At 42.4% G+C, this 112754-nt stretch overlaps 2 protein-coding genes across 19 annotated transcripts; one reads left to right on the top strand and one right to left on the bottom strand.

Annotated features, from left to right (window-relative positions):
• Positions 1-10649: 10649 nt before the first annotated feature.
• Positions 10650-27736, top strand: ZNF3 (zinc finger protein 3). Of its 10 annotated transcripts, XR_010323519.1 has the most exons (7): positions 10650-10837; positions 12311-12425; positions 14885-15022; positions 16136-16227; positions 16503-16629; positions 17425-17538; positions 18578-18689. XR_010323519.1 is itself a non-coding variant. In XM_003422504.4 (6 exons), exons 3-6 carry the CDS (start codon positions 14968-14970, stop codon positions 19642-19644), a joined length of 1341 nt encoding a protein of 446 aa, XP_003422552.3. In that variant the 5' UTR covers positions 10659-10837; positions 12311-12425; positions 14885-14967; the 3' UTR covers positions 19645-27736. The 10 variants fall into 10 exon arrangements, 9 of the variants coding, with proteins under 9 accessions (XP_064150954.1, XP_003422552.3, XP_064150955.1 ...); XM_003422504.4 differs by lacking the exon at positions 17425-17538 and having other exon boundaries at positions 10659-10837; positions 18578-27736; XM_064294880.1 differs by lacking the exons at positions 10650-10837; positions 17425-17538 and adding an exon at positions 10848-11006 and having other exon boundaries at positions 18578-27736.
• A 402-nt stretch (positions 27737-28138) lies between these two features.
• Positions 28139-105339, bottom strand: ZKSCAN1 (zinc finger with KRAB and SCAN domains 1). Of its 9 annotated transcripts, none has more exons than XM_023541714.2 (8): positions 78717-78847; positions 78193-78322; positions 75355-75488; positions 70003-70506; positions 69621-69774; positions 65704-65795; positions 65275-65401; positions 53494-62734 (listed from the first exon to the last, which is right to left on the bottom strand). In XM_023541714.2, exons 4-8 carry the CDS (start codon positions 70426-70428, stop codon positions 61842-61844), a joined length of 1692 nt encoding a protein of 563 aa, XP_023397482.1. In that variant the 5' UTR covers positions 70429-70506; positions 75355-75488; positions 78193-78322; positions 78717-78847; the 3' UTR covers positions 53494-61841. The 9 variants fall into 9 exon arrangements, with proteins under 9 accessions (XP_010600119.1, XP_023397482.1, XP_010600121.1 ...); XM_010601819.3 differs by having other exon boundaries at positions 78253-78322; XM_023541715.2 differs by lacking the exons at positions 78193-78322; positions 78717-78847 and adding an exon at positions 105177-105339.
• Positions 105340-112754: the final 7415 nt, after the last annotated feature.

Here is a 112754-nt window from a genome sequence, read left to right as displayed (position 1 = left end):
GATTTTGAAGGTAGAGCCAATAGGATTTGCTGACCCAAGGACTCTTGGACAGCAGGAGAAGCATATGAATCCATATCAGTCAGTTCGCAACAAGGTTGTGCCGGTCCAGTATCTGTCCACATGTGAAGGGAGGGACCACATTCAGGGGTTTCCATTTACAGCACCAGACACAGAAGAATAGCCCAGCACTGGCTGCTCCGCATGATTTTTTTCTGTTTTCGAGCACATGGACAAGGATGACAAACCCAGTGTGACTCAGACAGACCATCTGATGGTTTTGCCCTGCTGCAGTGCTGGATCTAGAGGATAAAGAGAGCATCAATTGATCCTAATTTTTTCTCCAGTCATCCCTGATTTGTGTGTGTGAGACAAGGGCATTTTTACAAAATTTATAAAGACCCATTATATCCCCCACCTTGACATATGTAGACCACTTTGGGGGGACCTGGAGAGTAGTGTACTCAATCAAGTGGTCATTGTCTTCATGATCTAGGACCACATCAATCCAACAAGAGAATACCCATGGCAGAATCAGAATTAAGCCTGAATTCCCTAAGCCCGCTTTTGACTAGGCTGCACCCAGAGGGTGTACTAAGGTTGGCCTGGCATAGCCATTAGGGAAAAAAAGATGCATCATACTGAGGAACAGTCAGGGCGGAATTCTAAATTCTCAAAATAAGTATAATCTATCACCTCTTTCATCTTGATCATTACCCAAGAGGTGGCCAAGAGGAGATGAGGTGGCCCCTCTCTTGGGGGACAGTGGCATTCAGTGACTAGATCATCCTACTAGATCAGAGCAGAAGGAGATGAGGGAAGTAGAGCTGATTTTAGAGGAGGCCGTTCCAGCACTTGGCAACTAGATGCTGTAGATGGTAGGGAGTGTGGAATGTCTATCACATAACTTGACAATTGGCCATTATTGGGCGGCCTTTGCAAAAAAAAAAAAAAGGTGTACCATTATCAGATTGGAGAGGATCTGGAAAGCCTAAAGCATAAAAGAGTAGTTTCAAGGGCCATCATGATGTGGCCTGAGTCAGCTGATAGGACTGGAACAGGGACACCACAACCTAAAGAAGTGTGAACAGAGGTGAGGCACCAAGAGTAGCCCCTAGAGGGCGTCAAAGGTCCTATATAGTCAATTTACCAGAAGCAGGAGGGGGAGGGGGAAGGTCTTATGCAATGTGGCTTCTGGGCAGTGCAGGATTGATCAACAGCTTGGTACCAGTCAGTCTCAGCAGAGAACAGGCCCCTACCATGGGCATCTACATGACTGACCCAACTGTCAGATTAGCAGCGAAGATTTGTTTCCACAGTTCACAGCCCTCAAGCAGGTGTCTTCAATTTGCCTTTCTGTAGTCTTCCAAGTGGTCGACCAGCTAGACCACTGGCAACAGCCCAGTTCAGTAAAATGCAGCAAGGTTTGTCAGGGGGAGTATTGGCCAGGCTTATGAGAACAACCTTGAGTTCTGTCTACTGAGCAGAGCAACAATGTCGGCTTTCAGTTTTCCACAGCAGCAGCCCAATATGGACACCATCAATTTCAACTTAGCTAAACCATCAGTGAACTAGGCTCAGGCATTTAGAGGAACCTCTGCGAACTGAGGACCCCACTGATCCATGTCTTTGCAACACCAAGATTCTGCTAGGGCCAGACTGGCTGTGCTCTTGAATTCCCATTTGACTAGCAAAGACTTTTAGCTTTTTCCCACCTTGTCAGGTTCAACTTGACTGGCCCCAAATGGGGATATCAGCCTAGAGTGTTACAAAGCCTCAATGGGTCAGGCTTTCAGTTTCAGTAGCAAGTTAAGAGCTGCTTTATAAAAGGGTATACCTGGTGGCTGTGTCGGAAGGTGGCGCTGTTGTACAGGGAAATGGTTTCTCTGCGTATACTGGCAACAATCAAGCTTTTTAAGTACATCTGTGGTTCCCCTTTCTCTTCCTGGGAATCTGTATTGTTTCTACCCACAAGAAGCAAAGAGACACTGGGCTCCGGCATAGAATGTGCCACTGGTATGAACTGAACTGTGTCCCCCAAACAGATATGTTGAAGTCCTAACCCCTATACCTACGAACATGACCTTGTTTGGAAACAGGGTCTCTGATGATGCTAATCAGTTAACATGAGGTCACACTGGAATAGGGTAGGTCCTAATCCAATCTGAGTGGTGTCCTTTGAAAACAGAAGAAGAGACACAGAAGGACACTGATGCTGCAGCTGCAAGGTAGGAAACACCTGGGGCCACCAGAAACTAGGAGAGACAAGAAAGTCTCCTCCCCTAGAGACTTCAGAGAGAGCGCGGCCCTGTCGACACCCTAAGTTTGGACTTCTGGCCTCTATAACTGTGAGAAAATAAATTTGTTTTCATAAGCTACCCAGATTGTGGTACTTTGTTATGGCAGCCCTAGGAAACTAATAACAGCCGTTACATGGACTTCAACTATTTATCCAAAATTGAAAACTTCATCTACATAAAACCTATAGAATTTTTGCCACAGATGAAAATAACTATTTGCCAAGTAAGTTGACCTCACCTGCCAGCTTCTCCTCTCCCCAACACAGTGCCCATGTCCTAGCTTGCCAGGCAACGTGTTCTAGTTATATGGCCTTTCTGGCCACGATCTTGTAACTCCCACAGAATGATTGGGTGGGACTATGTAAATAAGATGCCTATAACCCACCAAGCGGATTGGTAGGTTTTGCCATCCACTAGGCTTAAAAAGAGCCATTCCGACAGGTTGAGGGCAGGGGAATCTCACTACTATCAAGAAGAAGAGCCAGAAGCAGGGTCCCTGTGCTGAGAAACTCCTAGACCCAGGAGACAGAAAGCTGTAACACTGCAGACAGTGTAAGCAGCGAGAGCCAGGAGACCAGCGTGAGATGGCTATAGTGGGCTCCCTGGCTCATGGCATGAGGTGGGCTCCCCAACCTGTGGAGTGAGAGAACTGAGCACCTTCGGGCAGGATGCTTCCTGGTGGAGTGGGGTGCCTCTGGGCACTTATTGGTGCAGCTAAAGAGCTGTAACACTTGCCTAAGCAGAGCAGAGGCCAGCCTGAGCAGGGCAGAACCAGGCCTGACCAAGGGCAGAGGCCGAGAGCAAGGCCTGCCTGCCTGCAGGCATGGTAGTGAAGGAGCTGACAGGTTGGAAGCTGTCCTGCCTGAACTGTATCCTGTCTCCTGAGTTGTTTCTGTTACTTCCAAGCTGATCCTGACCCTGAATTGTTACTTCCCAAATAAGCCCCAATCATGAGTATGGTCTGTGAATTCTGTGTGGCCATTTCAAGGAATTACTGAACCCACTAGAGAAGCAGAGAGTGCTGTGGGAGGGACAGCTGGTGTCAGAATTAGTGTAAAGAGTGGAGAGTAGAGGTGTGTCTGATCACCTCACAGGGATCAGCTTTGAGCTGATGCTGCTGGTTCTTCTCTCTCCTCCCCCTAAACTTAGAGGATCTCTGATGCTACCATTTTACATGGCTGAAGGCCTTCCTGCTCTGTGGCCCTCAATGGAGACCATTCCTGGATATAAGAGTATATTTCCTCCTTGCTTAGTCTCAAGGAGGCCTTTATTATGGAGACAAGAAGGTGTGGCTGAGCCCCTACTTGTGCTTCCAAATGTATATTAGGTCCTTTGCACATGTTGGTAAGTAAACAGAGGGAGCTTGTGTGCAAAGAGAAGAGAGTGGACTAGACCCACAGAGAAGAGCTGAATCAGGCTGCTTAGAGTGGCTGCTTCTCCTGCAGTTCCCATGAGCCCCAAATCTGATCTGCTTCCCGCCTCTGGACCAAATTTCACCCTCCTTTCCTCCACTTTTCACCTAAATTAATTTGGAAAGCCTAAATTATAAGAGCTGATGAAGCACTGGATTACAGTGTTAACAACTCCCTGGTGCCTAGAACTTCCATGTTCCTAGGTAGGAAGCAATTAAACTGAAACCCCCAGGGCTGCTGTTGCCATAGGAATATAAATTGTAAGATGGTAATACAAAGGAATAGCACAGCAATTCCGCTCAGAAGATAAGGATTAAGATCCCCTTATGCCACAGCTTGTAGAGAATGCTATAGCCTCACAGAAACTTTGGGCACTTGGTTTAGGGGTGAAAGAGAACTACAGTATCATGCAACAAATTCCAGTAACTACTAAAAACTAACTGAAGTGTCCCTCTATTTCAGTTTGGGATGCAAATAGCATTTCCCAGTTGGAGCCCAGATTGCAATGCTCACACCCACACACCTGTAATAGAAGGACGGCTAGATGTCCGATTCGTCTCTTGCCATGGCTTCAATCTGTTCCTCTTTGTGTGTCCAGTATCCCCAAGTACTTAGATGCGGGTCTTGAGCCCTCTTTGGTCCTATATTGGGATGTTAGACAGGAGGTGCCAGGAAATGAGACAAAACCGGCCTTGATTGTTGAGGGTTCCTGAGCATGAGGCTAGAGAGAAGCCCCTCGCTCCTGGGCTGACCTTGGTGCTAGCATAGGATCTCGCCCTCAGGGCAGCAGCTCTTCCAGGCCAGTGGCTCTTTATCCAGAATGTCACTTGGTGAAGGCAGCTCCCAATCAAACAGGTTAAAGCTCTTTTTTTTCTACACCGGCCACGTCCCTGGGGTGCCAGACTGCCCTGGAGTGGTAAAGATGGGGCAGGTTCCATGCTAGTTGTCCTGTAGGCCTCGGGCTACAACTTGGGCTCAGGTGGCTGAGGAATGCGGTTGAATCTCTCCCAAAGGAGTACAAACTGCATGCCTGACGCGTTATTCCCAAAGCCATGCTTGCAGTATGGCCACAGAAGCTGGTAATCAACTCCTGTAGCTTCCTCTCGTGCCAAGTGCCCTTTCCCAGCCCCAGTGGTTCTTTGTGGGAAAGGGAACTAAGCTTGGGAAGAAAGCTTTTCACCATAACCAGTGGTTCTCAAGGGGGTGAGGAGTGATTTTGCCTCCCAGGGGATACCTGACAATGCCTGGGGACATTTTTGGTTGTCAGACTTGGGGAGTAGTACCACTGGTATCTACTGGGTAGAGGGCAGGGCACTACTACCCTACTAAACATCTTACTATGCACATGACAGCCTTTCCCAACAAAAAAATTATCCAAACCCAAATGTAAATAGTGCGAGGCTGAGAAACCCTGCGAATGGACCTGAGTCCCAAGTGTTGCAGGTCCATGCGAGACCTTCTGCTTCATATGCACAGGGGCCTGGAGAGTGCCAGCTCCAAAGTCTGCCACCCCAGAAAAGCATTCCTTCTCTTCTTCCTTCCCCGAATGGCCCTGTCTCTCTTCAGAGGCCCTGTGCCCTTTCCTGCCTCTGATCCCTGGTTCACCTGGATGGATCTCCCTACTTGGAATCTCCAGAAGCAGACAGTGATAGGGGGTTAGGGCTTCCTATGCAAACAGGTCCACTTTTTCTCCTCTGCCCAGCTCTGAGCGATGAGGAAGCTTTTGCTAAGCCACAGGATAGAGGGAACATAGATTTATATAACTAAGGGAGACCAGTCCTGGGGGCTTTTGCCGAATAAAGGCCAGTAATTCTTGGGAATTTCTGTCCTCCAAGCACCACCTCTTTTGCTAGGAAAAAAAAAAAAAAGCTTAAAAAAATGACAGCAACAAAAATATTTTTAAAATCTCTTGAAGGGCCACTTAGGCATTATTTTTCCAAGGGCATATTAGAGGTAAATGAAGTAATTTCATAAACATTTACTCACTCACTTTTTCATTCACTGAACAGCTGCCATTGAACACCTGTGATGTGTTAGGCAGTATTCTAGATTCTGGGGTCTACAGTGGTAAGACAGCCAACGTCCCTCCTCTCAGGGGGAGGGAGGATATTGAAAATAAAAAAGTAGACAGGTACATAAAATAATTTCAGGTGTAATAAGTGCTATAAGGAAAATAATACTGGTTGCTTGATAGAACTTGACTAGGGGAGAGAACTACACGAAATGAGACGGTTAGAGAAGGCCTCTCTGAGGAGGTGACATTTGAGCTAACACCCAAATGACAGGAAGAAGCCAAATACACCATGATCTCAGGAAAGAAAATTCCAGACAGTAGGATTAGCTAGTGCAAAGGCCTTTAGGCAGAAGAGCTGTTCACATTTGAGGAACGAAAGGAAGAACAATGTGCCAGACAGGATAGACAAAGAGGATTGTAGTAGATGAGGTCAGAGGTGAGCAGGCCCAAATCTTATAAATCCATGTAAACCAGGAAAGGGGCTTGGATTTTATTTTAAGAGCAACGGGAAGTCCATTTTGTTGGTTTGTGGAGACAGATAGATGTAGGGAGATCAATTAAAAGACTGTGGTAGTTCAGGGGAGAGGTGATGGTGATGGTGGAGTTGAAGAGAAGTGAATAGATTTTGAATAGGTCTTGGCACAAGATAACAGGACTTGTTGATGGGTTCTATGTGAGGAGCAAGGGAAATGAAGGAATCAGTAATCATTCCTAAATTTCAGGCTTGGGCAATTGGGAAGAGGACAGTGCTCTTCACCGAGACGGGAAAGACTAAGGGAGAAGCAGGTATGGGGGTGGGGAGATTACCAAGAATTCTGTTTTGGAGACTAAAGTTTGACATGTGTTACCGACACAGCAGTGGTTACCTGTTCAAACCGGCAATCAGACTCATGAAATGGAATTGGCTTTAATTCTATGTTTACTATGCTTTGTAGAAGAACGTAGGACAGGATGTACAGCATGCATCGTGTCATCGGGAGGCTTTGTAGCCACTCAAGTACACAGCTTCTTCTGCCCTTTACCTACACTGAGGTCACCATGACACAGACAAGTTGCAGCCTCGCTTGCCCACCCATCTTTTATACTATTATAGTCACATCAGTCCCAGGGCCTGCATGCTAACTCACAGCTCTCTCAGTCCAAGCATAGTCCTGTGAATCAAGAGACGCACAGCACACAAAGCAGACACAGTTACCTTAACTCTGTAGTTTCCAGGGAAGCAGTACTGTGAGAAGATGTGGTCCAGGCCTGATGTTACTCATGAATAATTGCCCATTAGACATCCAGGTGGGTATGTCAAATAGCTATTGGGTATAAACCAAATTTTGAGGTTAGATCAAGGCTGAGATACATATATTTGGGAGTCACTGCCTACAGATAGCAAATAAATCATAGGATGGGGTGAGTACACTAGAGCAAGAGGTAGACAGAAAAGCGAAAGACTGCCAGGGCTGAGTCTTGGAGCAAGCCAACATTTAGAGGTTGGGCAAAGGAAGAGCAAAGAAATGAGATGGATAAGACATAGCCAATGAAATGAGAAGAAAACCAAAGGTGGAAGCCAAGAGAAGGTATTTCAAGGAGGATGTGTTTAAGTGTGTTTTGCTGCTGTGAGATCAAATAAAATGAAGACAAAAAATGACTAATTGAAAAAAAAGATGTATACCTAAAGATTGTATTCCGTGTAATTCTGTAAGATTAAAAAAAAAAAAAAGCCGTTGCCATTTGAGTCAATTCCGACTCATAGCGAGCCTATAGGACAGAGTAGAACTGCCCCAAGGGGTTTCCAAGGAGCACCTGGTGGATTCGAACTGACAACCTTTTGGTGAGCAGTTGTAGCTTTTAACCACTACACCACCAGGGTTTCCAAGATAAAATAAGAACTTGCTAATAAAGGCCCGAAGCAAGAAAGCTATTCCAGTGCATTTGCTGTGAGACAATAATCACTACTGTCCTAGTGAAGTCACTGGACTAACACTCTAATTTGATATTAAAAACAAATAAAATTTATTGAAGGAATGAACCCTGGGAGAGCATGCATTCAGCTTGGCTGTAACCGTATGCTCTGCCTTACAGGCAAAATAAAGAGATATTTAACAAGCAGAGTGAGTACAAGTAAGTTTCACATCAAAGCAATGACAGGGAAGGAGGTGAGCTTTACGAGGGTGACAATAACAAGGGTGACAATAACTGTACAACTTTCTTTACATCAGTTTCTAGTCTAACACAATCTCTCATTCTTGATACAATTTAACTGAGGCAGTATTTCTAATATGAAAAGTATGAACCATTTTGACATGAAAGTTTAGTGATATGGAAATTTAGTGATACATTTGCAGCTGGGCCAACTTAATTGGTATCTATGGATACGGAACTGACGATTAGTTAAAACCAAAAAAACCCAAACCTGTTGCCAATGAGTCGATTCTGACTCATAGCGATCCTACAGGACAGAGTAGAACTGCCTGATAGGGTTTCCGAAAGGCCTGGTAGATGTGCACTGCCAACCTTCTGGTTAGCAGCCCCCAGCTCTTAAACACTAAGCCACTGGGGTTTCTGACCATTAATTAGGGAAGTGTAAATAAACTCTGCTTTGAGAGAAAAAGAGATAATGCTTAGGGGCTTGCTGAGGAACTTCTTAATAACATGTTTATTTATAGGCTCTAATTTACATTAACAACTCATTGAAGCTTTTTCTAAGGCCAGCTGTGGGAACACTCTTAACATAACGAGCATGACTGAACTTTGTTTTTCAAACAGCAAAGGTTACCAGGAGTCAAACATTATCAGAAGAGTAGAACTAAAACCCTCAGTTTAATTTCAAAATGGAGTGCTTAATTTTAGTTCTGAAATCCCCTCACTTAGACCTGCAGGCACCTGAAAATTTAAAAGTTCCTCACACGCTACCAAGCCAAAAAGGAGGACCCAGACCAGAACAGCCCCTTCTCCTCAAGCTACCCTGGCCACTGGGTACCATTATACCATGGGGACCACAGACAGAAGAATGATCATTAATGGCAAGGCTTTTGAGTATTGGCTGGGAATGAATGAGTCAGGTTCTGGGACAAACACTGATGATAAACTGTAAATTGACTTAGCCCCAGAGTAATAGGGTTGATTGTATTGACGGTGCTGGGAGCACAAAAGCTGTTCCCTGAGGAATGTCATTGGAACTTTTACAAAACAAACATTTCCACTTGAGGAGCCTTACTCTACTTCCATCATTCCTCTCCTTCCCACTGCTTCACCATTTATCGCTGTCCTTCTTGTCCTAGAGGAATGAGTGGAAGAATAAGAAGTTGAGAAAAAAAAAATCAAGCTCTGAAGAACTATTGAGTTTATTGAGGGGCTTAGCTATTCAAGTACTTGTTCAAGTTCTCGCTTGGGGTCTAGAAGGACTAGAGATGGCCCACACCCCCACACCTCTCAGGTCACCCTCAAGTTTTATTAGTTACTAGTACATTGTTTTCTCTTGCCTTGAACACTCACCTTCCTTCTCGTGGCCCCACTGCTTCTGGAAAATCTTCTCCTATCCCATCACTGTCTCCTAGCACATCGTATTTTTTTTACTGACATTGGTTATTTAAATTATTGTCCTTAGACTGAAGTCACCGCAGAATGAGGTCTGTTGCATTCCCAGAGCTGAGGGTGTGCACTATAAATACTGGATGCAGTAAAAACTGGGATCAAGTGGGAGGCAGGACTGTAGTGGGAATCAGAAGGGCCTTTGCTACACAGGATATTACAAGATTTTGTTTTGTTTATAACCTGTAAAGATTTAATTTAGACATTTATAGGATTCTCCCTGTGACACCATAGAAGTGAGCAAACCACAAAACTTTGCCCCTCACTCATTTCCCTAAAGCACTTCACATACCTGTTACATTTAAGGACTTTTCCCTGTGTGGGTTCCCCCCCCACATCTGCCACTTCCTGAAATCTTTTCTGCTCTTCATCACTTGTACAGGTTTCATCCTCAAGTGAATTCTCTGATGGACTCAAATGTTTTCTTCAGATGTTAGTAATTTTGTTAAAAACAATAAGACTTTGACAATTAAAGAGATCAACTATTTAGTAAGAGAGAGACCTTTGCAAGCAGCAGTCCTGGAGAAAACTACTGTGACTACTGAAAGTGTTTTTTTTCTTTATATGCCATTTACAATTCTGTAATAAAAGAATGTACAGTTGCTTCTTTGAAGGTTATACAGTAGTGCAGAATAAGTCATATGGGATACATAAAACCCTAGAAATACAGGTCTTAGGAAAAAGAAGCTTTTAGATTAAACATCTGTCATGTTACTTCAATGTAAGCAAAGTCCTTGGGAAAACTAGAAGGGACATTCTTGAGGGATTAATGAGGTTGGTTTGCTGGGGTATATTTAACGATAACCAAAACCAAACCCACTGCCATCGAGTCGATTCCGACTCATAGCGACCCTACAGGACAGAGTAGAACTGCCCCACAGAGTTTCCAAGGAGCGTCTGGCGGATTTGAACTGCTGACCCTTTGGTTACCAGCCGTAGCACTTAACCACTACGTCACCAGGGTTCCCATATTTAATGATAAGACACCCAGAAATCTTGGAGCATCGTCCAGGCTTCTGGAGAAGTGTTTAACAATTTAAAGGAGCATCTGTACATGAAACTAAAAAACTTAGTTTGGATGGAAGCACATTTCAAATAAGGGTGTTTCTTATTTTGATGAGTCCGTCAAGAGTCTTCCTGTTCGCTGCGGGTCTACTTGGGTCGTCCGCGTAGCCCAGGCACCTGCGTTCTCCTTGGCCCTTGGCGGTCTTCCGGAAGAATTTCCGAGAAGAGCCAGCAGGACCCCTAACCCCACGTCCCCGCCGTCCCTAACGCGACTGGCCGACTGAGCATGCGCCCTGAGGCCGGAGGGCCGCAGCCGGCTCGGCCCGCACCTGCGCGGCGTCTCGCTCCGCCCACGCTATCAGGCGTCTGCTGCCCCTGGGCGGCGACCCGATAAGTCTTCTCCGCTGGCTCCGAGGACAGTGCGGCCGCAGGGCAGGGTGAAAAGCGGGCCCTCAGTCCTCGCCGCTAGTCACTCTGTCAGCAAACCATCGAGAGGCGAAGACCTCCTGCTTTCCTAGAGAAAACAAGTGGGTGTTGAGGGACGGGGGTGGACCGGGTGGTGAAAAGGACCGACCCGGAAGGGAAAAGAAGAGAGCTTCCGTTCTTTGTTCTGGCCCCGGTGTGTGTGTTTGTGACAGGGTCCGGCAGGGCCTGGTTCGTGTCCGGCCCCCCAGATCTCCCCTCCCTGGCCCCAGGGTGAGTCTGGCCGCCCCTGGGGCTCGCGGTGAGACGGAGGCTGGGGTCGCCGGGGAAGGGGGTAGTGTCCGTGCCGCTGCGGCCCGAGGGGCCCCCAGGCCCTCTCGGAGCAGCGTGCGGGGAAGCGTCCGTGCATCCTCCGCAGCCGGACTCCGAGTGTAAGAAGCGCCGCTTCCCCAGGAACCTCCCTCCTCCTCGGAGCCGAGCCCTGCGCGGGGAGGGCGGAAAGGGGGCTCCGGTTTTGGTTTTTTCCTTAAGTGTCCATCTCGAGCCTTTATAAGTTCCGGTAGAGACGTCCTCCGTTCTCTTTGAAACAGCTGATGACAGCGACCCTAACTTAATAGTTCTCCGAGGGGCTTTTATTTCACGTTAACAATTACCCGGGCAGGAGAGGAGATCCATGTTTACTTGGGTCCAAGGATCAGAGAATGAGTAGTTCTATGAAGTGGGCGCAGTTAGAATAGGTCTAGGAGGGGGTGCAAAGTCAATTTCCAGAAACAGTCCTGCAGGAGCCCAGTAAGTGGAGTCTTTTAGGGGGAGTGATTCCGCTGTCTCTGGCGGTCGCTCCCATTTTCCATTATGTTAGATCTCTAATTTGGTCTACTTCAGAAGTGTGATTGAACACAGGCTAGTGTTTACGCTTTGAGGGGCGTGTGTAAACTGCCACCGGAGGATGAGTAGAACGGTGAACCTGAAACCTGTGGAACAGTGAGGCAAGCTGGAGGTATTTATCTTCAAGAAGAAAAGTCTCCTGAGCGGGCTGTCTCATTAAAAAGGAGAGTAATTGGGAGTGTGTAGCAAGGTGTATATGCGTTTTTGTGTGAGAGACTGACTTGATTTGTAAACTTTCACTTAAAGCTCAATAAAGATGATATAAAAAAAAAGTCTCTGGAGGCTGAGCATCACTTGGTTTCAAGTTCTTGATGAACAGTCCTGTAAAAGGAGAAGATTCTATCATTGAAAGTTCAAGGGGCTAGATTCTCAGCTTAGGGACTGAAGACCTCCCTAATGGCTAACGGTAGAACAGACTCTCTGTGAAGCAGTTTGAGAGTATTTTGGGATCAAGTTAGCTGGCTGAACCTTAGCCACAGAGTGGGAGGTTGACCTGGAGAACCTTCAGTTACCTTCTAGCTCTCTCCACAGGTGCGTCACAGATACCAGTTGTGGTGGTCTTAATCAGTATATATATTTTTTAGCATATAATAATTAGTTCTTTCTGTTTTTCTTATCTCTAAATATCCAGGTTAGAAATGAAGTTTACATGAATATTATAAATTTCCTTTTTTTTTTTTTAAATTATATAGCTTTGGCATCAGCGAAGGTCAGAATTCCCAGAAACTTGAACAGAGGCTGCCAAATTCCTAATAATTGCTACTTTGGCTTAGAGGATTAACCCCAAAGAAGGAAAGACTCCAGCAGGTAAAGTTTTCCATGACTTGCTCCTGCTACCTGGTTGTCATTCTCTGTCCCCAGGAGCAGCTCCAGGGAGTGGTGTTGGCAGCAGAGCAGGGGAAGGGTCCTGCCCGTACCTGAAGCTGTGGGAGCACAGTGGAGAGTTTCTTTTCTGTGAGAAACATTGTTTACGATACAGACACTGGGGATTTGTTCTCAACAATGTGCCTTTGAGTTCCAGCTTTGGTTAATCCAGCTGTGAGGAGGGAGTGTTCCCCTTTTCTCTGGCGTCAGAACCTCAGACTTTCCATTCTAAGGAAAGTTTAGACTGAGAGCTGATTTGTTGGGGGTTCCTGTTCTAAGGAGTACTAGAAGTGATAGAGGTGGTTGATAGGGGAAAAGATGGCCAGGACAGAGTTGAAGGGATCTAGCAAGGAGATGATGGTGAAGAGAGGGTATGTCACTTGATTACCAGTGGGCCTGGCCCATGCCTGATTCAGTGCCTTCCACCTGTATAGTGTTACTGGTATTGAGCTTCTCGACCCTCTTGCTGCCCAAAGAATAGAGTTCTCTGAACTGTCAGTGACTCCTACGGATTAATTTGGACAGAGCCCTGCATGCCCTTTGTGAATACAACAGTCTGTAGTGATGAAGTAAATACTTTTTCCATTTTTCATTTTTTTGTCCCTTGCAACAGTGCCTGGCGGTGTAGTTGACCTTCAACTAACGTTTGTAATACAACCAAATGAATAAACAGATAACGAGGGGGATAGACAAAATCCAGGGATTTTTTTTCCCCCCATTCTCTTGCCCAAGTATAAGGACACTGGATTCTTGCTGTAGTATTCAGGTATGAAGTAGAAACTTCTGCCTGAGATCCAAACCTTAGCCTAGATGCTAATGTTACATTTTATCCATTAGAGCCACAGAGAACAGGCCCCTTTTAATTATGGTAGCAAGTTGGGGGTTGGGAGCAGTTAGTAGGGATAAAAATGGAATAACAAAGAATCTTGTTTTTAAAAACATTGGTCCCTGCTTCAGGGACTAACATCCCAATCCACGGAAATGTATCGTGAGAGAGGGGAGGTAAAAAGAAGCTGCTAGGACTAGTCTTTTGGATCCTGGTGGATATATGCACCTACCTTGTCTAATGAGACTGTCATAAGGATCACAGAAAGGTCCCAGGTTCCTCAATAACATTCCACCTTTGGCTGAGACAAAGCAGAAAATTATTGTAGAAAGAAAGGGGTGGCAGGAGGAATTTATTTTACAAGATGGCCCCTACTTCTATGAAACAGAGGTGTTGTTTCCCAGGGGTTGTTAAAACGAGAGATTTCTCTGATCTCTTTTCCTATAAGAATAGTACGTTGTTGTTGTCAGGTGCTGTCGAGTCGCCTCTGACTCAGTGGCCTTTATGTAGAACAGAGTGAAACATTGTGCTGTCCTCACAATGGTTAGTTTGAGCCCAGTGTTGCAGCCATTGTATCAATCAATCTCATTGAGGGTCTCCCTTTTTTTTGCTTACCCTCTGCTTACCAAGCATGATGCCTTTCTTCAGTGATTGGTCCCTCCTGATGACATGTCCAAAGTAAACAAAACAAAGTCTTGCCATCCTCGTGTCTAAGAAGCACCTGGCTGTACTTCTTCAAAGACAGATTTGTTTGTTCTTCTGACAGCCTGTGGTATAATCAGTATTCTTTCACAACACCACAATTCAAATTCATCAGTTCTTCAGTCTTTCTTTTTCATTGTCCAGCGTTCACATGCATATGAGACGATTGAAAATACCATGGCTTGGATCAGGCCCACCTTAGTACTCAAAGTGACATCTTTGCTTTTTTAACACTTCAAAGAGGTCTTTTGCAGCAGATTCCGTTTTATGTTCAGGTGTAAGGATAACACCTAAGTTTAATATAATATAAACCTAATGAAGTAAGTTTTTCTCTCCTACCAATCCTAATGAAAAAAAAAAAAGGAGGTTTTTTTTTTTCCTTCTCTAAAAATGGTTAGCTTTGTCCATTACCCCATATATTTTTAAAAAGTTGATACGATATATGCACACTTCTGTAATCTGTGGACACACACTTTTATAGTTTACCCTTTTCACTTTACATTATATGAATCTTTCAGTCCATCTGGTGTTTTTTACTTTCAGTTGTTGCTTAGTTTTTCATTCTGTTAATGTCATTTGGCTTGGATGGTCCTCCCGTGGTGGTATTTTGTTATTATAAATATCACTCAAAGTGTGTGGGATATTGCTGAGGAACTTGGGGCTTCCTTGTGGTCTTGGTGGTAGTCTCATTCCAGGGAGTAGGTGTATATATCCCCAGGATCTAAAAGACTAGTCTCGATTGCTGTTCCCGCTCACTGTTCTTGGGCACTGGCTGAAATGCTTGTCCCCCTCTTTCTGTGTTAGGAGTTGGTTTTGTTTTTTTCATTTGTTTTCATTATTACTATCTTTGAACTTTGGACTTTTGCTTCTGCAGTGCTTCCGCATTCTCGTTCCAAACCTGCTTCCTGCTGAGTCTACATATAGGAGACCAGAGTGCCTGAACTTCTAGCCCTACCCATGGAAACTCAGGCTGATCATGTATCTCAGGAACCTCAGGCCCTGCTTGACAGTGGTGAGGAATAGGCATCCATTCATTCTTCTATTCAGTCATTCAGCAATCATTTATTGAACTCTCTTATTCACCAGATACTGGATTAGGCGCTAGGATACAAAGATGAATAAGACATGGTACTTGCTATTCAGAAGCTTACAGCCTCGTGGGGGAGGCTGACAGAAACCAGTAATTAATGTACAGCTTGATGGGTTTTATAACCGAGGCTTTTTTTGAATGGCTGTGGATACTTCAGGCAGAATTAAGAAAACTGGCAGTTGCTGAATTCCATTTCTCAGGCATCCTCTAACTGCAAACCTTGTAGACGCAGCTGTGCTCTTAAGGAGCGTGATCTTAGAGGAGGCTCTTGGGAATCATTTTACAGCTCACAGGCAAAAGGATAAAACAGAAGCCTCTAAAACCTTGGCATTTTGCTTTCAGAGACTGTGCCACTGACTTTGGAGTCAGTTTCAGCCTTAGTGGGTATTGTTCCCATGGTTATCAGGAAAAAACAGTTTTGTCTGTGATTCTACAGAATCTAGTACCTCTGGGGTTTTAGGGTCTAAGACGCTGCTGGGGGACAAATACGTAAACTTAAGAATTACAGAAAAGATGTGTGATCTAGCACAGAAACGGGAAGCATTCACGCTTTATGTGATCTGGGGTTGGAGAAAGAGAAGAGCTGTGGATATTACATTCCCAGCCAGGGCTGCGGTGAAGCTACTAGTTTTCCTCTGGTCTAAATTTGAATTCAGACATGTGGAAGAGTGATGGGCGGGACATAGACAGGATAGCCTGTTTCTGCCTGTGTTGGGAGGATGGACAACAATGCACTAATCACTAAAGACAGCACTTGGCAAATTGCATTGAGAGTAGAGTGACTGGAGAGAAAGGAAGGGACCTGGTGCAGACTGGGAAACCAAGAATTAACAGGGCTTTGGAAGTCTCTCCTCAGGCAGGATGGGCCTCTGTTGTAATCACCTTTAATAGCCACAGAGGAAGCGAACTTGAAATATAAGAGGGAGTGGGTCCTAGGTTGTTCCAGGACTCCATGAGTTTTCTGTGGATCTGAAAGTCAGCAGGTCAGGAGGCCAGAAGGCAGACTCACTCATGGGCCCTTTTATTGTCCATCAGCTCTTTCTTCTTCAAAAATTCCTGCCTTTTCTGACAAGAACAGCTTAGGGAATGAGATGCTGGCAGCTGCACTCCTAAAGGCCAAGTCCCAGGTGAGTTGTGGCTCCCCTTATCCTTCTTTTCCTTCCCTTTTTGTTCTGTGACACCTTACTCAGTGCCATAAACCATGATTTCCCTATCAGGACCATAGTCCTTTCCTGCTGAATAATGGAGCTTTACAGTGTCTTGGACTCTGTCTTTCTGCAGCCTCACCTCCTTTCCCCTACTTTTCAAATATCCATCATTCATTTCCATCCCAAACTATTTTTTTGGTATTGCCAGTTCCATCCCTCAGCCTGAAATTGCACGCAAGAACTTGTTGTTTCAGGAGTTGGTGACATTTGAGGATGTAGCTGTGTACTTTATCCGGAAGGAGTGGAAGCGTTTGGAACCGGCTCAGAGGAACCTGTATAGGGATGTGATGCTGGAGAATTATGGGAATGTCTTCTCACTGGGTAAGGAGTTAAGCTTTCTCCACAAAACTCCCTCGGTGTTTCTTTGTTTGCTAGTAATAATCCAGTCACTGAAAATAATAAACTAAGGATTGACTTAGTGTAAGGATATCCCAGCAATAATAGTAGTAACTCACATTCATGATTTGCAGTTCATGAAGAGCTTTCATACATATTCTCACATTTACTCCTCACAGTAACAGCAATTGGAGTAGCTAGTATTATCCTCGTTTTATGAATGAGGAAAGTGAAGTCAGAGATCTTAAATGCTTTATGTGTGGTCATATAGCTAGTAAGTGGCAGAACTTGGGCTTTGGCCTTTGAACTCCAAATCTGATACCTTTTACATGTTATTCTCGGGATTTAAGATGTGATCCTGAGACTTTTCCAAAGGATTAGCATATTGGGATTCCTGAACATATGAGGTACTGCTGTGTGCTCAAGTGAACATTCTAGGACTCGTTACCTCCCTGTTTCTCTGTCGAATTACCTCTAGGGGCCTGTTGCTTTGTTCAGGACCTAGTGAAACTGCTGCTTTTGTAGAAATTTAAACTTGTTTTAGGAAGAAATCAGCTTCTTACCCTTTAGGACATGGACTATTAATTCTCTGTGTCTTGACTCCACTTCCAGTGAGAACGTTTTCTCAAGTGGCGCCTTGGGGTCCTCCTAACTCCCGTTTGAGACCTCCCTATATATTACCTTTCTGTTCCCTGCAGATCTTGGGCCTGGGATTGAGCTCTGGGACTGCTCAGTATAAGCAGTATAAACCTCCTGTCCCATGTCTTTCCCCATGAGCAGGATTCCCATTTCTGAATCCTGACATGATCTCTCAGCTGGAGTGAGTGGAAGAGCCGAGGGTCCTGGGTTTGAAGGGAACTGAGAACAGAGAGGTCCTGAGAGGTACCTGTTCAGGTGAGGGAGAAACAGCTATTTCTGTCCCTAACGCTTGTTGCCCTGTCTTTACTTTTAAAAAATACTGATAAACTAAAAATGCTAATATCTAGAACTTTTACACTTATTCTCTATGCCTGAAATTCCCTTTACAGAAACCCCAAGGTAGTAAAAATAGAGAAATCAAAGCTGAGATTGCTGTCCTCATTCATAAGAGCATAGTCTTCTAGGCATAGGACCCAGAGACAGAGTAAACTCTGTTTGCTGATTTCTGTGGACTTGGCGTTATGTGGCTGAGTACAAATGTGGTTTTTCTTTCCTCCTGGACTGTAGGGATCACTAGTATTCTCATCCTTATTGCGTCTGTCTGTTCTACTACTGTTTCTCATCACCCTTCCCTACTTTTCTCATCAGCCATCTGTGTTTAGTTTCTTGTACTTGCTCTCCCATATCATTTTTAAACTGTTCTTCACTTACCATCTCCCCAAAATTACATCTGCACTCTTGGACCTTCATCTGCACTTCCCTGAAGACTTTTCACTTCATGAAGCCATATGTCCTCCTTTGCCTCTCTTTCTGATCCATCCACCCCCCTTACAAACTTGGCTTTCTCTATAGCTTCTCTAGCTCTTTTCACCTTGATTTTGCTTTCTGTTTTTCTTTCTCTGTTTCCTCAGCTCAATTATCTTATTTTCCCTTAGCTACCCAAACGGGCAGGCCTCTTTGCAGGCATGTCAAGGCATGTGCAGGGAGCCTTGGTGCAGTGGCTAAGTGCGTGTCTGCTAACTGAAAGGTCAGTGGTTCGAACCCACCAGCCACTCTGCAGGAGAAAGATGTGGCAGTCTGCTTCCATAAGGATTTACAGCCTTGGAAGCAGTTCTACTCTGTCTTGTAGTGTCGCTATGAGCTGGAACCACTTTGATGGCAGTGAGTTTTATGTGTTTAAAGGCATGTGCTTTTAGCACTATAAATATTAGTCACTCGATTATCTTGTCCTCTGGTTTTGTATTCTTTCTTCCACAAGGAACAAGTGACATGTGCTTTTTGTTTATTGTGCCAGATGGTGAGAATAGACGTGAGAATGATCAAGAAATTTCTGAAGATACAGGATCACATGGGGTGCTGTTGGGAAGATTCCAAAAGGATATTTCTCAGGGTCTTAAGTTTGAAGAAGCCTATGAACAAGAAGTCAGTCTAAAGCGGCAGCTGGAGAACTCTGGTGAAAGATTGAATAGGAAGATACAAGATTTTGGTCAAAGGACAGCTGAGGAGAAGCTAACTCCCATGGGAGAGAGAAGTGAGAAATACAGTGATTTTGGGAATAGCTTTTCTGTGAGTTCCAACCTTATTTCACATCAGAGACTTCCTATGGGGGACAGACCTCATAAGTGTGATGAGTGTAGCAAGAGCTTTAATCGAACTTCAGACCTTATTCAACATCAGAGAATCCACACTGGGGAAAAACCCTATGAATGTAATGAGTGTGGGAAGGCCTTCAGCCAGAGCTCACATCTTATTCAGCATCAGCGAATTCACACTGGTGAGAAACCTTATGAATGTAATGATTGTGGGAAGACTTTTAGTTGTAGCTCTGCTCTTATCCTACATCGAAGGATCCATACTGGGGAGAAACCTTATGAATGTAATGAATGTGGAAAAACCTTTAGTTGGAGTTCCACCCTTACTCATCATCAGAGAATCCACACTGGAGAGAAACCCTATGCTTGTAATGAATGTGGAAAGGCCTTCAGTAGGAGCTCCACCCTTATTCATCATCAGAGAATCCACACTGGAGAGAAACCTTATGAATGTAATGAGTGTGGGAAGGCCTTTAGCCAGAGCTCACACCTCTATCAGCACCAGAGAATCCACACTGGAGAGAAGCCCTACGAATGTATGGAATGTGGAGGAAAGTTTACCTATAGTTCAGGCCTTATTCAGCATCAGAGAATCCACACAGGGGAGAATCCCTATGAATGTAGTGAATGTGGGAAAGCCTTCAGGTATAGCTCAGCTCTTGTTCGCCATCAGAGAATTCACACTGGAGAGAAGCCTTTGAATGTAATGGGTATGAGCAAAAGTTCTCTCAGAGTTACTGCTGAATTAAATATCAGAGAGTCTACATGAAAGACAGCCACACACCTGTTTTCCTCACTTCTCCTGAATCTAAAGAGCTTCTGCCTTACTGTATAAGTACAGACAGCTTAGGATATGTCCCTTCCACCTCAAACCTTTCACTTTAGCAACTGGCAAATTGGGAAAACTACCCAGCAGTGATTAGCAGCCTAGTGAATTTTCCTAGAATGATACCAGCCTTAAAAAGTTGGGAGGCAAGCAGCTGACTGAGTGCTGGGAATAGAGGGAGGCTCTGGAACCAGCCACCCATTTTGGAAGGGAGTTTGCACTAAACCATTTTTCTCAGGCCAGAGGAGCCTTTCTTTCCACGGTGGCCATGGAAGCACAGCAGGAAAAAAAATTCCAAGGATTCCTCTAGTTGGAGTTGACAGCACAGAAGGCAGTGGAGAGAATGTTCTGAGTCCTGGTATTTGCTAGGAAGGAAATGGAAGCTGTATTTCAAAGCCACTGGTCCCAATCCAGCTTTAAGCTTTGATAAGGAATGTACTATTTTGTATCATAATTCCACTAATTATGAAAGTTTGGCGCTGAGATACATATTTTATTGAGAGAGGGAAAAGATCCCCAAAAAGGTTTTCTATGATGTCTGTATCCTTTAGGGCTCTTGGAGCAGCTAGAGCGAGCTTCTAACAGCAACCTTAGCAATATTGTAAGAGGACCCTTTGCCTTTCCCTGTTGTAATGTGACTGGGAAATCCAATCAGTGAGTCTAGCCTGAGGGTACACTATCAGAAGCATTTAGCATTGGCATCTATTTCCTCCTGCCTTTTTCTGTCACCCTGTCTGTGATAAAAGTGATCTAATCCAAACCCTTAGTTTCTAAGGATGCTTTAAGGAGCTAAAGTAGCCTTGCCCTCTGTCACCTTTGACATCTGGCCTTGGACCTCTCCTGACTCCACCTCTGAGTCTTCAACAGCCAAGGATTAATACAAATAAAGAGTAAAGTCCCAGAGAAGAAAGGCTCTGGCCTGAGCCTGGCAGCAGGGCTCTTGGCTGGGTTAGAATGGAGCTCCCCAAGTTTTCCTGACTGAAGGGATGATCTTTCATTATGTTTTCCCAATCCTATTCATCGTGTAGTATAAATGAAGTGCACTATTAAACAGAATAGTTTTTCAGAAGGAGAGATTGAGTGTGTTTTGTACAGGGGCCAAGTTTACTTCAGTTAAAGCAGGAAACTATTAATGGCATCTTTTAAAATTCACCTTAAAATTTTTTTCTATTGGCAACATTTCGTCACAAACATGTGGCTTCCCTTTTCCTAAAGACTCCATCATATTCCTCTAGGTACTGCCGCAGACTGAGCTGTTTACACGGTCAGTGTACAAAATGACTTCTGACCTCAGCTACCCAGAGTTAGACCAAAATTCACAGTTTAAGAGTGCAGTCCTCCACAAGACTGCCCTTCAGACACCAGCCACAATTTCAGGGGTTCCCAGGACACCCTTGGCTTCTGACGCTGCCTCCAGATTCAGGGGTTCTCACTACCCCCTCAGGTTCGATAATTTGGTAGAATGACTCACACAACTCAGAAAAGCACTATACTCATTACAGTTTTATTATGGCAAAAGGATATAAAAAGCCAACCAAAGGGAGAGATGCATAGGGTGGGAGAGCTCCTAAATGCAAAGCTTCCTTGTCCTCTCCCCATGGAGTCAGGCCACATCAACCTTTTGGCACAGTGTACAAAGAATATTGTCAGTCTCAAGCTTTGGTGTCTAGAGTTTTTATTGGCATTTTATTACGAGGGTATGGTTGATTGAATCATTGGCCATGTGATTGAACTCAAATCTCCCCTTCCCCGGAGGTTGGGCTAATACGTGATGGTGGGTCTTTCTGGTGTGGCTAACCCTCACCGTTAGCCATCTCATCAGCATAAACTATTGGTGTGGTCCAGGACCATCCACGGATAATAAACATTGCAATCACTTGGGAAATCCCAACGGTCCGGAGGGTTTTCCCAAGAACCAGGGACAAAGGCCAAATTTGGGGGGAAGGTTAATTCTTCACTCCCTATACACTTGTCTTCACACCCACATTTAGGCTTTTGTGAGCTATATGTCATTCTGTGTAGTACAATAATTAAGGCCAGTACCCCAAACTGGGTGTGTGATTGCTGACAGAGTACTTGGTTGCTGGGTATCAATGGGCATATTTGGATTTCTTGATTTGGTTGGTAGGAGGATGTTATAGCCACGGCTAGGGTGAAAGTCTAATGGAGATGAGACGATGTCCGGAATTCTGGCCTCTGACGTTGTGATCGACGACCTAATGTTTTTAATTTCTTAAAGCTGTAATGAAGTTATTTGGCTCTTCATCGACATTCACTACATACTTGTGGATTTCTCAAAGTGTGGACCATGAACTATCCATATTAGAATCACTAGGCTGCTCATTGGAGTCCCTGAGTGGTGCAAATGATTAACTGAAAGGCTGGCAGTTTGAGTCCACCTAGAGCCACTTCGGAAAAAAGGTCTGGTGATCTGCTTCCCAAAAACCAGCCATTGAAAACCCTATGGAGCACAGTTCTGTGACACACATGGGATCACCATGAGTCAGGATCAACTTGATGTCAGCTTTTTTTTTTTTTTTTTTTAATTAGGCTGTTTATTAGTAATGCAGGTTTCTGAGCCCCAGACCACACCTAGAAAATAATTTCTGGGGTTAGAATGTAAGAATTTACATTGGGAAGGAAGAAATAGTAGGATAGTTGGAGAAAATTTCTAGGAGGAGGTAGCTGGGTCTTAGAAGATAAGGAGAGGGGGGTTTCTGGCAGGACAGTTTGAATGGGCCTGAGTATGGCCACTTAGGTGGTGGTTCACGTTGTGGAGCTGAGGAAAAGACTGCTGGACAGGCTAAACTGGTACCTGATGAATACTCAGTAAACGTAGAGGATCACCCACTTCTCTGCTCTAATGCTTAAGCCAGCACTGGACAGACTGAAGCCTCCACCAAAAAGATAAAACGGAGCCTGAGACTGATCAGGTGCATTGCGTGAAAAACGAGGTTTTTTTGCTTGCTTTTAAAATAACTTTGAAACTACTCCTGTAACGTTTTACTCCTGATTCTCCTAGCTGACCATTCCCATTTCCCATAATGATTCCTCTTTTCTCAGTCCCTGACTGCTTTCCTGTTCAGTCATGGTGTCAGTTTCTGTCCTCTTTCTACTACACCATTATCCATAGAACCCACTTACTTCCAAGGCTTCAGCTATCACCTCTATGTAGGTAAGTGTTAAATCTGCATTTGTGGTACAGACCTCTCCCAAGCTCCAATCAGACTGCAGACTGCATTTACACTTGGACTTTAAAATTTTAAATTACGTCTTTAAAATCAGATTCCTCTCTCCCATAAGCTGTTTGCCTCTGAAAATTGCTACAAACATTTAAGGCTCAAAACTTCTGAGTTTTCTTTGTTCTCATCCTCCTATGTTTAACCATCCATCAGGTTGTGGGCAGTTCAGTAAACATGGAGTGGAATGATAAGACGTTGTCGGGAAGTTTTCAGAGTTTGTGGTTATGGAGGAGGTGGAAAGTTTCAAGCAATGGTACTAATTAATAGTAGGTAACGTCTTTTTTTTTAACATGTCATATATACGTGTCATACGCTATGTGCCAGCTTTGCCAGGCTCTTCCAATTTACTCATAACCTACCTATGAAGTGTTGGTATTATCCCCATTTTAGAGATGAAACAATTGAACTTGCCCAAGGGATTCTGACAGTGAGATCAAAACAAGAACGGAAGTCCTCCCCGGGATGCTGCACTTGGTGGAAGGCTAAATGATACGGTCTAGATGACGGATGTGGAGATGGGGAGGCATGTGTGAAGAGTAAATTTCAACCAGGAGGTTGTCTTGTCCTGTCAGGATTCTGCAGTGTTCATAGCTATTCTTCCTCTTCATTTCCATTGCTGCTAACCCTATAATTCAGGTCTTCATTATGTCTCCCTTGGATTTTTTTTTTTTAATGGTTTAACGTTGTTTTCTCTCGTTAATCTCCCTAATGCACCTATTTATGCAAAGTTTCAGGGGTGCTTCTTACAGAATAAAGTTAAAACTCCTTAGCCTTATGGTCAAGGCTGTCCATGAGCTGGTCTCTACATACCTCTTATTGCTTCTCTCCAAACATCAAATAAATAGCAAAATAATAAGGCCCATATACTATATTCACGTCCATGAATTTGTTCACAATATTCCCATGTTCTGCTCCAGCTCCTCACATCTGATCACTAAAAATTCAGAGTTAAAGGGGACCTTAGAAACCATCTTATTAACCTCCCAGTCAGTGTAGAGACTTTGGACAGTTTCCCTGACAGATGACTACCCATTCTCTATCACGTCTTCGGGGACGAGAGTCTTGTTGCACTGGGCACCAAGACTTCACATCGCTGAGCATCCTAATTGCTGGAAATTACGCTGAGCTGAATTTATGTCTCCTTGTAAATTCCACCGTTAGCTTCTGTTTTGCCTTTTCAACCGAATGTAATCATCTGTAAAATGAGAGGAACGGACATAATTTCTAAAGATATTTTTAGTCATAATAAAAGCAATTTCATTCCTAACACCTCCCCTCTGTACCCCCCAACTCCAATGATTCTGAGAAAGGATATTATGTGGTGACCTAACTACAAGAGAAACCTTTTTTTACCTGAACTTTTCAGCTGACAGCAGTAATGGAGTGGCTGTGGTGAAGAGAACATATTGATGAATTGTTTCTTCTTAAGAAAAGATGGTTTTCAAAAGCTCCCCAAAGACAGATTCTTTTCTTCATAAATTGTTTTTAAGAGTTTAAATTTTTTCTACTTCAGAAAAATAAAGGAAAGCCTGTCAGGTGCATTACTTTAAATATGTCAGTAATGAAGAACTCATGGTTTTGAAATGAGTAAGAAATTACACGGATGATTTTCCACATACAGAGATACGGCCATCAGGATGGTTATCTTCCACCTTAAGCATGTTTTTCCATTTATATTCCCTACTTTGGCTGCTGACATCACCAACTTCCCAGTCAGCCAATCCAGAAACCTGAGAATGGTTCTGGATGCATTGCTTCTCTTCATCTCACTCCTATAGCTTTTCAATGTCTCTAACCTGTCCTTTCTTCCCCATTCCTTGTCCACCTAGCAAACTCCTATTCATCTTTGAAACCTCATCATCAGCTTCGCCTTCTCTGTGAAGCCTTTTCAGGCCATTGTGCATATCACCCTCCATCCCCACCAAGGTAATTTTCACCGAGCTGCCTCTGCATCTTGTACATAGTCTCATTATTGTGCTTATCCCCCATCTGTTACATATTATTTGTTTATACATCTGACTCCTTCACTATGGTGTTTTTTCCTTTTATACACTGTCACACTTTTCTACCACAAATATGTGTTGCTTCATCAGCAGAAAGAAAAAATTAAGAAAATAAAAATAAGAAGGAACATCCATTAAGCACTTTGTGTCAAGCATTGTTCTAAGTGCTTTATCAGTTCCATATTATTGCCCGTTTGTTCAGGAAAGAAGAAAGGAAGGGGGAATGGGGAGGGGAGTTCACAAGGTGCACAGTGAATGGTGGCAGTGAAGTTAGATGAGTTTGGAGTCCAAAGCCCTAGCTTTCTCTACTATACCACACCACCAGAGGGTATCCCAAACTCCAACACATCCTCTCCTCTCGCTGATTCTTCAGTCCCTTCAACATCAACTCAATAAGTAAATGCTTCCACTGTAGCAGATACAAAGATGAATGAACTACGGATCCTGCACTGAAGGAAGCGCCAGTCTAAAGAGAGACATAAAGCCTGTATTGATAATACAAGAGAGTGAGATGCCAGGAAAGGGACAACAATCATAATGATAGCTGATATTCATGGACTCCTTACCTATGTGCCAGGCAGCGTTCTAAGTATTTTATATGCATTAACTTGTTTTTACAACAATCACATACGGTAAGTGTTCATACTATTACTATCCCTATTTTACAGTTGAAAAAATGGAGTCACAGAAAGGCTAAGTAACGTGCCCAATATTACAGAGCTAGTAAGTAGTCGTATGGGTATTCCACATTTTGATTATCCATTCATCAGGTGGTGGACATTTGAGTTGTTTAGGGCACTGAATTTTTGAAACAGAAGCCCTAGAATTGAGTTCCACACCACTTCCTAGCTATGTGGCCTTGAACAGGTATGTCATGTCTTTGAGCCTCAACAATTTCACCTGTAGAGTGGAACTGTAAATTTTATTGTTTTGAAATCATAAATTTTAGAATCTCTAGTGCCCTTTAAGGAGCCCTGGTGGTGCAGAGGTTAAGCACTCGGTTGCTACCCGAAAGGTCGGTGGTTTGAACCCACCAGCTGCTCTGCGGGAAAAAGATGAGGCAGTCTGCTTCTGTAAAAGAATTACACCCTTGGAAACCTTCTGGGGCAGCTCTGCTGTGTCCTGTAGGGTCGCTATGAGCCGTAATTGACTTGATGGCAATGGGTAGTGCCCTTTATGGAGTCCCTGGGTGGTGCAAATGGTTAAATGCTTGGCTACTAACTGAAAGGTTGATGGTTCAAACCCATGCAGAAGCCCCTTGAAAGAAAGATCTGGCAATCTGCTTCTCAAAGATCACAGCCATTGAGAACCCTATGGAGCACAGTTCTACTCTGAAGCACATGGGGTCGCCATCAGCCAGAATTAACCTGATGGGCAACCGGTTTGGTTTTTTGGTTTTTAGTGCTTGTTCAGAGCCTAAGAAAAATGAACTATGGTCAACATAGCTCTATAAATTCAAAACTGCCTCTCCTCTCTTTTTGTACCCCCTTCCCATTCGCTATTGGCTTTAGGAGAAACATTCAATAAAAAGATTCATAGGCCAAACCACTGATGTCACTGTTGTGTTGTCATTTATACCATTCCACTGATTTTACGTGCATTTCTTCTCAAATGTTACTGTCTCCGAAATGGCCATGCGTCTGGCCATCGATGGTTGTGCATTAGTAAGTAGTAGAACAGGGATTCAGACCCAGGCAACCTAGCTCCAGAGTTTGAACTCTTCCTCACTCCACTGTACTGCCTTTCTACAAATAAAATGGGGAAATTATGAAGAAAGCAAACTTATGTTCTTCTTGGGAGGGGCAAGGCACATGGTGATCACAAAAGGCTTTATTGAGGAAATCACGTTAAAGCTAAATTGAGAACACGGATAGGTAGAATACAAAGTCATGAGTGGGAATCTTCCTTCTGGCCTGACAAAAGATAGGTGCAGAAATAGGTACTCAGTTTCACTCAGGTAAATATTTATTAAATACGTATTAGATGTCAGACATTGTGTCAGGGGAAAGCAGGCAATGGCTAAATACGGGTGAGGGAAAGAAGAGCAGATCTTGGAGGGCAGTGAATATCTGTGAGTCTTCTAGGAGCTGAGGTGAAAGCTTTCAAGGCATGAATGTAAAAAGGGAACCTGCATGTAAGACATGTTAGCAATAGAAAACCCAGCAAAGGCTCTACCGTAGGTAAGTTTTGAAGCCACAAGGGCCTAGACCAGGGTGAAGGCAGTGAGAATGGAGAAGAAAGGATGAATCCAGGAGACTTCAGGGAATTGAAATTGCATCTGAATCAAGAGAAGCATCAACTGATGAATGAGGAGGAGGACCTGGAGACAATTCCACTGTGAGTCTGGGTGACTGCTGTCTCACAGATTCTATCCAAACTGTGAGGTATAATAAGGATATGCAAAATGGCAAATAATCAGTACCCCAGTTTGGATGGGCTAGAGTAATTAGAATATAATTTAAGGTATTATCCATTAACCTTTATAAATGACGAGTATATTAGAATAGTTTGGTTGCTGTAACAGAGACCCAAAATAACATTGACTTAAACTTTAAGATAGAAGTGTATTTAGGTAAGTATATTTCTCAGTCTTGAGGAAAACAGTCCAGGGTTGGTATGGTGCCATGAGCATGGTGCCAGGGACCTTCTATCTTACTGACTGCCATTCCTATGATGTTGCCCATGTCCACGTGGTCCAAGATGATTTATTACCATATCCACAGTCCAAGCAGCAGGATGGAGAAAGCAAGGAAGAAGGGCATGCTCCCTCCCTCTCTTTTGGGGCACAATGCAGGAACTACAACTATCACTTCCTGCTGTCCAGAACTTAGTCACATGACCATCCTACTCACAAGGGAGCCTGGGCAATGGAGTCTTCATTATGGGCCAAGATCAAGGACTCTTATGCCATGAGAAAGAGAAGTATGGATATTAGAGGAAAATGAGAAGCCTCTGATACATAGGCTGGAGCTTTTCTCAAAATGAACCCTAGGTATCTGTGCTGCTCAGGTCTGACAACACTAGAGTGTGAAGTTGTGAATTCAGTTCACCTAGTACTGAGCATTTACTGGGTGCCAGGCCCAGTGCTAGGCTTAGGAATACAATTATGAATAAGATGTAGTACCTGCCATCCAGGAGCATATGGTTTAGTAGGGAAGAGTTTCATAAACACACGTTTTCAATAATAGTAGGAGGTATAATAAGGATATGCAAAGAGAGAGGCACCTAACCTAGTTTAGGAGTTTAGGGAGTGGTCAGAGCTTGTCTTAGGCTGGGTTCTCTAGAGAAGCAAAACCAGTGAAGTGTGTGTGTATATATATAGAGAGAGAGAGAGACTGATTTATCTCAAGGAAATGGTTCACACGGTTGTAAAGGCTGGCAAGTCCCAAGTCTATGGGTCAGGCATCAAGCTGGAGGCTTCTCTTGACTCGTAGCTGCAGGGACTGACAAATCCAAATACAAGATTGGCAGGTAAGACAGCAGGCTGCTGGCTCATAGGCTGTGGAGGCTGATGAATCCCAAGATTGGCATGCAATACAGCAAGCTGCTGGCTCAAGTCTCAGGAACTGGAGGTTAGGTGATGATGAGCCAGATACAGAATCCAGAGTAAGTGAAAGTCAGCAAGCTTTGCCAGAACGTCCATATATATTGAATGTAGGCCATACCCCCAAGGAAACTCCCCTAGCAGATCTCATTATGGAGGTGATTACATTATGGAAGAGCAATCAGTCCAATGTCTGCCAAACCAGACAAGCTGACACATAACCATCACAGAGCTTTACTGAATGAAGAAATTCAGGACTTAAAATGTAACTTTTGGTACAGTGGTTAAGAGTTTTGCTGCTAACCAAAAGATGATCAGTTCGAGTCCACCAGTTCGAGTTCCTTGGAAACCCTATAGAGCAGTTCTACTCTGTCCTATAGGGTTGCTTTGAGTCGGAATCGACTTGATGGCAATGGTTTTTTTTTTTTTTTTAAGAAGACGACTAAACTCTTCGAACGAACTGTATGTTGTTCACTATTACATATGTTGTGCCTAGCATAATGCCTGGCACATAGGAAACATTTAATAAATATTGGCTGCATATTGAATGAACATGGAAATAGCTGTCCAGGAAATGGGGACTTTAGTTTGGAAGAAACTATGTGGACAAAACCAGATGAACTGTGTTGGAGGGTTGGGTTTCTGGAGCAGTTGAACCAAACAGAACAACCCCACATACAGGCTTCCTGAGAATTACAGCAGAAAGCACCATCAGGGTTCACATTACAGAAGGCAGATTTATGTGCCAAGATCAACAGAAGGTGAAGCTGTTCCTGAACCTACCAGATGGTTTGAATTGTGATTCTCTTGTATTACAGGCTAAACTTTGCACACTGTGCTGAGAAGAACCTGGTAGGTAAGAACTATACAGAAAAGGCTGGGGCCCAAGGAGAACGACATTTGGAAAAGAATTCAGTCCAAGTGAATTCAGTGCATTTCAGGAAGTACTTCGGACTTTCTATAAGGTTTAGGACATAGTTGCAAGCTTGAGGGATTCAGGAGTGAAACAAACCAACCCTGCATTCCAGAGCTTACTTGACAATCTCAGAAGGGTCAGTAGAAAGGTTATTTAAGTAATAACTATAGACATTTTCTTTAAAGGACTTTATTATAGGAGAAACTGAATGACATAAAGGACAATGTCTTCACCAATAGTTTTTCATCAAACTTAAGACACTTTCATATAGCAGTTTCTAGTTTTCAATTTTTGATAAAATGCCAAGAATATAAAGGATGACTCCATCAAGGTGTTTCTGGAGGGACTAAGCTAATAAGATCCAGGTGCATTGCTTTCTGGAGGCCTAACCCAAGGTAAGACACAACCTTCAAGGCCTGAACCAGTGGAGACAAGTGTGTACACACATCCGTGAGTCATATATAACCTGTATACACAGATAACCACACAGGTACAAATACATATTGTATTAGTTTCTAGGACTACCGATATACAAACTGGGTGGCTTATAAGAACAGAAACTTATTGTCTCACAGTTCTGGATGTTAGAAGTCCAAATGAACAAGTTTGCCAGGCCATCATCCCTCCGAAGTCTTTAAAGGAAGATCCTTTCATTTCTCCCAGCTTCTTGTAGCTCAGGTGTTTCTTGGCTTGTAGACACATCTTTACGTGGCCATGTTCCTGTTTCATTCTCTGTGTTTCTTTTCCTCTTTTCTAAGAACACCACTCAAATAGGACTAGGATGCACTCTAGTACGACCTCATGTTAACTGTTAACATCTTCAAAGACCCTTTTTTCAAACAAAGTCATGTTCACAGATACTAGGAGTTAGGAATTCAACGTATCTTCTGGGGGAGACACGATTGAGTCCATAACACATACACTCACATAGATACATAAAATCATTTGATTAGAAAAATGTTTATGGACCAGGGCATAGCCCTGTGATGGGGGCTGAAGTTAAAAGATGAATAACACATGATTCCTGTTCTGAATGGTATCAGTCCTTCTATGTTCCATTTCATTTTTGGACAACTTCCAGTTTTCCTAGATTCATACTTCATACATTTCACGTTTTGATTATTAATGGATGTTTGCAGCTGTTTCTTGAGGTGTGCCACATCAGCAAATGTAGGTCCCAAACGCTTTATTCCATCCACATCATTAAGGTCAACTTTACTTCGAGGCATCTCTTCCCCAGTCATATTTTGAGTGCCTTTCAACCTCAGGGGCTCATCTTCCGGTAGTATATCAGAAAATGTTTCACTACTATTCATAAGGTTTTCACTGGCTACTATTTTTTTAGAAGTAGATTGCCAGGTTCTTCTACCTAGTTTGTCTTTGTCTGGAAGCTCCTCTGAACCCTGTCTACCAAGAGTGACCCTGATGTTATTTGAAATACTGGTGGCATAATTTCCAGCATCATAGCAACACACAAGCCACCACAGTACAACAAACTGACAGATGAATGATGGTCTACACAAATACCTTTGCAGAAACACTCAGTGTTTGATTAAATGACTGGGTATTATAGCCTAGCCAAGTGGACACATAAAAACTAACCATCACTCCAGACTTCCCCATTTATTACATGTTCCATTGAAGGTCCCCAGTAAAACTGAGATTGTTGCTATAGGGCACCCAGCTCAATAATGCAGCTCTTATTGGCTTTTTCTCCTCTGACCCCCCTCCTCCGACCCTGCACCCCTGCTTCCTGGGATCGCATCCCTGATCCCTAAATAAACTATCTGGTCCCAAGCCCTTGTCCTAGCCTCTACTTTAAGGGAAACCTAAACTATGACAGTTGGTATTAGTAGTGTCCCTATCAAGTAGAGCCTAGAAAGTGGAATATCAGATATTTTGGGACTGTGTTACTCACTGGTCACAAAGTAAAAAAGGAGTCTGCTAAGAAGTGTGGTGGCCATAACCCGTGGCATGCTATAGCATGGAAATTAAGATCCTCACTAGTGGTAGCAAGGGATGTGGTACGTCTAGAAGGGGAAGCACTAGTTTATATTGTAGGTCTACAGCCTGAACATTATTAGAGCAGTGGTAATTATAGGAACTGTAGAGTCTCTCTCAGGAGTTTTGAAGGAGGAGGATAGGCTCGGGTCAGCCAACTATCAATTCAGGGCCTGTGAAAGCCAGAAGTCCTCCACAGCAGTGTTTAGAGAGCTTCATCTTCTGCAGCACAGAGCAGGCTGGGTTGAAAATCAGACCCAGAATTTAATTGCAAGGGTGGCAGAACTGCAAAGGTGGATAAATGCAAAGCCTCACCAAGACATTCATGCTAAAATTTAGGATCTTGATTGGGAAAGATTGAGATTCTGATATATGTGATATTTGGGTAGGTGTGCTTGAAAACCTTGGGTTCCAAGGCCTCCTGAGCCCTCCGGCCTAGCAAAAGCATCCCCCTCCCTCTTGCTAGAGAAGAGTTACCTCCTTTTGCTTGGAGACCATGCAAATATCTCACTTGAGGCACATCTCTCTCAAGATAATGCTTGTCCACCTCAAAATCTGTCCCCACTTCCCCTCAATACACAGAAACCAATTAGCTAAGGACAAGTTTCAGCATGGCCTCAGGGGGAAATATTGTCACTGGTCCAAGAGAAAATGGCTTACTCACTTAAAGTGTTGCAGAACCTGGCTAAAGTTACTGGTAGGAAACAGAGAACGTATGCAGCAGTAGATCCTGAGGTACAGGACTTGGGATACAGTGGTGGTAGTGTGCTAAATATAAAGCTGGGATAGCGGAGAGAGAACTGACATAGGAGCATTCTCCCATGCCTCAGGTTTTAGTGTCCTGACAAGGACACCTGGAGAAACGCTGTGGCAGGGAGGGCCTTCAAAGATGTCAACATCCTAATTCCCAAAAGCTGTGATTATGTTAGGTTACATGACAAAGAGAAATTAAGGTTGTTAATCAGGTGACTCTGAAATGGAAGATTATCCAGGTGGTCCAATATAATCATAAAACCAAAAAACCAAACCCATCAAGCCGATTCTGAGTTAACAGCAGCCCTGTAGGACAGAGGAGAACTACCCCATAAGGTTTCTAACGCTGTGAATCTTTAAGGAAGCAGACTGTCACATCTTTGTCCCAAGGATATGATCACAAGGGTCCTTAAAAGTGGAAGAGGGAAGCAGAAGAAGAGTCAGAAATGTTAGTATTTAAGAATGGTCAGAGGGATGCAACATTGCTAGCTTTTAAGACAGAGGCAAGGATACAGCCAAAGAATGTGGGCAGCTTCTAAAATGTAGAAAAGGCAAGGAAACAAATTATCTTCAAGAGCCTCCAAAAAGGAATGCAGCCCTGCCACCACCTTGATTTCAGCCCAATGAGACCTACGCCGAAATTCTAACCTACAGAACTGTAAGGCAATATATTTTCACTATTTTAAGCCTCCAAGTGTGTGGTAATTTGTCACAGCAGCAATAGAAAATACACAGTCCTAATACACTTCCAGGATAGCTCATTAAACCCTGGGCATTAATGACAACCTATAGTAAATGAAGTAATGATGCTGGAACCATTTAGCAGAGTATTGACAAAGGGGTCAGCTGTTTGTCCATCATGATTTGACTATTATCAGATCCATCAAGTCATTAGGTTAAGTGGACACAGCAACAGTCCACTACTACTACCTCTACAAAGGCCCAGGCACGAGCAGGCCCAGAAGTAACAAGCAGGAGGCCTAGACCCCTATGTCACCTACCTTTGTTGCACTGATGCCTCTCCCTCTGCTCTTATCTATAGACTCATGGAAGGTTCCCTTTCACCAGTTGATAAAGGAAGAAACAACTAAGGTCTGTTGTCATTTAGTTTGATGTCGGTATGAGCCAAAAATGCATTGTTTCACTATGGCCCCACTCGGGAGTGGTCCTAAAGGCCGGTGTGAGGGGAAATCCAGTGGGCAGAGCTGCAAGCAGTATATTGGTAACCAACTTTGTATGGAGGCAGAAGTGGCCTAATGTAAAGATTTCATGGATGGGGCTGTGGCAGGAGCTGGACTAGATAGACGGAAAGAATAAAGCTGAAATCTTGAGCTAAGAAGACAACTGAAACGACTTCAGTTCCTGGATGAACCTATGGGATTTTTGTGTCTTAGATCAATGCCCATCAGAAAGCAGCCACTGCAGAGGTGGTACTCAAAAGGTAGGTGGGCAGGAAGATAAGGGGCAGCGCATACCTGGGACCCATCCATCTCTCACCGGAACAGGAGCAGGCATGTAATCTGGAGCAGCAGCAGCATGGGCACTGCAGACAAAAATAATGAGCTGCTGCCTAGTTACTAAATTTTCTGTGGGCCTTAACCATGGTTAACATACAAACAGGATGTGTTATTTGCTGCTATTCAGTTGTCCAACTCATGGTGACCCCATGCACAATGGAAAGGAGGCCTGATTGGCTGCAGATCAAACTGTTGTGATCCAGTTTTCTCTGGCTGATTTTCAGATCGCCAGGCCTTGCTTCCTAGTCCATCTTGTCTGGAAACCCCACTGAAACCTCTTTAGCATCACAGAATACACAAACCTCCACTGACAAGATGGGTGGTGGCTGCACGTGAACTACACTGGCTGCGAATTGAACCTGGGTCTCCCGTATGGAAGGTGAGAATTCTACTACTGAAGCACCAACGCTTCATACAAACAGGAGAGTTCAACATGAGATATATGGAGTTGAAGGTGCTGCAGGACTTCCAGATGTTTAGTAAGCAGGTGAACAGATTCTTGTTCAGTAACGCCTTCCCTACATGTAACCGGTTTGCATACGGAGGCATTACCTGTGGCCGGCCTCATCTGCTCCCAGGAGGATGGCATACGGGGCAACTTCCAGAGCTCGGCACTGGTACTAGATATGAAACCTTCTTGCTGTACCTAACCCTGGTATTTCCGTGAATACTAACCAGAGGTGAAGAAATTGTCATAATTTGAAGATCAGCAAGTCATAGGAGGAGTTAAGTCACTGGGTTTCTAGGCAACAAGGGGACCTACTAGCCAAAAGTCATTTTAAAGTAGAAAAAAATGGAAGCATCTTAAGACATCAAAGAGACTGTAGATGGGTGTGTGGGGGGGGAGTTTGTAAGGGTATCATACTGTATATTACCTTGTGGAGGTTGTACACAGGGTCGCTATAAGTCGGAACCGACTCAACGGCACCTAACCACCACCACCTTGTGGAGTTTCAGAAGAAAGCTTCTTGGGGGGAGTCAGATTTTCAGCCCTTGGCATAGACTGAGATACCCATGAGGCCCAATAATGAAAAAATGTGCTCAGTGTGCAGAAAAAAAGCAGTGTGGACCAAGAGGCATCTACTACACAGTCTCCCTCAACTCCCTAACACACACATTTACGAATACTAAAATCTCTATCCCAAATCTACGTTTTCTAAAAGCTAAACCAGTATGAATTTTCTCTCTATATAATAGTGTTCAATAATCAACCTATATTTATTATAATAGTCTTGAGGCATTACAAGATGTTATACATTTATTCTAAGATCAGATTAAATTGTGTTTGATGTGACTCAATTCTTTCAAAATCCAAACTCATGTATACATGTTCAAAATGTAAAACAAGTTATTGGTCACAACGTTTCCCCTTTAGATACATTTGGCACGTACCAGTTTAACTATACAAAAGGCAATACCACTATGGTTTACTGGGAGCTGAGGTATGCCAAGTGAGGAACCCACTGAGGCTCTCTGAAAGATGTCCTACTGTTCCAAGGTTAAGCTCTCACTCCTCAGGCACTCCTTGAGGCTGAGTGGAAGCAAAATCCACCACCACAGTTTATATTGCAATTACTGAGTTTCTCCCTAGCATTCATATTCTAAAAAAACAAACAAAAAGGCACATACTTGACCATTATGGTACTTCTTCTCCAGTGTGGACTCTCAGATGTTTGGAAAGATTTGACTTACTACAGAAGGCTTTCCCACAATTTTTACACCAATACGGCTTTTCCCCAGTATGGATTCTATGGTGTTTATTAAAATTTGAGCTGTGGTTGAAGGCTCTACCACATTCCTTACATTTATATGGCTTCTCTCCAGTGTGGAGTCTCTGATGTGAACTAAGACCTGCATGCTGACTAAAGCTCTTCCCACATTCGTTACACTGATAAGGCTTCTCCCCAGTGTGTGTTCGATAATGGCGAGTGAGGCTGGCTTTACCACTAAAAGACTTTCCACAGTCTTTACACTGATATGGTGCCTCTCCAGTGTGACTTCTCTGATGTTTAAGGAGATCTGAACTCTGACTGAAGGCTTTTCCACACTTGCCACAGTCATAGGGTCGGTCCACCATGTGTGTTCTGTAATGAAGGGTAAGGTTTGAACTGTGGCTGAAAGCTCTCCCACATTTGGTGCATACATAAGGTTTCTCCCCAGTGTGTATTCTCCGGTGTTTAGTAAGATTTGAGCTATTACTAAAGGCTTTTCCACACTCGGCACATATATAACGTTTCTCTCTCATGGTCAGGTTAATAGGAATTAACTTTCTGACTTTCTTGGAACCTTGGAGAGGAGATTTTGTTCCTCTTTCCCTTTCATGGTTTACCCGTTGCCTTTCTAACCTGGCCTCATATTTATTATCGACAACCATGGTAATAATATCCCTTTGGAATCCTTCTGTATTAGAGTCTTCCTCAGAACTTTGCTGCTTATCTGTTGATTCCTCATGCTGGGTGTTCGATTCATAATCTGAAATAATAAATAGGATAAGGATATGTCAGTTTCCTGTTCTGAAGAAAAACCTGCTGAAGGAGAAATAGGGCCATCACGTGAAACCAATGAATTCTGAAGCATGATTAAGTACAAGCTCTGTGTGAGGTCACAATATCCCAACTGAAGTACATAAACCGGCATCTAATCTAGTTCACAATACTGGATTTTCACATAAGCTTCTGCCAGAAGTCATGATGATATGATGAGCATACTGCTTTTCTGCCAGGACGATATCTTCATATACAGAGTGCGATAAGGCAGAGCAAGCATGTTAAGACAGCAGCAAAGTACATGGATGACGCTTAGGCAGAAAGAAACAAAAATGACCGATAAAAGGTCAAAGCTGGTTAAGGAAAATGAAAAGGTAATTGAGGGACAAGAGGCCGAGTGGCAAACTCCTTCACAAAACACAAATTTCCACAGAAGCTAAGGAGAAAAGCAAAAGAAAACATTCAGTCCACTTATAATCATTCTAGTGCCAGGTCCCTACTGATCGAATGAAAGCATGCAACCCCTTTGAGGGTTTAACTTACATTTGGCTGTGTCTTTAATAAGTTCCTTTAGTTGTAAACTTAGTTTTAACTGTTGAACTCAAATTAGTTGTAACTGTTGAGCTCAGATTTAACCAGTATATCTCTTTTAAAGCATTTCAACAGGCAATCACACTTAAGATTTCATCCACATGCGTGGAAACGGGGAGTAAGGGCAATCTGGAAAGATGGGCTCCCTCAGAGAACTGTTATCCCTCCAAGAATACAGAAGCTTCAGCCAACACTGTACGTTCCTTCTCAGTCCAGTTTTCCCTTGTCCAAGGAACTTCCTTGTCCCTCTGCTTATAATCACGACCGGTCCTGGGCCACCTTTATGATTGTCAGTGTGTTGAGTCCACTGTTGTGGCTACTGTGTCACATCATCTCACTGAGGGCCTTGTTTTCGCTGACCTACTTTACCAAACATATTTTTTGGTCTTTCTGATGACGTATCTAAGGTAAGGGAGCTAGTGTCGCCATCCTCAATTCTAAAGAGTATTTCTTCCAAGATGATTTGTTCATTCTCGACAGTCCACAGTACATTCAATACCCTTTGACAATACTGCAACACGAATGCATCAATTCTTCTTTTTTCACTGTCCAGCTTTCACATGCTTATGAGGCGACTAAATAGACCATGGCACCTTAGCCATCAAAGTGGCATCTCTGCTTTTTAAAACTTTAAAAAGGTCTTTGCAGATTTGCCCAGTGCAATATGTTGTTGATTTCTTGACTGCTGCTTCCATGGATGATGACTGTGGGTCCAAGTGGAATGAAATAACTGGCAACTTGAATTTTTCTCCATTTATCATGATGTTGTTGATCATTCTAGCTGTGAGGATTTTTGTTTTCTTCGCATTCAGGCATATCCATACTGAAGGCTGTAGTATTTGACCACCAGTAAGAGCTTCAAGTCTTCTGCATTTATAGCAAGCAAAGTTGTGTCATTTGCATATTATAGGTTGTAATGAGTCTCCAGTTATCTAATTATCCTGTCTTAGTTTATCTAGTGCTGCTATAATAGGACTACCACAAGTAGATGGCTTTAACAAAGAGAAATCTATTCTCTCACAGTCCTATTTCAGGGTGCTGGCTCCAGGGGAAGGCCTTCTCTCTCAGTCAGCTCTGGGGGAAAGTCGTCATCACTTGTCCCCTGGTCTAGGAGCTTCTCAGTGGAGGACCTCAAGTCGAAAGGATGTGCTCCCTTCCTGGTTCTTCATTCTTGGTGGTAGGAAGTTCCCCATCTCTCTGCTGGCTTCTCTCTTTTTTTTATCGCAAAAGAGATTGATTCAAGATACAACCTGATCTTGTATTGAGTCCTGCCTCATTAACATCATAGAAGTAGAATTTACAACACACAGGAAAATCACATCAAATTACAAAATGGTAGACAATCACAATACTGGGAATCATGGCCTAGCCAGGGTGACATATATTTTTCAGGGACACAATTTAATCCACAACATCACACACGTTGGCCCCCCAAAATTCATGTCCTTGCCACATGTAAAACAATTCACCCCATTATATCATAGTAAAAGTCTTAAATCAACTCCAAGTCCAAAATTCAAAAATTCCTCTTCATCTATGAAATCCAGAATACAAGTAATCTTCTTCCAAAATACAATGGTGGGACAGGCACAAGGTAGATATTTCCACTACAAATGGCAGAATTTGGAGAAAAGAACAGATAACAGGCACCAAACAAGTCAGCAGAACACATTACATTAGCTCTCAAGGCTTGAAAATAATCCTCTGTTCTCTGAGACCATTTAGGCAATGGCCCTGCCCTCCAGACTCTGTTGTTGACCACACTCCCTGGATTCTGGGTGGAGGTCTCTGAGCCCTGGACTTCAGCTCTGCCTTCCAAAAGCTGAACTGCTTACTCATCTATGCCGAGAAATTTGGAAGACAGCCATCTGGCCAACTGGCTGGAAGAGATCCATATTTGTATTCATTCCAAAGAAAGGAGATCCAACAGAACGCGGAAATTATTGAACAAGATCATTAATATCACACGCAAGTAAAATTTTGCTGAAGATCATTCAAAAGCAGTTATAGCAGTATGTATTGACAGGAAACTGCCAGAAATTCAAGCTGGATTCAGAAGAGAGCATGGAACAAGGGATACCATTGCTGATGGCAGATGGACCATGGCTAAAAGCAGAGAATACCAGAAAGATGTTTACCTGTATTTTATTGACTAGGCAAAGGCATTTGACTGTGTGGATCATAACAAATTAGGGGATAATACTGCAAAGAACGGGGAATTCCAGAACAATTTTTTTTTTTTTTGGTGCTCAAGAAGAACCTGTACTTAGACAAAGAGCCCATCATTCGAACAAAACAAGGGGATACTGCATGGTTTAAAATCAGGAAAGGTGTGTGTCGGGGTTGTATTCTTTCACCATACTTATTCAATCTGTATGCAGAGCAAATAACCCGAGAAGCTGGACTACATGAAGAAGAATGCAGCATCAGGACTGGAGGAAGACTCATTAACAACCTGCAATACGCAAACAAAATCTTGCTTGCTGAGAGCAAAGAGGACCTGAAGCACTTACTAATGAAGATCAGAGACCACAGCCTCCAGTATGGATTATACCTCAACATAAAGATAACAGAAATCCTCACAACTGAACCAATAAACAACATCATGATAAACAGAGAATATACTGAAGTTATGAGGATTTCATCTTCTTGGATCCACCATCAACACCCACAGAAGCAGTAGCCAAGAAATCAGATGACGTACTGCATCAGGCAAATCTGCTGCAAAAGACCTCTTTGAAGTGTTAAAAAGCAAAGATGTCACTTTAAGAACTAAGGTGCACCTGACCCAATCCATGGTGTTCTCAATCACCTCACATGCATGCGAAAGCTGGACAATGAAGACTGAAGAAGAATTGATGCCTTTTAATTATGGTGCTGGCAAAGAAGACTGAATATACCATGGACTGCCAGAAGAATGAACAAATCTGTCTTGGAAGAAGTACAGCCAGAAGGCTCCTTAGAAGGATGGGCAAGATTTTGTCTCAAGTACTTTGGACACGGGATCAGTCCCTGGAGAAGGATGTCATGCTTGGTAAAGCAGAGGGTCAAGGGAAGAAAGGGAGACCCTCAACAAGATGGATTGACACAGTGACTGGAATGACAGGCTCAAGCATAGCAAGGACTGAGAATGGCACACGATGACTAGGCAGTGTTTTCTTCTGTTGTACATAGGGTCACTATGAGTTGGAACCGACTTGATGGCACCTAACGACAACAGGCTGAAGAGTAGAAGACAAGCCCAAGCAGAATACTGTTTATGTATATTAACATGAAAACAATCCAAATATATTCTAATATTTAATTAGGTTCTGCAATCTGCAAAGATGAATTTTTTAATACAGACATGAACTAGAGACTACTTCTATCGCAAGATATACTGTGGTCATATTGCTTCAATTTGGAATTCATGAGGGGAGAGCACATAGGAAATCCAAGTGTGACAGTTTAAATTGGGAAAACAATAGAAGGCAGTGAGGAATACCATTAATTTATCAAGATTACAATTTCACAAAGACTCTGTGAACTCGTTTAAGGAGAAAACCCTGCATTCCTCAGTGGGCAGACTCTCCTATAGATTTATAAGCCCTTAAATGATAGAGTGGGGCCCTGGTGGCATAGTAGTTAAGACCTCAGCTGCTAACCAAAAGGTCAGCAGTTCAAATCTACCAGCCTTTCCTTGGAAACCCTATGGGGCAGTTCTACTCTGTTCTGTAGGGTCGTTAGGAGTTGGAGTATTATAATGAAATGTGCAAAAACCTGTTGATAGAAAACCAAAAGTGAAGAACACACTCAGCATCTCTCAAGCTGAAGAAAAAATTCAAGCCTCAAGTTGTAATTTTGAAGGATTCTATGGAGGAAAATATTAAATGATGCAGGAAACATCAATAGAAGATGGAAGGAATACAGAATCACTACCAAAAAGAATCGGTTGACATTCAACCATTCCAGGAGGTTGTACATGATGACGAACATCTGATGGAAGAGGTCCATGCTAAAGGCAATGGCAAAAAAGAAGGCCTCAGGAATTAACAGAATACCAGTTGAGTTGTTGTTGTTGTTATGTGCCTCCGAGTTGGTTCCAACACATAGTGATCCTATGTACAACAGAACAAAACACTGTCCCGTCCTGCGCCATTCTCACAATCGTTGTCATGCTTGACCCCATTGTTGCAGCCACTGTGTCAATCCATCTCATTGAGAGTCTTCTTTTTCCCTGACCCTCTACTTTACCAAGCATGATGTCCTTCTCTAGGGACTGATCCCTTCTGGTAACATGTACAAAGTATGTGAGACACAGTCTCACCATCTTTCCTTCTAAGGAGCATTCTGGTTGTACTTCTTCCAAGACAGATTTGTTCATTCTTTTGGTACTCCATGGTATACTCAATATTCTTTGCCAACACCACAATTCAAGGGCATCATCAGTTCTTTTGTCTTCCTCATCCATTGTCCAGCTTTCCTGTGCACATGAGGCAATTGAAAAAACAATGGCTTGGGTCAGGTGCACCTAAAGTCTTGAAGGTGACATCTTTGCTTTTCAACACTTTAAAGAGGTCTTTTGCAGCAGATTTGCCCAATGCAATGCGTCTTTGGATTTCTTGACAGCTGCTTCCATGGGTGTTGACCGTAGATCCAAGCAAAATGAGATCCTTGACAACTTCAATCTTTTCTCCTTTTATCTTGATGTTGCTTGCTGGTTCAGTTGTGAGGATTTTTGTTTTACGTAGAGGTGTAATCTATATCGAAGGCTATGGTCTTTGATCTTCATCAGTAAGTGCTTCAAATCCTCTTCACTTTCAGCAAATAAGGATGTGTCATCTGCATAACACACAGCATTAATGAGTCTTCCTCCAACCCTGATGCCCCATTCTTCTTCATACAGTCCAGCTTCTCAGATTACTTGCTCAGTACACAGACTGAATAGGTTTGGTGAAAGGATACAACACTGACGCACACCTTTCCTGACTTTAAACCACACAGTATCCCCTTATTCTACTGGAACTACTGCCTCTTAATCTATGTACTGGTTCCTCATGAGCACAGTTAAGTGTTCTGGAATTCCCATCCTTGCAATGTTATCCATAGTTTGTTATGATGCACACAGCTGAATGCCTTTGCAGAATCAATAAAACACAGGTAAACATCTTTCTGGTATTCTCTGCTTTCAGCCAGGATCCATCTGACATCACCAATGCTATCCCTGGTTCCACGTCCTCTTCTGAATCTGGCTTGAATTTCTGGCAATTCCCTGTTGATATACTGCTGTAGCCACTTCTGAATGATCTTCAGCAAAATTTTACTTGTGTGTGATATTAATGATATTGTTTGATAATTTCTGCATTCGGTTGAATCACTTCTGGGAATAGGCATAAATACGGGTCTCTTCTAGTTGACTGGCCAGGTAACTGTCTTCCAAGTTTCTTGGTGTAGACGACTGAGCACTTGTATTGTATCCCTGTGCTGGTGGGCTCATTTCTTTCTATATATACTCTGAAACCTGTGAGAGCCAGAAGTCAACGGGACTGCCTTGTTTTTCCGGGTCTCACAAGTTTTCCACCTTAGACAGGGTGCAGCCTTACCACTTTTCTATGGCTCATTTCAATGAAAAAATTTCAGTTTTTCTTCTCTAACAGGTTTCTGCAGTACGTCTTTCTTCACTAAGCCTTTTGAAGGCCCTGGATCTATGCAAAGCTTTCAGTGCCAACTTCCTTTTCCTCAGGTGGGTCCAAGAACCTCACCTTTTGTCCCCCACCTGAATCCTAAAACCCAAGACCCTATTTTTGGCTCTGAAAACCCTTCCTCCCCACCCTCCCTTTCATGTAGTACTGCCAAGTGTCTATGACAAGGAAAATGGAAAATAAAGCTGACTATATACACCTTTGGCTACTGTATTTTTACACAAATAACGTGCACGTTATACATTTCTGCAAACCGTGCAACCTCCCCCACATTTTCATAAGCACGCTACACCAATATTTTTTTACATGCTCCTGACTTCGATTTCCATTTTTTTTTTCTGTCCAATGGATTTAATGTTACCAGGACAAAACTGATCTCATGGAAACTTCATTTAAGGTAGGCTATTTTCCTAAACCAAGCGCAACCAATGGAGAACTGAATGGGCTCGTGATGGAAATGGAACGCCATATTGAAACTGAAGAGCACGGATGCACGAAAAAATAGAAATGAGTAAGAAATGATCTGAGGCCTAAAACTGTAAGATGCTGTTTGTACTGTGTTTTACTGCTTTCATAAATCTTAAACTGTAACGTAATTTTTGATAATCCGTATCTTTGAAATCAACAAATAAAAGCCACCAGAAAAAATTGTGTTTTTTATCTTAAAACAGGCCATTTTAGTTTACTCATTCATTATCTTCCTCATCATCTGACTCCCGGAGCCCTTCAAAGTTGACCATCTTTTGCCCCGAGCCATCTGGAAGTTGCTGGCCTTCAGTGGTTCTCCTTCTCACAGAAAGGCTGTTCCTTTTGATAAATTCAGAAATCCCGCTGAAACCCACCTTGAAATCTGGGATTCTTCTTTCATTTGCTAGAAGCTTTGTTTTGATCTGCGTTGTGACAGTAAAGACAGCTTGATTTTGTCACTGTTGAGAATTCACTCTTTCAAGTCATTCTCCAACTCAGGCCATTTCGCTTTGGGCCCACAAGGTGCACGTTTCGCGGATTCACTTTCTCCAGCTCCTTTTTCTCCTTTCTCCTTTTGCAAACAGACAACTCTGCAACCTCAAACACTCTTCCTGTCACTCTGTTGCTTGTTTCTTCTGCCCTCAAAACGACTTTCAGGTCGAAGTCTGTGGTGCAGGACTTGTGTTTAATTATTGCCATGACCATAAAGGGTTCTAAGATTTACATCTAAAAACTAAAAAAATGTGCGAAATGTAATTGATAACTGGCTGGTTCTACTGGAGATCACAAAATTCAAATGTGAGGTGTACAAGAAGCCAGAGTCTTTTATATGCCCATCAAGCATTTGACTAAGGTGACTTGCGATTGTTGATCGAAGACACTGATACTAAGAAGACATAATTAGACTATAAAATAAGCAAACCTAACACAGCTTAATGGCTTCACTTAACATGATCTGATAAGGTTTTCCCATTTAAGTGCTGAGCCAAGAGCCATCGTATATCAGTTTTGCTTTGTTTACTCCTCCAATTAATAGCCAGAGTTGGAATTTGACATACATTGAATTGAGATTCCTACCGATAGCTATTTGATGCTGTTTATGCCAGTTCAGGCTTCACCTTGTCTATGCTTCCAACTGATAGCACGTGATTTATGGACAGGCTTCAGTGGGTTCGAGGTTCGGATTGATGACTCAAAAGTGACAGGGATGTAATTATCAACTCAAACCAACAGAAACAACGGTTTCATCAGTTATTTTCCAATTACGGGCACTGCCAAGCTCGATCCACGGCTTCTTGACCACGGCTTATACCTTTATTACACAAATATGACCAAAAGTGGAAATCCTGGTGGCGTAGTGGTTAAGCGCTATGTCTGCTAACCAGAAGGTTGGTAGTTTTTGGACTACTGAATGAGGGTGAATGAGGCAGGAATTCACTTCTGGAAATGTCAAGAGACAGACAGCATATGCGTGGGTGCACCATACCAGAACTTTTCCGTATAAGTTTACCATTTCCATGCGTTATATGTGTGTCCATGTTGTTTATGCGGGTGTGCTATTAGCAGAAAAACATGGTATTTTTATCTTTAATTACTCTGATAACTCCAGGGAAGTGACAACTGCCTGGAGAGGAGTACTGACATTAACAATCATAAAAAGTGAAGAATTTAGCTAACAGTTTAATTTTTCTCTCTCCCTCCCTTAAGAATGTCATTTTTAACAGGGTTCAAAATCTTATTTCAAAGATGGAATTTCATGTGTTTGGGACACAGTAAGTGTCTGGGGCCAAGGACCACACCCATGAAATCACACCATACACATAAATAGTGGCCTACTCCACCTAATATTTAAGTAAAGTCTTGGTTTGAAACTATCAGGTAAATGTAGGTATATTTGAAACCAGCAATATAAAATAACAAAGGGGATTATCACTTATGGCTTCTGAGACTGTTCTGTAAACTATGATTGTGGAAATTCAAGCTGGGGAGTATAATTACCCTAATATAACCTTGACTTCTGAAAAATGTCTGCCTCTTTCCATTGCTTCAGAAAGGCTGCCTGATTATTCTCCATCTGTGCTTCCAGATCCACTCCCTGCCCTGTTCTGTGCCCCAGGAGGTTGACCCTAAGGGCTGCATTATTTTATTTCTCTTGCCCTCTAGCTTCCAGTTGGGTCTGCCAATGGTAAGCACCAGCAGAAGATCTAAGGGCAGGAAGAGGGTGAAGTCAGGGTATTTATTCACTATGCTCTCTCCCCACCCGACTGCAGGGCCTATAACCACAGCTCCTATCAAGTAATTCCTCTCTCATGGCAATAACTCACACCTGGTTTGGGTAAGAGATTTCCCCTCTTATCTCTTTAAGTTCATGGATAGTAACAGCTTTTCAGCGTTGTCTGGGTGCAGCGCCATCCCTTACTGGTTCACTTAATCTGCCCACACCTCTGTAAACAGTCCCCTCATTAAACACACTTCAACTGCCCCTTTAAGAGTGTGTCATTTGTTTCCATGCTAGGACTCTGACTCAGACAGATGTACCCGAAGGGGAGAGGGAACTATTTCTGCCTTTAGCCAGACCACCCAAGTTAGTCTAGGTAATCACCTCACAACCAGTAATGATGAATTACTGTTTCTTCAACCAGACAAGCCCAGGGCATGAGGGGCAGCCTGACAGATGGTTCCTACCTTGGATCTTTCTTAGATCTTGGGTGAAATCTTGCTTCTCATCAATCTCTTCGATATGTAGAGGCTCCCAAGATTCATATTTGTTCCTGGTCTCCAAAAGCTGTGGCTGTATGCTGCTCAGAGATTCTTTTGATGTTCCTGAAGATGACATCTTCTCCCACAGCTGTCTCTGTTCATTTGGAGGAGTTGAGACCTAGAAACAATTAGGAATGGCTGAGTTCGTGCACCATTCACTTTAAGAACTAGATTGGCAATCTTAGGAGAGCTACGTAGAACTTATAGAAAAAAGAAAAGTGAAACATCCATCCCATTCAATCCCCAAGGCTAAAATGTTAGTTTAGGATAGAAGAAGACATGGTCTAATTCAGCAGAAACTTCCATTCAGCTGTTATTGCTCTTGCTCTTGCCTGGAATTCTATGCTCCTAACCTCCTTGAAGAAAAGAAAGTTTCCCCCTTCTCACCTCTTGTCCTGGTTCATCCAGTTCTCGCTCCAGGTCTTCCAGGAGAGTAACAGCCTCTTCGGCGGTCTCTGGGCAGTGCTCCTGCACCCAGGCCTGGAGCTCATTGGGCAGGATGGTCACAAACTGCTCCAGCACCAGCAGCTCCAGGATCTGTTCCTTGGTGTGCAACTCGGGCCTCAGCCACTCACAGCAGAGCACCCGGAGTTGGCTCAGGGCCTCACGGGGTCCAGGTGTGTCATGGTACCCAAACTGCCTGAAGCGTTGGCGGAATATCTCCAGGCCAGGAAGGCACTTTTCTTTCTCCTCCTCCCCCTCTTCGACTTTTACAATCACAGGCCCCACCTGCTTCTGTGGAGGCCTAGGGCCCAGAACTGTAGCCATGCCCAGAACCTTGGTCATCATACAGACTCAGGAAACAGCCTTGCTAAAGATGAGGCTCTGTGTACCAGGGATATTGGTTCCTTTAGTTTTCTGGTTCTTTAAGGCCACACGTTAAACCTAAGAAAATACGGTTACCATAAAGTTACCCAAAAAAAAAAAAAAAATGTTTTTCTAGTCTTTATGGCCACACTGTTAACACAAGAAATTGTGCAAATTATGGCCACCATAAAATAATTACAGTTGTTCAAAACTTTCTGGGGTCAGCTGAGAATACCCTACTCTGATTTTACTATATGTCCAATCTCCTAAAAAGTGATATTGCATAATTTTAAAATTACATTTAACTTTGCTCTACAAACTGTTCAGAATCTCACCTTAGTTCCTGATATTTTAACATGCTCTCCAGTGCCCAATCTGTATCTCCACTCTGTACCTCTCCTCTGAATGCCAGACTTATACATCCAACTATCCACTTAACAGTGCTACCTGGATGTCCCGTAGGTATCTCGAGCTTAACAAGTCTAAAACTGAATTTCCCATCTATCCCCCAAACCTGTTCAACTCAGTTAATGGCAACTCCATCATTCTGTTTACTCAGACCAAAAAACCTTAAGAGTCATTCTTGACTCTGCTTTCACATTCTATGTCCAACCCATAAGCAAATTCTGTTAGCTCTATGTTCAGAACATATCCAGAGTTCAACCACTTCTCACTACCTCCAACACTACCTCTCCAGTTCATCACCTCGTCCCTGGAGTGCTGCAATAGTCTCCTAATTGCTTCCACCCTGCCCTGCTGTATATGCACAACACAGCAGCAAGGGTGATCCTGTTAAAATACAAGTCAGATCACATCATTCCTCTGCTCACAACCTTACTCAAGTCTTACTTACACAAGTCTTACTCAAGAGTAAAAGTTATTGTAATGGCCAAAAAGGCCCCAGAAGATCTCGGCCCCATCAATTCTCTGATCTCATCTTATACTTCCCTCTTTGTTCATTCTGCCCCATCCACATTATTTCTCAAGCTACACACATTCCCACCTCAGAGCCTTTGTACTTGCCACTCCCTCTGCCTAACGCTCCTTCTCCAGATTACACACAGCCCCGTTTCTCATCTCCTGAAAACTCTTTACTCAGATACTACCTTCTTGGTGAGGCATCCCTGAATGCCGTTTTAAATCACAAACTGCCCTCCCTCATCCCACAACTCCTTATCTCCCTTCTCTACTTTTTCTCCAGGTCATTTAATCAACTAGCGTTTAGACAACTAGATTAAACTAGAGTTTAATCAACTAGAGTTGTCTCCTGTTAAAATACAATTCAGGTCACATCATTCCTCTGGCTCACAACCCGTCAAGGCTTCAAGTCTCACTCAAGAGAAAAAGTCAAAGTCATTGCAATAGCCTACTGATTTGTATTTTAACAGGACTCTAGCTGAATATCAGCTCTTGAGGTCAGGGACTTCCATCTGTTTTGTTCACCTCACCACTATACTCCAAATGTCTAGCGTATGGCTAGCAGGAGTTCAAGTATTTGTGGAAAGAATAAATGTGATATATGGATCTTCAAGGCTACTTTTAAGGAGTAAAAACAGGTTTTAAAAATAGTATTATCGATACAAATTTAAGTTTAAAAAATACACCAATACAACTCATGTTTAGCTTAGTATAGATATAGGCAAACACAGAAATAATTATTGTGCAATACATGGGTTAGAATACATACATATATTTCCTAGCCTTGTCTGCTGAGAGAGGTTAGAAGCAATGACACCCCAGTACCAGTGAGCACACCCAGCACCCTGATCTTGGTTTCTAAATACCATTCTCTGATAAAAGGAATCAGAAAATGGAGAATTGACTGATTCTAGGGTTTGGGCAGGGAATATACAAGATAAACATGGAGCCTCTTATAGTGCCAAGAAGAAAGTACTCAAAAGAAAAAACAATGGGGGCATGTCAAAAAGGCTCAGAAGCCAACCTACAAAAGCTCTCAATGGCCACATATGAAGCAGTTTTTGAGTAGTACTGAATTATAATGTAGTACTAGATTATAACCCAAAGTATAAGATAAACGTTCAGGAGCCCATACTGATATAAAAACATGACTGAATAAATAAATGGGGAAGAAGAAACAAATCTCCTGTACAGCAGAATTCCAAATAATTTATGTGGGTACTAGGTGAAGCTTAACTCCCCATCCCTTGAGTGTGGGCTGCATTTAGCGACTTGCTTCCAAAGAGTAGAGTATGCAAAGGACTAGAGGAGAAATTAACTTTATAGTGGAGACACTGCCTCAGCCAGGTGATCAAAATTAATATCATCAGTGATAACTCATGTTGATAGCACGTACTCCTAATGTGATGAGAAGGGCACTTCACCTCTGCGATCTTCCCCTGCCCTCCTTAAATCCAGTCTAGTGATGAGAAAAACAGCAGACAAATCCAAACTGAGGGACATTCTACAAAATACCTGATCAGTACTTCTGCCAAAGTCACCAAAAACAAGGAAAGTCTGAAAAATTATCACAGACCAGAGGACACTAAGCAGACATAAGACTAATGTAATGTGGTATCCTGGATGGGATCCTGGAGCAGAAAAAGGACATTAGGGAAAAACTAGTAAAATTCTAATAAACTGTGGAGGTTAATTAACAGCAACATACCAATGTCAGTTCCTCAGCTGTGACAAACATACATAGTAATGTAGATGATAACTATAAAGGACACTAGATAAGGGATGTATGGGAACTCATCGTCTATCTCTGCACTTTTCTATAAATCTACAACTGTTCTAAAACAAAAAGTTTATTTAAGTAGAAAATATGGGGTATTGGGGGAAAAAAGCAGCTTTGGTGAACGCTGATCAGTTATGGAGGGGTGGTAAAGAGAAGTATAGCTGTCAACTTCAACACTTATGATGTTGAAGCAGACCACTGTTAAAAGTTAACTGGACTTTGAAAAAATTATGAAACCTTTTGTTTTATGATCATATACATTAAAAAAAAAAAAAAAAAAGGTTGCCTAACTTGTCTCCAAAGAACGCTGGTGGTGCAGTGGTTAAGGGCTTGGCTGTTAACTGAAAGGTCAGTGGTTTGAACCCACTAGCCACTCTGAGGGAGAAAGATGTGGCAGTCTACTTCTGTAAAGATTACAGCCTTGGAAACCCGATGGGGCAGTTCTACTCTGTCCTACAGGGTTGCTAAAATGAGTTGGTATTGACTCGATGGCAACGGGTTTGGTTTGGGTTTTGACCTTGTCTCTAGGTACAATAATAAACCAAAACCCAAACCAAACCCGTTGCCATCGAGTCAATACCAACTCACAGCCACTCTACAGGACAGAGTAGAACTGCCCCATAGGGTTTCCAAGGAGCACCTGGGGGATTCAAACTGCTGACCTTTCGGTTTGCAGCTCAGCTCTTAATCACTGCGCCTTCAGGGCTTCTAGATACAATAGTATTTAATTTCTATTCTCTTCCAGCAGTTGTTGTAAAATCAGCCCAATGAAATAAAGTTTCTAGCAGATCTGTTTCAAACATAATACAAAACCTATTTTTTAAAATTTTTCAAATAGCTTTAGCTTTTAACTCCCTGGGAATGTTATAACAATATTGCTTCTTCCTTTGAAATCACATAGGCCATTTTTCAGTCTGGCAATTCTATCTCCACAGGCTCAAAGACTACTTGCTGAGGATTAAAATATATATCTGTTCATATCACCAGCTGTTTAAAATCCTTTAACAACTCCTTGGCATGGCAAACAAAGTCACTCACAACCTGGCTTCTGCCTCCCCTCATCACTTCTCTTCTCATTCCCTATGCTCCATCAATTTGTCTTTCAAGTCTCAGCTTAATAAGTAATCCTAATGAAAAGATGCTCAATCGCAGTCATAACAAGGGAAATGTAAACTAAAGTTACAATGTTTCCACCTATCAGGTTGGCAAAGATAAAGAAAAACCTTATAATGAATTGCCTTGAGTTTCTTCTTCTTCTTTTTTTTTTTTTTTAAAGGAAAGTCAGTAATTTCGCATTTGTTATGTTGAGTTTGTCTTAAAGGGTTTTTTTAGTGATGCCCTTCAGGTCTGGGCTTCTGTATTTTATTTAATAAAGTGTTCACAAAATCAAAAAGCACATGGTTAGAAAATGGAGACTACATTAACTATGGCGAATTACTTTCTTAAGCTACCTAGAATTTTAGCTCAAGCTCATTAAGCAAAAATTTCTGATCAATCATAGGCAGAAGGCTCTGTCCCCAGTTTTTCTTCTTCTTCTTCATGATCATTTCCTAAAGTTTATGTGCCCTTACAAGTGCCCAAAATTCATTCTTCAATGAGGTATAAGTAAATCAAATTATCATAAATTTTAATAATTTAATGAGCTTGCCAACCACTGCTTAACACAGCACTCAGTCTGTACCTGAAAACTCCTAAGCAGGCAAATTTAATAATTCTTGAGGCACAGAATTCTACTTTTGGACAGTTGTAATTGTTATAAGGTCTTCCTAAAGCTGAACCAAATTCTGCATTACTTTATCTTCTACACTCACTGGTCCTAATTGGGTCCTAGACCAATACTTTCTCCATAGCAGCCTTCCAATACCTGAAAGCAATTGTCTGCCTCCTAATTCTTTTCTCCTCCAGTTTATATCCAGTTTTTTTTTTTTTTTTTTTTTACATAACATGGGTTTCCTGCAGGAATTCAAACCCATTCAGTCCAGTTGGAACACCTGCTGAGAATTTGCATTCTAACAGGTTGCCAGGCTATGCTAATGTCGCAGATTAGGAAGAATTCTGAGAACCACTAGCAGAGTAGTGCTTCTCAAAATTTATCAGACACAGGAATCACCTGGAGATCTTCTTAAATCGTAGATTGTGATTCTAATATACCTGTAGTGAAAATGCAAATTCTCAGCAGGGGTTCCAACCGGAAAAATGAATTGGAAGTTCTGGTTTCCCGGTACCTCACCCACCAGATCATCCTTCTGTAAAACTGTTTACAAACTTGAGCAGATCCCTGTTATGCGTATGCTTTCTAATCTGAACAAAGCCAAGGAGGCTATTTTCTTCCTGAACCCGACATTACCCGGTACTTGCAACGAGATTCAGCTTCTCACGCGGGGTTCTCAATCCTTTGGGCCTATTCTCATCAATTAGACTGGTGAGAACCTCCTGGTGGAAAGCCAGGCAAAAAAGGCGGCCTGGGCCGGCCTGGCAGAAGGCTATTATCGGGGAGCACACAAAGAAATTTCCGGAACGTGGAAGAGCCAAGGTTTCATTTGTTAACCTCTCGGGGTATTATCCAGCGAGCCGTCTCCCGCCAGCTGGGGCTGCACGGGGACAGCTGGCTCCTCCCCCAGCCCTTCCGCGGCCCGTGAGTGGGGTGTGTGTGCCACCGGTGCTAAGCCCGCTCCTCCCTCCCCGTCGAGGCCAAAGCTCCCTCTCCCGTCCACCAAGCTAAGCCGGGGCCGGCTGACTCACCTTGAGTCTCAGCCGCTCCGAGCGCTCGTGCTCCGCGATGAACACTGCGGGACTGGCGCAACCGGAACTGCGTCACAAGCCTGCCCTCCCTCCGCCCATCGAGGCTTTGGGGAGGTCTTCCAGGAGCTATGGTGACGCATTGCTGCTGAGGGAAAGGTCGGGTGGTCGGAACAGACTAACAGCTCAGTGGAAGGAAGATGTGGCAGTCTTCTTCCATAAAGATTTACAGCCTTGAAAACCCTATAGGTCTTATAGGGTCGGTCTGAGTCGGAATCGACTCCACGCAAGGGCAGATGACGGTAAGCAGAGGCTTACTTGTGCTTACTAATCTGTAGTAAATGAACAATTTCAGGTGGGTTTCACCACGTCTTTTACTACAGATTGGTAAACACAAGTAAGCCTGTGTTTAACTTGCTTACTGGGTTTCAAATTTCCTTACTATCAACTTGAAAAGAGGCTTTGATTCTGCAGGAAGGTGCTGTGGGTTTGGGAGATACATAGATGTTAGCCATACCTAGAAGCGGAATCTTTGATGTGAAAAAATGTGAAACTGTTTACTACAGATGATTTGGTAAGCAAAGTAAGCACCGTGTTTACCTTGCCTATTGTATAATCCGCCCCGTCCACACATACAGCATGTTGGGAAGCTATAAAGACATTTGCTAAAGGAAAAGAGAAAAAAGGTGGGGTGGTGTAGTTAGACAACCCTTCGGCTTATAGTTGGAGCTCTGTTGCTAATTAGACATGAGGGTTTGGAGATGCACCGTGATTGTCTGGAAAATGGGTATAATAAAACCTGCTCTAACAACTGTAAGGCAGGTATCAGAGTAGGTATTATATAATATCTGCTCTAACAACTTTAACTTTGGACATGCTATCAGAAGGGACCCTGGAAAAGGACATCATGCTTGGTAGAGGGTCAGCAAAAAAGAGGAAGACCCTCAATGAGATGGATTGACACAGTGGCTGCAACAATGGGCTCTAGCATAACAAAGATTGTGAGGACAGCGAAGGACCAGGCAGTGTTTCATTCTGCTGTACAGAGGATCGCTGAGTCGGAACTGACTTGACGGCACCTGACAGCAACTTTAAAGGGTTGGGAGAAATACTGTATCATGTTTATGAGAGTGCATTGTGAACTAGCTATACAGATAAGAGGAATTATTAATCCTCAAAACTCTATATTCTTGGCTCTGCTTTAATGTTAGCCCCCAGGGCTGGATGTGGCTCCATCACAGATGCTTTTTCTTTCCTGCCATATCTGGAGAGCGCCTCTTGCCTTTTGTCCTGCCAAGACTTTGTCTTTCCCTACAATTGTAGATTCTCCCTTGTTTGTGAAAGAACACAGAAAAGATTTGCATTATCTTAGAGTGGAAAGTGATCTCAGAGCGCATCTGGCCCAGCCCTCCCCTGTGCAAAGTCCCTTCCTTCCCAGGACTCCCAAGGGGGGCCCAGACTTACCTCAATGCCTGAATGGATGCAGTGATCCACTCTGGGTGGTTCCGCAAGGGTCTTCTTTCTCCCAGTGCCTTCCACTAGGGCCAACTGTGCAACTTGTGCACTGCACGACCCCAGGGGTTGCCATCTTCTAATAAGTGGCAGAGCTGAATTTTAAAACCAGGTCTCATCCCAGCAACCAAGTTCTTTGTACTCCTTCATTGTTCTTTTTTTGTTGTTGTTGATATTTTATTGTTTTCAGTGAAGGTTTACATAGCAGTTTAGGTTCCCATTTAACAATTTCTACACAAGTTGTTCAGTGACATTGATGACATTCTTTGCAATGTGTGAACACTCTCATTATTTCTGCTCTGGTTCCATTTCCATTAATCTAGTTTCCCTGCCCCCTTATATTCTCATCTTTAAGTAATTGTCTCATATAGGTGATTTTTTTTTTTTTTTTCAAGGAGCCCAGTGCTTAGTGATATTTTTTGAGTCAATTTATTTAGATGCAAGATGACCTCAGGGGTTAGTTTCAGTTCAAGGTTTAAAGAGTATCTCAGGGAGTCGTCCAGTAGGCCTGGCTTTTTTTTTTTTTTTTTAAGGAACTTGAGTTTCTACTCCACAGGGTTCTACCTATCGTGGCCCCGATTAGAAGAGTTGGTAGTGGTAGCCAGGCACCATCTAGTTCTTTTGTTTTCAGGGTAGATAAGGCTGTGGTTCATGTCGACTATTTGTCCTGTAGTTTCTTCTTTGAATTTTTGGTTTCCTTCTCTTTTATTCTGGATGAGGCCAATAATTATATCTTAGATGGCTCCTGATGAGGTTTTAAGACCCCATTCCTTGTCCTTTTTATAAGCTTAATTATTCTTCCATTGTAATTTATCACCTACATTGATCCCACAAGGTCATGGGAGATTATGCCCCAGTTATCTAAATCCATGACCAAGTTCAATAACGTACCCTGATACTAGGCTTCTTTCCCTGCTTCTGTTTACCCTGCCCCTCACTCCTGTTCTCTAGGATCATTTTCTAAAATAAACCATCTACATGAATGCCTTTATCTCAGGTTCTGCTCTTAGGCGGGATAGGCTGAGAAAGCTGGACAGAATAGGATGAAGTTCACCTGAACGAGGATTTGGTTATAAGGATACCTGGTAACTGGTTCAGTAGAATTCTTGCTTTCCATGTGTAAGACCTGGGTTCAATTACTGGCCAATGCACCTCACTCAAAGCCACCACCTGTCTGTCAGTGGAAGCCTGTGTGTTGCTATGATGCTGAACAGGTTTTAGTGGCGCTTCCCGACTGAGACAGACTAGGAAGAAAGGTCTGGCAATCTACTTCCAAAAAAATCAGCCAGTGAAAACCCTATGGATCATAACGGTCTGATCCACAACCTATCTGGCAGCATTTTGTTCCATTGTACCTGGGGCTGCCATGATTTGGGGCCGCCTTGATGGCAGCTAACAACACCAGCTTTTTTTTCATTTTTTTAAACTTCTGTTTATTCTACCTTAAAACGTGCTGTCCTTGAGTCAATTCCAACTCATGGCGACCCATGTGTTGCAGAGAACTCTGCTCCATAGAGTTTTCAAGGCTGTCACCTCTTAGAAGCAGAGTGCCAGGCTGTTATCTTCTGAGTCACCTCTGAGTGGGTTCAAGCCACCAACCTTTTGGTTAGTAGTTGAGCGCCTGTTTGCCCCACCGAGGAGTCCTTTTTCCACCCTAAAAAAAAAGCAAAAACCAAACCCAGTGCCCTCGAGTCAGTTCCAACTCATAGTGACCCACCCTAGCCCTGGAAAACTAGGACAGGGAATAGTAGTCCAATCTTAAAGATACTGAAGAAGAAATCAAAGCACTTAGTACCTATGTTCTAGTTTTTAAATAGGGTGAATAAGTAAATTGTTTAAAAAGAAAAAACAAAAACCCCAAACTGAGTTGGTTTCAGTACATCCTGCAATAACAAAATAAGGTTATTGGGTTAAAGGTCATCATCTGAAGGTCTTATCAGATTACAAGCTGCACCTACCCACGGGCACCTACCATTTCAGTGGTTTTCTAAATTCCATAAATTGGTCAACGGCTATTTTAATGTTTCTATCTTATGAGAGTCCAAAAAAAAGTTACATCCTTTAGGATAATTAAAAAACCACTTTATTCCATGGGAACCAAGGTTTTTCCATCCTGTGCTCTCTCAGGAGCTACCTAGAGCTGTAAGGCGGTGTTTCACAGGGAGCTTTTGTGAAATTACTTAAACACACACACAAAAATGCTCATTTGTGCAAGAATTTTGTTTGTGAGCAGTTCTGGTTTTTTAATTTTGACTTTGAAATTATATTTTTCTCTTTACCCAAAATATGTGCATTTATGCAACCAAGGACGACAAAGAACATATTTATTGCCACCTAGAGATGATAATTTATTGTTTTACCATGACCCAGAAGAGAAACAACATAAAGAGAATATTTATTACAAGTCCCCACAATTTCCTTCCCCAACCTCACTAGTCTAATATTTCTTTCTCAGACACCTTCGGTCTCCTAAAATGAACCGCTGACTATAAATTTTATTCTGCTGCCCCTTCTCTTATCATTGAAACTTCAGGCCCCAATCAAGGTTTTAAATTCTTTTTAACGTGAGAGTTCCCTAGCTTTAAAACATACAAGCAAAAAAACTTTTTCTGTAAGATTCCATTGTTTATCAAAAGAAACGTTTCTAGATAGGTTACAAGGATTTTAAATGAACAAATTTAATTTAAAAATCATTTATTGAACATCTACCAAGCATCTGGACTCTTCAGACTACTGAAATGAAAAAAACCCAGTTTTTAACAGCAATAATTCTGCAGGTATACAAAGATAAGTTTCTTCTTTTGGTCTAATTTTTTCTAAACTAAGAAATAGGGAACTGAAAAAAACAGAAAAGGCTGTCTTACCCAGTCTACAATAAACAAGACAATGCCTGAGTTAGCTTTCTCTATATAGATTTAGGCTTATCATGTTGACCTGATGGTAATAATCTATATTTAACTAAAAGTTAATAAAAATACATATGGTCACTTTAAAATAATTACTGATTTTGCTTACATCTCCCATCCCTTACTTCTAAACTCATATATTTTTAGAACAAGATTTTCCTGAATAATCACAATCCTCTTCCTCCCACCCCACCCTCCTCATATATTTTTCAAATAAGAACCCCTGCTACTAGCAGAAGCATTTCTAAGTCTAAACATGCTTTGTCTTTGCTAGGGCAGATTAAAAATTTAAAGAGCAAATGAATGCTGTAAACTGGCTGAGGTGAAGGGGGAGGCAAGCTAGTACTAACCCCCAACAATTTCTCTCCTCTCCTGTCTCCCTATTATTCTCTTTCAGCCGGATAAGGCTGCTAACAACCCTCCTTCCTCTTTCCCCTAAAGCACCTAACCTTGTTGGGAGACTAAGTGATTTGGGGCTCCTGCAGCTGCCTGGTCCCTTCCCTGGACCAAAGGAACATAAAACTCCCATCTGAAACTGGAATGAAATCCAAGTTTCAATACCACTCTTTAGATTTTAAAACGCCCAGCCTCACAGCTTAATGAGTGCTTGGTGAGGGTGAAAATTTAACTTTAAAGATAACTTTGCTGATTACTGTATGATGAGTCAGGATTATCTGGTAAATGGCGGTAAGAATCTCAAAGATTAAAAAAAGCTGTTAAAGTAACAACCGACCACAGTTTTGAAGTCTACTAATGTCCGCTCTTTACCTTCCACTGTTTTATAACAGAGAAAAGCATGAGATTTGTGGTGTCCAATATTAAATAGAACCAGACAGTATGAAACCAAGTTGTCACATTAAGACATGCTGTATTATGGGATGTCAAAAGTATTTCCCAAATTTTTGTTTGACCTGCAGAACTGGAGATGGCTTACCTCCCTGTAACTTCAAGTTTGTTCTTCAAAGCTTTAAAAAGAGACAATTTCATTTTCGGATATAATTAAAAAAAAAAATCTGAATAGCAAAATTAAGTTACTGCTTTTACATGTAGTGTCCATTCTAAAAGTGAAACCTATGTTAGGAAAACTTTCAAACAATGCTTTTACTTAAATGTTTCAAGAGTTAACTGAAATAAAAGAAATCTGCTTCTAGGAAAAGATCTATCTGAATTTCCCTTTGTCTGATTCTGTATTTCACTTAGCAGTTTGCAGAGCTTCATTTAGTTTTCTAGATGAGGAGCCCCAGCCCTTCCATAAATATTTCTCAGAAGTTGCTCACTGTTGAACACACAAAAATATGGCTCCTCTAAGTACTGCTGTTACTGTTTGACTACATATTAATACTGTTAATCCAATTCACACACGTTTTCTATGACTATGTATCGTAGGCTGAGCCTGATTAATTTTGGATGAGTAGATTAAAATGACTAGACACTGAAATAAAGATGACTTTAGGATAAAAATTAAAAAAAAAAAAATCTCATAGCTGTGAAGCTTCATAAGCTCTCTCTCCTAATACTCATAAACCTGGGGAAGGTATATAGGAGCACAGCCAAAGGAAATACTGCCACATTGCTTCTTATGCCTTATCAGGGAAACTTCCTGCAATGCCAGCAACTGGATGCATCTGTGCTTATCTTCCAGGAAAAAGCCCACTTGGGTGTTTTCCTATCCCAAATTTTCTAAGCATAAAGATTTGAGTCAGTAGGGGCAGCAGGACTATGGTTTATGGAATCGGTCAAGTTAAGTGGTCCCACTGGACTTTCCAGTACACTCCCAACTCTCAATTAGTGGAGAAGCCCCTCTCACCCCTCTTCCTGGCTTTGATGAGAAAACTCTCAGGAAGCCGCACACGTTTATAGGAACTGTTCCATTTTAGTGCCTTGTCTCTCCTAATGAATTTGCTAATCTCTACCCTGGATTTGATAAGCATCAAATTATGAAGCTTCTTATCATTTTCCCCCTCCTCGGTTCTACGGAACTGACTTTTCATCTATAACCACACCAGTTTCTTCACTACTCATTCTTTTGCAGTGATGTGTTCTGTCAAATAGCTTAAAATAAAATATATAACCTGTTTACAGGGAATTTACAGAACAACAACAGAAATTGGAGGTACAAAACACAGACACTGACGTTATGGCCATCTGAAACGTATACAAAGTACCTACAGGAACAATTTCTGCAAGAAGTTGTACATTTAGCTATTTTTTTAGCATTTCCCCACCTTTTTTCCTTCCGTAGATCCTCTGGAGTTATCAAGATCGAGAGCTCCCTCTGCAGTGTTTCTGAAATTCATTACATGATTAAAATATATGGATGGAACTCATTTTCCGTCAATTCAATGAGTGTTGTACATGAAATTTTTTCTCACGTAGAACATTAATAAAGTTTATTTACAATGTAAGCTTTTCGATGCTACGGACTGAAGTGTGATTAAAGGCTTTGCCACATTCATCACATTTAAGAAGTTCTTTTCTGGAATGAATTCTCTGACGTATATGTGAGCTGTTCCACGTATCAAACACGTTCATATCTCCGCACATATTTATCAGTTTCATTGTTATGCCTTTAATAAAATATTAAGTGCCTTACATATTGGGATGCCTCACACATCTGTATTCTCAGGTTTTCGCCTTGTCTCCAGGCTGGAGTAGAAACAAATAAGTACCCCACAACTTGAAGAATTTTATACTTCTCTTCCTGGCAAGGGTGGGGTATATTTTTTAAACACTTTGAAAACTTCCATTAGGTCAACTAGCATGTCAATGAATAACTATAGAGTCCTTAAAACTGTTAACGGACTTCAAAATTTTTGAATGATTATCCCGAGCACTGATTAGGCGTTGCAGGCCTTTTTTGACCATGACCCAATTACACTTTGCACTGAGCATTTGATAATAAATGCAACGCAAACAGTTTTAATAAACAGGCGCAGCCTGAGATTTTCTCAGAAATACAACTTCAGACAGCTTCTTCATGCAGTGCAGCAGCTGAAGATCCAAAGCAGCCCCAGTGGCTAGCCCACAGTCAGTATGATGCCCCAATAAGATGGGAATTCAATGTGGGGGACACTGGTTGTATTTAACTAACTTTCATTTAAAAGACAAATACAGATGAATTATGTCAGCATATAGCTGTGGCTAAAAAAAGAAAGGAAACAAAAAGGCCAATGTGGGACCGACCGAAGTTGTTTTCTTACTAAGAACAAAGGGGAGTCAGTGCTTTGACCGGTGCCTGGAGTTAACATGCATGTCCCTGCTCTTTCAGTTGCCTCCTAGCAGGCAAAGGTCCTTACTCAAAAACAGCAGCCATTTTCTATGCAACCATCACTGTGGCTTACTCTTTGAAGAAAATCCCTGAAGTATTTCTTCTACCTCCACTTTACTATAAAAAGTTACTTAGGTGTACTCTTTTGGAGTATCTCTTCTGTTTTTCTTAAATTGGATGGACAGAAATAGTCTGGTAACCAGTTGACTTACTACTTGAGGCTTTCCAGACAACAACGGTGAAACTGCCTGGAAGCTATAGGGAAGTTGTGTTTGGTTTAAGTTATGAAGCCAAAGAATTACTGCTGTGCAGAACTTCAGTCTGGTCTGAACCTTGAGACCACATACAACCCCACCTCGTTGGCTTCCCATGAAGCCATGTTGCCTCGTGGATGTTTTAGTTGTTGGTCATTGAACAACTGATAAGTGATAGTTTTAGTTGTTTCTTAAGGGAAAATCACAGACGATATGTGGGGTTCTCCAGTTATGGGGTCATGACAGTCTTCAGGTTTGTTATCAGTCTACGTTTCTAAGTTTCTTCAGGGTTTCCCATTAACATCTGCTTGTCTTCATGAGCAGTCATCTCTACTCGAGACCTGATGACTACCTATATCGCCCATGATACTTGAGCTTCCTGTGCATATGTGAAAAGTTTCCGGTATTAGCTTCTAGACAGCCAACCGCATCCTCCTGCTCAGATGATGGAGAAGATTAGTTTTTTTTTTAACTTCACCTCAGTCTTTAGTGATGAGAAACAGAAAAGACACTGTGCATTATGACTATGATACAACCAACCACATCTTGTTACGCTGGTGAACTTCACAGAGCAACAAAACATATTCACTAATTGCCCAGTAAGGATGTCAAATGCTTCTGCAAAGTTTCTAGAAAAGTGTGGAAAAAAGGCTCCTTACAACTTTCCATTTTCTGAAAAGGAAAAAAAAAAGTATCTTCTGAACTGTATTGTCTACAGTTACAAATTTTCAGAAAGTGCCCAAATCATCACGTTGTTCACAGCTGACTGAAGCGAATTCTGGCTAAAATCTTTGCTATAAAAAGATGTCGGAAAAATGGCCTTAGTCAATGTTCATATTTTTTAAGATGGTGACAATGGAGTCACTTCTGCCACTTTGTGGTATTTACTCACTGATCCATGTTTAGAAAGAGTCTATGCAGGCAGCTAACCAGCATCTTCCCTTTATATTTAGGACAAAATTAGCATTAGACCCTGGAGTGTTAGCATGTCTCATGGCACTGAAGGTACTCGTCAAAAGTTGGGCCAGGTTACCATGTTTCAGGGGACTATACCAGAAACGTGAAAGCTGTTGGAAGTCAATCATAATGAGTGCCTCTTATGTGTGCAGCACCATGTTCAATGCTGTGAAGGATATAAACATATCCCTTGACAACTGAAGCATCTCTTTTGGGGGTTGATAAAAACTTACATACATGAAACAATTAAGGATTAAAAGACAGTGTACGATCAAGTGCTAAATTGCGAAGAAATGCATTGCGGAGTGCTATAGTGCTTTAGGGATTTCAAGAAGGGAAATTGTTTTTGTTTCGAATTGCTGTTGCCATTTCAGTAGAATTTACCTCAGTGATGAGGATAGAACCATCTACATTGGTTGCAGTCTTTTGGAACTGTAGACTGGTGCGCATACCCCCTCTTGCAGGATGAGATAGAAACCTTTGGTTTGATACTGATCAGCGTCCTAGATTTCTATAGCTTTGGTAGGCTACCAGCGATCACACATATAATTTATTGTATATAGAACTAGTTTGAGCAGCATGTCCCAATGTAATTTTTAAACTGTCCCTCTTTGAGAAAGATGTTGGCCAAGTAGGGCCTGTCTGCAGCAAGTAGCTTCTTAATCCCACTATCACTTTCATGGAGCCCATCTTAATGACTTTCACATCATATGCTGTGGTTGTGGCGCCTTAAAGGTATCCTTGCTACTGAAAGCTTGAGATTTTACTGTGTGCGTGCTTTTATCTTGTGTGGGAATATCATGTGGGTTATCCGCATGACTACGTTTTCCCTGCAGGGGCGTGTGGAAGAATTACATGCCCCCAGTCTACACAAAGGCAGAATACTGCTGATGTAACTATAAGGATCCTTTAAGTGTGACTTTGATGTTTTTTTTTAATTTTTGAAGCTGGTTTTTTCTTTTTTCCTCTATGGGCATACATCTCTGAAATAATTGTAGAAACAAAAGGGGAAAATGGCTTGTGGACAAATTCTCCCTTTACACACAACTTTTCAGGAATGCTCCAAATGCATCAAGGGAGGCTGGGCTGTAATCAGAGGCTCTCTCTCGAGTATGAATTCTGTGATGTAGAGTAAGGGTTGAGCTCCGGGTGAAGGCCTTGCCACACTTAGTGCACTTATAAGGTTTTTCTCTGGTATGAATTCTCCGGTGCAAAATAAGGTATGAGTTTCGGTTAAAAGCTTTCCCACATTCACTACATTCATAGGGTTTTTCCCCTGTGTGGATCCTCTGATGTTTAGTAAGGTCTGAGCTCTGGCTGAAGGCCTTCCCACACTCATTGCATTCATAAGGTTTTTCTCCAGAGTGGATCCTCTGATGTAGAATGAGATTTGAACTATGACTGAAGGCTTTGCCACACTCATTACATTCATGAGGTTTCTCTCCTGTGTGGATTCTCTGATGTAGGACAAGGTTTGAGTTAAGACTGAAGGCTTTCCCACACTCATTACATTCATAGGGCTTTTCTCCAGTATGGATTATTTTATGGCGAATAAGGCTTGAACTCCTTGTGAAGCATTTGCCACATTCATCACACCTATGAGACTTTGTTCCTGTTGGAACTTCTTCAGGGGTATTAAAGTTTGAACTCAAACTGAAGCTTCTTCCCAATCCTTTACCCTTCTCCCTTGGGCCTCTCTCTCCTGTGGTGGGTTTTTTCCCCTTGGCTGTAGCTGGCCCCGAATCTCTCTTCTCTCTTCCATTCTTCTCCTCAGAGTTTCTCTGCTGCTTTTCTGTTATTCTGCCCTGCTGCTCACGTTTTTCTCCAAATGCTTTCTGTAATCTTCCTGTTGTTTCCCCATGTGATGCTGAATCTTCTGCAATTTTAGTCTTTGAAGTTGACTCCTCATTCTCATTCCTGTTTCCACAACCTGACACAATAAATAGAAAATACAAATAGCACCTTTTTCTTTTGAACATACAGGTTAATCAAGTGACACGGTTTTCCAGGAAGTTTCTACACACCTGCAAAATGACTTCACAATATTACCTGGAGATAAAGTAAGAGGAAAGAAAAAAAAAAAGGGACAACAGGGAGAAGAGTTGGAAAATGAAAGGACAGGCAAAAAGTAGAAGGGAAAGGGAAACAACAAAAGAGGGGGCATACAGAGAGGATGGGAATAAAAACAGACATACTGGGAGATGAGTAGAAGGACCAGAACCAGTTAAATAAGGAAAGGATAAGGAATTAAGAAACCAAGAAGTCACAATTCTTTGATTTGGTTATGCTGTAATTAATCTGAAGCAATAAATATACATTTAAAAAATCACATCCTGTTTCTAAGTAATTAGAAGTTTAACTAAGTATTTAGAAATTTAAAAGACAGCGAATGAACAGGTCTTTCCAAGAAAGTCGTTAAGAAGCATTAGGAGAAAAAAAGAAAAGTAGTTAAGAAAGAGAGAACACTCCTTTAGTTCTGTGAGATTTTTATCAACAAGGTATTAACAGGCAAAACAAGGAGCTCTGAACTTGGCTGGCTACATGGACCTTCAAAAACAGGAAATAGTTCCTCTCTGCCAGGGAGAGCAGTACAGAGCTCACAGTACTCAAGTAACAGAGATGGGGATGAAGAAGTTGGTTGGGGTATTAACAACGACAAAAACACCCTGTTGCCATAGAGTCAATTCTGGCTCATAGCGACCCTACAGGACAGAGCGGAACTTCCTCATAGGGTTTCCAAGGCTGTGAATCTTTATGGAAGCAGAACGTCACATCTTTCTCCCGTGGAATGGCTGGTGGGTTTCAACTGCTGACCTTTCTTTCGATTAGCAGCTGAGTGCTTAACCACTGCCCTACCAGGGCTCCTTGTTGGGCCATTAGTAAACGTAATTAAAGCCTCCACTGACAGGCAAGTGAGAATAATAGAGATCAGAAAAGAAACAATTCCTGAGATAGACGAGGAATGAGATAACAAAAACTTAACAAAGGTAGAGCTTATCCTCCCGTTTTAGCAATCACTGTACTAAAACACTGGAATTTATTATCATTATTTTTTGTATACTACTATGTTCTGTGTATCAGTTTGCTTTTAAGTGGAGATTGAAAATTGTTCATAAATCTATACCATTTATGTATGTTTACATTTGTCTAGAAAAACTCAAGTACCCCAACTCTATTCTTTATTTACTTGGCCTTAAGAAAGCCTTCTAAGTGGGTCTGTGTTATCCTAAATAGGCCCCTGAGGGCAACTTACCCAAGGAGCTGGACAATATCCACTCCTTAACGTCAGTGAAGAAATCACCACAAATACTGTACAAGTTGTAAGAAAGAAGAAATCAGTCCATTTCTTTTGGATTTCCAGATTGTTCCCAATGTTTTTTAAGTCACTGGAGTGAGTAACACCTACCTCATAAACAAGGATCAGATCTTTGGCTGAATTTTCATCTAGTCCACAGACCAACTACCAAGAAACCATAAATCCCATTTACACCTACAGTTCAAAAAAAACCTTGAAGTTTCTTTAGTAACATCCCTTTGTTCATCCTCCCTCTTTCCTTCCCAGCTAGAAGGCTCATCGTGGACTTGCCTATTACAGTTCTTATTTGAGGGATCTTTGTAGGGTCGCTATGAGTCGAAACCGACTCGATGGCAGTGGATTTTTTGATTGTAGCACACTCTTAGGAGTTAAGGTCTAGCAGCGACAAATGTGAGTATTCCAAAATAAATTCTTCCGCTGGTGCTGCCTGGTAAACTAATACTGCCCTAACTGGGAAGTAAGCATATCAGGAGAGAAAGTCAACTGTGTCACCTTGTCTTATCTGTATGATACCTCTTAGGACTTACTTTGTTCCTTTCTTACTACGCATCCAGGACCCAGAGCTCTTCACAGATCACGATTAGGTTTGGAAACTGGGAATCCTGATCATGGAGAAGGTACAGGGGGCAAGTTCATGGAGTTACACAGAGCTGTCTCTGAGCACTGCTCATACAGAAATGGAAGAAAACAAAGTCAATGAATGGATGCTTGGTAGGTTCAGGTTTGTGCCAGGATTGAAGGTTGGGATTAGACTGATGATCAGTTCACCTGGCCCTCTCCGCTGGGAAATACAGTACTCTTCTAGCAGGGGGTCCTAAATCATAACCCACCAGGAGCGGAGCGATATCTTCTCAGGTAACTAAATGGTTGAAGTGGTGAGAACTCAAAGCATAAGAGTCTATTTCTCATTTCAAAGATCAAAAACTACCTAAAGGTTAAAAGAAAAAAAATTCATTTCGAATCAATGAGTCACAGTTTCATGCCTCTGGAGTTAAATCAACACAGATGTTCTCATTCTCTACCTGGTCCAAATCAAGGGCATCAGAATTCTCGAAATCCTCCTCTACACTCAACTGACTACATCCAAGATCCCACAACTAACAAATAAAGAGGCAGAGAAATCTTATCAGACAATGATCCTGCGTCAGTCTTACCCTGGGAAAACACGTTCCCATAAGTCTCCTGCCTGTTGTCCCTATTGAGATTCCTCCGAGCCAGGTTCTGACATCCCCATTCCTCCAGGATGAGGGACACGGCCATGTCCTCGATCTTCACCATTGCCTGAAATAATATGAGATCCCCACACTCAGTTCTCCCAAAGCTCAGGGACAATCCCTTTGCCCAAACCTGGAGACAGGGAAAGTTGTCTGCAAACCTACTGGCTGCTGGGAAAGAAAACGTGGCCTTAACAGGCTCTGATGGATTGGGGGTTTGCGGTGGAAAGACAGCAAGTGGAAAGTGGGTTGTAGGACTTCTCTGTGGGTAGGGGCATCAAGAGTGAGTGTCCTGGGTGGAGATGTAAGAGCTCCAGGAAGAGAGGCAGATACAAAGGACTTAGGAGGGCTGAGGGGCCCACAGCTCACCTGGGAATCTGCTGTGAACAGTGCAGATGCCATCGCCTGGTCTCTGGGACTCCCCTCATGATGAGGGGCAGGAACGTGGGAAGCAGGGAGAGCTGAGGGAGGAGAAAGGAGCTGTGAGTGAAACCAGCTCTGCTCTGAGGCCTCCCTTCAAAGAAGGACCCAGGACCACTCTCTTTCCTGCACCAGCACGTTCAACATTCACTTACAGAATAACTAACTACAGGGAATATAAAAATGACAAAGTATGATCTGTTTTCCAAAGACTTCTAACCTCAAGAGTTACAAGGAATCACAAAATGGGTCCTTGAAATTGCCTAGTCTAACCCCTTTGTTTTAAAGAAGAGGAAATGAGGTCCCGAGAACTAAAGGACCTGCCTAACGTCACAGAGTTAAGAGTGGTACAGCCAGGACAAGGACCCAGGCTCTTCTTCGCTGCTACGGAAGTCAGTGATATTTGGTCCATGGCCCAAATCTGGCTCTTAATTTTTCTCCAGTCCAAGGAACAGCACCAGGCTGTCGGAATCCCACTTATGCCCGCAGCTGTGAAAAATGCAGCTTTAAAAATCCTTAGTCACGTCCTGAAAGGCAGGTAGGAAGGGGGTCTCCTTACCTCTCGGTAAGTTCTGCCAATTTTCAGCCCTCCACTTTCTCCCTCGTTTGGCACAATAGACAGTTTTTTAATTAAATGTATACATGGTTCAAATGCTGGCGAGATGTATACAAGTGTATAAAGGTATGGCGTGACACTCTTATATAATAAAGACATCTGTAATATATGATCACACTAGCTGTGATATGTAGGAAGAGTGAAACAATTCTAAACTGTAAAATTAAAATCCACCTCTATCACAAGTAATATTAGATTTGGAAATGTTACTGGTAAACAGATGAGGTTACTGAGCTGGGAAGACATTAGAGAAATAAATCTGAAACTCAATCACTAACCCCTGTAACAAGCTAAGCTAAAGCAAGATGTACAAAAAGATCAAGTATCTAGTACTTTGTCCTTCTGTGGGTTAGGAAAACGCTCTGCAAGTTTAATAGGACGAGGAGGAAATTGAGACTAAAACGCATATGCCTCAATTCATCCAAGAATTAATTACTGAATGACAACCGTACGTACCAAGGTCTCTAAAATGATGGCTCTGGCACCCTAAATCTCTAATCTGGTACTTAGGACCATGAATATCCCCCCCTCCCCAGTTCCTGAGTTTACCCTCTTTGACTTTTGCTTGTGGACTGTGGAAAAACCTCAGACACCCCAGAAGGATAGTAACAGTGGTGGAGTTATACATCAAGTGCGTTGATTTACATGGATTTCTCCAGCATATGCCTACTGCTATCCTCAGGAATGCAGAGCAGGGAATGGTCCTTAAGCTCTGTGATCTTAACATTCCTCTCCTAAAAGTCATCACAAATAAATGTAGTGCTTAAGGAACACGCTTTTTACTAACTCTCCTTGAATAACTCTTTTATTATTTGATTGTTTTACTGTCATTCTATGTACCTACTTTGATTTTTAAAATTGGATAGATATATTTTTCTCAAAAGGAAAAAAAACAAGTTAAACTGATTCTTATTTATATGGCCCTGAACTGATTTTTTTTCTCATTTCCCTCAACCAAAAACAAATTAAAAAATTTTTTTCATCCTTTCTCATTGTTTGATCTTCTGAATTCATTTTTTTAAAATAACTTTGAAAACAGTGATGTTACACAACATTTATATATATATATATATTTTAATTTTTATTGTGCTTTAAGTGAAAGTTTACAAACCAAGTCAGTCTCTCATATAAAAACTTATATGCACCTTGCTATATACTCCTAGTTGCTCTCCCTCTAATGAGAAAGCATACCCCACTCCTTCTTCCCACTCTTTATTTTCGTGTCCATTTGGCAAACTTCTGACCCCTTCTGCCCTCTCATCTCCCATCCAGACAGGAGCTGCCCACATAGTCTCATGTGCCTATTTGATTCAAGAAGGTCACTCTTCACCAGCATCATTTTCTATCCCATAAAAAAAAAAAATAGTTCAGTCCAATTCCTGTCTGAAGAGTTGGCTTTGGGAATGGTTCCTGTTGTGGGCTAACAGAAGGTCTGGGGACCATGACCTCTGTGGTCCTTGCAGCCTCAGTCAGACCATTAAGTCTGGCCTTTTTATGAGAATTTGAGGTCTGCATCCCACTGCTCTCCTGCTCCCTCAGGGGTTCTCTGTTTTCCCTGTTAGGGCAGTCATCAGTTGGAGCCGGGCACCATCTAGTTCTTCTGGTCTCAGGCTAATGTAGTCTCTGGTTTATGTGGCCCTTTCTGCCTCTTGGGCTCATTAATTACCTTGTGTCTTTGGTGTTCTTCATTCTCCTTTGCTCCAGGTGGACTGAGGCCAATTGATGCATCTTAGATAGCCACTTGCTAGTGTTTAAGACCCCAGATGCCACTTTCCAAAGTGGGATGCAAAATGTTTTCTTAATAGATTTTATTATGCCAATTGACTTAGATGTCCCCTGAAACCATGGTCCCCAAACTCCCGACCCTGCTATGCTGGCCTTCGAAGAGTTCAGTTTATTCAGGTAACTTCTTTGCTTTTGGTTTAGTCCAGTTTGCTGACCTCTCCTGTATTGTGTGTTGTCTACCCCTTCACTTAAAATAGTTCTTATCTACTATCTAATTAGTGAATACCCCTCTCCCTCCCTCCCTCCCCGCTCTTGTAACCATCAAAGAATATTTTCTTCTGTTTGAACTATTTTTCAAGTTCTTGTAATAGTGGTCTCATACAATATTTGTCCTTTTGCAACTGACTAATTTCACTCAGCATAATGCCTTCCAGATTCCTTCATGTTATAAAACCTTTCACGGATTCATCATTGTTCTTTATCAATTCATAGCATTCCATTGTGTGAATATACCATAGTTTATTTGTCCATTCATCCGTTGATGGGCACCTTGGTTGTGTCCATCTTTTTGCTATTGTAAAGAATGCTGCAATGAACATGGGTGTGCATATATCTGTTCGTGTAAAGGCTCTTATTTTTCCAGGATATATTTCAAGGAGTGTGATTGCTGGATCATATGATAGTTCTATTTCTAGCTTTTTAAGGAAGCGCCAAATCAACTTCCAAAGTAGTTATACCATTTTACATTCCCACCAGCAGTGTGTGTAAGTGTTCCAGTCTCTCTACAACCTCTCCGACATTTATTATTTTGTATTTTTTTTGGATTAATGCCAGCCTTGTTGGAGTGAGATGGAATCTCACTGTATTTTGATTTGCATTTCTCTAATGGCTAACGGAAACCCTGGTGGCGTAGTGGTGAAGTGCTATGGCTGCTAACCAAGAGGTTCAGCAGTTCATATCTGCCAGGCGCTCCTTGGAAACTCTATGGGGCAGTTCTACTCTGTCCTATAGGGTCGCTGTGAGTCGGAATCGACTCAAAGGCACTGGGTTTGGTTTTTTTTCTTTAATGGCTAACGACTGTGGGCATTTCCAACATTTTTATATATTTCAAGTAAATGGATTTTAAAGGTTTATGATCCTTTTTAAGATAATGTATAACACACTAGAATATTTCAAAACTCAAGTCGGAAAAAATATACATCTCTTCCCAACACTTTCCTGTTAAAAATCTGCTTGATATCAAGAATGTTAGCAATTCGATAAATAAATAATATGATGTCCACCCACAGTCATTAAGCATATTCCATTTCCCTCTCCTGTAATTTAACGCCTAAGAGTTGGTCTGTAAGTTTTATCTGCCCTAATATTCAGGAATAATGACAATCATGTATAATAAAAACAAGCATGCTTTTTCATCACAGGCATTCAGGAACAGAGAGGGGACAATCCCATCCTGAATAGGTTAATCACACTTCAACCAATGTAGTTACCTTCTTTCCCCTTCAAATGAAATCTTGCTCCTTACCCTGTGATTGTAAGAGGCGGGGTTTCCGAGAAGAATGCTTGAAATGTGATTGGGTGGCCTCAGGATGAAGCTCAAAGCTGGAAGACTCCTGTACTGGATCCAGAGGCACCATCCCCCTTGCGAGCATCTCAGGTCCATGAACTTGACCAGGGACCTGAGGACAAACAGGTTGGGCTTGTGAGTAAATCACTTTTCAAAATAGGAATTAAAACATTAAAGAAGAGAACATAAGCATATCAGTGAATGCTGGGGGCAGCAAAGGCCAGTATACATTTTAATATGCAAGAGAAGCTCAGGGACAATAACCAACATCAGCCCCTTTCTCCCTGCTCCAGCCTCAAAGTCCCAACCCTGCTCACACAACAGTTTCATCTCTTCTTACCTGCTGTCCTGATAAATCAAGCTCCAAATCCTCCAAAAGGGTCACGGCCTCCTCCCCACTATCTGGACGGTATTCCTGCAGCCAAACTTGGAGCTCCTTGGGCAGAATGGAAAGGAACTGCTCCAGCACCAGGAGCTCTAGGATCTGCTCCTTGGTGTTTACCTCTGGTCGTAGCCACTGATGACAAAGCTCCTTAAGTCGACTCAGGGCCTCTCGAGGGCCAAAAGTGTTCTGATAACAGAAGTGCCTGAAACGCTGGCGGAATATCTCTGGGTCAGGAGGAGGCGTCTCCTGCAAGCTGGAATCTTGCCCCCACATGTGGTCTTCCTCATCTTCCTCTTCTACCTTCACTATTACAATACCATCCTTCTCCTGTGCAGCCTGGGGGGACAGACCTGTAGCTTCCCTTGATTCAGCAGTCATCATTCAGACTTGATCCAAATAGGGTCCGCGCTGTCCTTGGAGATATTTTATGATAGTTGTTTCTGTACTACTCCTGAAATACTAAAAAAAAAAAAAATTAGTAGTATCAGTATAAAAAGTAACCTGTGCTGCTAACACTTCATATAAGGCTAGACACCAATACCTCTGAATAGTAAAGAAAATAAATTGTGAGCTGTACCACTTCCACTGTCACTTTAAATATTAAGGTTTGCAAACAGAAGCCTCCAACAGGTGAATTCCACCCTCAGAGTGTCTGCCTAGAGTCAGAGCACCTCCCTTGCAGGTAGACAGCAGGTCATGAAATCACGAATATACAGTACATAGCCCCATGAGAACTGAATGACAGTGGTTGTCAGACACCAGGCTTAAAGCAGTATACACACCATCTTACTGCATCCTCACAACAACCCTAGCAGTAAGGCAGAACTGTTAGTACCATTTTAAAGATGATATAACTAGGGTTAGAAAGTTTAAACAATGTGCTCAGTATCGGGCGGCTACCTAGTGGAGTCAACATTCAAGCTAAACCTGAAGCTCCAGGACATGCTAATGTACGATCTTGCTATTTTTATGGGTGCCTTGGTATCAGGCTAAAGCTTTGGTCTCCAATGTACAAGATGATCCACTGGGGATGCAGAAAGAAAATATCAGAATGTTTGTTTCTATTGTAGAAATGCTAGAGAGAAATCAACCTATACAGAACGTACAAATAAGCACCAACACCCTTCCCTCACTTGGTCTAAATGTTTAATTGTCACATGTCACATAAGGCACGTGATACATTCTGAGAGAAGAGCTGCAGCCCCATCACACAGAGGAGTTGACAGGGCATCCTCACTCATGGTTAACTTCTAGGTACTTTCATGTATTGCAACTTTCATATATCTCAGTTTATCTGGGGCTAGTTATATGGAACAATGGATTATCTTATCTAGCTTTAACTAATATCACCTTCACAAAAATGAAGACAAGTGGCTTAAAAGATTCTGGCAGAGAAACTACACATAGAGGAAATACTAGTGATGCCAACGCAGGTGAATAACAAAAAAATGGCCCAGCTTAAGTTTCTAGCCTAGTGCAAGGTCTTCTGCAGCCATATCAGGAGGCAAAAACCAATGTCACCTGCATCAAACAAGAGTCAACCAATGAGTGAGGAAGTAGCTGCTTAAAAAAAGTATGAGGGAAAACAATTATGGAAACAGATGTATGTTGGGAAACACTCCTACTGGTATGTAATTTTAACTGTCAAAATGCTATTAAGTATCCTGGAAATACTCTTATATCTACACATTTTAAAAATTTGGAAATATTTTCCGACCTGTTTAAAAACCTTCCAAATGAAGAATTTCAATGGGTCTTGAGCTTGAGCTCATTTGTTAAAAATATAAAACACCACCTTCTGATTAGTTTGTAAGGACGATTGCTTTAAGGTTACAGAAAACGGAAATATACTGGCTGAATTTCAACAACAAAAACTTTAACATGGCTGGCAGACAGGACCAATCATGAGTTACTAAGCAGAGCTGACAACATGATTCTTCCATTTGAATTTACAAATCTTTGTGAAGATCTTTTCCGCTTGGGACAGCCATCAAAACTAAGTATTAAATTGAAGTTTCAGAAACATACCATCCAACTGCTGTCTCACCATGAGTAGAACCAAGAGTATCAAACTCGCGAAGCATTTTTAATGACGTGGCTCTCACTAAAAAATTATTAATTTTAATTGAAAAGGTTCATGTACCTTTACTAACACAAATTATTTTAAAACAGCACAATTTAACGTATTTTTTTGCCTTACATAAAACATTTGTAGTGCATATAAATAGTATGTATATAAATTTTTATGAAAAATTGTTTTTACTGATAGGAACGTGTGGCCAAAAAAAGCTTGGAGGCTACTGTTTCAATCACAACAATGTGGTTTTAATCTGAGATTTATCATAGATCAGTTGTCCTACCTCATGTTTTTGCTTTAATGAGAAATAGAAATCCTTGTTAAAATAACAGTCTATATGATAACAGGGAGTCCTGGTAGCACAGTGGTTAAAGGGCTTGGCTACTAATCAAAAGGTCGGCAGTTTGAACCTACCAGCTGCTCCATTGGAGAAAGATGTGGCAATCTGCTTCCATAAAAGATTTAAAAAAAAAAAAAAAAAACCCTGTGCCATCGAGTCGAATAAAAGATTTACGGCCTTGGAAACCCTGTGGGGCGAACTGCCACTCTGTCTTATAGGGCTACTATGAGTCAGAATCAACTCAACAGCAGTGGGTTTGTTTTTTTATAATAATAAAGAACACTATATTCAAAAGGAGCCCTGGTGCGAAGTGGTTAAGAGCTCAGGCTGATGACCAGAAGGCTGGCGTTCAAATCCACCAGCCACTCCCTGGAAACCCTATGGGGCAATTCTACTAGTCCCATAGGGTTGCTATGAGTTGGAATCAACTTGACGGCACACTGCAACAACATATTCAAAAAGGCTTTTTATATAAATTTAAAGGACACCTGGGAATTAGGTAATTTCTCCTATGATTTTAAAGTGGCAAAAGTCATCTGTAACCATATTCGAGCCTTTGCACTGATTCCATCAGAATTCTTTTGTACCCGCCCTCCCTGGCTTCTCAACTTCAGATAAGCATTACCTCTAAAGTCCTTACTGCTACACTTACTTCATTCCTAAACATTTCCACCTTAACTACAATATGCAAGGCATTCTGCTAGACTGAAGGGAACGAAAAGATGTGACGCATGATTCCTATTTTACACAAATAATTACAGTACTAAGCAAAATGTGCCAAGTGTTCTAAGGAGGTTTCAACAAAAGTGCTAGAGGAGCCCTGAGGGCAAAGAAACAAGAAGGGAACTTTGTGGAATAGGTCCCCTCGGAGCTGGGGCAACAGGAGTAGACAGGATCTCAACAGGATGAGGCAGGGAGCAGGGCAGTCCAAGATTTCACTCCCTTGGTTACCTTTTCCCAAATGGAGGCTAAATAATTCCTATAAACCTTAGTTCTTTCATTCTGCAAAGCTGAAAGATTTTATCTTTTCCTGTTATGCCTCCCGCATTTACTATCACTGTATCTCTGGCCTGGAGCCCCTGGGTAGTGCAGTTAACCAAAAGGTTGGCGGTTGAAGTCCACCCAGGAGTGAGCGGAAAGAAAGGCCTGGCGATCTACCCCGATAATCTGCCACTGCAAACCCTGGTGCGCAGTCCTACGCTGACACACACGGGGTGGCCACGAGTTGGGACTGACGCACGGGCGACTGGCTGTTTTGTCTTTTCTCCTGCCTAGACTAGTGCCATTGTCCCACATTCTCTCTTTAAGTCCAACTCCTCCCTGTTCCAATATAAACAACATACCAGTGTCAGAACAGTATTGCCAAAACATGCCTTCTCTCCAGTTACCATCGATGAATCCCTGATATCTACCAATTTAGCATTTATTCAAGGGCCTTCATGACACAGCCTGCTCTACTTTTCCAGTCTTATTTCCCACTACTTTTCTTAGTAGTGATCCCTCATGTTTCAGGCTATCTGGCCTATTAAAGCTCCCTAAAGATGGGCTGGAGTCCTGGTGGCACAGCTGTTAAGAGCTCAGCTGCTAACCAAAAGGTTGGCAGTTCGAATCCACCAGCCACTCCTTGGAAGCCCTATGGGGCAGTTTCATTCTATTCTATAGGGTCACTGAGTTAGAATCGACTCGACGACAATGAGATAAGATGGCTTATGGTTTTTTCATCTTCGTCCCTTTGCTGTGAACAACCTTCCACTGTATCAATCCTATTGATCAAATATTTGCTCTTTGTTCAGGATGCATAAATCTCTCCTGATGTCCCAAATTTAGTATCTTCCTCCTTTGAACACCCTTAGTACTCTCCTGTCTCCTGGTGCTTAATATTTTACTTGTATTTTCATTATTTAGGTTGCAGTTCTATCCATACCTTCCAACTAATTTTAAATTCTTTAAGGGCAGGGACTCTTGTCTTCTTTGTACTTATCTCCTATAGCACCTGGCACAGAGTTTAACTCTGTTAAACCAGATAAAAGAATTAAGAACTACCTAAATGATCCCAGCTCTCCCATCATCCTCTTGCTGCCTTTAGTGGCAATTAGTGATTAGAATATTCTAATATTCCAATCATTCAGGCTCAAAACCTTGTATTCTTTGATTGTTCCCTCCTTACAAGCATTCAGTCTCCAAGCACCAGGTAGAAGTAATTCTTAGTTCACAATCATTTTCCCATCTAGTCCCGTGAAGTACAGCTTCTTCTTGCTGGTTTCCTGCCTTCATTTTCTCCCTACCTCCCATCCCACAATTCATCTCCTACCTTACTCTCTGATTATTCTTCCTAAAATACTTGCAGTCAATACCCTCCAGTACCTGGTTCCAATCTCCCACTCAACCTTCATTTCCCATCAATCCCTTCCATGAACACTATCCACCCAGCAAAATGAGTCTAATCACTATTTCCTAATATTCCTTGTGTTTCTACCTCAATCCTTTCCTCATGTCATACTCAATGTCTCAGCCAATCTTCTCAGCCTTTTCAAATCCTACTTGGGTCTTGGGTCTCACTTCATCTTCCTGTTGAGCTAAGTTTAAATGTCACTTGCCCCTCATCTCTCTTCAATTTAAGAAGTCTATTATAGTAGTCATAATAGTAAGAGCCAATGTCTACTGAGTACTTTCTAAGTACCAGGTATTATACTGAGTACTTCACTAAAGCACACAACAATCTTAGGAGCTAAGTACAATTATCATTTCCACTTTACAATGGCAAAACAGGTTTACTGAAGTTAAATAGTTTACCGAATGTCACACAGCAAGTAAATGGTGAAGGCAAGATTTGAACCGAAGTCTTCATGACTACTCAGTGCAAGTTCTTTAGTCATCATACCATACTCACTCTGCAGCTAACACATGGCGTAAGGAAGGGCTTCCTTGCACGTAATCTTTCTAAAATGAAGGATGTGAAGGATGACCACTGTTCACTCAGGAATGGGCCTGCAGCTTCATCTGCTATCCACTGTGACTGAAGGCCTGTGAAAGGGAGGAGACACAGCAGGAGATGCAAGTGGGCATCATCTAAAATTTAAACAGGTGGGGCCTTCAAACAGGATCACTGAGTAGAACTAGAGTGGTAGCTGGCCTTGCAGCAGAAATCTTTACTTCTGTAAACATTCTGTCTTAGCTATATTAAGGAGAATGTAGGAAAGGAATTTTGATTTGTGCCCACACCTATGTCAGAGTTTTAAGGAGCAGGATACTCCTTGAGTCAGTGGGAATAAATAGGAAGATGAAGTGAGACCCAAAGGGACAGAGATAAGGACATGGGCACACTTCCTCTTCTCCCACTTGGGACAGGTCCTTGTCCCCACCCTCTACGCATTTCTCTTCTCTACTCTGGGCCAGAGAAAAGCACTGCAATAGTGGAAGGTCTGGGTTTTGTTTTAGGTTTTCAAGGTGATCTGAGCACACAATCTTCTCTTCTGCCTTTAAATGCATGGCCCTAATGGTCTCCGCCAATCATCTGGTATGTCATTTATGTTTCTCTGTAATTTTTCATGCCTTTCTCCTCAACTGTTGTTGTGTGCCCTCAAGTTGATTCCGACTCATAGTGACCCTACAGAATAGAGTACAACTGCCTCCATAGGGTTTCCAAGGCTATAATCTTCACAGGAGCAGATTGAAAGGTCTTTTCTCCTGTGGAGCTGCTGGTGGGTTAGAACTGCTAACCTTTCAGTTAGCAGCCCAGCATTTAACTACTGTACCACCAGGGCTCTTTATAATGGTATAGTTCTTTGTACGTCTTAGACCATTTAGCATAACTCCCTACAAACATTCGTGTTTAAAGATATTTAATTGAATTTACAATGTACTATTTTTTGCCCATTTATACAGCATTCAATCTTGTGCTCAAATGAGCCCTAATGGCTACTTTTAAGAGTTTCATATTAGCATTAAGCTGCTCCACCACTTACTGGCTGATAACCTGAGGCAAGCAAACCTCTCTATGCATCAGTTTTCTCATCTCCTCATTCATATAATGGGGATAAAAACAGCATATGCCTCATGAAGTTCTGAGGATTAAATGAGTTAATATATACAAAGCACATAAAACAGTGCCTGGCATTTATGGCAAGACTTTGTCTCACATACTTTAGACATGTTATCAGGAGGGACCAGTCCTTGGAAAAGCAAAGCATGGTTGGTAAGAGTCAGCAAAAAAGAGGAAGACCCTCAACGAGATGGACTGACACAGTGGGTGTAACAATGGGCTCAAGCAAAGCAACCATTGTGCAGATGGCATAGGACCAGGCAGTGTTTCGTTCTGTTGTACGTTAAGAGTCACTATGAGTTGGAACCGACTACATGGTACTTTAACAACAACTTCGATGCCACTATATTTAATTTTTCAATAAACTTAAGAGGTGTAACTGTACATTTCAATTTTCAGTCTGCCTAAAAGATGAAGCAATGGGAGAAATTCTGTAAGTGAAAGCAGCACAGGTTGGAACACCTGAATGCTAGTCTCCCACAAATAAGTCACATATTCCTGAGTAAATTATTTAATCTCCCTGGCGCTTAGAGTCCTTATCTGTCAAATGGTGGGTGGAGGCGAGAGGGGAGGGGTAGAGAAACTACCTCTGAGGTCCCTTTTAGCTGAAAAACTGAAAAACATTCTGACATCCAATGTGCTTTAGATAAGATTATCCTCAGCAACCGGTCCTCATCAAGGACAAATACAAGGTATTCTCTTACAAACTGGGCTTGGAGTTACAAGCTCAGTTTATTCCAACTGTTTTCTAAACAGTATCTCTTCTGGGGTATAATATTGAAAGTTTAAATACACTGCACCCCCATTTTTTAGCAGAGGTATACAATGTTTTCAAGTAACAAAAAGCTACCTTTAAAGGACAGCTACCTATTCAAAGAATATCGATACCACCTCAGAATGAAAAGGTAAGATTTAACATAACCACAATCTGCATTTACATACAATATAAAATATGAGAAAAATTAAAAACTTTAAGATTGGTGAGAACTGCCTGAAATGATGAACAAGAACTGCATAGTAATTTAGAGTCAACATAAACCTGGATTAACATTCTGGGGCAAATTCTCATTATGGATCCCTGTGCAATAAAGCTATTTCTCTACATCTGGCCAGCATATAGTCACAGCACTTTGCTGCTGGTTACAATGAATTCTCCACAACTCAATTCTACAAGTATTTATTTAAGGCCTTCAATCCGCCTAGCACTGCCCTGCACAATAAATGCTTTCTTTGGTCCCAGGCCATGTAACAGCCCGTCTTTATAATGAAAGTATCTTATTGTGTACTGGAGGCACTGCAGGAAAGGAGGGGAAGAGGGCAATGTCAGGCAAAACTGTAGCTGAATTTTTCTCAATTACAGTGACCAAATAATTTCAAAGTTGGATGAGCCTTCTGAGAAAATCTAGTTAATTTTATTGATGACAAAAATTGAGAGTTGGTGAATGTCTTGTCTCATCCAGGGGCAGTTAGTCAGTCTCCTAATGACCCAATGCAGTGTCTACATATTTCCTTCACTCTTCACGCGCTCCGAGTAAAGCAGATCAATTACTCAAAATGAAAAATCCACCTAATCTCCCAGAGGGCTTTCTAAAAAATCCCATATAGCTGGAAGAAAGACAATGGGATGTATATATTCTCTACTAGATCCGAATCACTATGACCAGAGTTCAAATTTTCTTTAATCACCGTTAGGTAGTGGGGTTGGGGTGAGAAAAAGCAGGTGATCTGAAAACACGTATGCGGCACCTCAAAACGTGTCCATATCTCTGTCTTTCGCATTTTACTCTTTGAGGATCCAGAGAACTCCAAGGGGGGGCTAAAAAAAAAAAAAAACTCTCACCAGAATTAAAGCAAACGGCGACGAATGAAAAACAGAAAAATAGGGTCGCTTACGACCCTGTTCTCAGAAACGTCAGAAGACTGACGACACTGCGGACAAGGTACCCCAGATCTCCGAGGCACCCCATCCCAGTCCGGCCACTAAGCCCTCGCTCGTTCACAGCGTGGACCCGGGCGTGGGGCGGGGGTATCTCCTCAGGAGACGACGCTTCCTACAGCCGAGCGTGCGAGGGGGCAGGGGCATGGACTCTCTTCACACTCCGCCCGGGCCGCCTGGAGCGGGACCCCGGGGCCGCAGCTGCAGAGCCCACCCTCACGCACACACCCTGCGCCCCCGCCCGCCCTTCCCAGAGGCCAGACCCAAGTCTCACCGTGAGCCCCGGGGGCGGCCGGGGGAGCTGGGCGAGAAAGGGGAGCTGACTCTGGGGTTCAGGTCGGCCGAAGGGCGCCGGACACAAACCTAGGCCCTCCCGACGCCTCGACACAGACACAATGAGTCACAAAGACCGGAAGTGTGTCAGCACCTCGCCTTCCGGGACAGCGCTATGCTTCCGCGACCTCTCTAGGAGCACGGGAGGATTTCGCATCTCGGTTCCCGAATCTCTCGTGGGGGCACCTGTCCGTGGGTGGTCACGGCTCCTGCTTGGACGTTCCCTGGCCCGAGGAAATGCGGGGGAAGGTGGAGATGGGGCTCGAGTTTTACTTGATACAAACAGACGCTCCAATTCAGGCACCAGTCCCTATGATAATTCGATTTCTCCTGTTTTTTCCATTTCGGGCAGTCCTTGTAATAATTATAATTATTAACAAGCAGTAACAATACCTAGTGATTGTATGCCTGTGGCAGAGGAACTGAAACAAGCGTGTAGACAGAGGAAGATCAAAGTGAAGCCAGGGTTACGGGTTTCACAAAACTGCAATCGTTGCTTCTCTTGGGACCCTGGAGATTTGTGCCAGCTGAGTGGGTGGCATTTTCAAATACTTGGCCTGTGGACAAAGGACGTCTTTCTACAAACAAGATAGTTATAAAGTTCGGTGTTTTGCTGACGTGGCGTATGCTATTAGAGCAGTTTAAAAGGAGTTTTCTGAGTAATAATAGGCACTTTTGCTTTCAAGGTGCTTTCACACCTGCATCCATTATGGCCTTTACATCAAACCCATGGATTAAGGCAGGAATAACTCTTCATCTTCTTTGAAGGGTTTGCTCTCATAGCGGTTCACTTAACTACTAACCTAAAGGTTGGTGATTCGACCCCACCCAGCGGGAAGAAAGGCCTGGTGATCTGCTTAAGATTCACCAGGCAAATCAATATTGACTCACAGCAAGTCCATGTGCCAGAGTAGAACTACCCCATAGGGCAGTGGCTCACTGCGGGGGGAGAGGGGGGCAGACTGCACCAAGTGTCAGACGGGGTGACACCAAAATTACTGTCCATACAATTTTTGTGCTGTGTTTCAGCAGAAATTTCTTATTTTTGATAAAAATACCCCTGTAAGAAGTTTCACGAATACAACCAAACACTTCGAGGGACTGAGTAGTAGGGGCGGGGGTTTGGGGACCATGGTTTCAGGGGACATCTAGGTCAATTGGCATAACAAAGTTTATTAAGGAAATCTTCTGCATCCCACTTTGGTGAGTGGCATCTAGGGTCCTGAAAGCTAGTGAGCGGCCATCTAAGATACATCAGTTGTTCTCAACCCACCTGGAGCAAAGGAGAATGAGGAATACCAAAGACACAAGGAAAATATTAGCCCAAGAGACAGAAAGGGCCACATAACCCAGAGACTCCGTCAGCCTGAGACCAGGAGAACTAGAAGGTGCCTAGCTACCACCAATGACCACCCTGACAGGGAACACAACAGAGAGTCCCTGACAGAGCAGGAGAAAAATGGGGGGCAGAACTCAAATTCTAGTAAAAAGGCCAGACTTAATAGCCTGACTGAGGCTGGAGGGACCCAGGAAGACACAGCCCCCAGACTCTCTGTTAGCCCTGAACTAAACCCATTCCTGAAGCCAACTCTTCAGACAAAGATTAGACTGGACCATGGGACATAAAATGATACTCGTGAAGCGAGTGCTTTTTAGTTCAAGTATATACATGAGACTAAATAGGCAGCTCCTGTCCAGAGGCGAGATGAGAAGGCAAAAGGGAACGGGAGCTGGATGAATGGACATGGGAAATCCAGGGTGGAAAGGAGGAGTGTGCTGTCACATAATAGGGGGAGCAACTAGGGTCACATAACAATGTATGTATAAATTTTTGTATGAGAAACTAAGTCAAACAGTAAACTTTCACTTAAAGCACACAAAAAATCCCTGTTGTTAGTTATAACACCAAAAACATTTTTCAGAAGCTCAGCTTACTTGTATCAATATACTACAAGACTAAATCTCTGTGCTAATTTCCTTTTTGGACCTTTTAAAGTGCTCCAGTCTGAGCTGTCATTATTACTCAATTATAATGATGCTTCAAATCCTGTGGTTTTGTCTGCACAGGCTACAAACACTTGGTATTGTTTTCATTGCAGCAGATCTTTTTGTAGTCGCTGATTTTGTGAAATTTTCTGGTGTTTTTGCTACAGTATTGTGGTAAGTAATATGGATGGTTTGCTCACTCATCAGCAAGAATTTATATTGTTTTTCCTGCCGACTGCTGTTATTGCTACAGATACGACGTTCAAATTTGTGACTGGGTTTCAGAAGTGGTGAAATCAGAGCCCGAAAGTACATGACCATGACATCGGAAGAGCACCTATGTTGCCTTGAGAAGTGGAAAACATTGGCAGGAGGACTGATGCTGCATGAAACCACTGACGCTGAAACAATTGCTTTGATGGAAATGGAGAAGACAAAGTGGAGGGACATCTTGCACGGATTGCTTGATATCCCATCGTTTCTTGCCAAGCAGAATCTGGCATTCCATGGCCACAAAGAAGGTGAATCTTCAGTAAATAAAGGGAACTTTCTTGAGGTGGCTGAGATGTTTTCAAAATATGATCCAGTGCTGAAAGAGCACCTACTGAAATTAAAGCGGAGCACATGTAAACTTAAAGTACCAGGCTTTTATCTTGCACCAAAAGCTCAGAATGAGTTTATAAGTACCCTGGCAAATCACGTGGAGGAGAAACTTCTCACGGACATAAAGTTTGCGAAGTACTCTGGGATCATGTTCTACAGCACACCTGACATATCACACACTGACCAGATGTCTGAAGTGATCAGATACATAAAAATCAACAATCAGAACGTGGAAGTGAAAGAAGTCTTTCTAGGAGTTTTCTCTTTAAAGGTGAAAAAAGCTGTTGACCTCAGTTCTGACATTCTTAAAAAACTGGAAAGTGATGGGCTGGACATAATAACATGCTGCACTCAAGGTTACGATGGTGCTGCCACTATGGCTGGAATTCATGGAGATGTACAAGCCATTAACGGAAAGAACAAAAAAGGTATTTATAATGGATGTGTGGACCATTCGCTTAACTTGTACGGTCAGCACGCTTTTGCTGAAAATGCATTGTGTGTGACATTTTTTGGAACTCCCGAGACAATGTTTTCTTTCCTTCCTGCTTCCACCTATCAATAAACCAAAACCAAAACCAAACCCGTTCCCATCAAGTCGATTCTGACTCATAGCGACCCTATAGGACAGGGTAGAAAGGCCCCATAGAGTTTCCAGGGAGTGCCTGGTGCTTTCAAAGTGTCAGCCCTTTGGTTAGCAGCTGTAGCACTTAACCACTATGCCACCAGGGTTTCCACACCTATCAAGGGGATACTTTAATTGGCCGTACTGGAGTGTCAGTGAAAAGGCTATCAACAATACGCTGAGTGGTCATCATGCTGCTGCTAAGCCATTTAAAGAAAAGTTAAATAAATTTGTGGCCGTGATTGAAGCTCTTTGTGATCCACATGGATATTTGGACACACGAGGAGCAGCACAAGGTCTTTTGCTTGCTGTCTGTGATTTCACTTTTTTGTGCTATCTGGTGTGCTATTTCTGGTGTGATGTACTTCTTGGACGTTCATCTTACACAGCAGCACCTGTAGACCAAAGGCTTAACTCTTGACAAGGTGGTGACACAGCTAGAGGCACTAAGGCTTTTTCTGGATGAGAACCACAGTCACCCAGTGGACCATGCGATTAAACAGGCGCTTCTAAAATCAGACGAATATAGAATTGCAGTAGAGAGAAGAGCCAGGTTCAAGAAGAGGATGGCAGGAGATGGGGAGAAGGCAAGCGATGCTGGACTCACTCTGCAAGAAGAAAATAAGAGGGCGATGCTTGAGTGCATTGATTGCTTCCATTCTGAACTCTAGAATGGAAGCAATCAATGCATCAGCAATCTAGATCAGATCAAGAGCCACCAAGAAATTAGCAGCCATGTTTGAGGCTGTTCAAGTGAAGAGTCTCATATCTGCCACTGAAAAAGAGTTAAAGGTACCCATTCCAAAACAGACCACTTTTTATGATGAGGTATCCAAGAGTGTGCTTTTAATTGAAATACCAAGGCTGAGAAGGTACCTTATGGCAGCAGAGATTGATCTGGATTAAGCCAAAGATTGGGCGATTTTAGACATTTTGACATTCGTAGCTGAATGGGACTTCATAGAATCTCTCCTAACCCTTTTACTAAGCCTAAAATTATTTCTGATGATGTGTGTGTCTATGGCTTCATCTGAAAGGAGCTTATCAAAGCTGAATGTTATAAAAAACTGTTTGTGATCTACCGTGGAATAGTCAAGGCTTCCTACTCTTGGAATATTATCAATCGAAAGTGAGTTGGTGAAAGGCATTGATTTCAATGAAATGATTCACAAGTTCACAGCTTTGAAGGCCAGGAAAGGAAAGTTCTGATTTAGTTGAGATATTCTCTAAGCGCTGAAATGTTTGTGTATTTGTTTCTGTTCATTTTTATGGTATTATTTAATTTATGAATATATTTTCATATGCATTTGTCTGAAGCTTTACATTATCTGGGCCACTATTGATTATGCAAACCTAATCCATTAATGTATCTCGTGTAACCTTAATGTTAACATAATTCCGATGTCGTTCTTAAAAAGTTTTTACCTCGAATTCTAGTGTTTTCTTACTGAATTTTCACTTTAACTACATGAAACTATGTAAATATAAATACATTTAGGCTGTGTATATGATATTGAATTTGAAAATGGAATTTTAATTTTGCTAGTTGTTTATGTCACTACTGTTGCTGTTACATTCAGTGATATAGGGGAATTACAATTTACAAGTAACATTAGTACAAAAACATTTCTAAGGATTCTGTATAGTCTGGTATGGAAGGAGGTCCATGCAAGGGGTGACACCATGAGTTACCACACTGGGTGGCAACAACTCTTGTGACACCACTGCCATAGGGTTTTTTAGGCAGATGGCCAGGTTTTTCTCCTGCATACCCACTGGGTGGTTTTGAATTGCCAACCTTGCTATTAGCAGCCAAGTGCTTAACTGTTGTGCTACCAGGTCTCTGTTCAGACTACAGCAAAGAAAATCTACTCTGTAACACATGAAGTCACCATGAGCTGCAATCAACTCCCTGGCAATGGGTTTGGCTTTTTTTTTTTTTTTTTGTCTTTGAAAGGGTAACCGTGGGACTTCAATGGCTGTGGCTTTGCTCTAAGTTCCAAGACAAGTTCATAGTAGAGATTGAATTTTGTAGCTTTTTTGCATGACTCCTTCAGTTTGGAAAATTAGTTTAAAAAAATGCTTGAAAACTAAAAAGCAATTGCAGCATCATTGAAGAAATTTTTCTCAATGGAGGAAAATAAGCACTTGTAATCTTCCACCCTAACGCAACTATGATCACTTTCATTTATCCCTTTACTCTGTGTTTTCACATAAGATATATATGTGTGTGTGTGTGTATATGTGGAAACCCTGGTGGTGCACTGGTTAAGAGCTCTGCTGCTAATCAACAGGCCAGCAGTTTGAATACACCAGCAGCTCCTTGGAAACCCTACGGGGAAGTCTACTCTATCCTATATGGTTGCCACGAGTCGGAATCAACTCAATGGCAACTGGAATGTGTGTGTGTGTATACACATATTTATTACTATTATTATTTTAATCATAGTTGTATCGAAGAAGTGGCTGGTATAGTGGAAGTTATCTACTTCATTCACACCATGTGACCAGAGCTGCTTGGACCACATATGGGGACCTGATTGAAGCACAGCTAATATATAAGGTGACCAGTGGAACTGTGAAGTGGCCTGGTCTGAGAGCTTTGATTAGCAGAACAAAACAGACCTGATGTGTCTGTCAGTTTGTCGTACTGTGGGGGCTTGTGCGTTGCTGTGATGCTGGAAGCTATGCCACTAGTATTCAAATATCAGCAGGGTCACCCATGGTGGGCAGGTTTCAGCTGAGCTGCCAGACTAAGACAGACTAGGAAGAAGGACCCAGTGGTCTACTTCTGAAAAGAATAAGCCAGTGAAAACCTTATGAATAGCAGCAGAACATTGTCTGATAGAGTGCCAGAAGATGAGTCCCTCAGGTTGGAAGGCACTCAAAAGATGACTGAGGAAGAGCTGCCTCCTCAAAGTAGAGTTGGCCTTAATGACATGGATGGAGTCAAGTTTTTGGGACCTTCATTTGCTGATGTGGCACAACTCAAAATGAGAAGAAAACATTTGCAAGCATCTGTTAATAATTGGAACTTGGAATGTATGTTATATAAATCTAGGAAAATTGGAAATCAAAAATGAAATGGAACATATAAAGATCAATATCCTAGGCATTAGCAAGCTGAAATGGACTGGTACTGGTCATTTTGAATTGGTCAATCATATGGTCTACTATGCTGGGAATGACAAATTGAAGAGCAATGGCGTTGCATTCATCATCAAAAAGAATATGTCAAGATTTATCCTGAAGTGTAATGCTGTCAGTGATAGGATAATATCCATACGCCTACAAGGAAGACCAGTTAATATGACTATTATTCAAATTTACACACCAACCACAAGGCCAAAGACGAAGAAATTGAAGATTTTTTACCCACGTCTGCAGTCTGAAATTGATCAAACATGCAATTAGGATGCACTGATAATTACTGGTGATTGGAATGTGAAAGTTGGAAATGAAGAAGGATCGGTAGTTGGAAAATATGGCTTTGGTGATAAAAAAGATGCCAGAGATCGCATGATTGAATTTTGCAAGACCAACGACTTCTTCATTGCAAATACCTTTTCTTACCAACATAAATGGCAACTATACACATGGACCTCGCCAGATGGAATACACAGGAATCAAATCGACTACATCTGTGGAAAGAGACGATGGAAAAGCTCAATATCAGTCAGAACAAGGCCAGGAGCTAACTGCAAATCAGACCATCAATTACTTACATGCAAGTTCAAGTTGAAACTGAAAAAAATTAGAAGAAGTCCGCAGGAGCCAAAATACTACCTTGAATATATCCCACCCGAATTTAGAGACCACCTGAGGAGTAGATTTGACGCGTTGAACACTAATGACTGAAGACCAGACGAGTTGTGGAATGACGTCAAGGACATCATACATGGAGAAAGCCAGAGGTCATTAAAAAGACAGGAGAGAAAGAAAAGACCAAAACGGATGTCAGAAGAGACTCTGAAACTTGCTGTTAACAGTGAAGAAGCTAAAGCAAAAGGAAGAAATGATGAAGTAAAAGAGCTGAACAGAAGATTTCAAAGGGCTGTTCGAGAAGACAAAGTAAAGTATTATGATGACGTGTGCAAAGACCTGGAGATAGAAGACCAAAAGGGAAGAACAACTCAGCATTTCTCAAGCTGAAAGAACTGAAGAAAAAAAATTCAAGCCTCGAGTTACTAAATGACGCAGGAAGCATCAAAAGAAACTGGAAGGAATACACAGAGTCACTGTACCAAAAAGAATTGGTCAAAGTTTAGCCATTTCAGGAGGTAACATGTGATCAGGAACCAAGAGTACTGAAGGAAGAAGTCCAAGCTGCACTGAAGGCATTGGCCAAAACAAGGCTCCAGGAATTGAAGGATACCAATTGAGATGTTTCAACAAACGGATGCAGTGCTGGAAGTGCTCACTCGTCTGTGCCAAGAAATATGGAAGACAGCTACCTGGCCAACCGACAGGAAGAAATCCATATTTATGCCTATTCCCAAGAAAGGTGATCCAGCCGAATGCAGAAATTATCGAACAATATCATTAATAGCACACGCAAGCAAAATTTTGCTGAAGATCATTCAAAAGCAGCTGCAGCGATATATTGACAGAGAACTGCCAGAAATTCAAGCCAAATTTAGAAGAGGACGTGGAACCAGGTATATCATTGCTGATGTCAGATGGCTCCTGGCTGAAAGCAGAGAATACCAGAAAACTGTTTACCTGTGTTTCATTGACTATGCTAAGGCATTCAACTGTGTTGATCATAACAAATTATGGATAACATTGGGGAGAACGGGAATTCTGGAACACTTAATTGTGCTCATGAGGAACCTGTACATGGATCAAGAGACAGGAAAGTTGTGCATCAGGGTTGTTATCCTTTCACCATAACTATTTGGTCTGTATGCTGAGCAAATAATTCAAGAGGCTGGACTATATGAAGAGGAATGGGGCGTCATCAGGATTGGAGGAAGACTGATTAACAACCTGCGTTATGTAGATGACACAACCTTGCTTGTGGAAAGTGAAGGGGACTTGAAACACTGATGAAAATCAAAGACCACAGCCTTCAGTATGGATTACGTCTCAACATAAAGAAAAGGAAAATCCTCACAACTGGACCGATAAGCAACATCATGATAAACAGAGAAAGGATTGAGATTTCGTTTTCCCTTGATCCACAATCAACCCCATGGAAGCAGCAGTCAAGAAATCAAAACATGCATTGCATTGGACAAATCTGGTGCAAGAGATCTCTTTAAAGTGTTGAAAAGCAAAGATGTCATCTTGAAGACTTAAGGTGCACCTGACCCAAGCCCTGGTGTTTTCAGTCACCTCACATGCATGCGAAAGCTGGACAATTAATAAGGTAGACTGAAGGAGAATTGATGCCTTCGAATTGTGGTGTTGGCAAAGAATATTGAATATACCATGGACTGCCAAAAGAACGAACAAATCTGTCTTGGAAGTACAACCAGAAAGCTCCTTGGAAGCAAGGATGGAGAGATTGCATCTCACACACTTTAGGCATGTTGTCAGGAGGGATCAGTCACTGGAAAAGGACATCATGCTTGGTAAAGTAGAGGCTCAGTGAAAAAAGGAAGACCTTCAATGAGATGGACTGACACAGTGGCTGCAACAATGGGCTCGAGCACAGCAACAATTGTAAGAGTGGCACAGGACCTGGCAGTGTTCCGTTCTGTTGTACACAGGGTTGGCACCTAACAACAACAACAGTGACTAACTGAAGCAATTAGATCATCTTTCTTGAGGAGTTTAAATGTGAGATACACAGAGAAAGCTGGGGGCAAGGAGAAATGAGTAAACAGAGCCATTAGGTGCTAAAAGCCAGGAAACAGTGGAAGCCATGAGTAAGCAGAGGTTTAGATGAAGAGAAAAACAAACTGAGCTTTAGAAAGAAAGACAGTGAGTGGTTGGCACACCCCAATGGCAGAGCACACAGAAGGAGGCTAGCTCTTAATATTAAGGGCCCACAGGATAACAAGGAGAAGGCCTGAATATCTTTCAAGCCCCAAACATTGTTTTATTCTCTGCATTGCTTGACTTTTCTGCAGATGCCACTGGACCCTGTCTCCCTACCTGCCTGTGTATCTTAAACTGAATCCCCTGCCAAAGAAAGAGTATAACTTTGTTCCTTGCCACTTAGAAAAGCCCTGTGTAATAATGTGAAATCTTGTGTAGAAATGCTTAATATAATATCGTTAATGTTTTTAATATTGCTACACAGAATGAGTCATTATCATTTTAATATCTATATATTTATCTATATTCCACTGTGCAACTGTACAATTATTTAATACTTCATCTATTTCTAGATTTTTGTGTAAGCTGTGCTCTTTCACCTATCTGCGTTCTTAGCCCAGGCAGGAGTGTCTGCCGAAACCTCTTTATGGGGAAAGGGGGGGAACCCTGAAGACTCTTTTCCCCATTCTGACTCAGTAAAAAAAACAGTACTCAGTACTTTTCCATTCTTAGCCCTTCCCCCTTGCCCTCCCCTCACTCCTGCCTCCCCGTCAATAAAACTTCAGGAGCCGTTTGCTCCACAGGGAGATGGGTCTCCATGTCTGTCCTGATCCACCTGCCCCTCTACCAGGCATAGATCCTGGGGAGGTATGGAATGGGGGAGTTGGTGCCTTCTCCGGGTTTCTCTTGCTTATGCTATATACTATTGCAGTAAATGATAAAAGCCTTGACTGTTACTTTCATTTTGGCTTGTTGTCTTAGTCAGCTATTCTGACACTTGGGCAGCTCAGATCAGCTCTCTCCAGCTCAGCTCAGTTCCTTGACAATTATTATTACATCTTAATTAGTAGAGGAAGACAGCATAAGGGGGAAAGAGACAATAAACCTGTAAATAATCAAATAAGACAATTTCATAGTGATGTTCTGAGACAAAACATCTTTGTGCATAAATCATTAAGTACATCTCTGATTATTTCCGAAGGGTAGAAATCCCATTGCCGTTGAGTTGATTCTGACTCATAGCAACCCTATAAGACAGGGTAGAACTGCCCCACAGGGTTTCCAAGGAGCGGCTGGTGGATTCGAACTGCTGACCTTTTGGTTAGCTGCTGAACGCTTAACCACTGTGCCAGTAGACTCCAAAAAATAATGTTACTGGTTCCACGATAGACAGAGAGACTATATGAAATAGTTGCCAGCTACCCCAAGTTCTAGATCTATTGGCAAACAAATACAGCTAACGAGCTTAGGTGGCTTCCATCCAAGAGTTTTGAAAGAACTCAAAGGTAAATGTGTTGAAAGTACTGCTAAACGTAATGATTTACTATTACAAAGAGACACTGTGCTGCTCTGAACAAACAAATGTTTCTGAAAGGCCCAGAAACTGTGAGCTCACAAGTTTCATTTCCATATTGTGAAAGCTGGTAGAGTTAATACTGAAGGGAGGCATCCCTGAGTACACAGTGGACATCAGCTGTAGGGACCTTGGAGGTGTGCTTAGTTAGTACTGACTTTTTCATTGTAAGTTCTTTGGAGTTCTATCTGTGGGGGGCTAGTTGAGCCCTGGGTTTATGTTGCTTTGTGCAGAGAGAACCTGTGTTTGATTCCATCACGTACCCAGGAACATTAATAAGTCTTTGACTATAACCTTAATTTAGCTAGACATCTTTCGAGCCACTTAGATACTGTGATTTCAGACCCCAAACCTTTGTGAGGGTGGCCTTGTGGGTAGGAATTTTCTAAAGCACAACCAACCACACACCCCATCATCTTCTTCTTTGGTGTGGTTTTATTCTAATTCATCCTTAAGGGTGTTGCCCTTTGAGGTTTCTGACTTTCGGCAGAGGTCTCAGGTCTCTGGCTTTGTCTCCTGTCTCCCTCATGCGTGGCCTGTTAAAACGCATGTTCTAGATACCAGAGATTGGCATACATGTGGGCAAAAGTCTGCTCTAGGGCTCACTTACCCCTCTGGATTTGTGCTTTCATGTCATTTCTGGCCTCCAAGGAATTCCTTTATTTTCCCATCAGCTCACTTATGCATTAATAAAAGATGTCTTTTGTGTTTAACCTACCATTTTTAGGTGTACTGTACTGGTAGGGTTTCCTCTATTCATCTGGTCAGCTACATGGCTAGAACTAGAAGTCCAGGAGGATATATATTCAAAACTGAAAAATTACAGATGGTAGCTGGAATAAAACAGGCTTAATCATTAAATCTTGGAACAGTCTAACAAAGGCTCTCAAGCAAAGTCCAAAGGACAAATAACCTGGAGATACTACTTTATATACAAGATAGTAAGTTTATGGATCTTATCCCAGGGTGACAAGCTGGAGAAGTGTGGCCCCCAGTGAGTGCTTGCTGAGTAAATATAAGGTAGGTAAGAGCAGAGTTGGATGTATTTTTTAATTGGTTGAATTACCAGATCCAAGTTGTATTAAAAAATTCACATGAACTGTGCATGGAGTCTCTGGAGACAGGCTACTGGGCTCTGTCCTGTTTTTTCCTGTTCAACATTTTATCAGTGCTATAAATGAGAATGTTGATGACATAAAATTAGGTTTATGCATGATAAGCTAAGAGTGTTAACTAATGTGTTAAAGGTAGAAAAAGCACCCTCTCCCCACCTCTGAGAACAAGCAAAGGAATGGATAAGTTAAAATTTAATAGGGCCAAATGTCCTGCATTTAGGTAGACAGCTTTACAAAATATATCTTGTGGCCACCTTCAAAGACAGAATATCAGTCTGGAAAAAATAACTATGAAGGTACTAGAAGTGGAAGATGAACCTTTTTGACAGCAATATTAATGAAAAGACCTGTTCGCTAATACACCAAGACTGTAATTCAATAAAAGTTAAACAAATCCTTGACTCCATGGGCAGCAGAGCTGAGTCCAATTTTGAAGCGCGAAGCATGCCTTCCTCTGTAATGGTCAGGCGACTTGGGTGCAAGGCTGCCCCTTTAGGTGCTCTTTTACTTCTCCCTCTCCCTGGAGTGGAGGAAGTAAGTGGTCTGCTTCTAGCAGATCATCTCCCCCTCTCATTTCCTATTCTAAATTATGGCTTGGCTGGTGTTTCGGGCAAAGGGGAGGGTGAGGCTGTCTTCTCCTTGTTGGTTGTCACTGCTTCCCTAAGTAACACAGTGTTCCAGTTACTTTGGCTGCGAAACAAGTTACCCTAAAGTTTAGTGGCTTAAAACAATGACAACATTCATTTTGCTCACAGATCTTCAGTTTGGCAGGGTTCTGTCTGGACAGCTCATATTTGTTGCATTTGGCTCAGCTGCGGAGGCTCAAGGGCTTGGGGTTGGACACATTGGAAAACTTGCACATTCACTAGTAAATCTGGCAATTGATACTGGCTGTTGGCTGAGATTTTAGCTGGGGCTGTTGGTCAGAACACCCACATGTGTTCTCTCCATGTGATCTGACTTCCTTACAAGACAGTGGCCAGGATCCAAGGAGAAGCATCTAGAGTAAGCCAGGTGGAGGTCATATTGCCTTTTCTGACCTAGCCTCTGAAGTTATACAGCATCACTTTCACTGCATCCAATTCCTCAAAACCAGCTGCCACCAAGTTGCTTCCAACTCATGGCTACCCCATGCATGTGTGAACAGAACTGCTCCATAGGGTTTTCGGTGGTTGATTTTTCGGAAGTAGACCATCAGGCCTTTTTTCTGAGGTGCCTCTGGGTGGACTTGAACCGCCAACCTTTCAGGTAGCATCATCCAGGGACTCCTTCAGTTCCTCAAGGCAGTCATAAGGTCACATTCAGTTTCAGGGGGAGGGGTAATAGACATCACCTCTTGATAGGGAGTGGCGAAGCTTTGGAAGTGCATGTGGGACCAGAAACATTGCTGTGGCCACTTTTGGAAAGTACAGTCTGCCACATACTGACAGTCCATGTGTCAGACACCCAAATACCCGCACATGGAATACAAGTTTGAAATTTTCAGGGGATCTTTGGGGCCTGCTCACTATTCAGTCCTGGTAGGTCTGGCTATTGCCCTCAACAAGGCACAGCACAACCTCTTTTTGCTAGGACTCCTCAGGTGGGGCTCAAGCCCAGCTACCCTCCTCTGGGTCCACTTGATCTGTGGGAAACTCCAGGCATCCGTGGCAACTCCAAATTGTAGGAACATGTGCCGGTGCACTGCCCCCTCCTGCCCATCTTCTTATCTTAGGCAGTCCCGCCCACTGCCTTCGAGTCGATTCCGACTCACCAGTAGGCTTGTTGGATCACTCTCCCTCTGCCTGAGCAGGAGAAAGTTTGCTGTCTAAGATAATGGCAACCAGAGAATGAGACACCAGCCTTCCCCTGTTACTGACACTCCTCGCCATCCTACCCCCAGTTTTTGGGGGCATCCTCATTGGCTTCATGTGGGCAGGAGGGAAGACTACCCATGGAGGAAGAGAAGGAGGCATCCTCCAATAGGCAGAAGCCATTTTCCACAAAGCCCTTTCTCTCCTTCTTGCCAAGTTCATCTAGACTTGGAGAGCAGAAAAACTGGTTCTGAGCTTCTCTGCCTGTCATGCAAGTGGTTTCTGAGACCTCTGATGGGCTGTGCTGTGGACTGGGAGTGTCCTCAATAAGTTTGTGCCTCTTTGTTCTCAGCTTTGGCGATCTACTTCAGGAATGATTACAGCCTAGAAAACCCTATGAAGTAGTTATATTCTGCCACATGGGGTTGCTATGAGTTGAAAATTGACTTGAGGGTACCTAACAACGGTTCACATCCAGTCACACAAGTGCTGAAACACCTGGGTCTGAATGGGGGTGTTTATGAGGATATTGGTGCCTAATAAAAATACACATAATAACAGTAATAATAATAATAAGCCATGTGGCCTCATTCCCAAGTAAGCCCAACCTGTTATCCTTCATATCCGTGGTATGTAGAGTATGAGTTGTGGTGTGTAGAGACTGCCTTGATTCTAATCCTGTCTGTACTACTTATTCTTGGGCTAGTTACTTAAACTTTTGGAGCCTCAGTTTCTTTGTCTGTAAAACAAGGATTATAACATCATCTGGATAGTGCAGTTAATGTTCTCAGCTACTAACCAAATGGCTGGAGGTTCAAGTCCATCCAGACTAACATTGGAAGAAAGGCCTGATAATCTACTTCCCAAAAATCAGCTATTAAAAACCCTATGGTGCAAGCTGTACTCTAGCACACATGGGGTCGCTATGAGTCAAAGGTGACTCAGTGGCAACTGGTTGGTTAACAGTATCTACCCCACTGGGTTGTCATGAGGCTGTAATGGAGTTAATGCATGTAAAGCCCCTGGTACAGTGCCTAGCACATTGCGAACTACTACTGTGGTTAGCTAGTAATGCTACTGTTATTATTATATTTTAATTCCAGAGACACGGGAGAACTCAGTAGAACTCTAGTGGTCCTCTGACAGGTACCCCACTGGGACGGGGTGGGTTTTCCTCAACCTTTAAAAAACAAAGTAAGGAAGATAGTGATAACATTGGGCTGTGTTCCCAGGTTGGTCTTCATTTGTCCAAGGTCTGTACACATTTTGAATGACCCTCTTTGAAATTCTGGAATTCAACCTTTACTGTGGGAACTGAAGTACTCAATACTAAACTTCTCTGATCACTGGAGTTTCAATCACAGGTGAGCTGGGAGTCCTTTATAGCAATAATCTCCCCCCCCTTTTTTTTTATAGGCCAAATGAAGAGGAGAGAGAACACACAGCACTGGAACACAGCTCAGATTTGGGTAGAACCTGGAGAGCAGGTGGACCAACCCAGAGCTTCCTTAAGCATTAGAGTAGTTTATAAAAGACAAGGACATCACTGCTCCAAGGAGCCTGCAGTGTTAGCAAGCATGCAATGGATGAACAAACACACACAGGCAGTTGGTCATAGAGTGAACTGTCGATCACCCTCCATGTGATCCTTAAAGCTTCTGGTCCCAGGAGTCGCAGTCTGATTTTAACAATCTATGACAGGCACTGAATGTAGAGAGAGAATACAGGAGGATAAAGAAGAGGGCTAACCAGAATTTCTGGAGGAAAGGAAGTGAGGCCTTTGCAGCAGGAAGTGTACTTAAGAGCTTATAAATAACATTTTATCCTGAAGTGAATAAAAGATCTGAATGCAGGTTGGTTAAAAAGAATGATGGCATGCAGAATGAAGATGTATTGAAGGGGAAGACAAAAACATTACAAAACAAAACAAAAACAGTTTTAATATCTTCGGCAGGAGATAAATGGAGATAAGAGGAGAAAGAGATAAATTCTAAATGAGACTCTATATGAACATATGTCATTACGCACATATGCTGAAGTACTTTGAAAGCTGCAAAACACAGTAACACCTTAGTTGATACAGAAAGGTGGTCACAAAAATAAATTGGAAAGAAGAGAGGAGAGCCAGGATTTGACAGTGGCAAGAAACAAAAGACCAGGCAGAAAGCTGGGTGGCTGAGTCAGGTGCTGGGGTTGGGCTATTTAGGTGGCAGGTGCAGAGCTGAGACATTTGGATGGCAAAGAAGTTCTAATCAACCAGACAGGTCAAAACAATTTGGACTGAGCAGTGAAATTGATCATAAGGGACAGAGGTAGAGGAAGAAAGGGGAGGAAACAGGGAATGATGTCCGTTGGGTGGGTTTGGTGCTTTGGGTTATAAAAGGAAGGATAAAGAACTGGGAAGAAATAGCTAGGACAGGGATTGAGAGGTAATGGCTTCAGGTAGATCTGTACAGGTTTGAATGTAGTGAGCCCAAGAAGAGACAGGGGCAAAGGAACTTGGAAAGAAGATTCAGTGAGTCCATAAAGCACACTCCCTAGCCTCCTGATTACGGTTCATGACCTAACATTCTATATGTTACATGTGGTTTCCTCCAGTTTGGCTCTCCACATGAGGCTTGGCCTCTACTGCTCAACTGGTCATACTCATTGGCAGACCCTCATAGCTCTGGCACCATTCCCTTGCAGCTTTCTCTTAGAGGCCATCTGCAAGGTGGTTGCATATTGGAACAAGCTCTCTGCATGCCTCACCTCACCTTACAGCCAAATGGGCAGGCAGGGGGGCAAAGTACAAAGAGCATGAAATTTGGAGTCAGTCCTTCCTGGCTGTTGCCTTTTGCTGGTGATGTGGTTTTGTGCAAGTCACTTAACCTCTCTAAGTCTCAAATCCTCATCTGTAGAACAGAGAGATGAAAATGCTTTGTGAAGTGCAAAGTACCTTATAAGTGCCAACCATCACCATTCTTTAAATGAATAAAATTGCATTTCCCACCACCTTGCAAATAAAACTGGGGGTGACATTCTACAAAATTTATTTGGTTTTGATATGAATTAAAGGAAAAAATACAAAACAGCAGTGTCTTAAGAAATTTTACCAGATTGTCAATATTCACTCTCAAAATTTGTCCCACCATCAGAAGAGCATCTCAGAAACAGTGTTGTTTGGAGGTCACCTCCCCAGAGGCCTTGGAACATAGAGAGTCCTGACCTTTAAATTCTCCCCTGCTCAGCTAGAGAAGAGCCAGATGGCCGCTGCTAGCTCCCTGCCTGTGCAAACATCTCTCACCCAGCCAAGTAAACAGGCCTCTCTGTGTACAAGGCTCCTGGGGACTGCTTCTGTGAAGTGTAGCCTAGAAACAAGGAAGCTGAGGCTCAAGGCTGTGGACTTTGGTTATGTTTTTAATATGGGTCCCAAGCAACCGGGTCATCCATCCTTGGCTCTTTCTCTCTTTATGCAAACAGGGCTGAGAGCCAAGGTGGTTGGAATACAGCTCTCTCTCCTCCCTGGGTAAACACATAACAAAGAATCTTTGTAACTCTCCAGGCAGAGCGGCCCAACCCAGGGGAAAGAGGACAAATCATGAAGGGAGTGGGTTGGAGGCCGGAGAGGAGTGGTGGAGATGCCTGGTTATGCTTCCCCTACCACACCAAAGCAATAGAGATACAGTCAGCTTTGCCCAGTGTCTGACCATGGGAGGAATGGGTCTGTCACCTGCAGCAGAAACCAAGGGAGGTGGTGTTAGAAAAGTGGTGACAGACTTAATCTCCCACAACCTGACAGCCCCATAAGGTGGCGGGGTTTTGGTATCTGGCACTTCCCTACCTTAGCATTTCAGATGCGATGAAAAATGAACTAAGGCTACTTTTCAAGCAGTATAAGGGTAGGGGAAAGAATTTTAGCTGGAGAATTGAGAAAACAAATTGTATTCCTGCCTCCACCCCTAGTTAGCTGTGTACCCTTTGGATGATACCTTAACTTCTCTGAGTTTCCTTTGTCTAGATAAATTAGAATGATAATATCTGCCATTTTTGAGCACCACTGGTGTGACAGGGGCTTCATATAGGTTATTTTATTAACCCACACAACTATCCATTGAGGTAGGGATGATTAGCCCCATTTTAGAGATATAGAAACTGAGGCTCAGTAAGGACAACTGACTCACCCAGAGATAGGCAATAAGTGGCAGAAGCAGGAACCGTACCCAGCTCTTTTCTATTCCAAACCCCCATTCTGTCCCTGCAACTATGAAAAGTGGGATTTCTTTCCTTGATAATTTGAAAGATGAGAATACACGGGTACTTGGCCTACTTAAAACAATTTTTATTTGCTCTGAGACAGAGGTTTTGACTTAGATGAAGCATATTCCATGTCTGGGAGTCAGAGCTCTGTCTCAGAACTAACACCCTTCCCAGATATATCCTCTCACATTCCACCTTGGTTAAAGTCCAGGGAAAGGGAACAATCAATAACTTATTCCACCCCAGGACAGAACTTGGCAACAACTCTTAGAATTGCTTTTACCCCCTTTTCCATCCCCAGGCAATTCATAATCACCTAAATTTCCACGGCACATCTCGGAGGCTACACGAGGAGACAGAGAAGGAGAATCCTTATACCTACAAACAAAAATTAGTGCTGGGAGGCATTGTTAATGGAAAGGGTAAGGAAAGTTCAGAGACCTTTGACAATAAACAGTGGACAATGTCGTTCTAGGACAGCAGTCAGCAATCTCCCATTTCTTTTTGTACAGCCCACAATTGAAGAATGGTTTGTACATTTTAGTTGGAAATTGTTGGGAAAAAAATTAAAAGAAAAATAGTAGTTCATGACACATGAAAATTATATAAAATTCAGATTTCAGTGTCCATAAATAAAGTTTCATTAGAACTTAACTGTGCTTTGCTTACATATTGTCTGTGGCTGCTATTGCACTACAACTCAGAGTTGAGCAGATGCAACAGAGACCATATGACCATATTATAATCTGGCCCTTTACAGAAAAAGCATGCACCTGGGACAGGGGTTGGGGGAAGGCCTCACCATTCAGGAAGTAAAATCTGATTTAACCCCCTTGTGTTGCGTATAGCACCCACATCCTCAACAGTCCGATGTGTCTTGAGGGCTGTGTGATCTTAGATCCATGGTGGATAAGTAGCCCTGGCTTTACCTCCCTCTCCTTCAAGGGTCATGGCCCTTTCCTCACTCAGCATCCAGAGCTCAGGCAATCAGGCTTGGACTCAGGCAGGAGACTATGGGGTTTTCCTCCAGAGAAGCTGACCGAGACAGATCTATAGGCACTGAAAGTGAGGAGTCCAATTGTCCATCAGATAGTCTAAGGGAAGCTCATAAGTGGCTAAGCTCTGCCCGCACCGGAGGCTTCTAGTCTGCTTCCTAGAGGCCCTCATTACCATGTGAATGGACAGCCAAGGCATTTGAGGAAAACCCCTACTGTAAGGGCAGGTCACAGCACAAAAACCAGGAAACCAAGAATGCAGGGAGCAGAAGAAAATACCTAACAAAAAACACTGCAGTGAATGTCCTCAGAGATAAAAGAAAAAACTGTAGGATGCTCTGTCAAAGGAATGCCTTAGAAATGGAAACTATGAGAGCAAAAACGAAAAATTCAACAGAAGAGGAGATTAAGGAAATTTCCCAGCAAATAGAATAAAAAGACAAAGAGATTAAAAAAAAAAAAAAAAACACTGAAAAAGATATGAAAATAAGAGAATCAACCCAGAAGGTCCAACATCTGAGTTTCAGGAATTTCAGAAAGTTTTAGGAATTTCAGAAAAATGAAGTGGGGGAAAAATATCAGTAAAACGATTTAAGAAAAAAATTTGAAAATAAAAACCAGGTACAGCCCACTGATGTCATTGTTGCCAGTTGCCATTGAGTTGATTCCAACTCATGGCTACCCCATGTGTGCAAAGTAGAACTGCTCCATAGGGTTCTCAAGGCCTGTCTTCCAAGGCACCTCTGGGTGAGTTTGAACCACCAACCTTTCAGCTAGTAGTTGAGTGCTTAACCATTTGTACTACCCAGGAACTCTGAATGCTTAGCAGAATGAGTGGAAACAAACAAACAAAATAGAGCTCATCAATGTGAAATTTTAGAACTTAAAATCTCCAGAATTAAAAAAAAAGAACAAGTCTCAGGTACAGGGCCAAGAAGTAAAATGGACTTCTTAACAGCGACACTGAAAGTTAGAAGACAAAATTCCAACGGAGAATGATTTCCAAATTAGAATTGTATCCTCAAACTAAAAATAGTTGTGAGGTGAAACATTGACATTTTTTAGATTTACAAAGTACTAAAATATTTACTTTTCTAGCCCCCTTTCTCAAGAAGCTTATCAAAGGATTGTTGTTGCGTGTGCTCGAGTCAATTTCAAGTCATAGCTACACTATAGGATAGAGTAGAACTGCCCCATAGAGTTTTCAAGGAACAGCTGGTGGATTTGAACCACAGACCTTTTGGTTAGCTGCCTATCTCCTAACCACTGTACCACCAGGGCTCCATTGCGCCATCAGGTCTCCTTTATTGAAGGATATGCTTCACCAAACCAGGAGTACCCAAGAAAGAGTAGAGATAGAGTTCAGAGCAGGAAAGGGGTAAAGGGATTCCCCAGGCTGCTGCTGAAGGCGGACCCCAAGATGAGAGCTGTACGAGAGCCTAGAGGGCAGCCAGCCTATTTTGGCGCAGGAGTCAAGAGTTCCAGGACCTTTCTAAAGAGTAAAACATGTTGTGTTCAGGTTTTAAATCAAACTGTATCTCAAAACCTAAAGAAGACATTTTAGCCTCTATGGACAAGGACTTTTCCGTATTTATTTAAAAATTGCTTTGTTTGTTGTTGCTTAGCTGTTTTCAAAAAGCAAAGAAAGTTCCTGTTTTACCGTGCCATTTGTCATTTGTCAATCTAGTTGATAATATGACTGTTAAAAATTAAAATTTCCACAAGATTAAATTTGAGTATGACCTCATAAGCTTTATTTGCAATTCATGAATTGGGAAGTGTCTGGTGTGGAAGTCAGACAAGAACTTAGAAGAGCAGTACTAAGCAAAAGGGTGTTTGTAGGCACGAACAGACTGTAACAAGGAAGCTATACTGGGCAAATTTCAGATTGGCTGGAAGGCATTTTCTTTCCTTATTTGGGATTAAGGGGAAAATTTGAACTAGGTTAAACTGAGCAGGCAAATCCTAATTGGTTAATTTAGGTTTAGGTTTCTGGGAAAGTCGAGCATTTAGAAGAAACAGAAATTTAAATTTCAGTTTCCTGACATAGGGCTTAGCATGAGTGACTCCTTCTTGGGCCTAATATAGTCATACAGAACTTCGGTAAAGAATACGGAGTCTCTGGCTATCTCCAGAATGCAATATCATACTACTTTCATACCTTAAAACACCTTAATTTCCCTCCATTATGTAGCAAAACTACCAAAAATGTATAGAGTCCATAGGTGAGATGGCCCTGGGTCTGTTCTAGAATGTTAAGTATAGGTAATAGAGAGCCTGAGTGCTTCTCAGTCAACTTTGCTCAAAACCAAAACTATTGCCATCAAATTGATTTCGACTCATAGCGACCCTATAGGACAGAGTGGAACTGCCCCATAGGGTTTCCAAAGAGTGGCTGATGGATTCAAACTGCTAACCTTTTTGGTTAGCGGCTGAGCTCTTAACAACTGCACCACCAGTGCCCCCACCAAACTCGTTGCCATCGAGTCAATTCTGACTGAAGTAGCAGATTATTCAGGGGTTTTTACTTCTGTCACCCCATCTGCCATCGTTTAACAGCTTTAAACACCGCTCTTCTGGGTAGAGAGGAAAACAAGAGCCTATATCTGGTGCAGGACTTGTGAGAAAAGAGCCTGGGCTTTGAAGCCAAACTGACTTAACTTTTTAGCTGTTGGACTTTGGCAACTCTGTGAACCTTAGTCTCCTCAGTAAGGTACTGGGCATGATAATTTCAGCCTTTGAGGGTTTTTCCGAGTTTTAAGAGATGGGTAGATAGATGACTATAATAGATATAAAGCATCATTACCATTCCTGGTTCCTAACAGGTGCTTAATATCTTTTGGGTATTATTACATACATTGATCAACCGAACCCGGTGCCGTCAAGTTGATTCTGACTCACAGCGACCCTATAGGACAGAGTTTAGAACTGCCTCATAGGGTTTCCAAAGAGCGACTGGTGGATTCGAACTACCGACCTTTTAGTAAGCAGCCAGAGCTCTTAACAACCACCAGAGCTCCATGGGTTACACAGTGCTTTCATATATCCTCTCTCATTGAATCTTCAGTGAGGTGGGAGGCCAAGTTTATGTCCCCATTTTAAAACAGACAAAACCAAGGAGGCTCAGCAACAGGCTAGTGCTGTTGAAAGGATCCTTTAGGGCACGACGTTTCTGATTACTGGGCAATGCTGTACCAGAGATGAACTCCTTGGGAAGAGAATTTCCCTGAAAGATAGATTGTCTTTGACATGGTCTTACATCCGGTCTCACCTTTCCAGCCGCAGAAGTAGGTTGTTAAGAACAGACTGAAATTACACACCTGTTCCCAGAAAGGGTGTTTTACCATCCTAAGTGGGACCAGAAGGGATTAGTGATGACAGGGGACAGAGTGAATCGGTGTACTGAAAGTTTTATAACCATTGCCCCAAACAAAATTGGAAACCAAATGTGTGTCAATCACTTCATTCTTGTAACTACGTTTACTATATAAATTAGGTAAGCAACATCAGGGCAGCCAGCAATAAGATTTGAGAAATAAGGACTAACCCCGGCACAAAGGATAGAGTTTGTTATTTTTAAACAGGCTTCGGGTCCTCTTTGAACATTACAAAGTAAACATTTGTTTCTACCATGTTTTAGAAAATGGTTCATGGAAAGGGTTGTGCCAAGGATGACATCTTAATCAAATTCAGACTTCTCAAGTCACTCAGAAATAACTTTAACTTAAAAAATTCAGAGACTATTTATAGGAACTGGCATGAAAGCAGGATTCCTGTTTAATTGTCACAACAAATGATCTGAGTATATAAGACTTCTGTTTAGTTTTTCTTTTCAAAGAAATGTGCAGTGAAACCAAGAAAGTCATGTAGGCAGGACCATTTAGTGCAGGGCCAAATATCCCTGAGGACATCTTTCTGTGAAGGACACTCATACTGTTGACCAAGTCAGTCAACTTGAGTTAATTTCTGTACACACAGGATGGCGTCATACATTTTAGAAGGACTGCCAAGCAGAACGATGAAAAGTGCTATTTCTCAAAACATTAGCAAGAAGCCAATAAATGTGGGCTGAATGAAGAAATATTATTTTATAACAGTAAAACATTAGAGGACTAAAATACTAACATATAAACAGTCATCCCTATTATATATTGTAGAAATATATACTCCATGAGTCCATTTATAGATTGGGAATTTGAAGCTTATTCTCCCAATTAATATAATTTTTCCAATTAAACAACCTTTCCTTACAGTCCCTTCCATCAAGCTACCTTCTCCTTTTACCTTTTTTTTAAAGGAAAATTCTTAATCTACTGTAATATTCCTTTATTAATAACTCAGTCTTTTTAATTGTGCTAACTTTATTAGGATTATTATTGTTTTTCTTGAAGCTCTGGTTACAAAGTACATAGTTTGGGTCGTCTTTTCCAGCCCTATTAGCCTTGAGTGACTGTGCAGAACTTGAAGATTTTTTTAGAAATCTGTGCATCACAATACACACGAACGTCTGCACTGCACACATATGCTTGAGAAGGAATGAGAATACACAAACGAGTCTGAAAAATAAGAAATGAAAGTAGGAAGTACTAAAAGAAGAAACAAACATTTTAATAATAGACAAGAGCAGAAACTAAAATGAGGGAACTAAAGAAGGCAAGAAGGAAATAAGCAAAAAGAGGTTTGTGCAAAGAAGAACGAAGATACTAAGACAGCCCGGGATGTCTGATTATATAAGACAAAAAAACACGGAGTGATGCCATTTCATATCATGTGCAGAAAGATATATGAGGAACAACTTGGTCTCCATCCCCTGGTTTGTGAAGCTAATGTAGCAGGATGGTGTCATACATCTTAGAAAGATCTCCATCCACAATAAGTGTTATTTCTCAAAACATTAGACGCCAATAAACACAGGCTGAATATTATTTTCTAACAGTAAAATATCAGAGGACTAAAAGGCTGAGCAGTTCCCTCCATCCTTCGTATGGCCCCAAGGGTGGGTCTGGATTCTCAATGGCTACCTTATTGATTCCAGAATTGATCACCTCTTAACGCTTATCAGAAACCCTGGTGGCATAGTTCTTAAGTGCTACAGCTGCTAACCAAAAGGCCGGCAGTTCGAATCCACCAGGTGCTCCTTGGAAACCCTGTGGGGCAGTTCTACGAGTCAGAATTGACTCGATGGCAATGGGTTTGGTTTTAGTTGGCTTAATATTTATCATCTCACCTCTGGGACTACTTCCCCTTAAGAACCAAGGAAACAAGAGTCTCAGAAAGGTTAAACAAATTGCCCAAGGTTAGTAAGTGGCATTCAGGTCTCATTCTGCTACACTGTGTCCCCTAAATAAATAGGGGCTTTTTTTTAAATTTAAGGGCTTGATTATTTTTAGCAAAAGGGATTTAACAACCTCTAGCAAAACCCTGGTGGTGTAGTGGTTAAGTGCTACAGCTGCTAACCAAAAGGTCCGCAGTTCAAATCCGCCAGGCCGCTCCTTGGAAACTCTATGGGGCGGTTCTACTCTGTCCTATAGGGCCGCTATGAGTCGGAATCGACTTGACAGCAACGGGTTTACAGCAGAGGATTTGGGGTCACATACTATTTAATCTCCACTGCCGAGCACAGTGGTTAAAGCAATTGGGTGCTAACAGAAAGACTGGTACGTGGTTGGAAACCCTGGGAGAAAGATGTGGCACTCTGCTTCCTAGAGATTTAGAACCTTGGAATCCCTATGGGGTCGCTATGAGTTGGAATCGATGCCACGGCAGCGGGTTCGGTTTTTTGGTTTACCCTGCACAGAATAAACATTAATCAGGATGGTGTAGGATTTACCACTCCTCTTGCAGGTCTTGCCATTTTTTCACCTTTGTGCTTTCGCTCGCGCTGTATCTGGAATGTTCTTCCTTTCGGATGGGGGTGGGGGAGGTGGGAGGCCTGCATTTCCTCAGATTCAATTCCTATCCCTTCCGAATACCACCCACTTCCGCAGGTCTTCCCTGATTTCTGCCGCGGTAGCTCTTTACCTGTATCTCACACCTTTAAGACCTTGTCAGTTCCTTGCTAAAGTGTCCTATTCTGCGAAAGGCAGGAATCTTGTCTGAATCTTCATTTCCCTTATACTTAGCCCAACGCTAAGGTTATTAAGTGTTTGTTGAAGAATAAAGAAGAAAGCAGATGGGATCCAAAATTCGTCCTCCAGTTCAACAATCTATAGATTTTCTAAAAACCGTTTCCACGGGCAGCAGCACAGACTGGGAAGGAGCGGGGTCAGCCTGGATTCTGCAGCCAGGCTGGCCGGAGAGATGTCTGAAATGAGGGGTCAAACCGGGGATGCCCCCCTCTTTTTAGTCTTTGGAAGTTCCCCGCCGGCTGGTGGTGCAAAGGAAGGCAAGACCAACAATAACGGGCCAGGAAAAAGCAGCAGCGCCTGGACTGACTCCTCCCGCAACCGGGTTGCAGAGCCTTCCTGGGGCCCTAAGGACCGGCGCGCGCCCTTCCACTCCCCCGTGGCCGGTCAAAGACCGAGACTGGTGCTGCGCTGTCTTCGGGGGGTTCAGGACCGGCGGCCGCAGCCGGGTGAGCTGACGTCTGCCCCTGAGAACCCCTAGAGAAGCCTAACAGGGACCCCCGAGCCGCGAGAGAAAGTGCCGAGCACGACCCGCCCCTAAAGACCACACAAAGACCGGAAGTACAGCCTGCGAGCTAGCGGTCGAGGTATACTCTCTAGGACCTCGGAGGGCCTGCATCTCTGTGGTCCCGCGCAGACCTGAGAGACGCGGGGCGCCAGACTGCGCAGACTCGGACTGCCAGGTCGTCTTCTTCCTCTCCAAACCAAAGAAATCCAAACCCAGTGCCGTGGAGTCCATTCCGACCCATAGCGACCCTATAGGACAGAGCAGAACTGCCCCATGGAGTTTCCAAGGAGCGCCTGGCGGATTCGAACTGTCGACTCTTTGGTTAGCAGCCATAGCGCTTAACCATTACGCCACCAGGGTTTCCTCTTCCACTCCTGGGGTGGCAAAATGAGTCAAAAGGAAACCAAAAAAAAAAAAAAAAAAATGAGAAAATGAATCCAACAAAACGCGTGTGGAACAAGAACTCCACTTAAAATGTATCCAAGCCAAAGTTTCAGGCTAAGGAGTTAGAGCACAGGGGATTATCACGCTGTCTCTCCCAAAAGGACTAGGAAACTGAGACCTGGAAAGAGGACTCACCTGCACAGGGTCTTGCAGTGACATAGTAGGACCAGAACCCAGGACTTGTGCCAGGACGGCCTGTGCCCTTTCTACTGTCTCGGGCTGCTTTGCGTCAGTAATGACAGTAATAAAATTAAAGCTTTCAAAATGGCAGAAAGCATGTAATAGTTTCAAAGCCAACAAAATGAGGTGTGCAAGAGCTCAGGAAGGACAATCCCATGTGAAAAGCATCTGACCTGTGCCGCAAAACCAGGGTGAGATTTCTGGAATAGAAAACAGGATTGGCAGCAGAACATGAAGAAATAGTTGTAGATATAGATGTTAACTGATATTTCAGGTATGGGTGTGGTAATACCATCCCAAGATTATAGAGATTTTTCAAGGGATTAGAACAACAACTCTTCAAGCTCTATGCCAGTTACCAGGAAAGATCTGAAAGCCTTTCAAAAAAGAAGCGTTACTAGAACAGCTTTGAGTAAATTAATATTTATGGAAAACTGGAAATGCCTTACCGCTGTAAGAAGAAAACCGATTGGTTATTTTTCACTCGATATCATTCCCGATGTTCTGCATTTCACATAGCTTTGGGAACTGGAAAAAGGCAGTATCAGAGGCGTGAATTAGGAAGTGGAGAGAAGGCAGCAGGCACTTACAGGGAATAGTCACAGGAGGCACGTTTCTGAGGTCACAGCTGATCCAGGGCCTGGCCTGTGGGTTCATAATCTCAAAAAAACACTTCCTGGAGCAGGGCTGACACCAGGCAAAACAAGGAAATTGCAACAAAAAGAACAAGGGACTATGATGTTTATTTTGTGGTAAAAGGGACATTTCAAGATTATTTTTTTTGTGGCCCCACTAAATTCTGATTAGTGTGCCTGGGAACAATGTAAAACCTGGCTTGAAAAAATCACTCAACTCAAAGCTCAATAGGAAAACTGAGATAGTTTTAAGGAAAAGAGAGGCTTGCTGCTCTCCTTGTGAGAGAGACCCTGGTTGATCAATAAATATTGGTTGAGCACCTACCATGTGTTAGGTTTAAGCATAAAAAAACATTGTCCTTGGATAAGTGACCACATATTGTATATTTCTGTTTATACAAAATGACAAAAATAGGCAAAACCATGGAGACAGAAAGTAGGTTAGTGGTTACTAGGGTCAGGGGTGGGGAGAGGGAGTGGGGATGGGGAATGACTGCTAATTGATACAGGTTTTCTTTTGAGGATGATGAAAATATTCTTGAAAGATAGTAGTGATGGTTGCACAACCTTGTAAATATGCTAAAAAGCACTGAATTGTACACTTGATAATGGTAAATATTATAGGAATTTTATCTCAATTAAAAAAAGCTGCAAAGAAAGGAAAAAGGAAAAGCAAACAAAAAAGAAAGAAAAAGAAAAAGTGAAGAAGAAAGCTTGTCCTTAGAAAAGAGAGGCAAAAGAGGAAGAGAAAAGGAATGTGTGGGGAGGGAAACAGATGTTCACAACCAAGACTGTGTCCAGACCTTTACAGGAGAGAATTCATCCGAAGGCAAGAAGGACCTGGATGTGACTACCCGAGCCAGTAAACAAAGCCTTAGTCATTGTGGAGCAATAACAGTCATAATAGTGAACACTTAGGTAGTGCTCACGATGCATTGTTCTAAGGGATGGGGCAGTGCTGAAGAATGCCCATCAGTCTGTGTTTGGGGATCACGGGTGGCAGAAAAGGCTGAAAACAAAAACTGGGAGATGTGTTTCACTGAAAATGCATAGAACACGGGGTACTAGTAGTATGTTTTTGAAACATCCCCCACAGAGTATAAAACAAAACCAATGGGTTTTGTCCCCTGTTTCTACCCACCCTTACACAACTTTGGGACAAAGAGGACTCTAATTCAGTTTTTTTCAAGCTGGGGTCCAATGGATCTCTGGAAATTCGTTGATGTATTTTGGGGGCTCAGAGAGTTTTCTGCAGAAATTAAAAATTTTGTGATTTCATTATAACAACAAGTTAAGAGAGACATGAGCACAATTTCTGAACCATCCCTACACACTTGACCCTTCTTATCTGCCTTCTCTGTTTGTTTTTTTTTATAAGTGTTTGTCACTAACGTGGTAGATTTGTATTTATTTTTATTGCACATTTCCCCCACGACACTGCAAATTCTATAAGGACAGAGAATTTTGGGTGCTTTATTCACTGTTTGAGACCATAGAACATTATACGGTATCTAATAGATGCTCAATAAATATTTTGAGTGAATCGCCTGAATGGATATGTTTAAACTAGTAACTACCAACGAACAAATCTGTCTTGGAAAAAGTACAACCAGAGTGCTCCTTAGAAGCAAGGATGGAGAGACTGTGTCTTACTTACTTTGGATGTGTTGTCAGGAGGGATCAGTCCCTGGAGAATGACATCCCCAGCCAACCCAGTGCCGTCAAGTCGATCGTACTTGGTAAATTACAGGGTCAGCGGAAAAGAGGAAGACCCTCAATGAGATGGAATGACAGTGGCTGCAACAGTGGGGTCAAGTATAACAACAATTGTAAGGACAGCACAGGACCGGGCAGTGTTTGGTTTTGTGGTACGTAGGGTTGCTATGAGTTTGAATCGACTCGACAGCACCTAACAACAACAGTAACTGCCGAACATTTTTGATATTTAAAAAGAACATTTGTGTATATGATTGTGGTGCTAGTAATGCTACACAGACTGTTGTAGAATCAGGAGGAAAGGCCATGGCTGGTCCTTTTTAATCTGCAGACACTTCATTCATGCCATGCAATGAGCAGGGAAAAGGAGAACTGAGAGATGGAAGATGGAGAGTGGGGGCCAGTGGAGCAGAACAGCAGGTTGAGAGACACCTGGAAAACATGACTTGCAAAGATGCTTACGTAGGCTGGAAGAAACACGTTTTTGTCCCTAGTGCATCAGAAATAGTCATCTCTTAAAACCTTCACCTTCCCCAGTCTTAGAAGGGGCAGTTCTACGTTCCTCCTATTCCTAACCCACCGTCCACTGCTGATTAGAATCAGGGTGGACACCAGACCCTACCTAGGACAATTAGGGTCACTTTCCTAGGAATTTGGAATAGGAATACAGAGATTCTGCTGTTTGAGCTTGACTTCCAGTCTTGAGAGTGGGAGGGTCGAGGCTACCATTCAGGGGTGGCCAGCCATGTCTAGGTCATGTGGCCAGATGAGTGAGCAGAGAAAGTGGGTCCATGGAGAGAAGGGAGAGACTGAAGCTGAAGGGCAAGGAGGGACAACTCAGAGGCTGTGTTTCCAGAGAGACTAAGAATGTTAGAGGCAGCCTGGGTCTCCTAAAGCGTATGAGAGCCTGGAACAGGGCCCTGGAAAATACTTTCTCCCCTTTAAAATCAAATTTTTGGTATATGCAAAAGAATATGAAATATTGTGTAGGATTGTCTTAGTTATCTAGTGCTGCTATAACAGAAATACCACAAGTGGGTGGCTTTAACAGGCAAAAATTTATTTTCTCACAGTTTAGGAGGCTAGAAGTCCAAATTCAGGGCACTGGCTCTAGAGGAAGACTTTCTGTCGGCTCTGGGGGAAAGTCCTTGTCTATTTGAGCTTCTCTCCTGGGGTGATCTTCATGTGGCTTGGCATCTCTCTTCCCCCATCTCACTTATCTTGCTTGCTTGTTTCATCTCTTTTGTATCTCAAAAGAGATTGACTCAAGACAACACTCTACACAAACACTGCCTCATTAACATAAGAAAGAAACCCATTCCTAAGCGGGATTATAACCATAGGCATAAAAGTTAGGATTTACAACACATATTTCTGGGAGACACAATTCAGTCCGTAACAAGGGTGTACAACAAATGCACGTGCATCCATCCCCTAGTTTAAGCAATAGACCATTGCTAGTCACTCTGTAGTCTGTGCAGCCTCTCTGATTCCATGCACCCTTCTCCCTCCCAAGAAGTATCTTGAATGTTGTGTTTATTCTTCCCTTGCTTTTTTATCGTGGTGAAAATATACATAACAAAACATATGCCAGCTCAATAATTTCTGCATGTACAATTCAGTGACATTGATTACATTCTTCAAGTTGTGCAACCATTTTCTCTACTCTTTTCCAAATCATTCCAACATCACTTTCCTTGCTTTTTAAAATAGTTTCACCATGTGTTTGTTTTCCTAAATAATATGATATTTATTTTTGCATATTATTAAATTTATGTAAATGGAGTCATAAAGTATGTAATCACCAGTTGCTTTTGTCATACAATATCATATTCCTGAGAGTCTGCCATATAGATGTAGGTCACTATAGTTCATTTTCTCTGCTGCAGATTTCATTGTATGACTGTACCAGAACTTACCCATTTTACAGATGATGTACTTTTGTGTTGTTTCTAGTTGTTTATTTTTCTATTATCAATAGTGTTGGTATTCATAAGGAACACACCTCTTAAACTCTACTAAAATAAAAAAATAAGGTCAAATTGTTTTCCAAAGAGATTGCACTAATTTACACTCCCAATAGCAGCGTTAGTGAAGTTATTCCATGTTCTTGCTACACATACCAGATTTTTAAATTTCTGCTAATGTGGTAGGTGTTAAATTGTATCTCATTATGGTTTTAATTTGCATTTCCCTGATCGCTAATGAAATTAGCATTTTTCATGTGCTTATTGGTCATTTATTTTTCTTCTTCCTTTCCAGTTTGGATGCCTTTTATTTGTATTGCTTTATTGCTCTAGCTGGGACTTCCAGCCCCATGTTAAATAGGAGTGGTGATAAAGGGCATCCTTGTCTTGTTCCTGTTCTCAGGGGGAATGCTTTCAGCCTCTCTCCGTTGAGAATGATGTTGGATGTTGGTTTTTTATAACAAAACCAAAACCAAACAAAACCCTTTGCCATCGAGTTGATTCCGACTCATAGTGACCCTAAAGTGCAGAGTAGAACTGCCCCACAGAGTTTTCAAGGAGCGGCTGGTAGACTCGAACTGCGAACCTTTTGTTAACTTTCTTTGTGGTTATCTTGAAATTTACCCTTCTCTTCCTAGGTTTGAACCAGTCTGTTATTACTTGGTATCACCTTGCCTTCCTCTCCATTAGAAAGTTCTATACCTACACAGTTTATTACCTCTTTTATTGTTCTGACGTGGTTGTCATTTACAGATTAACCTCTCTGGTTCCCTGTTGCAAATCTTTTGATTTTGAATAGTCCTTGAGAGTTCACTCCTAGGTTGATATCCGGCTGGTGTGATCTTGCATCCTAGATTCAGGCTATGGTCTGATGTTTGTTCTCAAACCGAAAGACTCCCTGTAATAATTTTTGTAAGCTTGGTTTGGCTTTTAAATATTCCCTTAATTTCTGTTTATCTGGAAATGTCCTAATTTCACCATCATATTTGAATGAGAGTTTTGTAGGATATATTATTCTTGGTTGGCAATTTTTTTCTTTTAAGGTTTTATATATGTCATCCCATTGCCTTCTTGCCTGCATGGTTTCTGCTGAGTAATCGGAGCTTTCTCATCGTTTCCCCTCTGTATGTGACTTCATTTTTCTTGAGCTGCTCCCAGGATTCTTTCTTTGTCTTTGGTTTTAGCAAGTGTGATTATGATACGCCTTGGTGATTTTTTTTTTTATTAACTTTTATTAAGCTTCAAGTGAACGTTTACAAATCCAATCAGTCTGTCACATATAAGTTTACATACATCTTACTCCCTACTCCCACTTGCTCTCCCCCTATTGAGTCAGCCCTTTCAGTCTCTCCTTTCGTGACAATTTTGCCAGCTTCCCTCTCTCTCTATCCTCCCATTCCCCCTCCAGACAAGAGTTGCTAACACACTCTCAAGTATCCACCTGATTTAATTAGCTCACTCTTCATAAGCATCTCTCTCCCACCCACTGACCAGTCCCTTTCGGTGATTTTCTTTTGAGGTCTATCCTATATAGGATTTGTTGAGCTTTTGGGAAGGTCAGCTATTCATGTTTCATGATATTAGGGAAGTTTTCTGTCAGCAATTCTTCAGTGATCCTCTCTGTGTTTTCCATTTTCTCTCCCTGTTCTGGAATGCCACTCATGCACAAATTTTTGGTTTTGATTGTATCCCACATAATTCTCAGGGTTTCTTAATTTTTCTTTGTTCTTTTTTCTGATTTTTCCTCAAAGTGGTATCCAAGTATTTGTCTTAAATTTTGCTGATCCTGTCTCCCATTGTTTCAAACCTGTTCCTCAGACCTTCTGTGACACTGTCTATTTCTGAAATCTTGTTTTTCTTTTGGACTTCTAATTGTTTTTGTATGATTTCTAGTTGTGGAATTATTTTGTCATTTTGTTCCTGTATTATTTTCCTGAATTATTCCGTATTTTTGTCAGTATTTTCCATGAATTTGTCTATTTTTTCCTCATTTTTGTCTGCTTTTTGCTTCACCTCTTGGATAGCTCTCAATATTAGAGATTCAAATTCCCTATCAGGTAGCTCTAGTGCCTTTTCTTCTACTGGGAAGTCATCTGGTGTTTTATTTTTGGACACCTACTGGAACATCCTGTCCTTTTTTTTTTTTTATGTGTCTTGATATTGTCTGCTGTCTTCGGGACATTCACTAGTTATTTTCTTTGTTTACTAATTTGTTTGTTTTGTCCTACTTTTTGTTTTATTTGGCTATGTCTGAGCAGGCAGGCTGTGCATTTTTTGTTGTTTGCTCGCCTGTGGGCATGATACTTTTTACCTTCTTGTCCAAGGTGGAGGGCCAGTCGCTCAGCTATGGTGCAGCAGGGCTTGTCCAGCTGAAGGGGAGGGGCTAGGGTGAATTGTTTGTGGAATGTACTGGGGCTGACAGGGTGGGTGGGGGGTCAGTTCAGGGCAAGTTCTGGTAGGCTGTGCCTGTGCTGCTCAGGGGTGCGATGTTCAGCACACGGTGCAGGTAGGCAGGAAGGAGAGGGGAGGTTGTGATATGTGGAGCTAAGATGGGTATGGGAAAGAAGAGACAGAGGAGAGAGACACAAGCATGGAGGGAGCTTGCTGTTGGAGTGGAGAGACAAGAAACCAAGAAATGAAGAAAAAGAAAAAGAGAAAAAAAAATTTTTTAAATGCCACCAGGGATCCCACCAGTGACTGGGGAAGTGGCTCCCAGGCCTTGGGGCACAGCCTGTCTAGAAGGGCCAGAGATGGCACATAGCGCCAGGTATTCAGGAGACAGGAAAAGAAGAAGAGCAGAGAGAGATGAGAAACTGAGAAATGAAGAAAAAGAAAAAAGGAAAAGAGAAAACAAAGAATAAATAAAAAAAAGAAGGCCCCCTGAGGGATCTCACTGGTGCAGCTGCACAGACCGGAGAAGTGGCTCCCAAGCTGCATAGTACAGTGCGGCTAGAAGGGGCAGACATGGCACTCAATGCCAGGTGTTCAGGAGACAGGGAAAGAAGGTAGGTAGAGAGAGACGATAAACTGAAAAATGAAAGACAAAAGGAATAAATAAATAAATAAAGAAGAGCCCCCAGGGGTCCCACCAGTGCAGCTGTGCTGATCAGGAAAGTGACTCCCAAGCCACATAGTACAGCATGGCTAGAAAGGGCAGAGATGGCACTCAGCGCCAGGTATTCAGGAGACAGGAAAAGAAGGTGAGTAGAGAGAGACGATAAATTGAGAAATGAAGAAGGACAAAAAAGGAAAGAAAAAAGAAAAAGTAAATAAAAAAAGAAAGAAAAGCCCCAGGGATTTCACTAGCACGGCTGCACTGACCGGGGAAGTGGTTTCCAAGCTGCACAGTGCAGGCCGGTTAGAGGGGGCTCCCCAGCCTCAAAAAGAAAAGAAAACAAACAAACAAAACAAAAAAGGCCCTGGGGATCTCACCAAAGTGGCGGCGTGGACCAGGGAAGCAGTTCCCCAGCCAAGTGGTGCTTCACAGCCTGTCAAGAAGAAGCAAAGATGGTACACAGAGCCTCGTGTTTGAGAGAAAAAAGGAGGAGGAGGTGAGAGGCAGGGAAGGAATCAAAAGAAGCCGAAAAAAACAACAGCAGCAACAAAGAAATGGCACTGAAGGAGTCAGCTGATTAAAAAAATAGGGGTGGGCAAATCCAAGCAGCACAGAGCTGGTGCCTCCCAGACTGGGATCACTTGGTGCACTAGG

Source organism: Loxodonta africana, chromosome 12 (genome assembly GCF_030014295.1).
Source record: "Loxodonta africana isolate mLoxAfr1 chromosome 12, mLoxAfr1.hap2, whole genome shotgun sequence".
Taxonomy (NCBI): domain Eukaryota; kingdom Metazoa; phylum Chordata; class Mammalia; order Proboscidea; family Elephantidae; genus Loxodonta; species Loxodonta africana.
The sequence above is the reverse complement of the archived record's forward strand: the minus strand, read 5'-3'. Positions and strand labels throughout refer to the sequence as shown.

Coding starts and splice junctions, on each gene's coding strand:
- ZNF3 (XM_064294884.1), top strand. CDS start 14,968: ATGGAAACTCAGGCTGATCATGTATCTCAGGAACCTCAGGCCCTGCTT. Junction 15,023..16,135: donor TCAGGCCCTGCTTGACAGTG/GTGAGGAATAGG, acceptor ATTGTCCATCAG/CTCTTTCTTCTTCAAAAATT. Junction 16,228..16,502: donor TCCTAAAGGCCAAGTCCCAG/GTGAGTTGTGGC, acceptor TTGTTGTTTCAG/GAGTTGGTGACATTTGAGGA.
- ZKSCAN1 (XM_023541715.2), bottom strand. CDS start 70,428: ATGATGACTGCTGAATCAAGGGAAGCTACAGGTCTGTCCCCCCAGGCT. Junction 65,796..69,620: donor CCGCCTCTTACAATCACAGG/GTAAGGAGCAAG, acceptor CTCCTCCCTCAG/CTCTCCCTGCTTCCCACGTT. Junction 65,402..65,703: donor TGTTCACAGCAGATTCCCAG/GTGAGCTGTGGG, acceptor ATATTATTTCAG/GCAATGGTGAAGATCGAGGA.